General features: G+C 38.5%; 1 long non-coding RNA gene across 2 annotated transcripts; it reads left to right on the top strand.

The window, feature by feature from the left end:
• Positions 1-39,136: 39,136 nt before the first annotated feature.
• LOC110598261 (uncharacterized) lies at positions 39,137-91,989 on the top strand. 2 transcript variants are annotated; one of them, XR_013426595.1, is made up of 6 exons: positions 39,137-39,455; positions 79,202-79,239; positions 79,723-79,808; positions 82,656-82,846; positions 87,679-87,772; positions 90,733-91,989. It is a non-coding gene; the product is annotated as an uncharacterized LOC110598261 (long non-coding RNA). The 2 variants fall into 2 exon arrangements; XR_013426594.1 differs by lacking the exon at positions 87,679-87,772 and having other exon boundaries at positions 39,150-39,455.
• Positions 91,990-144,179: the final 52,190 nt, after the last annotated feature.

Genomic DNA, 144,179 nt, shown 5'->3' with positions numbered 1-144,179 from the left:
GGATCTTTTCTTTAGATAACAAAATTTTAATATTTTATTTTTCTCTACTGTTGTCTTATTACTTATATTTTATTGTTTTCCCAGTGGCATCCACTCCTTGGAAATGAATAACCGTCCTCTTCAAAAGGGTCACGGTTCCTCCATTTTGTCACAGTCTCTATACACACGTATATTTCCTGTCATCTCCTATAGGTAATTGAATTTGGAACTCTTGTTAGTTTAAGAACCAGAGTAAGCCAGGCACAGTGGGTGGCACACTGCTGTAATCCCAGTGGCTCAGGAGGCTGAGGCAGGAGGATCTGGAGTTCAAATCCAGCATTAGCAAAAGTGAGGTACCAAGCAACTCAGTGAGATCTTATCTCTAAATAAAATACAAAAAAGAGCTGGAAACGTGGCTCAGTGGTTGAGTGCCCCTGAATTCAAGCCCTGGTACGTACACACACACACACAAATACCAGAGCAATAATGGTAATAATTAGTTAATCAATGTTTTTCCTCCTTCACTAAATCGCTATTATGGCCTGAGTTCTGAGTTTTCCTTTAGTGCTTGAAAACTTTTAAAAAGTTTTAATATGTAGCAGAGTTATGGATAACTCCACCCTCCCCCTGCCCTGGCATTTTTTTTTTTTTGTAACAGGGTTTAACTCAGAAAGTACTTAACCACTGAGCCACATGCCCAACCCTTTTTATTTTTTATTTTGAGATAGAGTCTTGCTAAATTGCTTAGGGTCTCAAATTTGTAATCCTCCTGGTTCAGCCTCTTGAGTTGCTGGGATTACAGGCCTATGCCACTGCATTGGGTATATTAAACAGATTTTATACATCTTCATTGGATCCATCGTAACTAATTCAGGAAAGAAAAGCAAAACTGGCGTGGGCAGCCATCTTATGAAAATATAGTTATAGCTGATTTATTCAGCAAACCTTTATTAGCTTCTTACTTTATAATAGACACTTGAGTGTGCCCTGGAACTACAAATAAGAAACAAATCCTGCTTTCAAAGGTCCTGTGGTCTAGAAATGGAGGAAAAATATGTACAACAGATTTTAATCTGATGTGCTGAAAGCATAGTGATGGAATGATCAAACGATAGAGAAAATGTTTCCCCTCAGGGGGAAGTAAGGAATGGCTTCCTGGGCTCTGAGTAAAGATCTAAGAATTTTCCAAATTGAAAACTGGCATGTTTGGGGTACTACAAGCAGTCGTGTACAGCCATTGCAGTATGTCAGTGGGAGGCAAATTTTAGTGTATAAATAAGAGGTATGGCTGAGTGGTAGTGGGGGACAAAAAACACTGAAAGCATTTCATACTAAGAAATTTGGAGGGTTACAAGTACCAGGATCAAAGAGTCTTTTGTTTGGGAGCGATGAGATTGAGATCTAGATCTAGAAGCAGTGCCGAAGATGGAATGAAGAGCTACAGGAATTAGAAGCAGGTACCTTAGTTAGGATACTGTTTTTGTTTTCCTAAGAATGCATAAAGGAGATGGAGACTGAGTTTTTTAAGCTTTTTTGGTGATCCCATGGCAAAATTAGGGTGACAGCCATTTGCAGATTCTTACACCTGTTAATTCCTCTTTCATATCCTCTTTGATCCTATGCTGCTTCTTCAACTATTCCTCATTCACTCATTTAACAAATAAGTATTTTATGTCTACTATGTGATAGGCAATTATGCAAGCTCTAGAGTTACACACAATCTTTGCCCTCATTTATATGAGTTTATAATCAGAAGATTTACAACTATTAGAAATGTAAGGATGGCTTTGAATGTTTTCTTCTGGTCAAATGCCTGTTTTTCTCCTCTCCCTCTCAAAACTCCATTAAGATGACAGTAGATAAATAAAAGAGATCCAACCCAACAAGGGGAAATAGAGAGGAGAGGAAATTGGCCTATGAGAGCCAATTTATTCAATGTTTGGAGGATGGAAAGATAGATACCCGAGTTAGTGAAGCAGTCGGTTACAACATAAGGGCCAAAGGAAGGTGTTATGGTTTGGATGTGAGGTGTCCCCCAAAAGCTCACCTGTGAGACAACTGAAGAAATTTCAGAGGAGAAATGATTGGCTTATAAGAGTCTTAACCCAACAGTGAATTAATCCCCTGTTGCCCCTAGACTGAGCTTGCCCCCTTCTCCAGCACCCCCATCCTTGAGCTGTGGGGGTACCAGTCTGGCACCCACCAGAAAGCTGTACAGGGCAAGTGACAACTGAGCCTGCTTCAAGCCCTATCTGGGCGTTACCTAATGGGGATGGGCAACCCCTGAAACCTGGTTCCCTTGCCTTATTTCGTGAAGAACATTCCACCAAACTTCCTTTTGTGTGCCCCCCCTATGAAAATAAAGGGAATCCTGGTGCATGCTCTCTTTCCAGCTGATCCCAGAGGTCTCAGAGCTGTCCCTGATTGCTGCAAAAGGTATTTCTGTGTGGTGTATGTGTCCTTTGCTGTTTTCTTAGTTACGGATGCAGCCAGCTCCTTTGAACCCAGCTCATGTCACCAGCCCAGCCAGCAGGTGATACCCCTTATCGTGATTAACTGAGTAGTAACTGGAGTGGTAGGGCAAGGCTGGAGGAGTTGGGAATTGGGGGCATGGCTTATATATCTGGGGAATGGAGTCAGTCTCTCTCTCTCTCTCTCTCTCTCTCTCTCTCTCTCTCTCTCTCTCTTTCTCTCCTTCCCTCCCTCCCCTTCTCCTTCTTCCTCCATCCCTCCCCCCTCCTTTCTGATCCCCATATGAGCTGCTTCCCTCTGCTATGATGTTCAGCCTCAATTCCAGCCCCAAGGAATGGAACCTGCTGTCTGCGGATTGAGACCTCTGCAACTGTGAGCCCCTAAATAAATCTTTCCTCCTCTGTAATTGTGCTGGTTGGGTCTTTCAGTCAGAGCAATGAAAAAGCTGACTAAAACAGAAGGGAAAACCAAGGCACTGGGAAGCAGATACTCTCCCAAGCCTTGAGATGACTCTCCTCAGGCAACCACTGTAGCCATACCTGGATTCCAGACCCACAGGCTGTGAGACAATATATGTTGGTTGTCTTAAACTTCTAATTTTTTTGGGAAATCTGTTACATAGCCATTGATAACTAACATATAGTTTGTGAATCTTTTTTTGTTTGTTTGATCATAGAACCATTTTTTGGCTTCATTTTTCTACTTTCTTTTTTTTTCTTTACATTTCCATTTCTATTTTTATTAATTCCTTCTTTCTGCTTAGACTTTTCATTTACATTTTTTAAATTTTTTATTGGTATAGATATTTATTTTTATATATTAATTTTTAGTTGTAGTTGGAGACAATTATTTTATTTTATTTTCATGCTATGCAAAAATTAGACTTTTTTATTAGAATCTTTTTTATTTTTTATTTTTTATTTTTTTTAATTAGTTATGCACGACAGTAGAATGCACTTATATACTTTGATATATCATACATAGATGGGATATATTTTATTTATTTTTATGTGGTGCTGAGGATTGAACCCAGGGCCTTGCACGTGAGCCATAGCCCCACCCCCGGTATAGATATTTAATTCTATAAAATTTCTACTGAGGACTCTATTAACTGTATCCTAGATTTTAATATCTTTGGATTATCATCACTATTTTGAAATATTTATGCAATTTCTTTCTGTAATTCCCTTTGAACCTAAGTATTATTTATTGCCATTTTTTTCAAGAGGAAAGAACTTTCTGGTTTTTAGTTTCATTATTTTTACTTGAATTGCATTATTGTCAGATAATACTTTGAGATTTTTTGAGATTTTCCTTATGGTATAGGATGTGACTTTTCACAAGTTGTGATGAGAACTTGAGAAGTAGCGATATTCTCTAGTATTGGGCTTAAAGTTTCAAAATATACTGATGAATCTGCCTCATTGATTTTGTTCTGTGTCCTTAAAATTGTATCCCTTTGATCTTCTTGAATTGATTAGTGTGTTAAATTCTAGTATTTGCATGTATTTTGTCTTTGTTGTCCTTTCATATCCTGTGATTTCAGCTCTATGCAAATTCTTTGTTTTATTTGATATTTAAATATTTATAAATGTTATATACCCATTGACATTATAGTGTTTTCCCATATTTTTATACTTTTGTTCTGAATCTGATTGTGTCAGATATCACAATTGTGAATCCTGTTGTGTTAGTCAGCTTTTTGTCACTGTGACCAAAAACAAAACAAAACAAAACAAAACAAAAAACAAACCTGACAAGAATTATTTAGAGATGGAAAAGTTTATTTTAGATTCAGGGTTTCAGTCCAAGGTTAGCTGACTCCATCGCTCTGGGTCAGAGGTGAGGTGAGGCAGAGCATCATAGTGGGAGAGCATGGCAAAGGAAAGCAGCCCAGGACATGACAATCAGAAAATAAAGAGAGAGGGACAAGCCAGGAGGACAAGATATAATCCCCAAAGGCACACCCTTGGTGAGGCACCTCCTCCAGCCATGCCCCACCTGCTTACAATTACCACCCAGAAGAGAAATCCTTTTAGATTATTAATCCATTAGGTGGATTAATCCATTGACTAGGTAACAACACACATGATCTAATCTTTTATCTCTGAACATTCCTGAATTAACACAGGAACTTGGGGGGACACCTCATATCTAAATCATAACATCTATCACTTAGTCCTTGTTCTTTGTGTGTTTATTTATGTAGTGCCCAACACTAGTCCTTGTTTTGATGTCTCTAGTTTTTTTTTTTTTTTTTGATTCTATGAAGCTCTGGTAGATTTTTCTAGAAGCCTTTATGGTCACAGTATTATGTGAATATTTGCATGTTTGTAACAGTTTATCTGTGAACTTCCTATTTGAAATGGATTTTATCTAGACTATGTTTTAGTGTGTCATTAGGGGTTGGTTTTTCTTAGCATATGATGTGCCCTTTCAATATAGTTTCAAGATATCATTTATTTCAAGTTTTCTTGAGTTATAGTGTTTAATATTTGTCCTATTCTGTTGCTTTGGATTTTCTCCTTTGGGTTCCTATTATATTTATATTGACTTTTTTTTTCTGTTCCATCTATCTAATCTTTCTTTCAAGTCTTATTGTCCCTCCCTTAATGCCTTTTAAAAACATAGTTTTAAACTTTCCCTTTTCTGTCTTCTACTTCTCTTAAAGCATCATCAATTCTGTGATCCTTTTAGTTTTGTTTTTATTTCTAAAAATAATTTTCTTTGTTCTAATATTTTCTTTAGTTTTCTTGTCTGTTTTTAAAAAATATTTGTTTTCAACCATCACCTTATTTCTGAAATTTTTTTTTGCCTTTTGTTCTTTTTTATTTTTCTGGTTTCTAAAATTTTTTAATTTTGATACATGTTGTTTTCTCAACATCTATCAGGTTTAAAATTTTTTTAATTTTTTAAAATATTAAAATATAGTTTTCATACGGTCTTGTTTTTCTGGCTTTGTTTTATTGTCCATCAGTATTTTTTTTTTACTCTTTTCCCCCTTATAACATTGTGAGAGATTCAATTATAATCTTTTTTCTTGTGTTCATTGTTTAATGAAATAAAGTTTTCTGCAGCAGAACAGAAGAGATTTTCTTTCTTTATAGATCTAGAAAATCTATATGGGTTTTTAAGTTTTTTCCTCCAAAGTGACCAAAATTAATTTTTGAAAATTGTCTTATTTTCTTTCTTCCCTTTCAAACTTTTAACTAGACCTTCTCTTTATTTGCCCTTACTGTTCATTGTTTGTATCCTGTTTAATTTGGATTCTCTTTGCAGAATTTTATCCTTGGTATGGAACTTGGACTTATAGGGACATTTGGTTTGTTAATTTTGAGAGTTTACAAAATCAGACTGCTCCATTGACCTTATTATAACATGAGTTCCTGGAATATACCCATGAATTTTGTCCTCTAAAACCTCCTATTTCGGTCATTATTCTCAGATTGGTTCATGCTTTGCACTGAGTACCATACAGTGATTTGGTATGTGTATGGACATGGGTGGGTGTGTGTGTGTGTGAGTGTGTGTGTGTGTGTGTGTGTGTGCACGCGTGTGCCCGCGTGCTTGCGTGCATGCATGTGTACGTACTTAATCTCAAGACTACTAGAAACTTATTTGTCATGGGTCTCTCCTCCAGTACAAATGCTGCACTGCTCACATCCCATTGCTGAGGCTGTTGTGTACTTGGGGGATCCTGGAAATACCTTATCATTTGATTTACTGTAGGAATCACCTGTGGGTCTTTTGTTTTGCTATCCTAGTTGCTCTTTATGTTTGTAAGTAAATTTAGGGAAATTAAAACTATACTGCTTCTGCTACTACCTTCTCAAACATTCTTTCTGGTATTCAATTCATGTATCTTAGACCTTTGGAAGTAAATTCAATTAGGCTTGTTTCCTTTAGAAATCATCCTATTAGTTCTTGATAGTTTTCTTACTTCATGGCACAAATGACATCTAAGGTATATAGACATTTCCTGACCCAGAGTTTGAATAGGTGTTTCTACAAAGAGCTTTTAGTTCCTTTTATTTATACAATTTTTACATTATCTACCTGGGCTGTGAAGTATCTTCTTGAAAATCCAAGCAAGGGCTCTACAAGAAGGTTCACAATGATATAAATGGTTTCCATTGAGGCTGTTTTGACCAAAGAAATATATCAGAGCTAACGGGAGAAATATGATATCACAGAGCCATAATTGCACTTGAAATCCAATTGGAACTAAGGATTCATCAAAGAGTGCAATACAAAGGGAAAGAAAATAAAAAATAATGAACGTTTATTGAGTGTCTATCATTTGTTAAGTAGTACTTTTGCATGGTACTTTATTTGACTGACACTCAGAAAAACCTAGTGGGCATGCAGAGTAAGTATAATTATTCCAATATTACAACTATGGAAATAAGAATTTCATAGAACTTGCTCAAGGTCATTCCAGAAATATATAGACTGGGTAATATAATAGATATATGGAAATATTTTTGTCCTAAATTTGTAGCTTTAACACACGCGCGCGCGCGCGCACACACACACACACACACACACACACACACACACACACATTCTGAAGTTATAAAGATTTTACCAGGAAATACATACATACATACATATACATATACATATATAGTTATTTTGTTTGGAGTTTGCTCAGCTGCTTGAGTCTTTTGCCAAGTTTGAGAAGTCTTCAGGTATTATTTCTTTGTAAAAATGTTCTCCTCTTCTTAAAACTCGAAAGGTATGAATATTATACCTCTTATTATAATCTTAATGTCTCTAGGGCAGTGCTCATTTTAAAATTTTTCACTATATTTTATCTTCATTACCAGATGGCTTAATTTCAGTAGTTTCATGTTCAAGTTCATTAATTCTTGTTCTGTCCCTCCATTTTGTTGTTAAACTCATCAGTTGCCTCTTTTATTTCAGTTGTTATATTTTTCTGTTTGAAAAAAAATCTCTTATTTTTAATTTATTTTTTAAAAATATATTTTTTAGTTGTAGGTGGACACAACACTTTTATTTTATATTGTTTTTTATTTTTATGTGGTTCAGGAGATGGAACCCAGAGCCTCATGCATTCTAGGCAAGCACTCTACCATGGAGCCACAACCCCAGCCCTCTATGTTTTTATTTTAGTTGAGATTTTTAATGTCTTTGCCAAGACTTTCTACTTGGTTCATTGTCTGAAGGAAGAGTTCTTTATTACTTATGAGTGAGGGTGAGAGTTCTGGCTCTCTATTGGACCCCTCTGGTCTATATGGGTATGTGGGAAAGGGGTATCTCATTATGTTCCCCAAAGGGTCTCCACTGACAGCACAGGGTGGGGGCAGTTGCCCTTGTTACTGGTATCTTAGTTTGGGATGCCATAACAAAATACCATAGGCTGAGCAGCTTAAACAACAAAATTTCTTAATTTTCTCATAGTTCCAGAGGCTAGAAATCCAAAATGGAAATTTTTGTGGGTTCAGTCAGTTTCTAGTGAGGACTCTTTTTGGCTTGTAGATGGCTACTTCATCATTTTTACATCAAATGCTGGGGGTGAGGAGAGAAAGAGAGAGGGTGGGAGGAGGGACTCTCTGGTGTCCGGTCTTATAAGGACAAATGATCCTCTCCTACTAGAGGCCCACCTTTATGATCTTCTTAAACTTAGATTACCTACTTTTAGTTCCTGTCTCCAAATATAGTCACATTGGGGATTTTGGCTTCAACACATGAACTGGGGTGGAGAGATATAATACAGTCCATAACATAGTGGCTGCTCATAGAAGTCCTGAGTCTCTTCTAGGGAGAAGCATCTAATTACAACTAAGAAATCTGGTCTCCTTTGATTCCCAGTGTCACGGAGGTGATGGGGACAGTTAGAATTATGATTATGTTAGAATGTGGAGAACTTGTCTTTTCAGAATGAATAAGACTCTTCTTGATGAGAGGCAAGCTATCATGTTGTGAGTGGGACCACCTGGTAAGGAATTGTAAGTGGCTGCTAGGTGTCCAAAGCATCCCTACTGACAGCCAGCAAGAAAATGGAGACCTCAATCCTACAGCTCCAAGGAGCTGAATTCTTCTAGCTACTGCATGAGATTGGGAACGGAACTCTAAAAAGCAAGCCATCCCTGCTGAAACTTTGGTTGTAGCCCTGTGAGATTCTGAGACAAGGACTCAGCTAAGCTACACCTGGAATCCTGACCTATAGAAATGGTGAGATAATAAATGTATGTTATTTTAAGTCACTGTTATTGATAATTTGTTGTGGTGCAATAGAAAACAAATACAACATTCCAATTTCCTTCGTATATATGACCTACCTCTCCCCTGCCCTACACACTGTACCAATGACATAAACAAGGAGCAAATATAAACATTTTGGGGCATGTTTAATGATTTATCTACAGAAAAGTCTAACAAAAACTTTATGCATTTCTTGCCATATGAAGTAAGTGGGTTTACTGGAGAATAGTCTCCTCTGCCAAAAGTTGGAGGAAACAACAAAGGGTAATAAAATTTAATATCAGAGGAGATGGTAACAGATGGACTGTAGGCTTTTTTAAAAAAATACTGAAATCTCTAAGGTGAATGAATCTTTTATGACTAAATATGGAAGACAGGTTTTACAAGTATACAGAAAAAAAAGCTATGTTGAACTATCATGAAAAAGATTGAAAATAAAGTTAAAAGGCACAAATCTATGATTAGCATCAAAAGTACATTTGTGCCAAGAAGTTAATCAAAGAATAAAATAAAACAATTTTAATAGGGAAGATAGTAGTAATGAAATGTCTCATATTAAGAAACATGAAAGGCAAAGATAAGTCATCGTGGAGCAAATCATGATAATGCTGGCATGGGTGCTAAAATATCATCAAAGAAACAAGTTTTCAATCCAGAAGCACAAACTTATCAGTCACTTCTTGCCCATTTCAAAATTCCAAAGAAATTGCATCCAAGATACAGCATGAGTCTCATGATAGCCAAACATCATATTATTTTCTCCTCAATTAAATCTTCTTGGTGAGCTACAAATGTTTTTTTGTCACTAACCACTCCAGGTGGGCCTTGTTAGCTCCCAGTTTATTGCCAGATTGTTAAGCCCACTGCTCAACTGAGTGCTGTCATTTCCTCCTCTTCCCACATTTGCTACCTCCACTCTCTTAAATCACAACTGCTTAGCACTCCCACTCTTGCCTTATAACTTCCGCCTCCTCATGTGCTTCCACATGGCCCTACATGGTGGAAACAAAATTCTCTTACCCAACTGACATCACCTTTTTCCTACATATTTCTCCCCAGAAGCTCTGCTCTTCTGGGAACGTGATTCTGAAACTATTTTAATGCAAAATTGAAGGAGCACAGAATCTACTAAAGAATCTCTCTTTGATGTCAAAGATAGCCATAGTTCCCTCCTTAAGCATAACTTCCTCCTTTCTATATGTCTCTGGGTCTTGACTGCTAAACAGATACAAATTATGTGCCTGAGAGGCAAAGACTATGTCCCTGGGCCCAAGTCTATCCATTTGCCACTGGAAAGCTAAACTGGCAGATGAGAATCGACAAACTGAAAGAAATCAAATTCAAAGGCTAGCACCAAGAAAAGATTATCTTGGGGAACTCAGGTACATGAAAGGTTTTTTATAGGGAGGGAAATGAAGTGTAGTGGGATAATGGTCCTGGCACTGTGTGGGGTCTTTGTCATTCTGGATACCTGCCTCTTTTTTGGTCTGGAACATCATAGTTGTCCTTGACCTCCCTGAGGCTAGTTCCTGTTAATCTTTTAGACAGAACACATTGCTTTTCTGCAAGTTAGGCATAATTTCATAATTCTGATGTAAAATCAGGAGGTCATCAGATAGTCTGGGTCCTGTAAATCTAAAGAAAGCTTATTTAGCAAATAGTATCTTAATCATTTAGATGAGACGTTTCTTTTGAATTTAGAATGCTGAGCAAAGAGAGGGGAAGTAATCTTGTAAAGCATTGGTCACAGTTATAACTAAGCCCATGAGAATATGTTATAAGTGGTATCTTCTGTTTTCAATTATGGAGAAACAATTCTTGATTGGTTAAAAATGTTACTGGGAACTTGGCCCCCAGTTCTAAAAACTATCTTATTTAATAATTACATCTTGCTTGCTGAGTATATACTGGCATTGCTTAGTGCTATATAGGTACTTTGCAGGAGGACAGACTTTCTGAAAGACTATTAGGATAAAAAATAAAAGAGAGGGTCTGGGATTGTAACTCAGCAGTAGAGCACTTGCCTAGCACATAGGAGGCACTGAGTTTGATCCTCAGCACCACATAAAAATAAATAGATAAATAAATAAGTAAATAAAATAAAGGCATTGTGTCCATCTACAACTAAAAAAAATTAAAAAATAAAAATAAAGGAAGGCTGGGAGTGTAGCTCAGTGGTAGAGCACTTGCCTAACATGTGCAAGGCTCTGGGTTCCATTCCCAGTACCATCAAAACAAAACAAAAAGAAAAAAATCTTAAAAGAATAAAAATAAAGGAAAAATACAGACTTTGGTTAGGTGTTTTAAAGGAAATGAAGAGAATTTAGGCATGGGGAATGAGATGAGGGGAGCTAGGTGCTCAGAGAATGTAATGGCTAATTTTATATGTCCGCTTGCCTGGGCTCAAGAATGCTCAGATACTGGTCGCATTATTTCTGTGGTGTGACTTGAAGCTATTTTCTGGAAGAGATTAGTACACGAGTTGGTGGACTGAGTAAAGATTGCCCTCACCAACGTGGATGGGCATCATCCAATTCATTGAGGACTCTGATAGAATGAAAAGGTAGAGGAAGGGTAAATTTGTGTTTTCTTCTTAAGTGGAGACATCAATCTTCTCCTGTCCTTGGACATTGATTCTCCTGATTCTCTGGCCTTATGACTTGGACTGAAATTTACAGACATTGGCTCTTCAAGTTCTCAGGTCTTTGAGCTTGGTCTGGCACTATATCACAATCTCCAGCTTGTAGATGGCAGATTGTGAGACTTGTAGGCCTCCATAATCACATGACCTGATCCCTCACAATAAAGACCTACTAATAGATTAAAAAGATAAACAGAGAAAATTTGTAATGTATGATACCTGACAGAGTGAACCCTGGAGTTAGATCTCTTCTGGCTGGGAATTCTGTTCTGCTACGCATCAACTATGTAAACTTGTATAAATTTCTTATTGGTTTCATGTGCCTTGCATGCTGAAGGCCCAAGATTCATCCCTGGTGTGTATACATGCACACACACAAAGAATGATTATGGTTCCTAGATTCTAAGATAGTTGAGAGAATTAATTAAAATACAACATGCAAAATAATTTATACAGTGCCTGCTGTGTAGGAAAAAAAATCAATGGATGATAGCTGTTGCTGTTATTTCATCTTGTGGTGCTGCATTTAAGATAAGCTGCCTTCCTAGGTATATAGTATGGAGGAATTACTGATTCATGTTTCTTCAGCCTCCACGAAGTCAAGCATCCCATAAGCATAATTAATTGAGTTAAAAGATTATTAGTTTCTACCAGGTGTGGTGGTGTGCACCCAAAGTTCCAGCTACTTTGGAAGCTGAGGCAGTAGGATTGCTTGAGCCCAACAGTTTGAGGCTTGAGTCCAGCAATTTGAGGTCCATTGGGCAGCATATGGAAACCTAGTGTCTTAAGAATTTTTTTAGTTTCAATCATATATATATTCTTGTACAAATATATTTCTTTATTTCAATGCCTTTGCACTTTTTTATGATAATTATAGTCAGACCATACTATGGTAAAATTTAAAGAAATATAAGTACCTACTCAAATATACTACCTTTACAATCTATTTGTAATCCCTATTTTTCCCAGCTCCAAGTTTCAGCAATAACCCATAGGAAGAAGAAAATAATACTCATTCTAATCTCTTTTGGAGTCAGACTATTTCTATGAGAGTTCTAAGACTTCTGGCCAGATTAGCATTAAAAGTTTTCTGAATTACAAGACCTAGCATCCCTCATTAAAATATGACTTCTTTATTCTCTCTGATTCCACAGTGCCCACTGACTTCAGTTTGTGTTAAATAGACTTGGGCTTCTTCTTTGGTATTTGAGTCCCATAGACTCCTGCATAGCACTCAAACTAAAAAAAATAAAAACAAACAAACAAACAAAAAAACCCTACACATTATTACTGCCTCTCAGTCTCTACATAACTGCTACTAATGTGATTTCCTGAAGAATTTTAGCATTTTCCCCTTCAAATCTCAACTTTTTTCTTCAAGAAAAGACTGTGGACACACCATTACTTCCATATGTTGGTTCTAAGAATTTTAGTTAGTTTTTTTTTTTTTTTTTCAAATCATCTCCCTATGTTGCTGAAGCTGGCTTTGAACTTGGAATCCTTCTGCCTTGACCTCCTGAGTAGCTGGGATTACAGGTGTGTGGTCCAACTACTTCTCTTGATCTGAATCTTTTGCCCTTTAAAACTAGAGCCTTATAAATTCTGTTTGTGCCTAATTCACTCAGTGGCTACTCTTTCATACTTTTAGAAAACGTTTAACACAAAGCTCCCATATCACATGTATTGGTTGACAAAGCCACCTCTATACTGGATATATTTCCTTGAAGGCAAAGACTGTGGTTTTTTTCTTCAGTCACTACAGCATGTAGTATTGGACATATTGTAAGTGCTCAATAAGTTTAACTAAATCAATAAACAGTATTTAAGTCTATATACCTACTTGCTGTCATCCATAAAATTACTTCTAAACATTGAATAAGACCTGTTACACAATTACATGTGAAATTTGAAAAGGTCTGAAAAATAGCCATATAGATGATCTCAACATTATTTATAGTTTAGCAGATGACAGAACTCTTTTCTGGCCTCAGAGGTCTTGTTAAATATTGAAATGGTTCCCAAGTAGGGCAATAGACAGTGGTGGCCTGTCTGTGGTTCTGAGTGAATTAGGATACTATTTGTATATCTATGTTATCTGTCAAAGTCCATTCCCTGTCTATTATGCAATATTAGACTGTGCATGTATAAACATTATAGCATACTGAAAAGTTGAAACACATATGGAGAAGATCTATTAACAAAATTTAGGCACAAAACTAATAAGCTTTAATAAATATTTCAAAAATAAAATACAGTCCATCTGGGAGATGCATAAATTTTATTTTCATTCATTAGGGTGATCCACTCACTGACTCATAGTTCTAACTTCCTTTACTAATTTGGAAAAATTAGTCACTCTATGTGGTGATGCAAACATTGCAACTAAAGGTCTCATAATTTGATTTGCATAATTTGTGGATACTGTCTATAAATACTAGTATTTTCCTCAAAGTTGGAAATTACATAATGATAAAGAAAACTCAAAAAAACTACTTGTGTAATGTGTAGACATTACTTTCCAAGATCTTAAACAGAGAGCTTTATTTAAAACAAATTCAAGAAAATTTTAGACTAAACAATGTTTTCCTTAACAACATTTGGAATAAAAATCCACTCATTTAGTAACCCTTTACCTGTACCCTTCTTACATATCCTTCTGAAAATAGACTTCATAGGGAAAAGGATGTTCAAAAAAAACTCTGCTATTTTTAAACTTCCCAGAGGTTTATATCTTTGCTTCCAGCTATAAACATATTTAAATACCCAAGACAGAAGTGACTGTTCCTATATATTTATTTTGATAATGAACAGTTATTTCCCTTAAGTAATCTAACTTGAAAGTGAGGTATGATAGGCTGGGGTGGAGTCTTATTAAACTCTTCATATATAATTTTTTTAATGTGGTCATGTTATTTTTCCCAGGCTGCCCTCAAACTGCTGGGCTTAAGCAATTCTACTGCCTCAGACTTCTGAGTAGCTGGGAAATGAAGGCAGGTGCTAATGTACCTAACTCATACAGAAAGTTTTAATTGTCAAAATATTTTTTCCTAACTAGCAATCACAAAAGTTTCAGAATAATCTTCTTGAAAAATATGCTAGAGCTATCCAATGCCATTGTTCCTCAGAAGCAGTTACTATCCAGAATATCACTACGGAAGGGAATACAGAAAAAAAGGACAGAAGGGCAGGTTTCACTGAGCAATCTGGGACCTGGAGATTGGATTTCTGGCAGAAAAAGGAACAAATGAAAATCCTACACATGACATTGCATTGTGTCTGAGGATTCAGTTCAACACACTGTCTGGGGCATGAGGCCGGAAAGAATAATGCTTTTTTGACCCTGAATGTAAAATGGTAGCATTGTGGAGTCTGCAGCAAAGGACTTGTTTACAAATCTTCTTTTGAAGATACTCTGGATTTGCAGTGAGCTTCATTGTTATTTTCCTTCAAGGAACTTGAAGAAGGGGGAGCTGAACTCCTGAGTGAATTCTTCAGTGATAACTGCCTTTCTCTGTGAGCAGAGGAAATATATTGCAGAGCCATGGTATGAGTTACAGTAGCTGAAAAGTCAATTGCCAAGAGGCATCCTGCTCCAAATTTCCTGGCTTTAGGTTTTAGGACAGAGAGGAATGCTTTAGAAGGAATGAGTCATGATGTGTTCTTAGTAATTTTGCTAGAACATCAGGGAAGAGGTGCTTGGTATTGCACACTGCTTGCATCTGGATGGAATTAGAGCTTTTAGTTTCTCCCCCAAAAGGATTTATTAATAGCAAAGAACTAGAGTAATAAGGGCGTGCCATGTATAGCATTTGAGGAAGTGAGCAATGCCAGAGAAGGGTTATCAGGACTTGCTGTTTGTTCTTTCTCTACCCCTGGGGAAACAGATGTATTGATCAGATTTTTTGAGAACAGCCTGTAATGAGTTTACTGTGCCCAGATATCACAGATCAGGAATGTCTTTTATGTAGCCCAGGAAATATTCAGCAATAAGATTTGAAGGGTGCTGACTTCTGTGGCAAAGTTGGAAGGCTATGACACACAGGGGAAATAAAATATGTCCGGGTTTGTTTCTAGTTTAAATCCTTGTAACCTCTTCAGGTAACATTGCTGACTTTGGATACATCTTATCCAAAATCACATTCCAAAGTTAAGGGGTCACTGATGAAAATAGTCTTCAAGATTAATCAACTTTTCCTTCCCAGTCCTACAACTAAATCTCCAGCACTATAAAAAGACATGAAAAACTAAAAAAAAAAAAAAAAAAAAAAAACACTTTGTGCAGGTATGAAATTAAAAACTGAAATGTACAAATGATTAAAAACAGCAAAGTAAAACTTAATGACAAGACAAATGGGCATAACATAAACTGTATTATATTTGTATGTAGATAAGTTATAACATCATTTCCTGCTATTTTTTCTTGTTGATTGACTCTATACATATGGAAACATATATATAGATTTCTACATATTGAGTAGAATTGAGTCTAAAATATGAATTTATTGGTGAATATATAGCTGAAAAGTTCAGGTAGCTGACTTCAGGCTGAGCTGAATCTAGCTACTCAAATAATGTCATCAGAATTTTTTTTCTCCATCTTTCAGCTTTGTCTTACTCCAGATTGGATTCCCCATCTGATGTTTCCTAGCAATTACAGGTTTATATTCCTAACTTGCTAATCCTCAAAGAAAGCAAATTTCTCTCTCCTACTAGCGTAAGTCAGAGTTCTGGGATTAAATCCTATTAATCTGCCTTGGTTCTGGCGTCTATCCCTGAACCAATTACTGTAGCCATGATAATAGGCTGGTGCCTCACTGATCAAGTTCAAGTTGTACTTGTACCCTCCACAGGGCTCATGGACTAAGAGTGGATAAAAGGCTGTTGCCTACAAGAAATCTATGAACTGTTATCAGAAGAGAAAAGGATTGGTGCTGAGTTAAAAAAAACAAACAAACAATGGATTCACACTTTGATTGGTAAACATATTGGATTATTTTTTGCTTTGTGGTGCTCAGGATTGAACCCAGGGCCTTGTGCATGCTCTACAATTGAGTCACATCCTCAGTCCTATGTTGGGTTTGCTTAAGGGCAGGAGACTTTTATTTTTTTTAAAGCAGTTCTTTATACTCAAGCATGAGCAACCCCCTCAGAAAGCTATATGATTATTCAAATCATGTTGTCTTTGACTCAACGTGTTTTTGGAGCTCCCTTTTTTGAATTGCCTCCTGAGTCAGTTTAAAAACCATAAAACAAAATTTGTCTCATTAGTTTACAGTTACATAACATTTTTTGCATGAAACATGCAACCCTATTAAATAGACTAAGATTCTATTCCCCTGTTTGAGAATGAATATGCAAAACAATGCAGGAGAAGATTCCAAAAAAGGAACTTTAAAAATGATCTGAATAGAAGAATTACTGGATTAAGAATAGAACCTCCACAGCACCCATTTTGAAAGGGATTCGTTTGTGTAAATAAGCCATTTTAACGTGGTCCTTGCCCTTAGAGAAAGCTTGGCTTTACCATGTTTCTGACGATATGCGCAGCAGGAGCCAGAACTTTTATGAGCTTGTTGCTGAGACTGAGTTTCTTCCTGCGTATTTGGAAGATGTAATAGTGAAATATCAAGGAGCAACTTGTCTACCAGCACAAGCATCAAAAGTACTGAGCTCCCCCATCCTCAATAATGCCAAGATTTGAGAAGGGTGCTCCTGAGCAGATGGTTTGACAGACTAAAGCATTAGTTTGCTGAGCCTCCGTGCTTGCTAATTAATTCTTCAGTTTACTAGGGTTTAAAATGATTGTTCAAAACAAGACATCCCTTAAAATAAATGCTAGGTGGAAGTCTCAACACGGTATTGATTATTGAGATGGTTATTTCAAACTGCTGAAGGTCGTCATTAAATAACAGAATTGCCTTACCTGCTCTGTTGGTTTAATTAATAGCTGTTTTCAGTTTGTAAAAAGATTATCTACAGTTTTAATATTCATGTGCTCTGGATTGTGTTTTCCAATTTTCTAGCTAAAACAGTAAACAGAATTCTCTAGTAGATTTCATCTTACAATTCAGGTGTATAAAGTAGTTGAAATTTTTTAATGGGAGAGCAGACTTTGACTTAAATGCCTTGAGTATTGAGAATTAAAAATTTGTAAATTCTAGTTTTGACACAGTTGCTTATTATGTTACCACAGATCACCTATCTTCTGTGTATTCCTTCCTCCCTGGAAAATAGAAGAACTAACTGCTGACCTATCTCATGTAGAACAGTGAGAGTTAACAATCTATTACAAAGGATGTTGAGATCATATAATAATTTCACCCTATAAAAGATTCTGAAACCTAAGGCTTCAGATTTTTATTGTATTGAATACTTAAAATTTATTAAAGAGGTTTTGTGGTGGGCTCTTTTTATATTAGAATCCTGATATTGAAACTGGATATGTGCCAGTGTGAGTCACACATCTGTTTATTTAGAATAATCAAGGGAATCTCAAGAGTATCTTTGTAATAAGACAGGCGCTCCAAGTGTATATTATTTCCTTAGAATAATGAGTACATTTTGAAAAATGCAATATTTTGGACAGGTTGCTAGGCTATTGTCATTTGGAAAAGGAGCACTATAATCCCAAGCCTTGAGATCTAAAATAATTCAGGGCATAATCAACTTAAAAAAAATGGTATCAGATATATATGAAAACAGGTGAGTGGGGTGGGAGAATAAGGAGATGTTGGTCAAGGGCACAATTTACTAGTTAGGAAAATAAGTTCTGGAGATTTATTGTCCAGCATGGTGACTCTAGTTAACAATTATGTATTGTATACTTGGAAATTGCTACAAAAGTAAATTTTAAATGTCATCACTACAAAAATATGATGTGTGTGAAATGATGAATATTAGCTTGATTTAATCATTCCACAGTATATACATATATCAAAACATCATATTGTGCACCATAAATATTTACAGTTTTTGTCAACTTAAAAAATCAAATTATAATAGGGTAAATATAGTGGGTATAAATGAAGTCAAGATGCACACTCCTCATCCTATGCCTTTTATTTATTGTCATGAGTGAGTAACTCTGTTTGCTATTCTTTAAAAGCAAAGAACAGAGCTGACCACTGTCTGCCTCTCCCACCTCATTATCTTTGGATACTCTAAGCTCCATAGCAATTATTTCTTCTATGAACCGATCAAGCTTTTTTTTTTTTTTTTTTACCTTCACGGTTTTATATATACTGCTTCCTTTTCTACTAATATTTTCTTTCATCTTTCCCATTTTCTTCCTTCCATTCAATCTTTCTCCTTCTCACTTAGGTATCAAGTGACTATCACAAAGTTGCAAAGGCCTTCCTAAGTTGCACCATCCCCTTCTGTGGGGTCCTGTTCTGCCCTCAACATAATATGCAGCACATCGTCTTACTGAGCAGTAATCCTCCATGTCAAGCCATATGGTCTAAGAAGCCAGTGATTGCATTACTCCTGTTTACAGCTATGTCTTCAAAGGCTCATGCATGTAGGGATACAACAAATTTTTGCTTAATAAGGGAATGAATACTGCTAGGAATTACCAAGTAAAGACCTGCCTTCCCATCCAATGTGGAAATAGACCACATACAGCCTTGTGAAAATTTATACTTGCTTTCATGGAAGTTTGTAGGAGAAACTGTCTGGGAGACAGGAAGGCATGACTGAGGGAAAAGTATGTGAGTGTAGACTTGACAAAATAGGAAGTTTATTATGGGTACAGGAGGGTGGGATTGAGGGTCGGGTTCATATACAGCCAGGAATGTGAGAGAGTCCAGAGTAGGCTACAGTTACCTAGGCTGAGTATGCATTGACTGAGGCCCCAGGGAGAGAGGGTATGGATGGATGTCATGTCATGCTCAGAACTTGAGATTCTTTTTGTCCTATATGGAAAGGAAAGCCTTTAAGAATTATGAGACAGGAATACACACCGGATTTACATTTTGGAGAATCATTTGTACCATGTAGGAAGCAGATTGGAAAGGGTGATCAACATTAGGCTTTTTAGAGTTTTTAGTAATATACTAAAAACTTGCTTAGTTCATGGTGGATGATTAGAAGCATTCCTGGGAGAACAGGGAAGACATGGAACCATGTTAAGCACTGCACAGTCAGACCTCATGAAAATGAGAACAATTGTTGCTCCTGGGTCTATATAGTGCTGGCCCCTGCACTATCTCATTGCCCATTCAGCTTTAGATAATCCCTGAGGCCTCCCTATATAGAGATAGCAGCTGCCTTGTACAGCCTGTCTTTGTATCTCAGTTCCCCCAAAGGGAGGATTTGATTGACAGCAATTTTTAATTCAATGCAGAACACCTCCATCCTTACCACCATTTGGGTAGACGATACCACTGGAGCTTCTCCTAGGTCTGCAATGAGCAGCCATTGGGTCAGATTCTTTCATCAGCTATGGCCAGGTGTGGAGCTTATGGTAACCATAAACAATTTGACCTGAGAATCCCCAAGAAGGGGGCTGTAGATGTGCAGATACAAAAAATAGGCTTCTCAAAAAGTTGGACTCAAAGGCCCTGCTATGATTTGAGTGTGTCCCTCCAAATTCACTATTAGAACCTTAATTCCTTAAAGCAGCTATGGTGGGAGGTGGGGTCGAGTAGGAGAGTCTTGGGTCATTGAGGTGGAGCTTTCATGAATAGACTAATGCCATCTGCTAGGAGACAGCAAGTTCTCCCTATCCTAGGACTAGATTAGTTACCCGAGAGCAGGTTATGATAAAGCAACTATACCCTTTGTATTTTCCTCTTCCACACATACCTGCTTGCCCTTCTGTTTATTTCTATCATATTATGAAGCATTACAAGGCTCTTACCAGATTAGCTACCCTCCCCCTCCCATCTTGAATTTCCCAGCCTCCAAGACAATGAGCTAAATAATTAGCCTCTTAATAATTTTACAGTCTCTGGCATTCTGCTATAGCAACAGAAAATGGACTAAAACAGTCTCCTGAGCCTGAGCGATCAGAGGCTTAGGCCAGAGGCAGGAGACCAGCTAAAAGGTACAGTGTAAAGTGGTGAGATTCAGAACAGAGACAGCAGTGATGTATATGAAGAAAGGAAGGGCTGGGGTTGTGACTCAGTAGCAGAGTGCTTGACTACCATGTGTGAGGCACTGGGTTCGATTCTCAGCATCATATATAAATACATAAAATAAAGGTCCATTGACAACTAAAAAATATTTTAAAAAATAAAGGAAGAATTGAAACATATGTTAAGAAAGTAAAATCTGCAGAACTTGGTGATGTGTTTGATTGGGTTTGGTACATGAGAAAGCACAGCTCCTGAGAAGAAACAGGCTGGTAGTATTTAGTAAATTAGGAAGCTTCAGAAAAAAAGTAGCTGATTTATCATGGAAGAGGGAAGTTTGGCTCTGGATATATTTGTTTTTCCATAAATATAGGACCTCCAGCCTTGATCCAATAGGTAGTTGATTAGCAGTTCTGGTGGAGATCTGGATGGATGCCACAGTCCTCTGCATTCAACAGAAAGTTCAAAGCCAGAGAATGCATGGAAAGACCTAAAGAGAATACAGAATGAAAAGAGAAGCAACCTGGGGTGCAAGTCCAGGTAGAAAAGCCAATGAGACTGAGATGAAGTAACCAGGAAGTTATAGAACATCAAAGCACTAATATTGTAGGCATTTGTGAGATACTTTGTCAATTATTCTCTGAATATATTTTATGAATAGTACATCTAAGATTTTTCTCTGCTGCTTCTTGGAAGATTTGGAGAACTATATCAAATACTTGTGTCTACTTTCTCTTTAGACTGTAAAAAGATGGAGTGTGCAAGTGAGGTAGGTAGAAGTAGAACAGATTAAATTTAAGCAATTTTTATCTATTCATTTCCCCCCATATTTAACACCACTTGACATACAATCAAGGACTTCAATTTACTTAGTGCCATTTATTGAGTACTCTGGATAAATTGCTACTTTATTAATTCTAAGCTTACCATTTCCAAGTAAAAGCATGCCCCATATTTTCTGATGGGCAATATTTTTTTTTTAGATAAATCAGTCTAAGTCATTTAACATACCCATGACATTAATAACATATTTTATTTTTGTCTTCAGGATATTTCTTGACAACTTTCTTGATATTTTTAACTGCATACTGAGCTATAACAGAAGATTACCAGGCCACTGTTTGTCAGATTGCAAATTGTGGCCCATTAGTGAATTATGAAATCAGTTTAGGTGATCATATCAATCTTTTAAAAACTTAAATGAAATAGAATATAAAATATTCAGTGCATCACATATTGAGTTAGTTTGCTTTGTAAAAATTTTGTTAGATTATTGGATGCATGACTATATACATACATATATGTGCATGAATGTGTGTATATGAGTATAGGGTTGGGGTATAAAGTTTATTTCTTAATGTAGATTATAATAAAAACCTTTAGATTTTGAGAAACACTGGCTCAATAACTTCTGGGTCAGTATGTGCTGAGGTCCCATCACACTGAAAATCTTTTTTTCATCTGGGAATCCCAGAATTTAGCATAGTGCCTTGCACGGTATAGACGTTGAACAAAGGCTTGTAGAATAAACAAGTGGACGGTTGGATGTATGTTAGTGCAGCATGAGTTAATTTATTATCCTACATTTACTGATGCTCAGGATAGTCTGTGATACAGTGAGAAAATAAGGCCAAAAAAAAATCAACTCAGTCCCTCCAGGAGCTTTAAAAAAGGAAACCTGATTCAGACAGAAACAATTATTATGCATTTCAGCCACTCTACTGGGCAGAGGAAGCCTGAAATGCTAAATGGAAATGCTATGTATAGCACATTTATAAAGTTTTAAAATATTATTATACAGCCACAATCTTGTTCATTCCATTTATAAGAAATACTTCACTTGTTTTTAAAATATTTTGTTTTGTTAATAAACCATTTATCCTAATTCTTGAGATTCCATATAAAATGGAAATGAATATCTGATGTTAGCTAGAAAAACAAAGATAATATATTTTTTTCTCCTTCAATATGAGCAAAACTGCAGAGCTATATTTCTCAGATACTTAGGTCATGAGACTTTATCCAGTGACACCTTCCCAGTGGGAGCTGTTCTCTCTGGAATGCTAAGTTTAGTCAGGTTCTCAGATGGAACTTGAGTACAGAGAAACTCAACAGCTAATAGAAATAGAAAACAGCAGATGAATCCCACACCCTGGCAAAAAGCAACTGAAATCACTGGTGCAACATCCTGAGAAATGGAGCCTGCCACCTCCTTACACCTGGGGGAAAATGTCAAACATCTTCTGTTCCAATATCTGAGCAACTTGTGCAATTTTATCAATAGGAAAAATCTGCAATCACATTTTTTCCTAGTTCATTCTCTCTGACCACCCCCTTCCTAGTTCATTTTCTTTTCCTATTTTTTTTGTTAACTGTTTAAGTGAAATCAATGTATGATAGTGGGGGACCAGAATTAAGCAATGAAAGGTATTAAGCCATTTTTTTTCCCACTGAAACTCTAAATGATGGCAGAAGCTCTCAAAATGTGAAATTATTCATATACTCCAACTGAAGGGTATTATTTTATTTTAGACCAGAAGGATAATAAATAATTTTGTTTAAATACATTTATGTAATGATATTATCTCCAGGTTGGAAGGATTTTAAGATTACCATCATGCATTGGCCCAATAACTGGTGCTGGCCTCAGAGGAAGTTTATGTGGTTTGCAATAAAATGAGAACTCTAAGGACAACATCATTTTTAAATAAGCTAAATGATTATGACTGTACTTTGTTCTAAGCGATTATAGCTATTCCACTTTGAGTGTGTGTGTGTGTGTGTGTGTGTGTGTGTGTGTGTGTGTTGCCTAGTGTGCTAGGCAGGTGCTATGCCACTGAGTTACCTCCTGAGCCAGTCTCAGTTTGTTGATGTTAGAACTCTTTGTGTTTTTAAAAATGAAATTATGATGATAATTCATGATTTTTTTTTTAACTTGGGAAAATAATTGGCAGTCCTCAAATGGGGACTACTGATCTATTCCAAGTGTCCAGCATTTGAATGTCCTCCCTAGTTCTTAGGTTAAGTTCATTTAGCCTTTGGCGAAAGTGGGGAATGTGCCATCCCTAGAGAGCATGCATCTGGAGGGAACAATTGCAGAATGCTCTTTAATATCTCTTAGGAGACTTATTTTCTGTACTTTGAGAATGTACCTCTCTACAATTCACCCTAATGGTTCTGTTGTGAGTTTGGTACCTGGGAGGAAATAATTAGAAAATATTCAGAATTGCTTCATTTTTTTGTGTGAGGTTTTCTCAGATATATTCTAAATTATTTTTATGATTCTCCTTATAGTATATGCATCAAAAAATATTGTTAAAATGAAAAGATCTTTTGAACCAAATTACTTCCTGCCCCTAATAATGATTTTATTTCAGTTTTAAATAATTCATCCAATAAATTAAAATCCCACAGGAGAAAACTGAAGCATATTTTGAATTTACTATAATAGTATTAACTTGTACTTAGGAAAGTAGGTTGATAATAATTTCAAGTGGCCATCCTCTGTACTTTGATCCCTAATCCTGACAGCTTGTATCATTTTATAGCTGTGGTATTAAATTATTATAGTTATTAATCTTTCACATGGTAGAGTCTTTTACAGTTTACAAAGCTGTTTCACATCATAGTCTCATTTAATCCTCATGATAATTCTGTGATATAGTTAGGGCAGGGTTGTTTTCTTTCATTTAGAGAGGGTAAACTGGAGCCAAAAAATACTAAATAAAATTCTTATCCTCTGGTAACTTGTAAGTAGTAGAGCTTGGGTTCCTTCCTTGGTCTCCTGACTCCAAATGCAGAGCTTTCCCACCAAATCAGAGAAAACTTCATCCAGATATGAGGATTCGTACTTTTTCTCTTATCTTCAACTTTGCTAAAGTTTGATATTAAGTCTGCTGAAAGGAAGGTACATCAAAGAAAGCATGATCAATAGTGAATCTCTAGTAAACAGACTGCTGGGTCAATTTGTTCTATCTAAATACAGTCAAACAAACAGATCAGGCTTCTACTCTTGAGTGTACAAATGAGCACTCTGTAAATATTGTGGACAGACTGCTGTGATAAAGTTAGCACACAAAACTTAAATAACTAGAAAGTCACAATACTTCTGACTTGGTTCAAACCCAAAAGCATCTCAGAGAAAATTCTATGTGTGTGTGTTTGTGTGTGTGCATGCTTCCATGTAGATACACATTTATGTGTTTGTGTCTGTGTATATATACACATGGTGCATAAAATTTCCCCTAACCCAGCTTATGATTTTGAGTGACCAACCCCAAATAAGCTTTTCTCTTGTATTTTTTTTTCACAAGAAAGATCAGTTCAGAATAGTAATAGCAATTAGTATTCTGTAAGCAGCAAACCATCTTCAGCTGCAATGGCAGGACCCAAATAGCCGGAGCCAGAATCCATATGACAGGAGCTTCGTTCTTTTTATTTATTTATTCTAAACGCATGTGGTCTGTGCAACTCGGTGGCTTGGAACTGTGTTTGTAAGGGCAGGATGACAATTTCTGCCAGGGATAATGGTTATTTGCTTAGCCGTCGTTTAAGGCTGCTAAACAGACTATGATGAAATACAGAATTAGCTTATACTTTTACCTGCTGGTTCTAGCAAGTCAGCTATGTTCAACAGTTTCTCAAGGACAAGAGAGAATTTGTGCTGGCTTTATATCAAGAAGCTAACTCCAAATAGACAAGAGAAACAAAAGCAAGAGCAGGACCAATAGATAAAAGAGCCCTTGTTAGTGGACTAAAGCGGTTGCTACAAATAGGACAGCGGAAGGAGAGTTGGGAGGGGGAAGAGTGAAGCAAGGTCAAAGAAGGATGATATCAATAGAATATCTCCAAATAGCACAGAATGCAGCAAGAAGTAGCAGCAGATGTCAGTCCAGCCCAATGTCAACCCCCGTGGAGCTATGTAGAAAGACTTGGAAAGAAACAGCTTCGCTGCAGTTGGTATTAAGAGTAAAGAGGCAGCAAATGATACCTTTCTCCCCATGAATTGAAAGCCATGACTTGCCAGTGGCCACAGCTTCATCTCCTTTCTCTCTGGCCCCATTCAACCTTTTCGATTTTTCTCCTTATTTTAGATCTTTACTCCCCTCCTTTCCTTTTGATTTCTTTTCTTCTTCCAGACTCTCTGCCAATTCTAACTCCGATCCTCACCCCACTAGCTGTTTCTTTCCTATGCCACCAGGTACCTGCTTCCAGATGCTTACCCTGGCCTCAGCCACAGTTCCAGGACTGACGACGTGTATCTAGGAGAATATATTTACTGCAGCACTCAAAAAAATTCCCATCGTGATTTTAGACATTACTGGCATGGATTGACTTTCATAACTGTGGAGGAAAGCCAAAAATGTATAAAGGAAGTCTGTTTTCAGAGTTCATATCCCTTAATTTTAGTGAATGGATGTGGGTGTGTTGAAAACTTCGTTTCTTAAGAACTGCCTAAATTTCATAATTATTTCATTTTCATCCGCTCACAGATGGCTTTGCCCTGGGTGTAAAAATTGAAGAGCCAATATAAAATGATGCTACCTTTACTCTGGCAGTTAAATTTTAAATTTCAAACATTGGTTTTCAGAACCTTGGAGAGCATCAAGCCCTCCATTTTCCTTACTGTAGCCAGCTCTGGTGTAGTCTGGTTTCTTCTGTAAAAATTGTGAAATAAGAAATAATGAGGTAAGTTGACAGTGAAGCTCGTATATTCTGCAACACAAATGCCTTTCACAATGACCTATTTTTATGATTTAAGTTTATAAATTATGTTGTGTAAGGCTTAAGATGGTGGAGATAGAATCAGTAAGACAAGGATTCAAAGCCAGATTGAGGCAGTTCCTAGCTACCTAACCATGGGAAAGCCAATCTCCCTAAGTCTTAGTTCTTTTTGTCTGTAAAATGGAGCTATAAATAGTAGCTATTTCTCCTTTCCTTCCTTCTACCTTTTTTTCCTCCCACCCTCCCTTCCATTAAATCATATGTCCATTTATTCTTTCAATTACCCATCATCTATCCATCCACCCAGCCCGTGCTCCAGTGGTTTTCCGGTTCCCTCCACACAGGACCTGCAGTAGGAGAGAAGTTAAAGAGAAACAAGACGTAGTTGCTGCCTACAAAAGAGTCTACTTCTCACAAGGGACTGAGGTGTGGAATTAGAATATGATTTCAAAACTTAAGATATTGAGTTCCTTCTGCATTTGGGGACACAAAGAAATTTCACTGTTGTTCCATTCCTTAATCTGAAAGATACTCCAAGTTCAGGGCCATTGTCTTCCTATGGCAATAAGGAGACTAAGGTCCCCAGGGGAAGAAATGGAGGCTCAGAGAGGAAAATGACTGATCTAAGACCACACAGCTAATGAGATGGGAGAGTCGGGATATGAAATCAGGTTTGTCTGACCTTTAGTATTTAATTTCCAATAAATATGCTGCCCTTCAAAAAACAGTAGCTACTTTACAGGGTTCTGATGTCTGTAAAAGCTCGACATCCAGCAAGCTTTCACTGCTTTCTCCATATTTTCAAATGAATTGTTTCTGATCTAATTGGCAACAGCTATAGTCACCAATACAAAAGTTTTGGGGTCTTCAGATTTGCTCTTTCTGCCGGGGGGGTATATCTGGAACCTCAGGATAGAAGACATTGACTGGAGGTAAGGAAGCAACTCAATATCAGCCTCCTCATTTTCAGTTTTATGTTCTAGAACAGATGCTTCTTTCGAATTCACATGCTAGCTAGAACTTGAGTGTGGTTTATTTGTTTGCCCAAGTCCATGGTATTCTCAACTATCCATAGTGTTTCCTCCTTTTCCTGTACCCTTCCCAGAGACAGCTAGATGATACATTCATTTATTCATTCTGTATTTATTTATTGGACATCTATTTAGTGCTAGGTACTGTGCTAAATGCTTGAGATAGCATGATGAACAAAAGAACGCCTCTAGGGTGAAATTTCTCACCGGAAAACTACATTGGTTACACTACTCAGTCCTTGCTGCTGGGAACCAGCCACATGACCTAGGCTCACTCAATTAGACTCACCTGCCTCAGACTTCTTATGAGGATCCAGTGATCTGAAGAAGCAGGTAGAATTCAAGTCTTTCTGGTGGCAGCAATAGTAGCTACAAAACTCCAATTTCTGAGAGAAGAGGTGCTGATAATCAATGTCCACTACCCAGTGCTGGTGCCACTGGGCTGCAAGACTCATGTCTGAATTGACTTCACAATGGCACCAACCAGGCTGGTTTAGTAGCAGGATTTTGTCTGGGATTCTGTTTGCATAACCTTCCTTTGCACCTGCTCATTTTTCTCATGGCTATTTCTGTAGCCCTCTTGGAACTTCCAAAAGAAACTTATTATCTTTCTAATACTATTTTCCTTTTTGCTAAAACCAGTTAGTCAGTTTCTATTTTGCAGTTAGCAATTTTGACTGTCTCACTAGATATTCAAATCCCAGATTTGTATTTGGAAACTAAGCGAACTTGGGCAAGTAACTTATTCTCTATAAGCTTCTGGTTTCTTGTTTGTTACCAGGCAGGTGAAAGGGTGTACATAAAGTACTTCTTATATTTGGATTATAATAAGTACACAATTTATGTTAACTCCTACTAACATGTTTTAAAAAATTATGAGAAAGTTATAATTGAGAAAAGTGGTAAAACTTGTGAGTAGATCTCTTGACTGTACCTGCTTATGATTAAAATCATCTTGGACTAATAAATGTTTGTCTTTTGGAATATTTATTTGTTAGAAATATAACACAGAGAAAGAATTAATGCAATAATATTTCACCTGAAACTAGTGAATTCCAGACTATAGTGGAAATGCTTACTTTAGTTTGACATGACTTTCCCCCCATATTATTTAATTCTACAATTGTTTAGCAGAAGTAAATTGTATATAGTAATCTAAGGAATTTGCTAAAACACTTAGAAATTCTGTAAGAACCATGACTTTGGGCAAAATAACTGGAGTGTTAATTAATCTAGAAACATCCCGAGGGATATCTTTCCTATTGGGTGTCCAGTGATCTTCATTCAGATTAATCTCTTTCCCATAAGTAGCCTCCAGACTTAAAGAACTTGACTAATAAAAGCCAAAGGATAGGCAATCAAAAATGGAGGATGAATATTTGAACCTCTGCAGGAACACAGGTGTTTGAATTGAAAACCCTAGCTTTATTGCATGTGTAAGGGTGTTTCTACTATGAAAGATAATTTATTCTGTAGGTTGGGGAGATGGAATGTGGAACAGAATTTGCAATAGAACCAAACATTGAGGAGTGGAATGGCAAGTGAATGTAAAACAAAACAAAATAAAACAAAAAAGAGAGAGAGCTCAGGATAGAGTCACAAAAACTATTGAAGTGTTGCTAAGAAAAAGTTCATGGGGAAAGTGGTTTCTAATTAATCAAGAAACTGGACTCAAAGGCTTTGGTCAATGAGGAACTTCCTTCTAAAGTGAACAGCTAGCTGTTGGGTTTTGTTTTTTTTTTTTGTCATTTATTTTTTAACAAAATCCTATTATCAAGGAAGCTGCAGGTCAAACTTGTGTGGGAATAATTGTTGTGGGGCTTACATTTTTTTTTTCTTTTCCAGACAAGTTCATACTATATTGCTCAGATTGGCCTCAAATACCTGGGCTCTAGCAGTTCTCCTGCCTCAGCCTCCCCCGTAGTTAGGAATACAGGAATGTTATGAGGGGCACGTGAGCTTTCATTTTTAACTTTGAGCACCAACAAATTATCTGGTACTTCACTGAATAGAATGCCTTAATTGATTCACATTTTGGTAGAGTTAGGGTTAGACTATAACTTGACTTCTTATTTCGATTTATTTAGAGTTGAAATAATTTTTATTAAAATTACTAATGAAAATCACCTATAATGAAGGGACTGTGTCTATTAACTCTAGCCATTGGTTCTCAAGATTTTGAAATTCTTAAAAAAAAAAGTTTTTCAAAGGGTGAAACTACTGGTTTGAAATATCACTTTTCCTGTTTCATTAGCATTCATGTCACTTAATGCTCTCACAACTGGGTAAGAATACAGTTACACTTTTATTTTCTATTTTCTAAGAAAGGTTTAGACTACTGTTTTCCCTTTTGTGTTATTGGCTATTGATCTTTTTCTTCTTTTTACTTTGAGATTTCTTTGGTTCAGATGCTATCTCTTTTACTCGAAAGCTCATTTTTTTTTCTTATTCCTGTTATTTGACTTTTTTTTTTTTAAGGGTTGTTTGAACATACCCTCTTCCTTAGATAAACTAGTTTTCTCAAACACAAAAACTTCTTTGAGGTGGTGATTTGTCAAAATAGTGTGCAGGAGGCTGTTATTTATTAATGGGAATTGTGTGTTGACTTGTGTAGAAAGATTTGAAAATTACCCCTAAATAACAGTTGGAGTCTAAGATGAATAAAGATATGAATCCATGTCAGCATGATCACTGAGGAAAGGATTCATTCAAATGCAATGCTAGCAAAAAAAGAAAAAGAAAAAAAAATTATGGCATGAAAAAAAATACTTGGTATATTCTCCTTGTTTGCAATAGTCTATTCTGTGAAGGATGTGGATTAAAACAGAACAACAGCAACAAAAAACTTAACTATGTCTGACATTAAATACCATAAGACATAATAGGAGCTCTGTAAGAAACCTTAAAACTCTCAGTGCTTGTTTTTTTTTTTTAAAGAGAGAGTGAGAGAGGAGAGAGAGAGAGGATTTTTAATATTTATTTTTTAGTTCTCGGCGGACACAACATCTTTGTTGGTATGTGGTGCTGAGGATCGAACCCAGGCCGCACGCATGCCAGGCGAGCGCGCTACCACTTGAGCCACATCCCAGCCCATGTTTTTTTTTGGGGGGGGATGGGTGGGGAGGCGAAGGGAGAGGGGTTGCTATAGGTGGAAAATAAAAATAATATTATAAAGAGTTCTACAATGTGTCTTGTACACACAGCTTTCATAACCTATAAAGCAGATATTATTAGCTTTTCGTATAGTCCAGCAACATTGAATAAGTTGCCAACATACAACATTAGGAAGGAAAAGAATAGGGACTTGAACCAAACTGGTCTAACTCCTACAAAATCTACAACCTTCTGGCCTGTGTTTATTGGAATAAAAGGACTTTGCATTTTTCATTTCCCCCAAACACATGTCTATTTGTGCATGTAGTGTTCTCTTCTGTGATTTGTTTAAATTGAGTTACGACTTTATGTTTGATTTCTCAGGAGAATATATTGGATCATTGTCAGGTAGTAGTGGTATGAGAAAGTGAGGACCTGGTTAAGGGGAAACTCAGTACTCCCCACATGGTAGAATAAATATGATGTATGAATTTGTGTTATTTTAATTAATCTTTATAAGAGCTACATATGAAGTAGTTGATTAAGCATTTATTCATTCATTGCATTGCCATTCATCTATTATGTGATCATTGAATGAGACAGACAAGATCCCTGTCCTCAATTAGCTCATGTTGTGGTGGGGGAGACAGAAAAGAAACAAACAAGAAATATAGATGAATGAGTTAGGTCATCAAGTTTGAAAATATACTATTGATGACATTGGAGCTAAGGCTGCAAGGATAAAGAAATGGGAGCTACATGAGGATATGGAGAGGCAAATGCAAGCCACAATGAGCGCGAAAGAGGAGAGCAAGTCTAGAGTGCTCCAGATGGAAGGAAGTTCTGAAAGATTGAGTATAGGGATAGGGGCACAGCAGACTCCCTGGGGGTGGGAATAGGGGTGGAAGATGGGGAGGTGGATCAAGAGGTCAGCAGGTGTAACTTAAAGAACTGGCCATTGGGGGTTCAGAGAGACGGACAAAGGAATGAAGACCTACACCTAGGTTGGGTGTAAATACCTTGTTGTTAACAGAGCCATCTACTGAGAAGTGGATGATGAAGGCAGAAAACAGGTTTGAGGAGGAAGATCAACAGGAAAAATTGTAAAAGAGAGAGAAAAGTTCATTATATAGTCATATGTGTGGGCCTAATAACTACTGTAATTTTGAGGTTGAAGCATAAATGCTATTTGAAGATATCAGTAAAACTAATGAAATATCAAAACATTGATGATTTCTATTGTTGATAAAAATATTTCTACTATGGTTTGTACTATTAGTGAAAAATAAGGTGTAATATTTTTTCTAAGTTTATAAAATTCTTGAATTCTCTCCATGAATGTTTTGTGAGTCTATGGATCCCAGGTTAAAAACCTAGGTTTTAATAAGAGCCAGAAAAAAAATACTTCTTTCAGTATATCTAGACAATAGAAAAGATAAGTACCAACAAATACAGGTTTATGTTTGGTGGCTTCTTGTTTCTCTGGGAAGGGAAGGTCACCAGCTGAGAGTATGGAGATAGGAAAAGGGTAAGGAGATGTGGGGAATTAAATACTCAGGTTTGATAGAGGGAAGCTTTCAGGGAAGTATAATAAGATTGCTGGAACTGTTCAGAACTGCCCCTAGACATATGGGCTCACAAGATAGTCATTTGTGGTTTGATTCCTGGCTCTGTATTCCTTCACTGCATGACCCTGAGAATGTTACATAAAGTCCATATCCCTCTGTCTTATCTTGAGAATCAGCATAATAATTATGCCTACTATATTAACTCTATTAATATTAACTTTTAATTCTGACTACAAAAGTTTGAATTATGCCTGAAATAAATAAGTGCTCACAAAATGCAAATCTTTAATTTTAATTTTCAATTGTGAGGGCAGGGGGTGCTTCTGGGGATCAAATCTAGGGCCTCATGCATGATAAGCAAGTGCTCTACTACTGAACTACACCCCTAGCCCCAAAATCTGTATTTTTAAACTAGGCTTATAGGAATGGTTATGTAAATAAGCACATGGATTCAAAAGATGCTTAATAGGTAGAATTGATAAATCTTGGAGATTAATTTGATAAGAGAGGAATCAAGATTGATTTGTCTGTCTGAGAAATCTGGTAGATGGTAGAGCTATTTTTTTAAATCAAGAAGAATAGTGGAATTGCAGATTTCTGGTAACAGATGGAGAAGATAAAGAAAAAAAATCTTTGCCCAGTGAACTCTACACAGACAGACAGACCATGAGCTGCACAGGTGATGAAGATCCAAAATGATGAGCTTACAATCCTTGGATTGCTCCACCTCTGTATTCCTAGTTATGGCTTTGGAATTTGTTTTAATAAACTACTACTACTATTACTACTACTTCTTCTTGTTCTCCTCCTCCTCCTCCTCCTCCTCCTCCTCATTCTTCTTCTTCTTCTTCCCCCTCTCCCTCCTTTCTTTATTCCTTTCTTTGAATCCAAAGATCGATTCAAATAGAAAATAAAGAGGGGAATCTTTCCTATTTGAATCCATTTTTGTTTGAGTTAAACATGAGGAAACCAAACATTGATTTCTAAGGATTAACAATTTGAGGATGTCAATTATTGTTTACCAGTAATTCCTTATTAACTTGTCCCTTCCTTTCATTGCTCCTTGTGTATTATTTACTCTGCTTCTAAACTGAATTAAATTTTCAATAAAATTACAAGAGATTCCACAAGTATAGGAAACCTGTTTATTCACTACTATTTCTCCTTGCACAATGTTTCTGTGCACATAGTAGACACCCAATAAATTAGGTTCCTTGAAAAGATTAAAAAATAAAAATCAGGTAGGATGAGAAGAAACTATATACTAAGATACAAAACCAAGAATCTAGAATTATTCTCACACTTAAAAAAATGTCTGAGGGCTGGGGTTGTGGCTCAGAGGTAGAGTGCTCACCTAGCATGTGTGAGGCACTGGATTCGATCCTCAGCACCACATAAAGTAAAATAAAGACATCGTGTCCACCTATAACTAAAAAATAAATACAAAAAAGTCTGAATTCTTTTTCAAGTGGAATTGTCACCTAGAAACTCAATGTGTATTATAATAAAGGGGTCTTGAGCATATAAAATAGATTATTAATATGAATAAATGCTTTTCAACTCTCTCTTATTAAGAAATCATGTTATTCAAACTCTTTAAATGAGTTTTTAATATCAGTATTTCTATATCTTTGTTTTGGATTGTCTCCCAAAGGCTTGTGTTTTAAAGGCTTAGATGATAGGATGGCCCTATTAGGAGGCAGTAGAAACTTTAAGAAAGTGAGGTCTAGTGAGAGGTCTTCCAATGAACAGGGGCTTGCTCTTAAAGGGAGATATTGGGACCCTTGTGCCTTCCTCATCTTCTCTTTACTTCCTGGCCACCATGAGGTTAGCAGTTTACTCTTCTACATGATGCACTATCTTACTACAGGCCCCCAAACAACAGATTAACTGACTATGGACTGGAAGCTCTGAAACTGTGAGCCAAATTGATTTATTTCAGGTATTTGTTTGCCTAACAGAAAGCTGAACTAACATAAGTCTCATCATTAAATGGAACTGCTTTTTGAATCATCTACAACATTTTTAAAAAGATAATTTTGTCTTCCCATCTAATGTATTTGAGATATAGCAGAGTTTTTTTTCCACTCTATTTATGAGGCAGGCATTGGAATTTTATCTCAGCACACAAATAACATTTACACAAGACCAGACAGCTTTAAAAAATTAGTTCTGTAGCTATATGTTATGGTTGAATTGTGCCCCACCCCCAGATATACCAAAGTCCTGCGGGTTATCTGTTACAAATATTCTAGGAAACTAATATAGAAAAGAAGCACAAAGCTTAACACATGGAAGAAATAGTACCCAGGGAAGTACAAGAGGCATTCTCTAACACCTCCCTTCTGAAAAAGACTTTGGAAGAAAGAAACATAAATATTTTCAGGGGGGTGAGGAAAGATATCCATGCAATAAGAACAGGCTCCTAAGAAATAAGAACAATATAACTGACAGTTCATAATTATAGTACATCAGAGTTTAACCTCATTTAGAAAGAGGGTCACTGCAGATGTAATTAAGATGAATCATGCTGGAATAGGATGGGCCCTTAACCCAATATGTCTGGAGTCCTTACAAGAAAAGCAGAGAGACACATGGGGAAAAGATGACCATGTGGTGACAGAGGAAGAGATAAGAATGATGCATCTTTGAGCCAAGGAGTGCCAATAAACAGCAGAAGCTAGAAGAAGCAAAGAACAAAATAAGGGAAAGAAGGTAGTTGGGGATGGGATTGGATATCATTAAAGACACAGTAAAGATCAATGGAGCAGATAAATGAGAGAGAGAGGAAGGAAGGGGAAGGGAAAGAAATATGGAATAAATTTAGCAAATTCATGGTATATTCATATGTAAAGGTACAAAAAGGAATTTCACCTTTATGTATACGTAGAAGAAAGGAAATTCAGTAAAATAGAAGAGGGAGAATAGGGGGATGGAGGAGGGAATAAAAGCAGGGGTAGGGAATGGAGATTGAAATAAATTCCTTGCAAGTATGATTTCATATAAAACCTTAAAGGTTTATAGGGAGCATGGCCCTGCAGACACCTCATTAGATTTCTAGTTTCCAGAATCATGAGGCAATAAATTTCTGTTGTTTTAAGCCAGTACCTGTTGTAGTACTTTGTAACGACAGTCCTAAGAAACAAATATAGTATTTATCTGTGGTCTTTACAACATAATCACTGGTTTTATTACTTAAAAAAATGACCTTTAAAAGACTAGTTTCAGTGGCATACAGAACTTTCTAATTGTGAGGTACACCTCTAGAAAGAGCAACTTAAAACTGTGTTGAATTTCTTTGCCTTCTTTTAAAGCATTCAAAACCAGGATTAGGGTGGTATCAAAGTACTTCTTTCTTAAACAATGCTTTCTGGATAAGAATAATTGGTTCTTATAATATGAGAGGTAAGGACTCAAATATTGGTGGATTTTTTCTTTTCCAAAGGTTCATTTTGGAGGGGGATGAAATCACAATATATTTGACCTCTGCACTACAAATAAAAGTAGAGTCTTCTATTGGAAGAGGGTCTTGGTTCCTCATCCCTCACAGCAGCTCCTGCAAGCCAGTTTAAACACAACTGTTCTGCAGGGATTTTATCAAGGGAGTCAATACACAGATAAAATATATGACATAAAAACCATAAGCAGCAAAGGACTTATAAAGAAGATATTCCTCAAATGACCATTTTATTTTAAGCTCAGATAGAAGTCAAGGGTAAAACATGAAAATATAACTCAGCAAAGACATTTCTGTGGAATGCTAATCTAATGAGGTCTGTGTGCAGAGGTGATCTAACTGCTGTGCCAAGTCCCAAGTCTCACTATAGAAATTGCAGGCCTCTCAGACTGTCTTTTTTGAATATCACTTCTCTTGGATGGGCATTTGCTAAACATTGGATGGCAACACTTTCCAGTAAAATTCTTTTGTGAGAACTTAAATTCACATATTCTATGCTATTCATTGGAGGATATACTAATGCTTGAGTACCATACATTTATGTGGCAAGATCCACATTCCGTTGAAAGTCCTAAAACTCAATGAGTACTCTTATGTACTTGGAGGACTTTCCCATCTTTGATTTTATGATTATGAAAGAAACAAATATATTTTTTTCTTTAAGTGTTTTAGCTGGGTGAGGTGGCATGTATGTATAGTCCCAGTTACTCTGGAGGTTGAGGTGAGAGGATCACTTAAGCTCAGGAGTTCAAGGCCAACCTGGACAAAGTAATGGGACCTCATCTCAAAGAAAGGAAAAAAAAATGTTTTCCTATATTACTCATATAATATGTATTCACTGAAGATACATTAGAAGACACAGAAAAACATGAAGGAGAAAATTTTAAAAACTCACAATCTTTAGGCATTAAGCACAGTTAACATTTTGTATATTCTTCCAGACCTATTTCTATATACATTCTTTTAAAAAAATGTTCTATGATTCACATATTCAGCATTTGCTTTTTTTCTGGTACCAATATATTGTACACAGTTTTTCTTTGGCATCTCATAGATCAATTAAGATGTCCATTATTGATGGACATCTAGATCTGTTTTATTCTTTTGGTATTATGAACATGTCATTAACTATCCAAAATACTTGGTACATTTTAATTATTGCTTTAAGAAAAAACTCTGTAGCCAGACTGATGGGTTAAATATACACATTTTGTGATTTTTGAAAAGTATTTCCAAATTATCTTTGAAGTATATTTATATGTGTGTTTCCAACAGCAGTATATGAAATGGCACACTCTATCATTAGTATTGCCCCCTGACTACCAGTTCAAAAGGTAAAATTTGGTGTCTTCTTGCTGTTTAATTTTGTGTGTGCTTGGGAACAACCCAGGGCCTCCTGCATGCTAAGCACAAGCTTTACCATTGAAGCTAAGCCCCTGGCCCCAAATTTCATTTCTTCAATCATTAATGAAGATGAACCTCTCCTCCCCACCACCCCCAACACATCCAGCACAATTTTCTTACTAGCATGCCTCAAAAACCTTAACTGCCTGGACTTTCTGGATTTTGTTTACTATCTTGCTGTTTTCTGAATTATCAAAGTATTCCCAGATATGTAGTATTCTCCTTCAGGTATTTTCCAGGACATCAAGGAGATCTCTTGTTACCAATTAAAAAAACCTCTGTGGAACACCATTTTTTTTTCTTTGTAGTATGCATGTGCACCAGTGTGCATCTGTGAGTGTGTGTGTGTGTGTGTGTGTGTGTGTGTGTGTGTGTGTTGAGGTGGTTCTGCAGGCCAGGACAGAGGCCTCAGGTGTGGCTGTGGGGTGATAAAACAGTTATCACTTGCCTCCATGTGCTCATTGATGCCCCACATGGTAGCTCAGATTCCAGAACCGGCTTCTTGAAAGATCAAGCTTAGCGAGGGAGTAAGCTGTTTGCACGTAGGTAGTAGAAAATAAGAGGCCCTGGGGTGTATTTTCCTTTTTTATTGAAATATTATAATTATACATAGTATTTGGGTTCATTTGGATGAGATCATACATGCAAGCAATTTATTTCAATCCCCAATCCCTACCCCTGCTTTCCTTCCCTCCTCCTCCCCCATCTCCCTCTTCTATTCTACTAAATTTCTTTCTTCTACATATATAAAGGTGAAATTGCTTTTGGTACCTTTACATATGAATATACCATGATTTTGCTAAATTCATTCCATATTTCTTTCCCTTCCTCTTCCTTCCTCTCTCTCTTATTTATCTGCTCCATTGATCTATCCTGTGTCTTTATGATATCCAATCCCATCCCCAACTACCTTCTTTCCCCTTTTTGCTCTAGCTTCCACATATGAGAGAAAACATTCAATCCTTGGTTTTCTGTGTCTGGCTTATTTCACTTAGCATGATTTTCTTTATTTCCATCCATTTACAGGCAAATGCCATCATTTCATTCTTCCTTATGGCTTGAGTAACACTCCATATGTACCACATTTTCTTAATTTCTTACAACGAGATGCCCATCAATGGTCACCTATTGATGGGCATCTGGTTGTATCTGTAATTTGGCTATTATGGATTGTGCTCCTATAAACATTGAAGTAGCTATATCACTGTAGTATGCTGATTTTAGATCTTTTGGAAAAGTACTAAGGAGTAAGATAGCTGGGTCATATGTGGTTCCATTCCTAGTTTTTTTTTTTTTTTTTTTCAGGAATCTCCACATTGCTTTCCAGAGCAGTTGTACTAACTGACAGTCCCACCAACAGTGTAAGAGTGTGTGCCTTTCCTCTCACATCCTTGCCAGCCTTTATTATTATTCATGCTCTTAATAATTGCCATTCTGACTGAAGTGACTTAGTTTTGATTTGCATTTCCCTAATTGCTAGAGATGTTGAATAATTTTTCATATATTTCTTGGCCATTGGGAACACCCTCCTTTCATCCAATTAAAGAATGTCCAAGGCCAATGGTTCATGCTTTCTGCAACTTGACTATTTTGTTTTGTTTGAGATGGAGTCTCCCTATGTTGACTAGGCTAGTTTCAAACTCTTGAATTCAAGCAGTTCCTCTGCCTCAGCTTCTGCAGAAGCTAGAACCACAGGGGAGGCCACCATTGACTTCAGTGTGGCTCTTAAACCTCCTCATTGAGGGAAAGAGCTGGTGAAGCTGGAGACTCTATTGAGCCAGCAACCCTTATAGAAGCAAGAGAATGTTCACCCCAGCCAGGCTTTGCTGATGAAAATGTTTTTCTTTTTTTCTTTTTTATGCATTTTGGTGAAAATGTTTTCATGAACTGTGAACTGTTTCTGTCTATTCTCCATTTGACTGGCTTGTGACCTTGCATTCTCTCTAAAAGAGGCAGTTGAGATGGAAACAGACGTGTTTGTGTTAGGACTCCCAGGGCAGATTACAGAGGGGTTTTGTGCTAGTGACAGCAAGAGTAACTTCTGTAAATTAGCAGTGAAGAATGAGCTCTAGAGGCCTGATTCTATCTCCACAGCCCACTCGACTAATTTGTGCCTCAGTTTCCTCATCTATAATTTGTACAACTTTACAGAACAGGCATGACGATTCAGTCACTTGCTGAAAAGTTCTTAGAGATTGGCTTGGGGATGTGACTTGATGGTAGAGTGTCTAGCAATCAAGGGGCCACAGGTTCAATCCCCAGCACCTCATTGAAAGAAAGAAAAAAAAGAAGGTAAGTGCTAAATGAGCCAATGGAGTAGAAAAGTAAAAGAGCCAAGGGAGGATGATTAGTGCATATTAGTGCAATTGTGCATAATTGTCCAGACACATCTAATTTAGAAGTTGAGGGGAATCCCGGGTAGAATAGAGAAGTGAGCAAAAACTGGTTGGAGGGAAAGGACCAAACTGATCTATCTTGTTTTTCCTCCCTGCAGCCAGCACTTTTTTTTTTTCTTTCTAATTTTCCCACACAGCCTCCCACCCTCTTCTGCACTGAGTTCCTCGAGGCGGCGCCCGCACGTGGAGGTGAAGCAAGGGGCCCAGCGAGGACCGGCGGAGGAGCCACGGTCTGGAGCTCAGCGAGCGCATTGTGCGGACAAACTGAATGGAGCTGGGATGTGTGCGCGCTGGCTTGCACGGATTAGCCGTGCTTTCCCATGAACTACAAAAGAATGCCCGAATCTGGGACGTTTGTCATCAAGGGGCAGGCTGCTCAGGATGCAAGGTAACCAGAGCTTTTCCCGGACTGCTTCAGTCTTTTGGGACGTGGGTCACTCTAATCCTTCCTGTTTATATTGTGAATGCGTAGGCAGCAAGGCTTAAGCTCTGCAACGGTAAATAAGAATCGCGATGCAGGCATTCCTAAACAGCTACGTCCTCTGGTTGCTCTTTCTTTTTCTTTCTTTCTTTCTTTCCTTTTTTTTTTTTTTTTTTTTTTGAAGGGGCACTGTTGCCTCCCATTTATTCAGTCCTTCACAGCAGAGGGACTGAGGGGTTGCTGCGGAAGCGCGCGCCCAAAGCTGCCTTTCTGCCCACCAAAACTCGATTTAGCCCTTGGATCGTGCTCTTGTTTACACATTTATTTCCCCGTTTTATTTCTTCATTCTTCATGCAACCACTTTGCCCTCCTGTTATTGCGAGGATCTCAAGATTGATTGTGCATAATTGTCCAGACACATCTAATGAAACAGTTAATTCTCAGAAAAAACAACAAGTTTCTTATGGTGTTTGTGGAAGCTAGGAGATAAATTGATTGGTAGTGCCCTGTTAAAGTGTAATTGGAATTCTCCCCCAAGCTACACATTTCTCTTTCATTCGAATTTGAAATCTTTCAGAACCTGGAATTTCAAGTCTATGATTTTGTGCAATTAAATGTTTGTGGGTGGTGAAGTCTAATTTCACAACCCCACTTTTAATCAAAGGAAAAAAAATCCTAGAGTTAAGCATGAAATCTGAGCTCATAGAAAGGCCATTCCTGTGGGGCTGTGAAGAAATGACCTGCTCCTGGAGATGAGTGCCCACCTTTCAGGAGGAGCACAGGAGGTTCTCCAAGACCTACCAGGACCAAAGGGCCAGGCCCTATGTTAACCTTTATATCTTTAAAAAAAAAAAATTACTGAACATTTTCCCCCTGATTCAGTTCATTTATTGATTCATTCCATGACTATGTACAAATGATTAAAAGAATCTGAGTGTTGCACTAGGAGTAAAATATAGTGGACATTCGGCTTTGCAGAGGTTCTGAAGGGGGATGGGAGAGGGAGAAACTGGAAAGCACTTGGTTACTGTGTGCTAAGTGCTAAGGTGCAGGTTAGGAGAACAGAGTGGAGCTGAAAGGATAAGGTAAGACTTTCAGAGAAAGTGGCATCTGGAAAGGGTGTTAGTAAGAGTTCCCAATTAGTCCATGCTTTGGGATGACTTAGAGAGGGCCCTGACCAAAACTCAGATTCCCTCCCTCTGCATTCTCACCTACTGAGTTAGAATCTCTGAGGGCAGAGAAACTTTATTTATTTATTTATTTTTATTACTACCCCCACACCTCCCCTTCCCTGGAGATGGAACTCAGAGCTTCATGCATGCTGCCACTGAACTACTCTACCCAGGGCAGATCCTGCATTTAAAAGCACTTAGGAGATTCCATGAAACTCATCTGAGTCTTTGGTCTCATTCAAAGCATGAATAAAGGTGGTGGTTGGAGGGAAATTATTTGGGGCTAATGGAACAGACATCTGCAAATAAAACAGAGGTGACTCAGACTTTATTTAGCTAATGGTGAGTAGCTAAATCATTTGTCCCAAACGCATATAGTTGGTATTTCTGTAACACCTATGTAGAAAATCTTTACTTCTAGAGTTTCTTTGTTCCGTAGCTTAACATTTTTCATTACTGTATTAGAAATCAATGAAAAAAATCATGGTACATGATTTAGGGACTCTCTCCAATAATACATACTCAATTGAGCATGTGCACACATACAAACATACACACACACTCTGCTGGAATATATCTAGTTAATACAATGAGAGTTATCTGGTTTTTTTTAGGAATTGTGAAACATCTCCTACAATGTCTTGGATAAAAGACATTGTATCCAATTAATTCTTACTTTAAGAATCTAGAATAATATGTGAATATTTATTTTATAAGCAAATGATTACTTTGTAGGTATATTATAAAATATGTAGCCCTGAGACTTTTTGTGTGATCATCAATAACAGCAAAAGTTTCTAATTTGTGGGAAGAAGTTAATGTGCAGGTCTGAATTATAAGCATTGCCTCTTTCTATTTTAAGCCTAGACAATGGTACAGAGTGTTAAAGCATTAGAATAGAGATATTTCTTAATTTTCTAACTAACTAACTTAATTTTTGTTGTTGTCTCATAAGTAAGACTTCAAGTCCTCTGACAAATACTACTTCAATACATGTTACCTGTGGTTGTTATTCTCTTCTTTATCTTTAACTTATTGCTGAATGTTTTAAAGAAGTCACTTTATTTTTTTCTGTCTGCATTTACCTTTGACTCCACACTTATATGTGAAGATTTCCTTAAATCTGCTGCACTTGGGTGTACCTCAGTGGAAGATCATGTGCTTAGTGTGCAAGAGGCCTTGAGTTTGATCCCCAGCACTTAAAAAAAAAAAAAAAAAAAAGATTTCCTTAAATCTAACCTTCCCCTTAAATTTTTTTCTAATTAAGTTAAAGGAACTTCAACTCCTGTTCAGCTCTTGGGTTATATACCCTTCTTCAGTAAAGTTTTTTCTTATCCCTGAACCAGCTAGGCTGTCTCAGATTCTGACCCCTATTAATACTTGCAATTCATCTCTTGAATTATCCACCAAAATAATATTTATTTGTTTAATGCCTGTTTTGTTCCACTCCCTTAAACTTCTGAGGACAGGATTTTATCAAGTTCAACAATCCCCCAGCAGCTAGCACATAGTAATTGTTCAATGATATTTGTCAAATTAATGAACAAAATGGATATTCATAAATCAAAAATACATTTTTTCACAGACCAATATCTTTTGTCATTAAAAATTCTGGCCAGGCACGGTGGTGTACACATGTAATCCCAGTAGCTTGGGAGGCTAAGGCAGGAGGATCGTGAGTTCAAAGCCAACCTCAGCAAAAAGCGAGGTACTAAGCAACTCAGTGAGACCCTGTCTCTAAATAGAATGCAAAATAGGGCTGGAGATGTGACTCAATATTCAAGTGCCCCTGAGTTCAATCCCTAGTACCGCCCCTGCCCCCCACCAAAAATAAAGAAATAAGAAAAAAAATTTTCTGAATTTCTTAGGACTGGGGGTATAGCTCAAAGGCAGAGTATGAGTGAGACCCTGGGTTCAATTCCATATATATATATATAGATATAGATATAGATATATATAGATATAGATATAGATATGATATATATACACACACACACACACATTACATATGTGTATTCACACACACATAAATATACATTGTATATGTTTGTGTGTGTGTGTATACATATACAATTTCTTCACGTGGTTTTATAGAAAATGATGCAATTATCTTCTTGTTTTTAGATCATCTCCTTCCATGAAGTCTGGAGACATGCTTTTATACCAGAGGGTTGAGTAGGGAGAACTTAGCAGCCGTTTGTTCTCAGTGATTAATAAGCAGGGGGTATATCTATGCTTTTAAACTCCTTTATGTCAAAGGATGTTGTTCTAGTATATCTCTACACAGTGTTATTTCAACTCTTGTCTATTGAGTGTATATTAAGTGCTCAGCCCTGTGCCAGGCAAAAATGTACCATTAGATTTAATCTCTGCTGTCAAGAAACTTATGATCTATTCAAGGAACTAATGCATAGACTCTGAACTTAACATCAACACAGATACACCCTCCTGGTGGCACTTAGCATTATATTGTGGCCATAACTCTTCTTTCACAGTGTGAAATATGCAACAAACAGTGGAGGGTTAAGTAGTAAAGATAATGGTACAGACAATACATTTAGGAAGACTTCAAAGAAAAGGTAAAAATTCGGATGTGAAAAGTAGACAGAAAAGACATTTTTAAGGTTGTGGGACTTAGCCTTTGAAGAATAGATAAGACCAGGTTAGGCTGTAAGATAGGAACAGCTTAAGAAGTGCAGAATAAGAAATGACACCATGTGGCTAGACATTCTTGAAGTCACCCATTTGCCCAGTTAGAGAATCCAGGGAGAGCAAAGTGAAGTTGTTGTTTTCAGGAACTTTGCTTCCAAAAGACTCAAAGGAAGAAAGCAAACAAGACCTGTTCAAAACACCTGGCCTCAGAATTATGGTTATAGAGCAGATAATGTAAATATCAAAAATGTGACAAAACAAAATAATACCACCAGCAAGAATTTGAGAATAGGAATAGGAGAAAGCTAATTACTTCATTCATCAATCTTTACTAAAATTAAACTTGTATTTAAAAAATAAAAACTATCTAATTTCTTACACATTTAAACTTTCTCTTTTTTAAAAAAAAATCTATCTGTGGCCAAGAAATATTGGTTTAAAATTTGACAATACTTTCACTTCAAATTATGTTTCCTGATTAAATCAAGTAAAATTAAATTTAAGACTTTCAATGATTCAGAGCAAAAGTATCACATCATTCTTATTAACTAATTTCTCTCTAGTGCTCCATTTCTGTACCTTTCATATGCATGTGTTGTCTTCAATGGTGCTGATCAAGTGTTAGCATCAGTTAATACTGGGCAGGGGGATTTGTAGTGATTTGTTGCTGTTTTCCTTCTTACCTTTTGAAATTACTCATTTAAAAAATATGATAAATCATTTTGATAAAAACACTGAAGTAATTACTTAAATTAATATCTGACTAAAACAAAACAGAAACATGGGGAGAAGAGCTATCCAAAAGAAACCAAAGCAACTCACTTTTCTTATGGTCAGTTTGCTAGTAGACACTCCAAGCCTACTTCTTCTTGCCTCATAGCTATTTATAGCTCTACACTACATATTTTATTCACCCATAAAATTTATGGAGCTCTGACAGTGTTTTAGCCTGGAGATAATATTTTTGGTGGTGTAGTGACACAATTGTTTATTATTTGCTGGTATTATTATACTTACGGAAAACATCCTCCTGGGGTGAATCTGGATTGGTCCAAGACATTTCTGCTTATCTCATTTTCTTTGCCAGTGATTGGTTCAGCATGGACATATGATACAATTCTGGCCAATTGGATGTGAATGGAAGATTGCCAAGTAGTGAACTTCTGTGAAAGGATTATTTTTGCTTTTCAAAACAAGCTAGTGAGTGGGGGAAAAAAAAAATCCATGGCAGAAACTCTTTATTTTTCTAACTCTAAGAAGTTATCGTGTAAGGGTGAAATAAATGCTTGGAGCTACTGCAACCATCTTGTGATTGTGAGACTACAAACATTCAGACAAAAGTCACTGTACTGAAAATGAGAGAGCAGAAAGAAGGAAAGATTTGGATCCTTGATTACATAAATCTGGGTCCACTCACTGATTAACCCTAAAACTGTTCTGTCTATAGTTCTGTTATGTGAGTTGATAAATGCTGTAAGGTTTAAGGTACATTTAGCTGCATTTTCTGTTCTTGTAACTGAAAGCATCCTAATAGATATATGTAGTCCTGGGAAGCGCTGTGACTTGTACTTTGGGCTGGCTACAGGAAAAGAAAGAGTCTCACAATTATTTTCCATAATAAGAGCCTAGATGGAATTAGAAAAAAAAAAAAAGTCCTGTTTGTTACAATTCTATAGGTTCCATTTTAGGCCACAGCTACATGCACAGAAGGCTGCCATTTATGGAAAACCTGTTCCGTGCTAAGTGCTTTATCTCACAAATCCCCATAACAACTGTAGGCCTACTTGACATATGAAAAATCTGAAGCACAAAGATTTCAAGGGCAAGGCCCTGCTAGTAAATGGTAGAACCAGGATTTGAAACCGGGTCAAAGTTCTTTTTACTAACTGGCATTTGTTCTCAATTGTCAAATTGTTGATACCTGTTATATCGCAGTTTAGTGCTGATAATGAAGCAGCAGAAATTTTTAAAAATGCAAAAAGGCAGATTCAAGGCTATGTTTACATAGAGTCACTTTAATAAACCGTCAGTCCAGGGTGCTCACTTTCTGTTGTATGAAGGAAATGGTGGAGCTCTCGCCCACTCCACCCACAGCCTTCCTTATCTGTGCTCCAGCCTTCAGTGTGGGAACAAAGAGTAATAATTACAAGAAGTGCTCTAGTTTTGGTATTTAATGTCCCTCAAAGGCCCAGTATGTTGCTACTGGGAAGTGGTGGAATCTTTGAGAGGTGGAGGCCCATGGAAGGTTTAAGTTATTGGGGAGTGTGGAGAGTGTGCTTTTCAAAGGGATATTAGGACCCTGTTTTTTTCCCCCCTCTTTTCTGTGTTTTCTTATTTTCCAGCCATGAGGTGTGTGGTTCTGCCACTTACTCACATGCTACCATCATGGTGTCACCACAGATCCAGAGCAACAGCCCATTGATCACAGACTAAAACCTCCAAAATTGTGAGCCCAAATAAACCTTTTCTCTTTATTAGTTGTTTATTTCAGGCATTTGTCATAGTAATGTGAAGCTGACTGACACAGCAGGTAATGAGTTTTGAGCTTGAATGTCTTGGAGGAAAAGTGTTGGAAACTGACACAGTAGGAAAGATTTGCAGGCTTTTGTTTCTCTATATGAGTTGGGTATTCTTCTTGTTCCCTGACCCTCACAACTATAGGAGCTTCTGGTGTTATTGTGACTTCCAAAGTAAAATTGTTGCATGTGTTAAAAAATCACAGGTCAGTACACCCCCCCAAAAAATCAATTTTATTTTTTGGTTAATTTAAGGAAAAAACTGGGTCATCACAATGGTGTCTGTACCACTGTGTAATGGTTTTAGTAATCTTTGGAAAACACCAGCTGAGTCCAGAGAGCAAGCCTTCAGCCCTGGGGAAGAATTTTTTTTTTCCCCTTAATTGGATACTACCAGTGGCAAGGGTCCAGGAATGCAAGTTGGAGGCTGGCAACAAGGATACTTAGAGTCTGGGGTGTTGTTAAATGCCAGGAGTTTAAAGAAGAGCAGCTAGCTTTTTAGATAGTTGGAACCTCTTAAGATGCAGGTAGAAATTGACTCCATTTTTTCCCCTGTTGACCCCAGTTAAACTTACTCTGGCCTCACTCTTCCTTTCCCTTTGGAAGGAATCTTGGTCAGATCAAATAAACTTGATAGGTATTTTGTTGTTGTTGTTCATTTCCAGTGTTTGAAGCATGGTTAAAAAAAAAAGAGTAACATAGAAGTTACCATTTTAACCATTTTTAAGTGTAGAGTTCAGAAGTACTAAGTACATTCATTTGTTGTCCAATCATCACCATTGTTCATCTCCAAAACCCTTCCATCATCCCAAAGTGAAACTCAGTTCCATTAAACAATAACTTTCCATTCCCCCAGCACCTGGCAACCACCATTCTTTCTGTCTCTACAAATTTAACTACTATGTGTACTTTATGTAAAGAGAATCATACAGTGTTGGTCCTTTTGTGTTTGGCTTATTTCACTTAGCATTATGTCCTCAAGGTTCACCTATGTTTTCACCTATGCCCAAATTTCCTTTTCAAGACTGAATAACATTCCATTGTATATGCATTTTGTTTTTCCTTTGATCTGTCAATAGACTCTTGGGTTACTTCAACCTTTTGGCTAGCATGAATAATGCTGCTAAGAACATAGGTGTACAAATACTTGTTTGAGTCCCTGCTTTCAATTATTTTGAGTATACCCATAAGTTAAAGTTCTAGATGACATGGTAATTCTATTTTAAAATTTCTGAGAAACTGCCATACTGTTTCCTATGGTGGCTGTACCATTTTACCTTCCTTGATAATTATTCTTAGATAACCACAGTCCCAGTCCAGTCAAACAATCACGTCTCTAGTGTAGCTTGGTGCCAATTTAAAATGTTAAGTTTTTATCCTACAATAGCCTTTGTCCTAGGCAGCTTGGGTCTCTCTCCTTCTTAGAAGGTCACTGGGGAAGGGCATGGCTAGCTAGTTCCCCTTTTCCTTGCTCGCCCTCTTCTCACTCTCATTGGCTTCTGCTGTGGTTCCTGGGGGTTGGACACTGAGTGGGATGCAGAGAGCTTGTAGACACCACTGATATCTGCACTGGTCCTGTCTAAGTAGGACTTATGCTTTCTCACAGAGTTCTTTGTGGGCTTCTCAGAAATCCCCTCTCAGAATCTATCTCTGGCAATGCCTTTCCTCTGGGTGCTTGTTTGTAGGCCATGCTCAGCCCCTGGATCATCAGCAAGCTGTCCCTGTGTTGGGACAAGTCTGTTCCACCAAAGGATCCTTGTAGGTGGGTGGTTTATTTTTTTTGTTGTTGTTCATTTGTTTTTTATTTATTTATTTATTTATTTTTGACAACCCAGGCTGGCCTTTTTGTGCTGTTGGTAGAACTGTAGCTTCCTTCTTATGCAGCCCCTCTGCCGGAGATCTAGTCAACCTCCTGTGTTTAGATTTGCATCCTTGAAGAGCCAAACACCAGCTCATATTTCTTCTAAACTCTAGAAGACTTGTACCAAGTTGATGGAATGGGTTTCTTGAAGTCTTCTCTTACTCAGTCTTAAAGTAGAGGGGAACACAGCCTCCCTCTCCCATGAACTGCAGAGATCAACGAGGATTTTCCAGTACATAGTTCTTTAGGTCTCTCTTCCCCTCCCTTCTAGGCCTTCAGGTTGGTAATGGGCAAATGCTGGCAGAACAAGGTCCACAGTCCCTGTTCTTCCTTCAAAGGTAGGGTAGTGTATTCCTCTAGGGTAGGGTTTCTTATCCACAGCACCATGGACACTTTGGGTCAGTTAATTCCTTGCTGTAAAATCTATGTTGTACATTGCCACATATTTAACAACATCTCTGGCCTCTACCTGCTAGATTCCATCAGCACCTTCCTTCCTAGTTGTGACACCAAAGATGTCTGTAGGCATTGCCACATGTCCCCTGGTAGGCAAAATCACCCCTGAAAAAGATGGACTGCTTTCAACGCTTGAGTTGCTCTCAGCCCTTGGCAGTCCAGAGAGCCCTTTGATCATTCTGTTGTAGATGTTTTCTGATATAAGAAGTTGAGCTTGAGCCAGGCTGAAGTAGATTTATGATAAGCTGAATAGTGATCGTTTGGGTTTATTTCTTCCTTATTATTTCTTAGAAAAATCTTATTTGTCTGTTGTAACCTGGCTTCAGCTGTAGCCCAGAAGGTCAAGGGGAAGGTAGAGATGGCCACACCCAAGCCTGGGAGAGGGGGTGCAGCCCCCCTCCCCTGACCTGTCCCAACAAGATCATCCTTGGTTGTGAGAAGGTCGATCATCAGTGAGCATTCACAGAGAACAATAATTCTGGCTTTAAGATCCTGTTGCTTCTTCCCTACAGAGAGGAGATCCTCTCTCTGTCAAGCCAGGTACATCTGGATTTCTTTCTTTTTTTCTTTTTTCTTTTTAGGAAATCAGCAGTTTCTTTATAAATGTTCTGTTAGGATTGTACAAGCAATTAGAGCTCGAGTGTGGGAGTAGAGCTGGTTGAGCATGTCCTGCCTTAGGTTAAGTTTGTCCCTGAGACATGACACAGAGCTGGACTCCACCTGGGGGAGAAGGGGTAGAAATAGTTGTCGATGACTGAATGCTTCAATAAGAAATCTTTTTTTCAAAGAAGATTGCTCACCCCCCACCAACTGAATGCATCTGATAATGGCTCATGGAAGATAAATGGAAGAAAGCATACTGGTGACCAAGGGCTTACAGACTGCACAGCTCAATCACCAGCCCTCAGAGACTCCTGATCTCTGGCCTTCTGCCTAACCCTCTGTTGTTTTTGAGGAAAATTGCCTAGGAAGCTTGCCTTGCTGTTGACAGCTCTGATCCCAGAGACTGAAGTCAGAGCTTCAGTACTATTACCCTGAATGTAGGAACTATAAGCAGACTCACTCGAGTTTTTAGATTTTTAGTGAAATAAAATTGGATGAGTAGATGTACAATTGCTAAGTTATTCAAACATGGGAGGTGATAGGAGAGAAGGCTCAGAGACAAACATAAGAGTAACAGACAGATGCTGTCAGAAGAAAGAAAAATTACATACATAGAACACTAGAAGAATGAAAAATAATAGGGAAATGCTTGGAAAGACATAAAGGAAACAGATTTTGAATATAATATCCCATCTGGTGTGCAGCTATTTTACATAGGCCATTTTTTATAAAGTCCACGGAAATTCCATGGGGTGGTGGAGGTTTGGGAGAACAAGGAAGAGGATGACCCTGAGCCTGTTGTGTCATATATTAGGATACTGTTCCTCACCTATCCGTTAGCCATTTGCCCATATCCACCCATCTGGCCACATCAGAACTGCTGGGCAGAGATTTTGTTCCAGGAGTAAATCATGATTGGCCAAAACTTGTTTTAATTTCACTAGCAATTAGTCTTCGGATGGATTTGAAACAGCACTGCCAATAAGGATGTCAAAGAGAGCTTTTCTTCCTGAATAAAAAGGAAGTGTAGTAAGGACAAAACTTTTTATCTCTGTCTTTTCTTGCTTACTAGGATGCTAGTGGGAGAATATGATACCTGAAGCTTTGTTAGCCAATTTTGGACCTTGAGCTGACAAATATTAGCAGGAAAAATCCAATGTACAGAGCATGGTGGAATGAAGGAAAGGGGAGAGTTTGGGCCCATCAGGACACCCTTCAGCTGCTGACTTACCCTGAAGCCATTTCTCCCTCCAGATTATTGAGAGGTCCATAATGAATGATTTTTTCTTTTCTTTCTTTTTCTTTTTCTTTTCCTTTTCTTTTTTGGTACTGGAGTTGGAACTCAGGGCTTTGCACATGCTAGATCAGTGCTCTATCACTGAGTCATGCCCCCAGCTCAATAATTTTATGGCTTAAGCCATGATGAGTTATTTTTTTCATAATGATATAGCACATGCTAAGGGTGTACACCAACCAACTTCTTAAAATATGTACATCAAATATTTTAATTGATACATAGTAATTATATATATTTATGGGGTGCAGCATGACATTTCAATAGATATGTACCATAGGTAGTGATCAGATCAGGTTAACTGGCATATCCATCACCTCAGATATACATCATTCTTTGTACTGGGAACATTAAAAATCCTCTCTACTAGCTGGTTTTGAAATATTTCATTAATTGTTGTCAACCATAGTTATCCTACTGTGCTATAGAATGTTTCCTATTTCTTTAAATGGCCTATTAAACCAAGTTCTTAGGAAATAACTTACGTTACGAGACATAAAAAATCCAGAGAGCTAAGTAAAAGGTTGTGAAAAAATAGAATTCTTTACAAAAATAACACACGGCATACATGTTTGCTTGATATTGTGAGAACCACTTAGGCTTAGAGAAACATTTTATAATGTCTGGTGGTGTTGATCTTGGACATGGTTATCTTACTCTCTGTCCAATGAAGGATTCCCACTGAGAAGCAAGCGCTTACTTTTCTCCCCCTTTTTGTTCTGATGATGCTAACGATCCTTGTATGACAGACACAGAAAAGAATGCAAGAGACAAATGGGGAAATGCATTCAATTCACATAAGGATTTAATGAGTCAATCTATATTACAAACCCCTCACTGGCAAGGTTATATCTTTGTAGCAATTTGTTCTCACCTACTTCTATTATTCTGTACTTTCTCTTTGCCAACAACAGTAGTCACCAAGTTTAGAGTGACTATTGCAGTTTGTCAATAGAGGTTTAGTGGTCTGAGGTTTTGATCTGTGCTTTTGTTCCAGCTAGATATTTTCATGTAGCTTAAATTAATAAAACATGAAGGAATTTCTAATATAATGCATGTGCTCTGCTTTGCTCTTTGAGTGCATATTAATTATATGCATACATCTTCCTTCTAAGAAAATAGAATCAGGCAGCAGTAAGCTTTAACTTGCTCTCTGGGTTCCTGTTGATTCTTCCTCTATTTTTCTTTAGGAGAAAATATGCAATAAAAATATGGATGAGCACTTTGGTTTTTGTTGCTGCTAATAACAGAAAATTATTTGAGCTGCTCTTTCTTTCTCTCATCCTTCATCATGGGAAAGGGCGATGCTGGCAACGCCTGGGACTGAAGGTCATGCTGCCTGGCTTTGTGGGGACAGATGGCCATTGCTCATCATGTTAGCAAGAAGCTTGATGCTCACTTCTCGACATCAGCTGCTCACTATGTATATTAAGTGATAATTTAGCTTCAGGTGGCAACAGCCCTGGTGCTGTCTGATCTCCTGCCACCTTAATGGAGAATATTTGGACAGCAATACTTACTTTCCTGTCCTCCACTATGAAACAAAAGCAGACTCTTCAAAATAGTGAATAAGGATGATTATAATTATTACCACATCTGATTATTGGGCTTTTGCTTCACCAGCTAGGTATTTTGAATTTAAAACCCCAAGGGACAATTTTGTACATTATATGAAAAAAAAAATCAAACAAAACTGAAACAGCCTTGTAAATTAAGAAATAAGAGCCCCAGGGCTCAGGTGGGTGGGAAGGAGCAGATCAGGGCAGGGTTTAGGGGAGATAATATTCATCAAGAGCCAGACCATTACTTGGTTTCAGAAGAGTGTTAACTTCCTTGGTTGTTGTGGCTATTATTGATAAATTCTGTGCTTCTGAAGTAGTTTAAAGTTCTCTGGAGCAGCTACATCATTAATTCTTATTGAATTCCTATAAGTCAGTGTCTTCACAGGAAAATAGAAGAGCCCGACTCACAGTACCCTCTAACTGGGACCCAAACCCTAACAAATTTCCTTAGAAATTTGTTAGGGCTTGGGTCCCAGTGAGAGGGTTTTTAGAAACATTTATTTATGTTATTTTTTTATATACCTGTAATGTTCCACAGTGGACTGGGTACATTATCTGGAGTACATACTGTATAATAACAATAACTATTGAATCAGTACTACAGAAGATATGGATAGGATTGAAGGATCAAATCCACTTGGTATGGAGATGCATAGGTCAGTCAATCTTACACTTCTGCTAAAACTGATAAAATTGGACATTAAGTTTCCTGGTTATCAGAGCAAAATTGGAAAGGTAAACTGTAAAATTGAAGGACATAGTCTTAATTTCAGAATTTACCTTGGTTTTTTTCAGTGCTGTGGTTTGAATCCAGCACTTCGCACTTGTTGGGCAAGCACTCTACTACTAAGCTACACCTCTAACTCCTTTTATTTTATTTTGCCCAGTTTATCTTCAAATTTGTAATCCTCCTGCTTCAGCCTTGCAAAGTAGCTGAGATTATAGACATGTACCATCTTACCTAGCAAGAATTCACATTTTCATAGGGAAAAAAATACCACTTTTCCTGATTCTTGGACCTTAATCCAAGCCAAATATAGCATCTTCATAGGCTGAGGGTACTCATGTCATAGGCAATAGACATGTATTAGTCAGTACTATTGTTTGGATATGAAATGTACCCCAAAGACTCATGTGCTAAGGCTTGGTCCCCAATGCAGCAATATCCAGAGATGCAGCTTGGGCAAGTGATTGGACCATGAAGGCACTGAGCTCATCAGTGGATTAATATATTGATAGTTGAACAGACTACTGGGAGGTGATGGAAACTGTAGGAGGTGGGACCTAATTGGAGGAAGTAGGTCACTGTGCCATGAGCTGAGCAGCTTTCTGCTGCTACATACTTCTGCCATGATGCTACACCTCACCTCAGGTCCAAAGCAGTGAACCTGGCCAACCATGGGTCTCACAGAGATTAAAACACCTGTCTAAGAGGGGGAGCTAGAATTTACCTAAAACCAGGTAAACCAGTTGTTCATGCAAGATATTTTGGTCATAGCAACAAAAAAAGTGACTGAGACAGTCAACTTTCTGTCACTGTAACAAAATACTTGACATAGCAGTTTGTAAAGAAGAAAGGTTTATTTTCGCTTATTGTTTCAGAAGTTGCAGTCCATGGTTAATTGACCCTATTTGCATTGGTCCTGTGGCAGCATAATACATAATGGCAGGAGCATGTAGTGGAAGAAGCCTGCCTACTACATGGAAATATGGAAGCAAAGAGAGAGGAATGGGGCCAGGGTCCTAAAATCCCCTTCAAGGGCATGTCCCCTTAATTTCCTTTCAGAAGGCCCCACCTAATAAAGGTTCAACAACCTTCCAATAGTACAACAGTCTGGTGACTAAGCCTTTAATATATGAGCCTTTTGGGGACATTTCAGATCCAAACTACAGCAAGGCAACAACCTTAACTAATACAAAAACAGGCTTCCTACTGTGCAAAGAGCAATGTCCACAAATGACTGAGGTTGACCTCTGAGTCCATTACACAGTGTACTTTGCAGAAAGCATTTCTTCCGAAAGTTCCATTGTATGGGATCAGGTCTTTGTATGCAAGTTCCAGAGTTTTAGGGAAACATTTACTTTTAACGGTGTTGCAGAGAACACACTGCATTTCCAGGCCTGCTCTTTGCAGAATTTGGTGTGCTTCCTTTTCCTTCGCACAGTTTCTCCACCAGGCTTTCCTGATTTTTTCCAAATACTCCCTCATACAGGGTTTCAAAAGCAGGAGTCTACCTGAGGAAATCCCCACCACAGTAATTGTATAGCCATGACTTGGGCAGTGAATGAAGAGATTGCTGGTGGCTTCCCTAGCTATGTTCATGCTTAAAAAAGGAATAACCTTTCTCCCCACCCTCCTAGACCAGGATATTAACCATAAAACCAACATGATGCTTAGTAATTTGTTCCTAAGTTACAAGGTAATACCTGTGGGAAGCAACCTAAATTCAGTAGTATATCCAATATACTGAGAAAAGAAGTTTTTAAAGGACAAGGAATTCTCCTTGGAATAGGGGATTTCCAATGTCTGAATAACAGAGAGTAGATGCAGAAGTTTCTCTGAGGAGTGGTGCCCTTCTCAGGACATAGGTTTAAGGTCTCCATTCCAGGAAGGACAATGGGAAACTATTTTGTGCGGACTCATCTGATATCCACAGCATTCCTGAAAAGTCAACAATGATCGTCCTCATTCCTGATAAAGAAACTGGGTCTCAGATTAGAACGCTTGTCTAAGGGGTGGAGCTAGAATTTACCTAAAACCAGGTAAATTCCCAAGGGTCAGCTGACTAGCCTGGTTTTATAGAACAGAAAAGGAGCAGTACTCAGGGGAGTTTCTTCATCCAGTTGAAAGTTTGTTTAATACCTCTGTGCCCTTGGTGTCCTCGTCTGCAAAATGGGAATAATAAACATGTATTTTATGCTCAGAGAAATGTGTGAGATTAAATGTTACGTTACATTTGAGCAGTTTAGAACCAGACCTGACACCTTGATTTTCTCAGGGAAGGTTTGTTAAATTATTATTTTTTCCTGATGGGTTGAGAACCTCCACCCTTCTCTTTCTTTCTCTTTCTCTTTTTCAGACTTTACTTACTGTAAATGGAACATAGTCTTGGGGCTGGGGTGGGAGGTTGTTGTGGGGGGAGTAGAAAATTCAATTCCAGCTTGGCTATTCTACTCTTATCCTGGGAATTTTGGACCAATTCCTGGCATTCTGAGCAATAAGTAAATCTGAGAGAGCTAATTCCTTCCCCTGGAACCTCTTAGCATGGATTCAGGGTTTTTGTGGTTATTGTTTGTGTGAGCAGAGCCACTTTCACTTTTAATGGTCCCCAAAGTGTTTTCCTTTAAGGACTCCAGTGGGAGGTGTTAGTCTCCCTCTCTGGCCCCAGGAACTGGCTGGGCCACTTCCTCCCCTCATCAGAATGCATCACCAGCCCCAGGCTACTGAGTGTGGGAAGAGCTGCCCAGGGCTCTGTGGGCCCAGGAACTGGCTGGAAGCTGTTGCCTCTGACCCAGAGCTACCCCTTGCACGACGGAGAGGAACGTAATGATCAAGGCTGGTCTCCTGGGCCTCTTTGGACCTGGAAAAGGGAGAGGAATTACAAATGGTTCGGTGCTTGCTGAGAACACAAAGAGGGGATTATGGCCGTGATGGTGAAAGGGGGTGAGCCTGCTGATACTGCGCTTGCTGTAACCCTGGCTCATTCCTCTCAATGCCTTTGAAGATTTTCGCGCGCAGCCAGAGGTGCCGGGAAACCACTGGGACAGGTGCGAAGCAGCCCCAAGCAGGCTCCACCTGTGGCTGCTGCCCAGGCTCTGAGCCACATGCCCCGGCCTCCTGCTGCAGCCCACAGGGCCCTCAGCGCCCCGCAGCTGTCCATTTCAGCCGCCTCCAGGATTTTGGTGATTGGGGAGAGTGCTGTGTTTCTTCCCCGTGGTTTTTGAAAGCCTAAGCACCCGATAGCTATGGCCACACTGCTGGTGTTTAGCCTGTATCTGAAAAAGGTCCATCAAGACGTGCCAGTATCAAGTCCAGTGTATGTTTGATTTTCTTAAAAGGCAAATTCAGATCAGGTGGGATGGTGGCTACACACTCCTGCAGACCTTTAATGAGAATGCAAGCAACATTTGGTGCTAGTCCTTGTATGCACATTATTTGTCATTTTACAGATAAAAGGACTGGTTTGAAAAAAAAATAATTAAATAAGCATGACTAGGATTATGATCTTGGTCTCTTGCTAGCTGTCACACAACAAAAATGGACAGGAAAAAGACTGCTTCATTCTCTCTCTGTTCTCTGTGTTGCTCAGGCTGGCCCAGAATTCCTGAGTTCAAGGGATCCTTCTGCCTCAGCCTCCTGAGAAGCTGAAACTGCAGGCCCATCTGTCATCAGATCCTTTTCCCCCTCAGTCACTGTAGCCTTTGACCATTCAGAAAGTTGGTGTGGGATAGTGCCCCTGGTGGGAGATGGTGGGAGAGAGATAAGGGGTGTCTGAGGAATGAGGTTCTTAGTTTAACATTTCATTGTTATTTCAATAGTATCCAATGGTATTATTTCCTTCAATATAAGCAGATGGACCAAACAAAAGCCAAAAAAAGTCATCCATTAGGGTTTTTTTTTTTAAAGAGAGAGGGAGAGAGAGAGAATTTTTTTAATATTTATTTTTTAGTTTTCTGCAGACACAACATCTTTGTTTGTATGTGGTGCTGAGGATGGAACCCGGGCCGCATGCATGGCAGGTGAGCATGCTACCGCTTGAGCCACATCCCCAGCCCATCCATTAGGTTTTGCAGATATGAATATAAAATACTATTTTGTGGAAGCTTCTAATTAACTTTCTCTTATTGATGACTAGTGTAGAAGACTCAGCAAAAGGCCAACTTTCAAACTTTAGTCCTGCTTTTTCCTTTTCATTTGAATAAACACCAACCCCTCTAATCTTGACTTCTTTATATGGAAAATTAGTTGATCAACCAAAAATAATTGGGTACCTACAATGTGGTAGTTACCAAGATAGTCACTGGAAATATAGAACTCATATGGAACTTACGTTCAAAGTGGGGTGGGAGCAGATTTAAAGGAGAAACAAAAAGACATGGTATATAATGGTAAGAAGTGATCTGGTCCATGAGACAGCTGCAAGCAAAGGAAACCCCTCTTGAAATGGTAACAGTTCTCAAAATGTGGTTTGCACATCCTTCATAGGGAGTGGGGATAGAGGCTGAAACACTCTCAGGGAGTCCACAAGTCAAGATAGTTTTCATAATAACACTAAGATGTTAGTTTCCACTTTTCATTGTGTAGTAGTTCCCCCTTTATTCACAGTTTCACTTTCTGTGGCTTCAGTTACCCAAAGCCAACTGTGGTCCAAAAATATTAGATGGAAATTCCAGAAATAACTATTTCTCAAGTTTTAAGTTGCCACCATTCTAAGTAACATGATGAAATATTATGCTATCTTGTTCAATCCTGCTGAGGATTTGAATCATTCCTTTGTTCAGCATATCCATGCTATATGTGCTACTCTCCCATTAGTCACTCAGTAGCCATCTTGGTTATTAGATCAACTGTCACAGCACTGCAGTGCTTCCATTCTATACCCTTAAAGGGTAGCCTAATGCTATGTCACAGTGCTTATGTAATTCACTTCATTTCATCTCATCATAGAGGAATTGTTTCATCTCATATTATCCCAAGAAGGGTGAGCACAGTAAGACATTTTGAGACACACACACACATACACACACACACTCCTCATTCACAAAATTTTATTAAAGCATATTATTATAATTGTTCTATTTATTATTCCTTACTATTAAGCTCTTATTGTGCCTCATTTATAAATCAAACTTTATTGTAGGTGTGTATGTATAGAAAAAAATTATATATAGATAGGTTTTGGTCCTAATTGCAATTTTGGGTATCCACTAGGGATCTTGAAATATATTCTCTTTGGATAAGAGGGGACTACTGTCTTGACTTTAGCATTGATAAGGTAAAAGCCATGGTGGATAAAACTGCTTGCATCTCAGCAAGTATGGAATAATGGCATCAGATTACACTAGTAGCAATTGTATTCTTCATCACCACACACTTATTGTAAAAATAAACAAATAAGTTGCCAGTTTCACTTGAGTGTTCTTGATGAAGCAGTAAAAACGTTATTAATTTTATCATATCTCAACCACTGAATACATATTTTAAAATATATTTTCTATGAAAACAGGAAGTGTGTTGTCAGATTTCTATTCCTATAATGAATACCTGATACAATCAACATAAAGATATAAGCTTTGTTTTGGTTCACAGTTTCATAGATTTAAGTCTAGGCTTAATTAGCCTATTGCTTTTGGACTTATGGTGAGACAGCACATCAAGTTGGGGAATGCATGGCGGAGCAAGTTTCTTCACCTCATGGCTAGGATGTAAAACAATGAGGAAGAGGAAGAGGCTGGGGTCCTACTATCCCCTTTAAGGGCACACCACCTCACCAGTGACTTAAGACCTCCCAGTACTCCTTGCCTCTTAAAGGTTCAATCACTTACCAACAATGCCATAGGATGGGGACCAAGCCTCTAACATACAAGCCTTTGGGGACATTCCAGGTCTAAACTCTAGAGGAACCATGCATAAGGTATTTCTATGACATATCAAAATAGAATAGCTATTTTGAGGTAAAGCACTTATTCAGTTGTTCGAGTTGCTAGCTAAACTAGCTGCTGTTTTCATGGAATACCACTTTTATGTAAATATGATTGACAGGAAAATTATTGTTATACACACTTGAATAATTGGGAGACATTTTCTCAGGAAAAAAAATGAAGTGAGCTTGTCATTTAAAGGAAAATAACTGACATATTTGTTACTCATAATAAAGTTCAAGCTTTCAAGTAAAATTTAAAATTTTGGAAATTTTTTATCTTCCACCTTGATCTTGACAGATTCCCAGTACTTAAACCCTTTTAGTGATGACATCAATGTTGATATTAATGAAAGTGATTTTTTGACTTTGTATAGTGAAATGTGCCAACATTTGAGAGAGCTGCATAACTCAGTTAACTACTATTTTCTAAATGATCAATGTACAGTGTTACAGAATCATGAATGGGGAAAAGATCCATTACATGTGTGCCAATGAATTTTAATGTGATAGGGTAGAAAAATTGATATAATTTCAGATTCCATTTTGCCACTAAGCTTTCAGAAACTACTACATAGCAAATATTGGTGTAATGGCAAATAAGAATATATATACTATCTGAAAAGATTATTACCATATTACTCCTTTTTCCAACTTCATAACTGCACAAGGCCAAATTTTTTATATACTTCAACCAAAACAACATATCCCAACAGATTGAATAATGAAAGAGATATTTTCTCTTAGGCCAAACATTAAAGAGAATTACAAAACTATAAACTAATGTCACTCTTCTCATAAATTGTTTTAGATGAATGTAGTCATTGTCCATAAAAATATATTATTTAAGTTAGCATGTAAGGAATTTGTTATCATTATTTTAAATGAATTAACAGTTTTTAAAATTTTTGTTTTAGTTCCCAATGCAGAGAAATATAACCCACGTAAACAAATTCTCTTTTTTTTCTCTCTCTCTCCCTCCCTAAATGTAAATGTCCTAAAGAATATTCAAAATATTTGAGAAACCTGAAACATGGTGTTCAGGGATGGCCTTTCTGAGGAGGTAATATTTCTGCTGAGACCCAGAGGAAGAGTAGTCTGTGAAAGGGAACATGAGAACAAAGGTGCAAAAGGTGTAAAAGGGCTTGACAGATGCAAGTAAAAGTAGGGAAAGGCGCACAGGTTTACAGGGATTATTAACTTAAATGAAAAATTGCACATGAAACTCCTTGGCCTTATGCCTGGCACATTGTATGTGGTGAACTACTAATTAGAATCAGATTCTGCAAGGGCTGCTTGGCTAATGGCTGGATGCCTGCAGTAGGTACACAGACATTTTTTGGGCTCACTGGAAGCTCTTCTGGGCCACTGAATAGCTGGACCACAAAAGAACATTTCTATGTCCTTTGATTTTTCTTCCAATCAATGGATTATGTTTTAAAGATTCACTTTTCAATCCTGACTCTACATAGAGTTAATTTCTGGACAAAATTGTTAACCTTGCTGGACTTCAGTTCTCTCTGGTAAAAATGATGACATTAACCCATGCTTCCTTCACAGAGTTTTATGATGATCACATGAAAAGCCACAGGTGAAAGCAGTACAGAAAATGCAGATGCTGAATGATCAGCAATGTGCTTGCAATACCTAAAGATTTGATAAGTATTTGATAAGTTTTTAGCCCCCTGTTCCCTCCTGACCTGCGGGAGAGATTGGGGGAGCAAGCCCCCACCAGGAGGTCGACTGGCTGCCCGCACCCAGCCCTCCCTTACAGGAGGACAATCAGATGCGCCAGGGAGATCAGTCAAAGCAGGATCCCGTTTAATGAGAAAACATACACCGCTAATATAATGTACAGGAGCCAATCAGGATAAAGGTCAGCAGAGTGGGGAGAATTTACATCTACACCCATCCTACAGGAAGTAATGGGAGACTCGAGCTGTCCTTGAGGGCAGAAGGGATCTGAGCCTATCCTAGAGGTGGTCCCATTCTTCATCACAACCCATGGCAATGCCTTCTGGTTAACCGCTAGGTGCTCTCTTAGCCACATGTGGCCCCAGGACTGGGAAGCGGGTAGCAGCCAGCAAGTTAAGTTTCCTCTTTTCTGATACAACATGCCCCGAGTTACATCATGCCCTACAATTTGCCAAAAGAATTGTGTTTCAACAAAATACATTCTACTTTGTTCTGTTTAGGAAATGTATTCAAAAATACAATCTCATGAATTAAAAGCCAACCATACTCAGCACAGTATAGGATTGGGGTAAAGTTCTTTCTTGGGCTTGTTGAGTGTCCTCAGGATTTCTAGAACCCATAAACACATAGTCATAAATAACTATTGCCCTCAAATATGACTTCTAACAAATCCAATGAATAAGATATGTTTAACTATTACTTACTGTGGTTTTATGTTACATACCTAAGAATACATTTGTGTTTTTATGTCACACACATTTTTATAAAATGCCTAAATTGTTTCTATTTAATTAAAAAAAAACATGTATGAATTGCCTACTGTGTGTCAGGCAGTTTCTCCTTTGGCTTTCTTATGAAAGACATTTTGGAAGAACTGACCTTTGCTCTGTGCTTTGGGACTAGGAGGGCAAAACTCCAAGATGCTGTCCATTTTCATATTGATACCCTTATTATAACCTCTTGCTTTATTTATTGAAAGTCTTTTTAGGATTATTCACATGTAGTGCCAAATATAGGAGTGAGTTCAGAACATCTCAAGCTTTAGTGATGCTTGAGGGAAGAGGCATTTTACTAGAAGCTAACATCAGTGTGTTAAAAAAAAAAAATGTCCACCAGGCAGAAGACTCTCGGGCTATTCAGATACATAGTCACTCTTGCCACATAGCAGAACAATAGAGAAGAAATGGATGTCACAGAAGAGAGTAGAGAGAGTAGTGCCATTTTCTTAGAATATGCTATCTTAAGAAATCCTTCCTTCCTTCCTTCCTTCCTTCCTTCCTTCCTTCCTTCCTTCCTTCCTTCCTTCCTTCCTTCCTTCCTTCCTTCCTTCCTTCCTTCCTTCCTTCCTTCCGCAGGGCTGGGGATCGAACTCATGGTCTTGTACACGCTAGGCATGAGCTCTACCATCGAACTATACCCCCATTCCTTGTTTTATATTTTACAATAACAGTATTGTACCCTATTCAAGCTCTAAAATTTACTTAATGAATTGTTCATCATATTTCTTACAGTTCGCATTCCTCTTTCTAGATATTTATTCCAATTTAATTTTTGTTTTGCTATGCTTTTTTAGTGTTTTTCAAAGAATAAAGTAGAGTAATTTATTTTTACAAGAATCCTCATGTAATAAAATGTCTTTCATTTTCCCTTATATTTAATGTCAGGTGTAGAAATGTTGGATCAGATCATTTTTTTTTCCTCTAGAAAGCTTGAAAACATTACTTACTGATTTTAGGTTGAGTATTAAATGGTACCAGAATAATATATATATTTGGTTTAATAGCTGACTGGGAATGTAGATCCATGGAAGAGCTCTTGCCTAGCATGCTCAAGGTCCTATGTTTGATTCCTAGTGCTGCTATAAATAAATAAATAAATAAATAAATAAAAATGTACTCTCTTGTCTGAGAATTTTAAAATTCTGTGACATAGGGGCTGGGGATGTGGTTCAAACGGTAGCACGCTCGCCTGGCATGCGTGCGACCCGGGTTCGATCCTCAGCACCACATACCAACAAAGATGTTGTGTCCGCCGAGAACTAAAAAAAAATAAATAAATATTAAAAATTCTCTCTCTCTCTCTCCTCTCTCACTCTCTCTTTAAAAAAAAATGCTTAAAAAAAAATTCTGTGACATCCATTTCTTCTCTATTGTTCTGCTATGTGGTAAGAGTGACTATATATCTGAACAGCCCAAGAGTTTAAAATTTAAAGGATAAATTCCCAAACCTGGTCTGAAGAACTTTTTCATGATATATTTCTCATCTTCCTTCTAGGAAGAAGTTAATATTGCTAAAAAAATGTTTAAACAATTTAAAAATAAACTTTAATGAACTTAAAGAGAGTCCGTGTTTGGGAAATTAGCTTCCCATCTGCTCAGCTGACCATCAGTAAATAATCTAATGATTTTTGAACAAATCTTTTTTAGTTCCTTCTCTTTTTGATACCTGTGTCCACCAAGAGAAAAAAATTTTAAACTGGTTTGTTTCTGTTTTTAGATACTCTCTTTGATTTTGACAAATGTTTATAAGTCAAATTGTTTTTGTTGTTGTTATTGTTGTTTTTGTTTTTTGATACAGGGGTTTGAACCCAGGGGAGTTTAATCATTGAGTCACGTCATCAGCCCTTTTTATTCTTTATTTTGAAACAGGGTCTTGCTAAATTGCTTAGGGCCTCACTAAGTTGCTGAGGCTGGCCTTGAACTTGCAATCCTCTTACCTCAGCCTCTGTAGTCACTGGGATTATGGGTGTGCATTGCCAAGACTGGTTTATAAATCAGTTTTCTAAAAAGTTTTATTTTTTCTTTTTAATCTTTACTTTTGAAAGTCAGAAATTTCCTTGGTACATGTCTTAAGTGTGAAAGATGACACTGCTGTTGATGAATCAGAAGAAGGAAGGCATGAGAAAACTTTTAATTTGCTCCAGGATTTTTAACTTGCAAGTAATGGAGAAACCATTAAGATTGCTGAAGAGAGGGCTTTGGGCTGATGGTTCTGGTAGTGCTAGTCGATAGAAAAGCAGAGACATACTTGTATCATTGTGTTAGTCAACTTTTTATTACTGGAACAAAATATATGAATAATCATATAGAGAAAAAAAATTATTTTGGCTTAGAGTTTTGGAGGTTTCATCCCATAATTGATTGTTCCCATTGCTTTTGAGACTGTGATGAGGCAGCCCATCATGCGGCAGTGTGTGACAAAATGATTTGCCTCATGGCCAGGATGCAAAAGAGGAAGGAAGAGGAGGGGCTTGCATCCCACAATCCCTTCAAGTGAAGCCCCCAATGACAGGAAGACCTCCCAGTAGGCCTCCTCTCTTAAGGTACTACCACCTGGTAGTATCAAACTGTGGTTCTTTCAGGGACACTTATCCAAACCACATCAATTGTAAAAAGCACCTTATCAATTGTTAAAACTGCACTTGAAGAATCAATAGGAAGGGCTGCTTTTTACCATTCTTTACCCTACTTTGGTGGTTCCAAACTTGAGCCTTACTCTGGATCAATTGAATAAAAGTTCCTCTGGACAGAGTCAAGCATGATAGCTATTATTTTTTAACCTCTCCAGGTGATTCCAAGGGCAAAGTGGGCGGAGAATCAGTATAAATATTTTACTGTTATATTGGATCCATCTCTATTATTATTTAAAGGCACATCCCCCAATTTTCTAACTGTTGTTCAATTTCCCCTATATCTTGTTACCATAAAGTATAGTCACTAGATGTATTCTCTCTCTACTTCCGTCCCAGTTTAGTCATCAATGCAGCAATTGTATGTAGAACTTGTTTTTATGCCAGGACTATGCTATAGGATAGAGGGCCTCCATAGGGGATCCCATACTGCGTTAATAGGCACCTCTTTCTCTTCCTAATTTGGATACCAATGGTATACAGTTCCCAAGCTCTCACTGTCATCACTACCTGGGACATAGAATGACTTGCTTGTCTCTGAGTTCTCATGGGGTAATGCTCCCCTATTCTCATCCCCAAATTGACAGCCACTCAATTACTTATGCTCAATGTTCCTTCTCTACAACCAGGCCAGGTTGTTATATGCTTGTAGTTCTAATATCTCAGGAGGCTGAGGCAGAAAGATCACTTGAGCCCATGGGTTTGCTAGAAAATAAAAATAAAAAAATAAATGATTTCTTTACTGTATCCCTGTCTTGTTGGAGGCAGTAGTTATGTAGGAACAGCAATTGGACAATTCTTTACTGGGGTGCTACTACTGGGAACTTAGGTCATTGCCAGCACATAATAACCAGAGACTCAAAATGAGCAAAACAGCCACATGGATGTGGAAAGGTGTGTGTGTGTGGGGGGGGGGGGGTCTCTAAGATTGACTCAGAGCCTCTTGACCCATGTGACATTCCTTCTTTCTCTGATCATTCCAGTGCTTTCAACTGTCCTTTTCTCATGACTCAGGCATTAGGACCCTACCTCCCTATCTTCTTTGGCTATATACAGCCAGGAGGCACAGTGGAGTGATTGAGAATTTAGTGTATATTTGGCTGACTATGAAAGGGAATATATGATTTTTGCGGTCAATTTATTTTCACCTTATTCGTTCTCAGGGGTACATGGTTTTCACCTCATTGATTTTCTGTGTTCATTGACTTGAAGCCTGCTGTTTATGGGAGGTTGCTTCATGTCTTCTCAAGCCATCCTTTTTACTGCCTTGGCAGCTCTCTGCTTTCAGCTTGAAATAGTTTGAACTCATCTCAGCACCTTATCTTACTTAATATGACATTTGTCTTTTTAGTAAAAAGCATACAATCTTTTTACAATACATATTAAAATTTGAAAGCATCTTACAGATCATTCTGGTTTATCTCTTTTATTAAATATGAGAACACCAAACACCAGGGAAAAATGGAAGAATTTTCCTAAGGTCGCAAGACTGGAAGAGCAGCAGAGGAAGACGGCCTCCACGTAAAGAAAGAAATAAAAAGGGGAAGAGAGACTGACTGAATATATATCACATATCAGCTAGGATGCTTTGGGCTGCAAGTAATAACATTTAAATAAAACTAGCTTAAATAATAGGGGCATTTATCATCTCACCTATCAAGAAGTCTTGAGGTAGGGCAGACCTCCAGGTGGAGAATGATTAAGGCTTTGGCTCCATTTCTGCATGATGACTTATCTGACCTTTCTGTGTTAGCTTTACTCTCCCAATGATTTCCTTCATGGTACTGAGATGAGTACCACCAGGAACCGGGGTATTATGCTTTGTTTGCATCCAAATGGAGAGAGAAGAAAGAGAAGTATGAACTGGAAGTCCTCTTCAGGCTGAACATACTGACTTAGGTCACAGTCATGCCCCTGTCTAGGAAATTGCTAGAGGAAAGCGATAAGCTTGTGTTTGTGCTTCTAAGTACATCCCCAGCAAGCTCTGTGATTCATTTAGATCCATCAGCACCTACCTCTGGAGATGGGAATGGGGTCAATTTCCTATGTGTCACTTGAGTTTCCTGAGGGAGAGATGGGTCAGAGTTCCCTTAGGAAAAATGAAAGGAGGAGTGCATGGATTGAGTAAGCAACCAAATGCATCCTCCATACCAGAAACCATTAGCAGTCACTCTGTGCATGTGGCACTGAGCTCCCATGAGGCAGATACTAAATGCCAGTTTTTTATGCTGTTTATATTATTATTAAAGCCTGATGACTTATGGGATTAAACTACCTTTAGTTTATCTGTGTTGTAGAAGGAGGAGATGACATGGAAAGGGGACCAGCCATGCCTTCTTTTGCCTCTAGAAACTCCATTTTACGATGAGTGTGACCAGAACAGAAGAAAAATAAGGAAGCTCCTCATTTGATTTGTAGAAGGAGTGTCTATGTCAGGGTTGAGGTGGAATATGATGCCTACCTTAGGGCACAAACTGGGTGGAAAATCCAACCTGAACAGGCATCATTATTGCCTGAAAGGGATTTTTAAGTTAGCACAAAATTGAAGGGAGGTAAAACGCTTCACCTGAAAATTCTCTCTTGGATTAACTATAATCCTTTCTTGTTAAAAGATGACCCTTTCAGGAGAGGTTGGTAGTGTGTGTTACCTGTCAGAGTCATGATGAGACTCCCACACAGCTCTGGGCTTGCTCTTTTCCTGGGTGGTGTGTTTTCTTTTTTCTGAACATTTATTTATTGCCCTCCGTGGAGGCTGTTCTCAGGGCAGGAGTCCCTCCTCACTATGATGCATTGTTTTGACGTTAGGCCATTCCCAGAACTTTTTGCTATTCTGAGCACTACTCATTTCAGTGTATTGTCCTGGCCTTCCATGCTGCTCCATTGGGTGTGTTTGATAGGGAGTACTTTGAGGTTTGTTAAAAAAAAAAAAAAAAAGCATTTTTGAGAAACTGGCAGTTAGATAATATCCCTGGGTCTCAGTGATCCTTTTTTAAGCATCACCACCATCTACGTTAATCATCCTGTTTTTGATGCATAGACAAAAGATGTGGAGCTGTTTCTGTAGGACTTGGGGAGGGGGTTGTTTCTAGGAGCTGTTTCTTCCAGTCTGGAGAGGCGGCTTCAGTCTGAGTTGTGGGGGTGGTGTGGAAAAGCTTTTGGCTCCTGAATTACAATAAGGATTTGAATCAAGAGATCCCACAGAGATTCTGCCCATAAAGCTGTTTCACTCTCATTTTCTTTTTTTGGAAGTGAAGCCCCAAGTATTAATGTTTTCCCCCACTGAATGCAACTTTACATGTGGAGTGCAAAAAGAGGGGAGGCTCAGAAGAGTTCCATGGAGATCCCCACCCTCCTCTTTCTGAATAACTTACTTGAGTAAGTCTCAGGGAGTGTGTGCTGATGTATTTGGAGTCTGGGTGATATTGTTTTAAGAACTGGGTGTTCTGCCATTTTCTTGGGCTTATCCATAGCACTAGGTTGCCTCTGATGCTTCTGTCTTCATCTCCTTAGCTGAATGTTCTGATGTCTCCATTGGCTGGCTCAGTCTGGCCCCAGATCCTAAAATCAATCCAGATGTCTGTAATCCCAGCCTTATCCACCATGAGAATTAAGTCAAAAGCCCCTGCAGATTCAGGATGTCATGTTGTGCCATGTTTGCTAACTTTCTTTGCTCACTAATGTCCTTTGCTGCTAACCAGCTCCAAGGGTAAGCCATGTTCTCCTGTATGCCCCATGAATTGCTGTACCCCATTATGCCCTTGGATTCTTTCCCCATTCCCCAGTGGTCACTTATCATGTTCTAGCACCCTAACTCCAACAGCCTCCAATAAATGGAGTCTGTCCCTGAGCCCCAGCCTGCTGGACAAATTTCTTTACACCATATGTGACTCTTGCTAGCCTTCCTCCCTGGAGCTGATCCATATCCTGGGCCTCTTCCCACTTGATCAGTGGTTTCTGATTCCTGAGGGTGTGACTACTGGTAGGGTTTGTCACCACATTGAACAAATCAAACTGTCGGCATCCAGTCTGAAAGGCCAGGCCCTTTGCAACAGTATCTAACTAATGGTTAGAATATGAAGGATGTAGATGCCTGGACAGTTCTGGAGTGTTGCAAGGAATCCAGGCATCCATATGTCCACCAAGCCTTGTCTGGAGACTGAATGTAGAATGTCTTATATAAATATACTCATTATGTTTTGGAAATGTGTGTAGATGCTTCTGTATCTAATTAGACATAGATCTATTTAAAAGCATGACTGAATTCATAACATCTTTTTGTCATTCTGTATCTTCTCAATCAATCAACGGATACCAAAAATACAAGCGCAACACAGTATGATACTGAAGTCCGGGAAAGGCTGCTTTTGCAGTCATTTTCTTCATTAGCCTGCTTTCGCTGATCTGCTAACTCCCTTGGTTTTCAGTACTCTGCCTGCAGTGGCAAAACTCCCAAGAAACAGTTCATTCTGCATTAAATGGGAATCTTGACTGGGAGTTTTTCCTTCCAGCTAGAAAAGGTAGGGGTGTCAGAATTAATCACTTCTGAATTCTCTCCATAGATACCTGCAGGCAAACTGACTGACATATTGTACTAGCCTCAGAACCACTAATTGTCATGACTGACTCATGGTAAATGTTAAAGAGAGAAACAGTCCCTATTTCAGAACTGCTAAGGTTGGAGGTGTCCCCCAAAGGACCATGTGTTAAAAAATTAGTTGTGAGCCTTTGGCACTATTGGGAAGTGGGAGACCTTTAGGAGGTGGAGCCTAGTGGGAGAAAGTTAGGTTATTAGGGGGCATTCACTTAAAGAGGATAGTGGAACCCTAGCTTTTCCTCTTGTTCTGTTTGCTTCCTGTCCAGCATAAGGTGAATAGACTTCCTTAGCGAAGCACTCCTGCCATGATGTGCTTTGCTGCCACAGGCCCAAAATGATAGGGTTGAGCAACTATGGACCAAAACCTTTGAAACTGTGAGCCAAAAAAAAATCTTTTATTCCATTTAAGTTGATTTTCTTAGGTATTTCATCATGATGTCTAAAATCTAACTAACACACAACCAGTTTTGACTTCAGGATAAAGATGTCCGTATTCTTAAAGGATAATGGAGGACTGGGATCCTAGAGATTTTTAAAATGTATGAGCACACTGCTTTGTTCACATTAATTGTAGAAGCAAACTCTGGTTTCTAAGATATCCCGAGCTAGCGTCCATACAAACAACTCATTCTGTAGGAACAAACAGCTAAAAGCAGCCAGAACAAATAACTTACAAGTTAATATTTTGCCAAGACTAACCCAGATTGGACCAGACCACAAATTCTTGATGGAAGCTGGAATTCTGTTGCTCCATCCCCATCCTCTTTATTCCTCATTTCTATCCCACATTTCTGATGTGTAGATACTGACTACCAAGAGAGGACCCTGAATTCTGGGGCTAAGTGAACTCAATATAAATTTCTAATCGCTCTTTGAACCTCTGAGGTTACTGTGTAGCTCCCAGCTGTATCAGAGGAGGGAACAGAACAGAAGAACAGAACAGAACACTGGGTCTCCCCATTCCCAATAGTGTCAAAGGCTCACAACTAACTGAACACCAAAACTAGAAACCTTACTTAGCACCAGAGTAGAAGAAGTCTCCTTGCCTCCTCCAGGCCCAGAGGAGCTATCCCTTGTATTGAAGCAGACCACTCACTTTCTGTCTCCTCTTTGGGGGAGAGTTATAGAAATAGAGTCGGTATCTGAAAACACCCTTATCCTAAATGAAAGGGAGTTGCAGAGGCAATTTGGTAACACTGTTCAGTCTGATGTGGTATGCATTACCCTTAATCCACCCTTTCAGTAAGCAAGCACTGGAGAGCCAGCCTGTTTGGGGAAGTTGTAGGTAGAAGAGAAAGTAGAAACTTTGGAGATGCCATACATCACCTGTATCTCCACAAAGGAAAACTTCTGAACTCTGAAAGAGGTGGTAATGATAACCAAGTTCCCTTGTTCCTGCCTGTTTAGGAAGAGCCCTACCACAAGCTTAGGGCAAACATCTATGCCTGTCTTATCTGGACTATGAGATCTGGTCCACTGTAATGGCAATGACAACAATCTGTCAGGTTTCAATGGGGAGTGATTACACAGGGCTTTGGATGGTACTTGTGCTGCAGAAAAGGTGACCATGGTTCTTACATTCATGGACCTTGGTTTGAAAGGTACAGGAAAAAAGAAGTAAATAAACAAATACATATATAATTACTTATTCTGAGAAGGAAACAAAATGTGCTTGGAGAATGACAGTGGATTTCCTTTAGATAGCCAGGGAAGACTGTTTATAATACTGAGTTAGGATGGATAAGAGTACTTTGGGTTGAGAGGGTGTGTTCAAATGCCCTGGAGCAGAAAAGAGCTCAGTCCTTTGATGAACTTTCATAGCTTTCTATCAGATGAGACCAGAAGAGTTACCTCCCTAACATCACCCAATGGCAGAGGAAATGCCCATTTAAAGATGAACTAATTGAGTAACTAAAGCTAAACAGTAGTCTGGAGTTTACTCCAAAATTATCATTTGCAAGGGAGATAAAAATGCTCAGGAATCTGTCTCAACAGACTGACCTTGAATTCTGCTGCTTAGTTTTCATTAAGATTTTCAGTAGTGCTGTGATTTTTTTTTTTTTTTACTACCAAATGGAATTCTATTTTGTATCATGACATGTGCCTTTAAAAACAGGAGAGAGCTGTATTCTCAGTGGGGGAAAATGACTAGAAAGAGGATGTCTTAGAAAAAACAAAGATACAAGCCAAGGCAGAGACCAGGCTCTTATCTGCACAACCCCAGATTCTGGTCAAGAAAAGCTCAGAGAGATCAGAGACGAGTCTTAATCTGTGATAAACAGATGGGGGAACATAGAAGGCTATTGTCTGTGATGGGGCCTGGAAGACCCTAAGGGATTGGATTTGGGGAATGGAATTTTCTAGGCCAGGTCAGGCTGCCTGACAGTGTAGTTAGTCTGAGATGGGTTGTGACTGCATAGAACCTTTTATTCAAGACCAGGGACAGTTACTGGTGTGGGGGCCCAAGTTTATGGAATGTATTTTTATATGTATACGTCTGTATGTGCAAACATGTGAAGAATATTACACACAACAAATTTAAAATCGCCGAGGACCCTTTCCATAGCCTCAGACGAGTTCAAGGCAAGTGACCTCATTTACTTCACAATCCCTCTGCTTGTGCGCAAGACCCCTCAAACAAGGCCACGTGATCTAGCATTGCTTAACAAAGAAAAAAAGACATCAAACCGGAATCAAGTGGTGATGGGGTAGAGAGACAGGAGAAAAAAAAGAATCAAATAGGTCAGAATTCATTGCCAGAGAGGCCATCAGGGCAAAAACTGGAATATGGCTGTGGCAGGGAAAGGAAGAAGACAGTGAATCAAGTCAGAGAGGTTTGAACCTCTGAGGTTACTGTGTAGCTCCCAGCTGTATCAGAGGAGGGAACAGAACAGAAGGCTGAACACCAGAACCAGAAACTTTACTTAGCACCAGGGTGGAAGAAGTCTCCTTGCCTCCTCCAGGCCCAGAGGAGCTATCCCTTGTGTTGAAGCAGACCATTCACTTTCTGTCTCCTCTTTGGAGGAGAGTTATAGAAATAGAGCCTGTGTCTACAAACACCCTTATCCTAAATGAAAGGGAGTTGCAGAGGCAATTTGGTAAAACGGTTCAGTCTGATGTGATGTCCATTACCCTTAATCCACCCTTTCTGAATCAGTAAGCAAAAGGTCTTTTGCCTCAACAAGGATGGGTCTTTTGCCTCAGCAAGGATGCTTACATGACGTTGGTTAGCTTCATCCATGAAAAGGGACTGTTATCATTGTTGGTAATTAGCATGGGATAGGAATACCTCAGCCTACATAAAGCCCAATGCATTTTAAAACCCCTTTAGCCTAAAATAAAAAAGAAATCCCTTCACCCTGACTTAGGCTGATCTGATAAGAAGCCCAGTGGTGGAAAGAGCCTTGTGTCACTTATGGAAGTGGAGAGCTGCTAATTTCCAGTGCAGGTTCCCAGTTTCCTCACCTGTCCCTGCCAGTGACCCATCCCCACTGTAACCCTTCATTCTGCACAGCTGATGACTGGGGTTTGCTTTAAAACCTATACTTTTCCTAAATAGAAAATTCCTAAACTTTAATTCCATCCTTCCTTCTATCCCTTTGGAAGAACAAGCACACAAATTATATCCCATTCCTTTAGTGACTTGTGAAGTAACTTCTTCAATAAACTTCGACACAATACATTTATACCCAGATGGGAAAGGCAGGCTTCGTGTACTGTCCTTTTTAGGAATACTTTTTCATTGAGCAAAAGCTTACTGAGCATTTACCATTCATTGGACGCTGCATTAGGCCCTGGGAACACAAGGGACAACTAAGAGAAGGTCTCTTCTAGATCTGTTCATCATCCAGTGGTGACAGGGTGGGGGGAAGCACTTGGTGATTTATACAGTGTGATTAGTGCTGTGCAGAGCACCATGAGGGCATTTGGAAAGAGGATCCTGGACAAGGAAAGTAAGGAATGACTTAAATATAGAAAATCTCAAATGCTGTTCCAGCTGACAAGAGATACACTCAAGGACATTCTGAGTCTTAGCACATCTTTCACATGGCATCCTGTGGGAAGTCTCCTAGTGCAGCTTAACCAATCAAGGTGACAGTCACTGACTTGGGAAGTTTGTTTTAAAAGGCTTGAGTGTCTTCTTATCTGGATCAGATAATCTCTGAACCCTTGTTACATTTTGGTTTATTTTCAACTTTACTTTATTTCTTTTCTTTTCCTTCTTTCTCTCGCTTTTTTTTTTTTTGAGAATAATGTGAGAACTTAGATCTATTACCTTGCACAAAAGAACATGACATTTTAGCCATAACATAGGAAGTGGGTACTTTATAGATGTCAAGTACTCCCTGGGAGTAACTTAAACACACAGTAAAAGTTCATCAACTCTTTCAGATCACTTGAAATAACATTTATAACACAAGTGAGGAGTGTCAAATCATTAGTTTAATTGCCTTCTTCTAGGAGCATATACAAAAATTTCAGTTAATTTTCACTTGTCAGAGGCATATCTTATTATATGTGATTTATCATGATACCATTCTATAAGTGGCATCTTCATGGACCTAGGTTGGAACTATTTTGCAGGATCACAAATGAATGTTAGAAAAAGTGACTGACAATTGTGTGTGTGTGTGTGTGTGTGTGTGTGTGTGTGTGTGTTACTGGGTACTGGAACACAAGTGAACAATTGATTAATTGAACTCAAGACCTTGCACATGCTAGGCAAATGCTCTACCACTGAATTACATCCCCAGACCTCCAATTTATTCTTGAGTGTTACTTTGATGGAGCATAATGCATAGTGAGGATGACTTTGAGAAAGCCAGAGGTAGACTGGCTTAGTATTGTCAGTTTTGCTTTTGGACAGTCCAGTTGCCCTCTATATTTATAATGATTTGTAAGTATTAAGCTGGAGTGTTAGAGCATACCTGCAATTTTAGAATGTCTATAAATTCATTTGTGTGAGATTCTATATAGTTCCACAACAAAAGGAGGATTGTAAATGGGGCTTTTTAGGCAGGGTATGGTTTAAAATGAAATTCTACAGATTACTTTGAAAGTATTTTACTGTGGGGATATGAATTGAAGGGTAATTGAGAAATTTTTTTTGCTAAAAGAGATGATTGTATAAAAGTATAATTCTTTTCAAATGAATGGAGTGCTATCTCTGCTAATTAATTAATTAATTTTGTGGTACTAGGTATTGAACCCAGGGCCACTAAGCTACATTCTCAGCCCTTTTCAAATTTTATTTTGAGGCAGAGTGTCCTAGTTGTCTAGGCTGTTCTGAAACTTGTAGTCCTCCTGCTTCTGCCTCCTATATGCCAATTTAAATCATACATCTGGTCTGGGGCATCAATCCCCAGTGTTTTAGTCAGCTTTCTATTACTGGAACAAAATACCTGACATAATAAACTTATACAGAAGGAAGGTTTATTTTGCTTATGGTTTCAGTCCATGGTTGGTTGCCTGCTTCTCTTTGCTTCTGGGTCTGTGGTGATGCTGGACATCATAATGGGGATATAAAAGAAAGGAGTCCCACAGTCCCCTCCAATAGACCCCACCTTTTGAAGTTTTTACCACCTCCTAATAGTGCTGCACTGGGGAACAAACATTTGACATAGAAGTGACACTCAAGATCCAAACCATAGGACTGTGTATTGGATTATGTAGGCAACCATTGCACTTTTAGTGCTTAACACTAGGACAGTTTTTATGTTGCAAATATCTATATAATCTTAGTGTTTCGACTCTATGTGCCATGCTTCTACAAAGGAAAAAATGACTGATAGTCTATGGAGGTGCTAAAAGCAGTGCTGTCAATAGCTAATCTTTAGGGACTCAAAGAATTGCTTTTACTTCCACTTTCATGTCTGCACAGTTATCTGCTCAACTGCTACCATATGGCGTTTCTGTCTTCATCAATCCTATTAGCATGTTTGATTCACATGTTAAAAGTTCAAAAATAGGACTGAGGGTTTAGCTCAGTGATGCAGCACTTGCTTAGCATGTGTGCAACCCTGGGTTTGATCCCCAGCACTGCAAAAAACCAAAATAAAACAAAACTTCAAAATAAAATTAAATAATGCTGATAACATTTTCAAGTTTTTAGATCTTTTAATTTTTTAGGACACATCTTAAAATTATAATAAAATGCCTTTCATGTAACTTTAAAACATTTTTTTAAGAAAATTTGTAGCATCTTGGATTTATCACACACACACACACACACACACATTTTTATGTCTCCTTTTATTAAAAAGAACAAAACTGAAAAGGCTGCAGTTTCCTTTATTGTAGATTGAAAAGTCCCCCCAAAAGAGATGTTCCTAACCCCTGCTACCTGTGAATATGACCTTATTTAGAAATAGAGGGGTTGGAGGTAGACTGTGGTAGATTGTAACTTGGTGGTTGATTGTGTGCTTAGCATATGTGAGGCCCTGCATTGCATCCCACTCCATCCTCTAGAAGGAGGAGGAGGAGGAGGAGGAGGAGGAGGAGGAGGAGGAGGAAGAAATAATCTTTGTAAATGCAATAAAATGAAGATGATGTTATATTGAATTAATAGTGTCCTTATAAGAAGAAAAAAATTGGACACAGACACACAATGCTACAAACCAAGAAATAATAGGGATCACTAAAAGTCACTAGAAGCTAGGAAGGTCAGGGATGATCCTCCCTTAGAGCCTAAGAAGGAACAAGGCCCTGCAGACACCTTGAACTGGGATTTCTAACTTACAGAATTATGAAAAAACAAGCCATCTAGTTTGTGGTAGTTTTTTGCAACCCTAGGAGACTAACACATCTTCCTTCTCTTAACTTGCATATTAGATATTAAGTCCCTGTGAAAATTGTCAGAATCAAATGGAGCTGTTTGTATGAAGTCCTAGGAAATCAAACAATCAATCAGTCAAGTGGGAGAATATGAAGAAAGGGATCTCACACAAGTATGTTTGATTGAAAGAACTATCACAAAAGACTGTGCTAGAACCACAACCTTAGACAAAGGCCACCACAATCTTACACAGAAAGTATTTCTGCAAGGGCATCTGCCCAGCAACTGCCTATCCAACCTTGGACTGATGCCACCCTTGTTATTGATCCTTGTACCCAAGGACAATTGATTTGAAACAACTTATCTAATCTTCCTCATTTCACCTTCAAAAGCTTCCCCTTGCCTCAACCTCTATGTATGTACTCTTATTTTACTGTCACATATATTCTCATTGAGTTGTTTTGCTATTCCTGAAAAACTCTAATGTTTGGAAAATCTCTTTCCATTTGTTGTTTAAATTCATAGTTCCTAACACAGTATTTGCCCTTTTTTATGTTTTTTTCCCCCCACTGGGGATTGAGCCCAGGGGCACTCAACCAGTGAGCCACAATCCCCATCCCTTTTTATATTTTATTTTGAGACAAGGTCTCACTAAGTTGCTGAGGCTGGCTTTGAACTTATGGTACTCTGCCTCAGCCTCCCAGGCTGCTGGGATTACAGAAGTGCACCACCACACCCAGCTAATGTTTGCCTTTTAAAGGATTTATGTATGAACACCTATGCTTATTTCTGAGCTAGGCAAGTTGGATCATACAAATGACTTCTTATGGGACACACAGAATCCCAGAGGAATATCGACAGCAAAAACTGAAGTCTAACTTATCTGCACTTTAGTGAAATAGCCTAAGGGACAAGTCAGGGAGAATTACAATGTTATTACCAGAGCTGGGGGAATCCGACTCACAAAGCTGTGCTACTGTGTTGTGACTAACATAGGGATTTCCATTACAAAACATCTGGTCCTCCTGGGATACCAGTGAAAGATTTGAGTTCGATTAAGTCATAATATTGCCTGGTTTATCTTCAACAAATGTAGTACCTTGGTTTGACCATTGGTTGGATGAGTTCTCCAAAGAATATGGTAGGTTTTGATGTAATTTTATCATTTTGTACTTTGTGGTTTGCAAGTTTCACCAGTAGGGAGACTTCTTAGGTGACTCCCTCCATGCCCAGTTGGGAACCTTCCCTGAAGTTAGGATAGGACACACATGATGGCTAGTGGTGTCTGGTCCCATGACTGAAATGACAGATAACTCATGTTTGGACTGTTGGTGTAGCCTAGTAGTAGTGGTGAAGAATATGTTCAGCATAGACAAGGCCTTGGGTTCAATTCCCAGTATTGAAAAAAGAAAAATAAATAGGAAGAAATGATAATCCATGTGTTTTGTCAAAGATCTAATTGACAACCAGATTTTATTCTATTTTATTTTATTCTGCAAAATTAGCCATTATTAAAACAGATAAATATATTGGCCATAAAATAGCAGAGTGAATAATCCTATAGTGGATGATAAGAAAATAAGCAGCTATGTATAGTTCAATTTTTTAATATAACAGATTCCTAAACTTTATACTGTACATTTAAATCTCAATGTTGTGCTAATACTTTTATTTTTTAAATTTTTCCTAACCTGTAATGAATCTGCGGACTATAAGCTGAGATGCTACAATACCTCTAAAACTCAGAATATCAACTATAATAATAAAATGCAGCTTTCTCAGACTAGCACAGTTCCCAGCATAAAGCATGTGGTAAAGAAATATTTTTGAAAGAGATGAATAAGCAGTTCAGGTGCTTCTCTCACAAACCCAATTACTCAGAATTTTCTTTATTGACTAATACAATAGCACTAACCATCTAAAAACCTATGCCATCTAATGCCATCTAAATGCCATCTAATGCCATCTAAATGCCATCTAAAAACCTATGAGGCAATTGATTCTTTTTTCTGATACTGCCCATATCTCATTGGTCACCATCTCAAACTAGTTATCTACTTACTATTCCCTGAAAAAAGCATACACTGTCTTCTCTTTCTCAAAAATGAAGGCAGGGTAGTTTCTAACTGGGTAGCCTAACCAGGTGCCCCCTCCCGGAAGCTCGAATGTCTCCCTTTATTAAGACACAACCCTCTACCTTATTTATTTATGTTTTCCCTCAACCACACTGTATCTTACACATCTCTGAATACTCAGTTCCTGTTCTCCATCCTGTTGAGAGTCAGTGGATGATGAAGACATGGGGTGAGATGAATGGAAGGACACTGTGCTGGGGCAAAAGGGAGGACAATAGACACACGAAGGGTGATCTCTGCCATCTCTGGCTGAACCTGATCTGAAAAGCAACCACAGAAGCCATGAAAAAGCAAGCACCAGGTTTAGTGGTAGTGTCAAGCAGATGCAGGAGCAGCTGTCTCGAAGTGGAGTAACTGAGGTGAGCAGTGTCTGTTGTAATCCACAAGTCCTTTTTTAGAAGCATGAGTGTCCACTGAGGGCTGGGGTTGTGGCTCAGTGGTGAAATGCTCATCTAGCATGTGTGAGGCACTGAGTTTGATCCTCAGCACCACATAAAAAATAAATAAATTAAATAAAGCTATTGCATCCATCCACAACTAAAAAAAAAGAAAAAAAATTTAAAAGAAAAAGATGAGTGTTCATTGAAAAGAAATTGGGTTGGGCTGTGGCTTAGTGGTTTAGGGCCTAGTGCCTAGTGCTTAGTATATAGGAAGCCCTGGGTTCCATCCCCAGCACTGCAGAAAAAAGAAGGAAACAAAGAAAGAAATTGATGTGTGAATATGATACTTGGTGTGCACTGCCCTTGTCATGTTGGTTGTCCCCTACACTCAACACCATGTGGAGGTGCCAACTCAGGAGGGGAATGCAGTGACCAGCCATTATAAGAGAGGGGACTGCAGATCTTCTTTCTTCCTTGATTACTAAATGCACCTTGTAAGGTGAAGGAAATGCTCCAGGGAGAATGGAGATAGCAGCCCCTGCCCCCAGAAAGACAGCTGGCACACTGAAAAGTCTGGTAGCTGTCCTGGAGTCTGTCCTTGTCCTGGGTTCTGTGGTCACGCACTTTCATCTTAATTGATGTAACTAAAGGAATTTTTTTGACGCAAGTCTACCATGATAGAGTGTAGATGGTGTTTGAATGTGGGTCTATTCTATTCATGACCAAGAAGCTCTGAACAAATAGAGCATGTGATGAGTGGGACACTCCTGGCATTGAGCAAGCTTATGAGGCAGCAGGTGGGCAGGGCACAGGGTGGAGCTCTGCACCCTGCTTCATCTGCAAACCACACTCATTAAAGCAAGGGACTATTCAACAAGCCAGTGGGGGCTCTGACAGTCTCTCTCTGTAAATGGTTTAGTAGACCTGGAGCCCCACCACAGTTTACTTTGAACACAGACAACATCCAAGGTCAGAGAAGATCATTTCAGCCTAACAATTTTATTTATTTATTTATTTATTTTTTAAGGAGCCACTGCTCTAGGCCCTGTATAAACGAACCCTGGCAGAATCTTAGACCACTTCATTAAGACTTGGGTTTTTTTCCAGTGACACTATTGATTAGTAGTTAGATATGATGGACTTACTTTTATTCTCTAGGATGCTGATTCCCTGATGCTGGCCTGTAGAAAGTGTCATCCTGTACGAAGCTATTTACACTCCATAGGAAGGAAATTGGAGACTATGGAGGGAATCTCTCCACCTAATTCAATGTATTCACTTAATCTGAGATTATATCTTTCCTTTATATTCTAGAGTTTAAAAAATAGCCCTTCTTGCTAAAAGCACGAGTAAACAAACAAATCTGGAATGTAGATTTCAAAAGAAGAATCTTTCTTCTAAAGAATCAATATCATGAAAAACATTTTTTTTTGGGGGGGGAGTACTAGAGATTTAACCCAGAGGTGCCTTACCACGAGCTATATTCCTATCCTCTTTTGTTTTTATGTTTTGAGTCAGGGACTTACTAAGTTTGGGGGCTTAGGGTCTCCCTAAGTTGCTGAAGCTGGTCTTGAACTTGCCATCCTCCTGCCTCAGCCTCAGGAGCCATTGGGATTACAAATGTGTGCCACCATGCCCGTCAACAATATATATATATATATATATATATATTAAAGCTCTTAATTGACTTTATTTTCCATTATAGAATTGGGCAACACTTCATTCCATAAAAATAGAATAAGTGTTCCCCTTTTTTAAAAAAAAAGGTTAAAAATACAAGAGACATAACTAAGTATGGATGGGACTGGATTAAATCGTGGATGGAAAACAAATTTATAGAGGACATTTATGAAACAATGGTGGAAATTGAATATGAACTGGTTTTTAGGCTCATATAATTCATGCTAATTTTCCTTTTTGCCATGTATCTGTGTTCATGCTGTTTTTGTTTGTTTGTTTTTGTTTTAGAGTGCTGGAAATGGAACCCAGGGCTTCACAGATGCTAGGCAAGTGCTCTACCACTCTATGTCCCATTCCCAAGCTAATTTTCTTAGATGGGACAACAATAATGTGGTTGTTCTGAAGAATATTTTATTTCTCCTGAGGGGTACACAAAAGAGTATTTTTAGGGATGAAGTAGTTGGAAGGATGCAACTTTCGAAAAGTCTGCCAAAGAAAAGTTAAATAAGGCCAATGTGGCCAAATGGAAACACGCTGTGAATATAGATGAAGGGTATATTTATATTTATTATGATATTAATTAAACTTTTTAGTAAGAAATTTTTCAAAAAAATTGTGAAATTTTTTGTGAACTTTATTTTTCCTTAAAATAAAGATTTTTTTTTTCCAAAACAAATTTTAAAATTTCAGGATAAAACCAAGAAGAAAAGCTTCAATTCTTCTTGATAAGTATTTCATGGGTATAACATGTTTGGGTTGTACTCTCTTCCCTGACATAAACTACTTTTTCTTCTTCTTCTTTGGGACAGAATCTTGCTATGCTGCACAAACTGCCTTGAACTCTTGGGCTCAAGTGATCGTCTGACTTCAACCTCCTAAGTAGCTGGAACTACAGGTGCGTGCCTCTTCTTGACCAGTTTTGAACTATTTTAAAATAAAGCATTTTAGAAATAGTGCAACAATCCCCCGTATTTCTGAAATTATAGTCATATGTAATAATTGTTATATATTAAAATAAAATACAAGTTTAAGAATACACATTGATTCTTCTTCTTTAACTATTATGAGTCCAGAAATTCTGGAAGTCTATTGAGTGCTGCTCCAGGGCTTGGCTTGTGCTTTGCAGTGTTCTCCAGCATTCTTTATGACATGGCACACATAGAAGATGGTGATATTTTTATGGTCAATGGGGTGAGGCTGCTAATATCTGAAGGCGACCAGCCCAGAATCTCTGGCTGCCCCGAGGATGAAGGGTCACTCTCTTGGCACCCCCAGGAACCATCTGGGCCACACAAATGTGCCATGGTCCACAGGTTGGGTAACTCTGCTTCCATGCACAAAAGTAATGTCTGTGAATTGCTTTCAATGTGACTTGAAACATTAGCTTGAAAAAAATCTATCTAGTCCAATATGCTGTGGATTCATACTGAGTATACTATGACTAGGTTTAGATGTCACTGTATATTTGTGATTACACTAAATACCAGCACAGCGACCCACTCTCTAACATGTTCTGTCTGCATCATCACTCATCCTAACACTTTTTATGATGGATCTTGAGTTGTAACAATGTTAACAAAGGGGCAGACTCCTACAGGAGAATACGGAGCAATCTCGGGAGTTCATATTCTATCTCTGGCTTTTGTGATTCAGTCCAACTTGAATGGATTGAGATGAGGCAAGGAAATACTGTGGAAACAGAAGCCTTGACAGGGAAAGCTAACCCAGTTTAATGTAAACTTTTAAAATGAAGTATCATCTCCTATTTAAAGCTCAAAAATTTTAAGGTCTATGTGACTAATTTAAATGTAGTGAAGTTCTGTTAGAGATCTGCTGGTTTCTTTCCTTTTTTTTTTTTTTTTTTTATTGTTGGGGTGGAACCCACAGCCTCACACATGCTACACAAGTGCTCTACCACAGAGCTGCACCCCCAGCTAGGAGGCTGTTTCAATGAGGAGAAAAGGTAGTTTTTAAATCATTCCTGGTATACATAGATACTTGGGGCAGTTGGTGTGGCTCAGTGACAGAGGGTGTGCTTAGTGTGTGCAAGGTCTTGGGTTTGATCCCCAGTACCACAAACAAAAATCTACAAAACGAAAACCAAAATAACATAGTTACCTGCTATTGATCCCTGAGAGATTCTCATTTAATTAGTTTTGTATACTTTTTTTTTGTGTGTGTGTGTGCGTGTGCTGGGATCTAATCAAGAGACACATAGGCTAAGCATGCTCTGTCACTGAGCCACACCCCAGCCCTGGACATTCTATTTTTTAAAAGCACCACACTGAGTTGATCTTAATGAGCTACCAATTACTGAGGCCTAGAATCAGAGATGTTAGTAAAATACAGAGAAGCATAAACCGTTTTGCAGGATCTGAGGGTGTCGCTCAAATGTAGAGCAGGTGCTAAGCATGCTTGAAGCCCTCACCAACACCATCTCCAACACCAACTATGAAAAAGTGTTTACAAATGTGAAATATAAGTTTTATGAAGTAACTACTACAATTTCCTTTCTGGATTCTCCTAATTTCCCAACATGGATAACTCGTTCACGGGTTCCTGTGGTCTCATTTTTTTTCTGTTACTCAGCAAGAACCCACATGCCTGTGACTGGTACAAAGAAATATCTGGACAGTATCTGTGTAAGAATGTGTGAGGCTGCTCTTGACAGACAATGTGCTTTCTTTTTAAAGCCAAATACTACTGCTTTTTTTGTCATTTATCAGTAGAGATTAATCATGTCTTTGCTGCCTTCTTGTGAACTTGGGCGTCTTGGAGTTCCCTGCATTTACTGACCGTCTGGATTGTGTGCCAGAGAATAGCCAGAAGATACAGTCATTGGACCACTGCTTAATTCCAGACTCAAATTCCAACTATTTTTTTCATAATGTAAATTTGATGATCAAAATAAAACATGGAAAAAAGATCATCCCAAAGTCCAGAGTAAAAGTACAAATTTGATCCCGAGGTCTGCAGGATTAGTTTAGTCTGATCTTGGAGAAGTTAAAATCATGAGATTCAGGTATCCTAATAATGATGACAATGACAATAGTGGTCGATAAAACTATGACGGTCAGGATCTAACAGAAGCTATCTGTTAGACCCATTCACTCATTTGATTTTCTCTAATACTGTATTATTATCATTCCCATTTTTTGGTGAGGAAACTGAGACACAGAGAGACTGGTTCTAGACTTGATTTTGCCTTTAATCAACTGTGTGAGTGTAGCTATAACATTGGACCTCAATTTTCTTCTCAATTTTCTGGTTGGATTAGTGAATCTTCACGAGTGCTTTCTACTTGATGGTTCTGTAACTTTGTGAGTCATTAATTCCTAATGCTCTCTGATTTCCTGTTTCATTTAACTGAGAATCCATTTCTTTTTTTTTTTTCTTCTTTTTTGGGATACCAGGGATTGAACTCAGGGGCACTTAACCACTGAGCCATATCCCCTGCCCTTTTTTTTTTTTTTGATATTTTTTATTTACAGACGGGGTCTCACTGAGTTGCTAAGTGCCTCGCTAAATTGCTGAGGCTGGCTTTGAACTCGAGATCCTCCTGCCTCAGCCTCTGGAGCCACTGGGATTACAGGCATGTGCCACCCTGCCCAGTGACAATTCAGTTCTTATTGATTTCGTGTAGCGACTCACTCTTTTTCTATCCTTGCTCTACTTTGTATTCTATCAATCTCTGTCCCCATTCCTTCAAGCTCTTCTACATTTTGACAAACTTCTCTTTTAGATGTAGATGGCTTGTCTACATATATCAACACTGGAGTTGAGGGCTCCTAAAAGGAGCCAAATTCAAGTCTTGGAACATTAGTGAGTCAAGTAATGTCATTTTCCTGAAAATAACACAGTGTCAAAATGAGAGAGAAAAGGATGAAAATGACTACAGGAACTGAAGTACCCGTTGAGTCATGACACCTCAGTGTAAGTTGCTGCCTTCTTTTATACTATTTTAATGAATATTGATCGTATAACTGCTACTATGATTCTTGTGATTTAAAGAATGATAGTCATAGCATACATAAACACATGAATAAAGATGCAACTAGAAAGATCCAGAGTTTCCATTCTTCTTCCAAATTTGAAAGCACGGACAATGAAATTGGGAAAGTAGGGTGACAAATACTCAAGAAACTTCAGAGGACTGAGGTTTTCTGTTTATTCTAAAGAGTTAGGGAAACAACGGACAGTGACTTATCCCAGAAAAACAACTATTTAAAGGATAATCCAAATGTACAATAGCAGATTTCTAAAACACTCAGGTCTTTTTCTCTGCCATCGAAACCTTGAAATGTGTGTTTTTCTATTCTCTGACTGCAAATATGAGGATTCCCATGGTCATTATATTAAGAAATTACATAAAAAAGTCAAATAGGTAGGGTTAAATATTCTCAGCTATGTATGCCCACCTGGCAATTCTAACACTCAATTCTCTATTTTACATGAAACTGTAAAGTTTGTGGATCCCTCCAAGTATTCAAGTGACTCACATCAATGAAGGCGGTAATGATGTTGGGCCAAAACACCACCGGAAACATCTTTGTCAGCAGGGAGCAGAAGTTATATTAATTAAAATGTACCGAGAAGGTACAGGGTACACTCCCAACTAGTCACAAAGCTATTTTAATCCTAATTAAGGATGTTCCTTCCTGGCATTTTGCAACATAGGGAATTAGAATAAAAAAGTTTGAAGCATTTCTAGAAGTAAGGTCAACAGACTCAGACTGCATCCCTTTCGATAAGCTAGGCATATTTTGATAGACAGCTACCATTTTAATGAATCGATATTTATTCAATCTAGGTTTGGAAAAGGTTCAGAGTGAAAGGATCAGAAATAGATAAGACTCTGGTGGAAAAGTGAAGGACTTGGTTTAATGAGAAATAATCACTAACCCTATAAAGGAAGAGTATGTGGAATGGAGGAGTTCTCCCCATACGGAATACTGATATGCTCTGGGACCATTGCCCTGGGGTCTGCAGCTCAGCACACAGACCCTTGATAAGATATCGGTATATCCTTTCCCAGAAACATAAGATACCATCAGGAGTTTTATCCTTAGATAAGCTCATTAGTCAAGATACTTTGGTGATTCATTCATTATAGACACTTAGTGTTTTTTGTATAGGTTTTGAAAACCTGATGGAATTGTCGAGAAATTTTCTCACTGTATCTCATCACATGTATAGGCTGATGGCAAATCTTTTTGGACATGACCGTGAGCTAACATTTAATCCACTGTCAAGAATTTTATCCATGAACATTTTCAAGCCTTAGTGAGTGGATACAACTTTCAACATTGGAAAGAACAAGTTAAATGATTCAGGGCAAATAAATAAGAGGTAGCTTCCATGTCCTCTGGATTTTGCATTCCTGGTAAATCACTGATTTTCAAATGACAGGCACTGTGCTCATCTTCCAAGTCTGAAATGATTTCAGAATACAGAATTTGGGTAAAACTCAGAGATTAAGTGTCAGAGCTCCTTAAAAAGACTTTCCTGAATGAGAAAAAACAAAAGAGAAAAGCATAATTGTTTGATTCATGGTGATGGAGAATATTGAGATTGTGAGGATGAAAATACTTTTTTTTTCTTTTTTCAATTTTAAAGCTGGAAGAGCATGTAAATAAGAATGGTTTGTGTTGGCACCAGCAGAATTGACATTTGGGAGAGGAGAGAGAGCTAGATTTTAGCTAGAGAACTAGATCCTGAGCTTGCTTAGTTTTACCAAGAAGCAGCAAATGCAATAGAGCTCACCCTACTACCCATATGTACCTTTGGTTAATACTTTCTAGACCAGAACCCAGGAAATAGTAGTATGTGACATCAACATTAATTTGCATGTATAACTCTGTCCATTAAAAGACCAATAAACAGGCAGTTTAATAGGACATTATGCCACAGATTACTTTAATCGGCTCACCATATTGATTTCTGAGCATTCTCTGTTTATCAGAACAAAGTTTCATTTTTTCCTAATTACTTTGCAAATTCTTGCTATGTTCCATGGCTTTTGCAACATATAGTTTACATTATAGGAAATCCTCTACCACAATTAACATCAAACAGGTTATCACCACCAGGATTAACATGATCAAAATAACACTGACCAACTTCACGTTGGCAGAAAAAAAATTAGAGATGCAAAAAGATGGATAGATAGATGTAATATTGTTGTATGAGGGATTTTTGCCTGGATTCAATCTAAATACATCTCAAAAAATTGTAAAATAGAATCTACCAGCTAAAACTAATGAGCACAAAACTGCATTGATTTGGCCCAGGGTGGACAAATAGAACATCTGGCATATTTGGCACCAATGACACAGCTGGCATTGTTGGAAACGTTTCTGCAGAAGGTACAGATGCAGAAATGGGAGAATTGGTACAAACAGTGCAGATGGAACAGTTGGAACAGATGACAGTGGGCAGAGCTGGCGATGCTGGCACAGGTGTCATAACCTCAACAGCTGGCACAAGTTGTGACAATCCTGGGATTTCTTAGTACAAGGCACATGTTCATTTTGGCTTTGGCTGCAGAGAGATAAGAGCATTTTATAATTAGTAAATGTGCCATTTAAAAAAGAACTTTTTTCCCCTCCATCCTTAAGGACATCCACCTCCAACTGTTAAAGCTTGGAATGTAGAGCATTTTTGCAAATTAGAATTTCCCCGAGAAAGTCATAATTGATAAATACAGATTTCATAGAAGAGGCGATTAGATATTTTTGCTCTGGTATAGATAAAATTCATGAATGGGATTTCTCCATAGGAGTTTTGTGGGGAATAAAGGTCAGATTTTTGGAAGTGAAAGTACACTTTGCATTTAAACAAAATTTATTTGTTATCAAATTAGAGGGTTGTTTGTTTCTGATGTATAATGAATATTTCTCATTTATATGAAATTTCTGTAGAATCACACTCAAAGATATGGCACAGAATTAGAAACCTGTCTACAGAACAGGTTGGGAAAAGAGAAAAAATACTGGAATATAAAATATGGAGAAATCATGATATTGCCACTTTCAAATACCAATGGGACTTGGCTCCAATTTCATCTAAAAATGCTTTAATTTGGGGAGTGAATTAAAAATACAATATAATATAATCTTCTAGGTAATGACAGTTAATACCAGATGAAAAGTTGAAACAAAGCAAGTTAACTTGTTAGGTAGTGGCTAGAAATTATTATTTTCTTATTATGTTTTGATTGTAACTAACGTATGTTTTTATCATGGAGAAACCAAAAACTATTATTTAATTGTAAAATTAAAAAAACAAGGGATTAAGTAATAGGATCTTAATTTTTGAAGTCTTTTGAATTTTTTCTTTCTTGATACTTTTTTTTTTAAACCCAGGGTTCTTTATCACTAAGTCACCTCACCACCCCTTTTTACTTTTTATTTTGAGATAGGGTCTCACTAAGTTGCTGAGGCTGGCTTTGAACTTGTGATCCTCCTGCTTCCACCTCCCATGCCATTGGGATTATAGAACTGTACCACTGTGCCTGGCCTAGGTTCTTAATTTTTAAGCACATTCTCTTGAACATAGTGGGTGCTCCATAATCTTGTTGAATAAATTAACCTACACTCTAAAAAATATTAATATTTAGAATTTTAAAAAATCAATCATCACCCTTGGTATTAATGTATAATATTCTATTGGGAGGAAGCAAAACAAAACAGGCTTCAGTCTTCCTTAAGGCCTCAAATTTTACACATATAAAAAATAATAATAATTTACACACACATTTTAACTGTCTTCCTTCCCCCAAGGGACATCATAGGTAAGGAAATACTGGTTGGATGTTATCAATTTTATGTTCCCAAGAAAATTCAAAATTCTAAATTCTCTAGGTTTTCCAGTTTATTATGAACTAAAATGAGCATAATAAATCAGCTTCCATTCATAATCAAGGCAAAACAGTGAATGTTTTATATGTATGCTGAGACTTTTGGGAAACCCCTACAATAAGGGTTAAGGATTTCTTATGAGATGTCAAGTCCATGATCATTGAAAACCTGCTGTCTTTGTTTCCAAATGTCTTTGTTTCCTGCACATTCTTACCTATATTTAATAAAAACAACAGTTTAAAGTCATTTAAACATATCTGATTTCAATTTCTCTGTCACTTCTATTTTGTTGTAACCTCATGTTGAACCCGACTAAACTATTCTTGTTATTCAGAACTTTAGTTCTATCACTTAACTTTTATTTTTTTTAACTGAGCTCACAAAAATGTTTCTGCTTAAAACAGATAAAATACATTAATGTGTTAACTGTATTTTTGCAACATAGAGCAAGTAAGAGATGGAGGAGGAGGCAAGAAGGCTTACTGTTCCCTCTGGGCACAAAGATGATGACAGATGGGTCAGTTCACAGGAACAGGCTGGAAATGTCCATCTTCACTTGGTTGAAACACCATTTCATGGCTGAGACTCAGATGAACATTGCTTCTAATCAATAAGTACTTTATGAAAAATGATCAATTCGGGGGTCTAACAAAGAAGGGTATTTCCAGGTTTTGGCATTTGAGAGGTCGGCAAAAGTTTTTCTGAAGGGTAAGGATGAGGGTGAATCATTCCTTTGAGCCTCTGCCTTCTTTAGGAATTAAATGAAAATTAAACATGAAAGATGCAATCTGCTGCAGCAATTTGATTCCTCTATCATTGTCCCAGCCACTGTCTATTTCTAAGCACATTGAACTTTCCAATTTATTGGCATCTCATCTTATGTAAATATCCTTTTCCTTCTCTTAGCTCCAAGACATCAGGATGTGCTTTTATTCCACCCTTCAAACAGTTGCTCCACATTATGCCTCTCCGCTGTCCCTGGAGGGCTTTGAAGAGCTATGTGAGCTGGGATTTATGGGGGTAGGGTATGAGCGGGGTTCTTTCATGTGGAGCAGCTTCTCATCTCCACATGGTAACTTGGGATACATATTTTTCCTGGGCTCAAAAAAAATATGTTATGTATATCTGTTATGTTGGAGAGGTAGCGAACAAAAATAAAGTATAACCATCTGAAATAAAACCATTTACAAATGCAAAACAAAAATCCAAGGGAAATTTATACATTAATTTCAGAACTTGAGAAAATTGGATATTCAGACATTATCTCCTTCTATCTTTCCCACATTCTCCTGATGTATTAGCCACAGTCCCTAAAATCCCAGCCCTAGCTCTTCTTTGGAGTCATGCACATTAGCTCATGCAATGGGTGTAGCACCAAGGTGTGTTATCAATGAGCTCCTTTGTGTGAAGGCAATGTTTTCCATTCCTTGCTTCACCATGGGAGACTGTGTGACAATGATCGAGATGCAATGACAGGGGCTGGGGGTATAGCCCAGTAGTAGAGCACTTGCCCAACACGCATGGCGCCCTGGGTCTAATCCCCAGCACCACACCCACAGAAACACACAAAAGATGCAATGACTCAGCAATAAAGTGAGCCACTCTCATTGCAAAGAAGGGAAGGAGATACAGGTAAACACTTGATGGGTACATATATATATTCACTTAATGGAATCAGAGTAGTCCTATAAGGAGGTTATTTTGCTCTTGTTTCATTGTAATTTATACTTAAGTTTATTATTGGTGATCTATGATTTAGAACTTGCAATCAAATCAAGATTTTAGCTACTATCTATTCTCCAAAACTATTGTGCTGATACAAATACAGTGTGAAATACATCTACTCTTTTAAAAATGTTTCAGTTTGAAAAAAATATAAAACATAAAAGAAGTAGATAAGGTGTTGACTCAGGTACTCATTACCTCGTTTAACAATTACTTACATTTTGCTAATTTTGTTTCATCTTTTCCCCAACTTTCTCCTCCTTTTCTAGAGTATTTAAAGCAGATTCAAAATGTCATTTCACCCTGAAATACTACAATGCATATATCATTCTTAACCAACAAGGGCAACTTTTCAAAACTACAATAACCCAAAATAGCAGTCGAGTGTTCCTTCAACATGAACTCATTCCTAATCCATCTCTGGGGTCTCCTGCTTATCTCAGAGGTGGTTTTTATAGTTGGTTTGTTCAAATCAGAACCCAAACAAAGTTCTGATTATGCTTCTTAGTTTTATTAATTGACTTTTTTCATTTTATTGATTAGATATTCCAGGTCATTTGTCCAACACTATCTTACATTCTATTGGCCAACAGTTTGCTTATAAAGATATTTATAGCTTGGTCCTCTGTCCACTGAATCTCCTGTAAATTCTTATCTAGATCTCTAGACTTGATTAGTTTCAGGTCCAGTTTTTAGATAAGAACACTGTGTAGTTGGTGCTGTATACTTCCTATTGAATCACTTTATGGGACACAAACTATTTGATTACTCCATTTTTATTGACATTGAAAATTTTCAGTGAGTTCAAATGGAAAATATTCTTGATCTTAAAAACTATATTCATCTATTCTCAAGCTTCTTTCCATATATGGATATTGCTAATTTTATCTCAATATCTTTTTACTGAGATATACATAGATTACTGTTTTAGGTATCCTCTTGGCTAAATGAATTTAACTAATTTGTTTTCATTATAAACAAATATTCTTTGATATTCACTTTATTAGCAAACAGCCAATGGAAAAATTAACTTTCAGGACACACACACCCACCCCTGGAGTTTCTTATAATGTGTTTTACATACACTGTTCTTATCTATATATCCTTGGAGACTAAGTCTAAATAATAACATGCTTTGTGTGTCCAAATGCACAGGCCATTTGCAGGTTAACTGATGAATAATAGATTAGAGTACTGAAGATCAGTTAGCAATTGCAGGACTCAGAGTGAATATTTGTAGTCTGGTTAATTTCAGCTATATTTGCAAAAAAAATTAGTTCAACTATTCATTGATATAATCATTTCAATATGATAGTTGTTCCATTGACTTGATTTTTACTTCAAATCCTTGGTAAAGAAATAGAATACATGACATGCAGATGCTAATGCACAGTAACGAGGGAATAGAGTTACTTTAGATTAGATAGAGGGGAGTGAAGGGAGGAGAGGGTGTGGAGATAGGAAGGATAGTAGAATGAAACAGACATTATTACCATATGTACATATGACTACATGACCAATGTGATTCTGCAACAATTACTATCAGAAAAATGAGAAATTATACTCCATTTATGTATGGTATATCAAAGTGCATAAGTGTATTCTACTATCATGTATAACTAATTAGAACAAATAAAAAAAACAGAATACATGAAAATATAGCAAAATATTTAGGAGTGGTTAAATGATAGAATAACTCCAAAATAAACATTCAAGTTTGAAATCCTATGAAAAATATATACTAAAATGATTATTTGAAATAGATAATGGCTGAATAAATAAAATGAAAAGTTTATGCAATTGTTTAATAGCTATTTAAAATATTTTAATATTTGAAATTCTTAGTGTTTCTTTGAAAATGAAGGTGTAATATCACTGGACTAGGATTAAGGAACACAAAATTGAATGTTTTCCAGTGATGATTGATAATAACTATAGACAATCTCAGTAACAATAAAACATTTCAAATTTAAAAAAAATCTTAATTAGGAAAAATGTCTTATTTTTTTACAAAGATTGAGGTTTCATTTTATCATTTCATTTGATCATTATTATAACCTGATGGGAAAAGACATTTGAACAGATGAGAGATCAGAGAGGGAGAAATCAAATACCTTATGCAAGGTCATATAACCAATAAAAAACAAATCCAGTTATCAGGGTCAATGCTCAATCCAATTTGGACTTTCTTCATTTTGTTCTAGAGAAAACATTTACCTTTACTTTTTCCTACAGATGCTCTGAAGCTGGGCCTGTCCAAGGCACTGTGGAAGATTCCAGTTTGAGAATATACCACCTGCTTCAGGGTTAAAGGAAGCTTTGGTGTCAGAAGATTTCCACAGTCTATTTCCCATTTATCTGAAAGAGGACATTTGTTGGCCTTTATTATTCTTATCTAAGATATCTCCATCTTTAAACGCTCCCCCACCCCCTTATTTTACTGACAGGAAAGCTGGAATTTTATGTCGTCTTCTCCTTTTCTGTGTTTCATTTATGAGAACAGAAAAACAGTTGGAGAGAGGCAAGGTATACCAATTTTGTAAACTATTCATAAGATTCTCTAATGTGATTCTCTCCCACCAAAATATGAAAGTTTTCCCTGGAAGCCATATTTTTATTGTAGTTTTTTTTTCCTTCCTAATGTTTGTACAACCTATGTTGGAAAGGATTTCTACATTAAGCTCCACAAATTTTTAACATGACTTCTGACAGATTTGATTAAAAAAAAAAAAACAAAACCTGATACTGTCTTTCATGTTCTCCTGAAATATATAAAAAAATACATTTAATTAGAAATCATTGTGGTTAAATATATGTAAGTAGAGACATGCATTGTTTCTCTTAAGAGATTTTCCTAATCTTGTAAAAACCATGACTGTTAAAACTGGGAAATAATATTTTCTCATTGATTAGTATCTGATTTGGGGGCCTTTTTTCTGGATATGGAGAAAGTATAAAGTGCTTTTGAAACAATTGCGAAAGTGGATATGGGGGAAAATTAAAAACTTGGAATTACTAAGCCCTCTCAAAATAAACAGATTAGAAAACAAACAAACAAACAAAAAAACTCTTCAAAGTTCTATGGTTCATAATCATTATTAAAAAAGGTTTTCCAGTCATTTCATTCACTTTAAAAAACAAAGTGGAGCTGGAGGTGTGGCTCAGTGGTAGAGCTCTCCTATCATGCCTGAGGTCCTGGGAAAAACAAAGCAGAACAAAACAAAAACCAAAGTGAATTGTATTTTAATTATGATGACAACAACAAAATCAGAGCTATAAGGAAAAAAATCTTAAATGTTTAGCTATCAGAGTGTGATTTGAAGAAACTCGGGAATCTAAGAATAACAAAATTTACAAAAACAATCTTTGATGAATTGAACATTGAGAAGCTAGCTTGCATTTTAACCTCCTTGAATCTAGAACTCTCTTTGCTTTTTATTACCCGTTCTCTTTGGGTCCACTCCCTCAATAAAGTTGATTTCCTTTTTATCATCTGACTCTAAATTTGAGCCATTTCTTCTTTCCTCTTCCTCTTCTCAATCTCCATCTTTACAATGACAGACTGCATTCAATAATTGCTGTCTTTTGTAATTGTTCTATCTCCAAATTGGCTGATTAGGGGAGAGACACAGCTGTCCATCAAAATGGTGTAAAGTGGCTGAAACAGCCATCCCCTGAGCTGGAGAAAGTTAATTGCACTTTCTGAGGCTATCCTAGTAGGACAGGCGCTGAGAAGGGCCCCGGGAATCCCTGTTAGTGTTATATTTTTCCCTGAGCATGTCCATTTGTAACCTGGAAAAAAATGTAGTAAACAGCATGTTAATTAGATTTTCAGATGAAATTAAATCAGGAAGCTCTGGAAACACACCAGTGAATAAAGAGAAGTGCTGTACAGGTTTTCTGAGGTTAAAAATATGGAAAGAATCAAATGATATGAGAATTAAATCAGACAGGTATAACTCCAGTGCTCTGGGGAGGGGTGGGGAGGGAGCTGCAAAAGTTAGCAGCAAGAAGGGAAAATTCAGAAAATAGTAATGCCAGAAAAACCAGGGGGAGAGGGGACAACAAATTAGATGTGTTTGCAATATGCCATGGAAGCTAATGTGATTTGGGGCTGTAAGTGTGGAGACATCACATCATGGGAGAGGGGTAGAGTAATTTAGTGAATTTGGCAAAAACACACCTGGAATATTGTGTTCAGGTCTGTGTATCTTGGGAGCAGACAGATATAGAGGAGCTAGAGGGAAATCAGCATAAAGCAACAAAACTGATTAGTGTATATGGGCTGATTTATGAGAAAAATGGACTGTGTGATTTGGCAAAAAAAAAAAAAAAGAGTAACAAGAACGGGAGCACTTAAATTTAAGAGTATTGTCGTGATTTTTTTTTTTTTTGCCTATTATACTACCCAAGAATTCTTAAAGTATAATTTACAATAAAAGCATGTACTGGAGTTTAAATTGGAGGACCAAAATTTATAAGAAAGAAAACTTCTTGAGAACAAAACCAGGAGATGATTAAAGTATCTCTTGAGGGGAGTGAAAGGAAAAAGGAAGGTCATGGCTGAAAAATATGAGTTTACATTGTTACCATACTTTTCATTCCAAAGCTATTAGGTTTGCACTGACCGTGACCCTTCAACACTGAAAAATTAAATGGAACTGCCATCTATCAAAACTTCAGAAATCTTCCTGGATGCCTTTTTCTCTACAAAGTTCCTCTCAGAAGTGGCCATATTTTTTAATATTTGGTTTTAGCATATTTCCTATACAAATGCTTGTTTCGGGTATCTTGGGCTTTCCTTCCTTTTTGGTGCCTCTGATATCTGCAAAGGCAGTGACCAAATGCAACAATTGATCTGCCATAGTATCTCTGTGGGTGGCTGGTGGCTGTCATTTAATCTGACAGTTGACTTCTGGTAGCAAAGGAAAGTTAAATGTAATTTAAAAAAAAAAATCTCAGAACCATAGCTGGAGGAGCAGCATTTTGTACTAGCTAATGAGGCTAATTTGTTCTTAAAATACAAGTTGCTGTGCTTCTTAAATTAAAATTCACTTCTGATGTAAATACAGAAGATATAAATACAGAGAAGCAATGTATGCTGTATTTTTTTTTAAGTTTTGCAATTTGGAGCCCATTCTGAGAGGAACTGTTAGAAAATGATTTTATTCTGGAATTTTGGGGAGATTGGTACTTCCTGGCTTCAAAGACTTGGAAGGATTAACATTAGTTTTATAAGAGGAAATGGCAAGATGATTTCTTGCTAGCTAGAGACTGTAAAGAGCATTGTTCTAGAGATTATTTTGTAAATCATGATTCTCAACTTTCTCATCTGGAAAATGAACTTGGGGGAGTGTATTACTCTCAAAGTAATTAAAAAGTGCACCGACAAATGGTTTATTAACATTTTGACATTTAATTAAATTTGCGTGAAAGAAAGTTCTTATTACTATATCAAAGGGGTTCTCTTCTTCCTCTTCACTGGGTGGGGAAGGTCATTATTCTCGTGAGATCTTCCTATAGAAGGTTTTTTTTGTATTCTTTTCTTTTTGACTGCTATAAAAACCACAGCGGAGTCTTTAGATAAATTAAAACAAACAATAAAAGGGAAGACCTTAAACTAAATGGCATTAATTTTCCAAATACTCTTCCATCAGCTATTTAAAATAACAGTTTGGACCACATTTTAGAAGAAATTGATACTCTCTTAAAATGAGGCAATAACATTTAATGTCTAAGCTAACAGATTATACAGAACAGTTATCTGAAGTCTCATTTAACATCTAGTTCATTTAAGGAATTTATGCTACCCCTTTCCCCAGGCTTTGCTTAATACTGGGCTCTGATTTTTTAGCACATAACAGAAAAATTAGTTTCCCTAGCTTTATTTCCACATAAGTTCAGATCATTGGACAAGGAAAAGCTATGCTATTTATATGAAAGAATTGATAAGTTTTGTCTGAGTTTGAATGCATCCCCAACATATAAACTTTTTTCTGATACCAATAATTCATGTTAAAACAATTAAAATCACTACTCAGAGGAACTTAATTTGCTGTTCACTGACAAATCTTTGTCTCTGTAACAGACCAGATGAGAGCCACCACACTTTTAAAAATAGGAGCACCGGAACTAAAGATTTATTTTTTTCCCTTTCCATTTAGCTTTGGCAGTTTCTTTAAAACTTGCTTCCTTCCTCTACTTTTGCTGCTTTACTTTAAAATGGTTGGAAAATTCTGGAGTAACAAATGGTTAAAGTTGGAGGAGGTATCTGCCATAGGAAAGTTAAGAAGTCATCTTGTGCAGAGTCTAGCCGGCATTTGAAGGTACTAATGTGCTAGACATGTTTTCATAACCAAATGAAAACTCCTTACAACAGCCCCCAAGACATTGCCTGTTCTGACAGCTGTCCACATCCCCAGTTGTGTGCAGTACCACTGTCCTCCTGAGTCCACTCACCCGGGAGTGCTTTCCTCTGGCTTGAATATTATGCTCCTTTTCTGCCCAACGGACTTCGCACATACGGTTGGTTCTATAGCCTTCTCCTAACTCAAGTGCTGGTTTTCCCCAATTGAGGTGTCAAAATCACTGTTTCAAAAAGCATGTTCCCATGTGTTCAGTTTCAAATAGTCCCAGGCTGCCACCTTCCCAATATTATTCTCTAGCGTACCACCCTACTGTTGCTCTCTCCTGTCTGATCCTCCTCCATTTTCTCTATACCCCTCAGCACAAATATCACCTGTTTATTGACTGTTCCCTCCCCTGCAAATGCACATTTTATAAGAGCAGAGGACTCATCGGCTTCGTTCTTGGCATTTTCTCCAGTGCTGAGAATAATGCTTTTCTCCTAAAGTTGGGCCAATGTTCCTTAAACAGTGGGCAAGATTTTAAAGAAATATCGCATCACACATTTTCAAAACTATTTCTATTTGTGGAAAGGGAAAGGGAAAGAGACATTAAAAACAATGGTCTTGGGACTGGGGTTGTGGCTCAGTGGTACAGCACTTGCCTAGCATGTGTGAGGCACTGGGTTTGAATCTCAGTACCACATAAGAATAAATCACAAATGTATGAATTGTCAAGATCATTGTACTGTCATGTGTAACTAATAAAAAAATTTAAAAAAGAATAAATCAATAAAATAAAGGTCCATCAACATCTAAAAATTTTTTAAAAAAACTCAAAAACAAAACAAAAATGGTCTTAGGATATACTCAACATGTGTATTTTTGGGTTTTTTTTTTGGTTTGGTTCTGGTTTTGATGCTGCGAATTGAACCTGGGGCCTCTTGCATGCTAAGCATGGGCTCTATTACTGAGCTATATCTCCAGCTCAAGAGGTATTTATTAACTGCAGATACACTGAGGTATCATGACGTAATAAACATTGCCTACTTTAGTAAACTCATCTGACTATATACATGGATGCCAGGGTACTACCATGAAAAAGGCAAAAAATCCTTAGATTGGTTCTTGTAGCTGCAAAGGAATTGGAGAACTAACAAAACAATATGAGCTTGAAGGTCCTTGAGGCCAAGAGCCTTTGTTTCAGTGATTCTTAGGGATCCTCTGAAACAATTGTAGGGCCTAGAACACATTCATAGCCAGTGAGATGGGGTGTTAGGTAAACATGATAGTGACTACACTACAGAAACTGGTAAACAGAGTGAAATGGAATGAAGTACAGATGCCAGAGAAATGCCAATGGGCAAGATGTGTCATAGATTCTATTCTCAAAGAGCATAACCAGCACAAGGCTCTAGAAACTGTGCCTTTGCCTTCCCCAATCACTGAAGTCTAAAAGGAGAAATTAACCCATGGATACAAATGAAAGAACCCAGGCCTGTTTCAAGTGCATAAAGAAAACAAAAACTGCGCCCCCCTAGCCCAGTAAGTCTAAATGCTCATAAGGACTCCTGGTCAGCCATGCTATGATTATAGAGAAAGTGAACAAATCTTGCCCAGGATCATTGCCACAGGGACAAGGAGAAAACCTGACTCTAAAGCAGCAGTGACTAAAAAGGCCAAGTGTCATTTAAATGCTGTACAAACGTTAACTCCTGAAATCCCCATCACAACCCTCTGAAGTATGTACTGTTATATTCTCCAGTTTTGCAGATAGGGAGACGAAGACACAGAAAGGAGGAGCAATTTCCTCAAGATTAATCAGGAAGTAGCCTACATTTGAACCTCAACATGTGGCTCTAGAGCTAGTAGAGGCTGATATCGCTCATCTCTGACATTGTTATTTGTCTTTTATTTTTGACACTGTGGATCGAATCTGAGGCCTTATGAATGCTAGGCAAGTGCTCTGTCCCTGAGTGATATGCCCAGTCCCTGAGACCTTGGCTTTAAGAAGAGAGGCTTTTGCAGCCTTCTCAGGTATATCCTGTTATTTCTGAAAGTAGGAAAACTAGTCAAAGGTTACAGAGTAATTTAAGGGCCTTAAAGTGCTTGAGAATCATGATAGAATGTGTAGGAACTGGAGGTTTAGCTCAGTGGTAAATCATGCACAAGGTCTTGGGTTTTAATTCCTAGCACTGGAGGGGGAAAAAAAGAAAGAGAAGTAATGATCCAGATATGCCTCAGCTGCCTCCAGCAGGGTTTGATGAAAGGAGCTTCTTTCTGCAGGTGCTGCAATGTTCCATGTAGGACACAACAACATGCATTTATGATGTTCTGAGTAGGGTCCACTTGATGTCTTCTTTTGCTACCCTCCAAGTGATGCTTCTCAGCACTAGTCTCATGGGTCCTGCACATACTAGGAGATGTGGCACAGCAGAGCAGAAAGGACATGGACCTGGGAATTGACAGTCCTGCATGTGAAACCTGGCTCTGCCAGTTAGCTTCATGACTGTTGACAAATGATTTCACTTCTCAGTGTCTCTTTTTTTTTCACCCATGAGATAAGGTTAGGAAGACTTACCTTCCAGGGCTATTGTGGGCATTGTTAATGAAATAAGACATGTGAAAATGTCTACCTCAGGGAAAACATTCAATACGTGTTAGCTTTCTCTCCAGCCAACCAGACTAAATCCCTACCGGTAAACAACTGAAATTGTGTTCAAGATCTTGCCTGGTGGCTGGGCGTGGTGGTATATCTGTAGTCCTGGTTATTCAGGAGCCTGAGGCAGAAGGATTGTTTGAGCCCAAGAGTTTGAAGTCAGCCTGAGCAACATAGTTATTATTAAGGGTCCCCATCCCTTAATAATAATAATAATAAGGAACTGGGGGTATAGCTCAGTAGTAGAGCTCTTAGCATGTGTGAGGCACGGAGTTCAATCCCCATTACCAATAGGGGAAAAATAAAAAAGATCTTGCATGGTGTCCAAGTTTTTCAGCAGGGGACATGGCACATGCGAATTTATCAATTTGTATTTGTGTGACAGTAATGAAGAGCACAGAGCACAATTCTGAAATCCATGTCAGTATTATTATTTTCACATCAGAATTATTATTAAAGGTACAGAAGATCCAGGTCTAGGGATGCAGGCATTTGATAAACGATGATGGAGAACAATGCCTACTCTGATGGCAAGAAGAGAGTTAAGGCAATTAAACTGGATTTTACCCCTCTGGAGTCCAACATTTGTTTCTCAAAGTACAGTGAGTTACACAGATAGCACATAATGTACCAATAATGAAAATAACTCTGTGAACAGCACGGAAGTAAGTTGGGGCTACTTCCACCCACACAGAGATGAATTTTATGTTCACAAGCCCAGTGGAATATAAATGAATTGCTGTATATGAGAAATCAGAAACAAGAGGCTGAGACTCTGGGGCATACCTCAAGAAGAAATCTGAGCCCTTTTTCTAATCTCCATCTCTCCAAAGTAAGAGCAAGGAGACAAGGATTCCCTCCCTGCAGGGGTCAAACTGATTGTGATAAATTCTGTGCATGGTGTGAATGAAAGCTTGCCTTTGGAGGCCCTCAGTATGGATAGCCTCTGGTTCTCATCACAAACTCTCTAGATGTCCTCCTGTGTGTCCTTATTCAGGGCACGATTCAGTGGCAGCAGGTGTTTGTTCATTTTGATAAATGTCAGCTTCTTAACATTCGCTTTGGAGAGGGAAGGGTGACAGACATTGATCCTGCCCTCGCTGAACTGAAGGGCCTTCCACAGAGCATGCTGGAGGGAGAGCAGCTTATCTACCTCAGAGCCATGTGGGCTGGAGCTGGCCCTGACTTCCTCTCCCCTTGTCAGTTAGGGACAACTCACCACCTGCAGACATGCTCCAGATGTCCTGCCATCATCTGGCTGATGTAGACTCTAAGGAGCCCCCAGTCTCCCATGATATACAAGGAGACAGGAAGCCTAAGGCTTCCAAGTGATGCCCCAGGGGTTTCGGAAGTGCACTAATGGACTAATTGAGTATCACTGTTCTCCTGTCTATCATGCTGCTTCCATCCCTGCCCACTCCTCTTTTCTTGGATGCTTGCTTTCTGAGGGCTCACTTAATCAAATATCCCACTCAGTCAATTTAAAGAGTGTTGAACCACACAACAAGCCGAGGCGCTGTCCAAGGTATCAGAGTGAGTTACTGAAAATTGCTGTTTACTACCAGTGAGTGTACTCCATTTAGGAAAAAATAAAATTGTTTATATATATATATATATATATTAGCTGTAGATGGATGAATACCTTTATTTTGTTTATTTATTTATTTTATGTGGTGCTGATGTTTGAACCCAGTGCCTCACATGAGGCAAGTGCTCTACCGCTGAACCTCAACCCCAGCACTACTCCATTTTTTTATTATGTGTAATCTCCTTACAGAGAAAGGATAATGATGGATAAAAAATAAAGTTATTAATCTGGGCATGGTGATGCATGCCTGTAATCCTGGTGGCTTGGGAGGCTGAAGCAGGAGGATCGTGAGTTCAAAGCCAGCCTCAGCAAAAGCAAGGCACTAAGCAACTTAATGAAAACCTGTCTCTAAATTAAATACAAAATAGGGCTAGGGATTTGACTCAGTGGTTGAGGGCTCCAGAGTTCAATCCCTGGTACCCCCAAAATTTATTTAAAAATAAAGTGATTAAGCAGTACTAATGGAGAAGTTCTTTGGGGGGAGAGACACCAGGGGCACTTGACCACTTGAACTCAGGGGTACTTGACCACTGAGTCACATACCCAGCCCTATTTTGTATTTTATTTAGAGACAGGGTCTCACTGAGTTGCTTAGTGCCTCTCCATTGCCGAGGCTGGCTTTGAACTTATGATCCTCCTGTCTCCGCCTCCTGAGCCACTAGGATTACATGTGTGTACCACTATGCCCAGCTAATGGAGAATTTTGAAACAAAATGCAGTGAAATTTTGTGACATTCCATGAAGATGTCTTCCCCATATTTATTTAAAATTTTAAGGGAAGCATCAAATTGAGGTGCGTTCAACATGGAAATCCTTCTTAATCAATTGAAAAGTATTGGTTGATGACCTTTTGTGTTACAATACTGTTATAAGTCTTGAGAGAGACTTAGAAGAAGTTTAGATATGGTTCAAGCTTTCAGGAAATTTATTATCAAACTAGTTAAGGAAACAATGTATACATGTAAAGCAATCCAAACAATATAAGGTTTAGTGATATTTTTAAGGGAAAAATAAACAAATCCTTTACTTTTAAGTTCTTTAGACTTAAACATAGTCTTGGTTAATATAAACCCATGATTTTTCTTCTAATCTTGTTGTTGTTATAGCAAACATACCTATAACATTTACCATAAAACCTTACCATTTTGAGGGTACAATTCTGTAACATAACTTCTACATTTTGTACAATTCATGCCACAGAATAGAGGAATAAATTGGAAAAGATGGAAGATCAGAGAAATCAATCTCATGCTCTCCAAGAAGTGTGACCTGAGTTCTTAGTCAAGATAATGGCTACAAATGGGATAGGTGAAAGTGTCAAGTTAAAGTACATCATTGGACATCAACAGGATTTCCCTGACTATCCACATCGAGGTTGAATACTTTTTTCTTTTGTGTTTACTTGAATGTGAAATAATGAATTATAAGCCAACAATTCTGATAAATGTGGAAATTTAGAATAAAAAATCTTAAACAGATCAAGAACTTGAGGGTCATTTTGCAATCTGGTTACAGCATTTATTTTAAGACAGGGAATAAAAAAAAATCCCCACTGATTGTCACAAAGAATAGTTGATTAAATATTGCTGTTAATCAAAATGGGTTTCAAACTTTTTACTTTTCAATTTAATAAATGATCCATTCTATGAAAACATTAACAGAGATGGCAACTTCTGATTCAGTGATGGCAAAAACAAAACTGAGCCAGGTTTTGGGAGCATACAGGCAAGGGTTTAATTGGGACTTCAGCTGAGAGGAGACAGCATTGATCACAGAACCCGGCTACTCCATGAACAAAAAGAGATGTAAGCTTTTGCTGATTTGCTGGGGTGGGCTAAAGTCTGGTAATTTTCCACTGGACAGTGGCATGACTCCTAAAGATGTGTATTCTTGCACAAGACTCAGACCCCTGGAAGGTCATGGTCAATTTGTCCCAGGAACTGCTGAATTACTCTTGCAGCTGGCACCATAATCTTATGCAAACATCCTGGCCTTGTGGCTCAATCTGAGCCTTATGATAGGGCTTCAGGACATTGAGTGCTTGCACTTCTATAGCTGCTCAAAAAGCCCAAGGATGAGGTAGAAGAAAACATATACCAACTCCAATGGGCAATCAAAATATCTGCATTCTAAATGGAGTAGTGTCAGCCCCAAAAGGTAAGGCTGCAAAGTGCACAGACATAATATGAAGAAAGCCTTTCCTCTACTTCCAGTCACCTATCAGACATTTGCAGGATCAAGTGAAGAGCCGGTGTTTTTAGTAAATAGGCCTCAAGTGCCTGAAAAGTAATGTTGGCAACTATTATCATCGTAACCCACATGTTGTAGGTATTACCTACAAAAAAGTTAGTGGGAAACTAGTATTGTATTGCCCACCTGTATGACCTCTAAAATTAGTGATCTTTAGTTGACTAAGAATAAATGAAGTTAGAAGGTTTATTTAGGGTTTCCTCTGCTAATAATTTCATCTTGTACAAACATTTTGCTTCTTTTTATCAGGTCTCATCACAGTTCTTGTTAAAAGAGCACTGGAGTAGTAAATAACATGCCATGCTTAGAAGAGGTAATAGCTTTTTGCACCCAAGGGTTTATTTTATGGTCCCAGCCTTTTGTTCTACCACAATGTTTTCTGACTGTCTCAAAGGTGACAGTTACGCTATCATCTATTTGCAATTGGAATAGTTACTGAAATCGTCTCTTTTTGTGCAAAACTGAAATTTTCTATAAAGGTTATCTTTCTAACCACAAATTTGACCTTCTCGAAAGGTATGTATATATCATGGTAAGGAAAATGCAAAGCAAGACAAAATGGAACAAAAATATAAACAAATTTCAAGACCACATTCTAATCATTGTATTATTGAGAGTGGCAGGGCCAAGCACAGGAACAAGGAATCAGATCTCCTGGGTTCTAATCCTGAGTATGGCACTTAATCTCCTTGGCAAAGTGACCCTATTACACTATAGTCTCCTTATCTAAACCAGTCACATGAGCTACACTGTCCTCTCCATTAAATGTTGGGTGAACTTATAGAAAATGGAGACAGAGCCTGCTCTTTCAAACTTGCAGGATTTTGTTGAGTATCAAAATGAACCATGGCATAATAAGAAGATGAAAAATATTATTATTAATACAGAAGCCATTTAGAAAAGTTAAGAGTTATTAATTTGGGGGAGTTGGATGTGGGATCTCTCTATGTTGCCTGGGCTGGTCTTGAACTTCTGGCTCAAGCCATTTTGCTCCCTCAGCCTCTCAAATAGCTGAGAGTAGCTGGGACTACAGACGTGCCATATCACACCAAACTTAAGATATATATATATATATATATATATATATATATATATATATATATAGTAATCTTTCACTGAATTTTTTTAGAATTATTTAATATTACTTTCATTTTTAAAATTTATTTTAATTAGGTATATATGGCAGCAGGATGCATTTTGATTCATTGTACACAATTGCAGCACAACTTTACATTTCTTTGATTGTATGTAATGCAGCATTGCACCATATGTGGAGTCATACATGTACCTAGGGTAATGATGTCCATCTCATTCCACCACAGAGTTGTTCTTGAGACACATTTGGATCACAGAGGAGAAGCCTGGGCTCTTAGTTTTAATTCTAGGCATGATTTTAAAACTGTCACCCATGTGACCTTGGGCTTCTTTTTCTATCACCCAGATAAACTTGTTTCCATGTGTGTTTAACCATGACTCTCCCATTATCTTTCTCCACACAGAGCCCCTTAGGTGGCATTCACATTGAGTAGAGTGATTTTTTGTTTTCAAAAAGGGAAATTTTACAAATAGTGCTTCACTTTTATTTCAGCTTGAGCTGTTTTCTCCTGGGAAAACAGCTTTTTGCTTGGCAAAAATGGATGTGAAGCATTGGCGAAAACGAAAGGCCGTTTTCGTTGCAAAGAAAACTGCCTTTTGCTTTTGCCAAAAAAAGCAAAACATATGAGACAAAACCACAAATATTTCCCTGTTTGCAAACCCTGTGAAAACGTGATTTTTCATCAGTGGTGAGAGTATTTTCCCACACTACTTCTTTCCATTTCTAAAAATAATGGTTTCAAAGGTAAAAGTCATAAATTACACCTATCCCACCTCATCACTAGAATCGAATGTTGTGAACATTGTTGTTAAACTTGTTAAATATATTTCCCATCAAATGGAGGAGATAAGACCCTTACTCAACAGTATGCTTTCAACAAAGTGAAATGAAAAATGTATTGAGCCAGAGTAGATCACTGATGCTGGGCAACAAAGGTCAAAGGAAAGGTGTTGTGGGTTCAATCGGATTTAATATGGAGGACATAGCTGAGTGAATAGAGGTTAACAAACAAACAAACAAAAAACAGCAGTGAAGAAGAGTAAGAGGGTGGTAATCACACAAGCGTTGGAAAGAACACTGAGATGGTACTGGTCCTAAGTGCATATTTAACTGATGGTATTAACTTTGAAAATCAGCTCAATTTCCTGGGGTCTCAGATTTCACTTGAAAAAATAAGATTCAATGAAAAGACCATTCAGATCCCTAAAAATGTGCAATAAACAGATTGGAGGTCCATTTGTAAATGTAGAAAAGGTGAACATCCAGAGCTATTTATTACTGGACTCCCCTGAATCCAAAATAACCTACTAAAGTCAGAGGATTACTGTGGCATCTTTAATGATTTGTGTGAAAGTATTCACATAATAAATTTAATCCGGAGTTTCTTTGTATTTGTGACAGCCCTTAATATCAATATGCTTGTCCTCATATCTGCAATAAGCTCTTCATATTGTAATAAAGCTATGTTCTTCTCATTTTCCCCAGAGAAGTAGTAAACATTCATTCGCTGTTTTCATGTTATTAAAATATTTAAAATATTAATATGAATATGACTCACTCCAAGGAATAGATTTGCTCAGGAAAGTGGAGGGTAAATAAATTTGTGATATGTGAGGTAATATTTTGAAAAAGATTTAGTTTTGAAAGCATTTCTGTGATGAATGTTTTATCAAGTGAGGAAATACTTTATCAAAGACATCTGCCCTGATTTTTTTTAAATAAACTTTAGTTTCATAGATATTATAGAAAACCCTCAGTAATTCTTTCCTGTTCTTGCCCCTCCTCCTTCAAACCGGGACCTTCTGTTTGTATCTTCCACTGCCTTTCAATTGAAGGAAACCGAATCAGACCCTGGACTAGGCACATCAATTCTTAACCCATTTATTAGTTGTTTATCTGTTACTGACAACATGCCAGGCACTTTAAATGTATTTCTCATTCATTCTTATAGCAAACCCAGGAGGGAGTCATGATTATCCTAGGGAAACTGAGGCCCTCTACAGAACTGGTAATATAGATAAAGTACTGCTTCTGAGTTCCCTGGGGCTGTGCTTTATCTGAGTCCCTTTCCCTCTGCAGGCTGATCAGTCTCCAAGGATCCCACCCACCCACTCAGTGGATTTGTTTGTTTGGTTTCATTTGGTGCTGGGGATTGAACCCAGGCCTTGTGCTTGCTAACCAGGTGCTCTACCACTGAGCTACACCCCTGGCCTATTGATAGGAATTTTGTGTGGTAGCATGGGGGTGAGGATTACCTATTTAAAAATTAATTTTATAGTGTACAATTAGTAATTTTTAGTATATTTACCGGGTTGTACAACCATCACCGTATCTAATTCCAGAATATCGTTATCACTCATACCCATTAAGAGTCACTGCCTCATTCTCTGACAATCACTAATCTTTTTTCTGTCTCTGTGGGTTTTCCTATTTAGGACATTTCATATGAATGGAATCACATAATATGTGGCCTTCCATGTCTACCTTCTTTCACTTAGCGGAGTGTTTTCAAGGTTCATATGTATTGTGTATCAGTACTTTTTATTTCCTGACATCTGTTGCTTCTTTCTGAATTAATTTTCCTTTCTTGAAAAATCCTTTCAAGAATTCCTTCAAAGAATAATGAAACTGTGGCATAAATTTTCCATAGATCCATTATGTTTAATAATGTCTTCCTTTCACACTTACACTTAAAAGATTGACTGAACATACGTGTTTAGACTCAAAATTCAAAGTTCCTCATCTTCACTACTTTGAAGATTATTTCTCCACTGCTATCAAGAACACTTAATATCAATCTGATTCTTGTTCCTTTTAAATATTTGGGTGCTGGATATCAAACTCAGAGCTTCATACATGTGGACAAGCTATCTACCACTAAGCAACACAGGTAGCCCATGATTCTTATTCTTACTAAAGTGACCTGCTTCTTTGAAAGTTTTTAGAATTTTCTCTGTATTTTGATGGTCTTACATTTCTTTATCACATTCCTAGTTGTTTTTTTATTTTTTTCATCCTTTTTGACTTTGTTTATGACCTGTCAATCTGAAGCATTCTCTTTCTCTAATTCTGGAAAACAATTTCTTCAAATATGTTTCTATTTATTTTTGTCTCTCACTTGGGGACAACTATTATATAGATAGTGATAGTTTTATTTCTGTTTTTTACACCATTTAACTTTTTTCTCATCTCTTCCTTTCTCATGCTTTCTTCAAGAACTTTTTGACTTGATCTTCCAGCTCCCTAAATATTTCTTCATCTGTATTCATTCTAATATTTAATCTAACAGGTAAAACTTTTTTCTTGATTTTTTTTTTTTTTTTTGGATACTGGAAATTGAACCCAGGGTCATTTTAGCATTGAGCTACATCCCCAGCCCTTTTTTATTTTGAGACAGGGTCTCACTAAGTTGCTGAGGTTGGTTTCACGCTCTTGATCCTCCTGCTCAGCCTCCTGAGCTGCTAGAGTTACAGGCATGCACCACTGTCCCCAACCTCCATTACTTTTCCTTCCTCTGGAACAGTTGTTTTTGTTGTTTTGTCCTGTGAGTCCATCTTTGTTCCACTGGGACTTTCTACCGCATTGGATCCCGATGTTTGCTACAGAGGGAGGAAGAGAGAAAGCCTTGCTTGTACAGGTTTGAGGTGTGGGGCTACCTCCTAGAGAAGCAGACTCTTGAATTCCAATCTTGCTTAACCATTCCAATTTTCCTTATTTTTGGCATTATTCATCCTCTATGGAACCTCCTAGGACTTCCATCCTAGTAAAGTGGTTAGAGGATGATAAAAGGAAAAGATGCTCAGACTCCTGCCAGCCTGTCCTCCTCTGCCATGCTTCCTTTCCAGTGGGTGCTAATGTTGTTCTCCTGTTTCCTTCTCAACCCCAACTTTTCTAGGCATTGTGTTCCTGCATGAAATGATCTCCCCAAGCAAGATCATGAAATGATCTTTCCCAGGAGGGAAAGGGAAACATAAGGAAGGAAAAAATCCAGTGTGGCCATTTTCCACTCTGGACCACATTCCACCCTGCTAGGTGCTGAGCTCAGCTCTGTGGTTTTCCAACCTTAGCTTCCTGTTTCTTCTGCCACTCTCCAACCAGGTTAGAATTAGGAGAGGGCATTGGTGTCCCATGTCATTTTGCTATTTTTAATTTGTCTTTCAAAATATAAAAGAAATATTAATTTGACTTTAAACCAAGGCAAGTACAACATTTGATTGGTAGGGCATTCATAGTAAAATGTAAGCCCACAGGATTTTAAATATACTTTAATAGCTTTTAAATTCAAAATGAGACTGTTTCAAAATTCAATCAATGATATGACTAATATTTCTCAGTAGAACCTCAAACACTGAGCCCAATTGGTAACTCTACTTTCAGATAGGATTCAGCTGGTTGGTGTTTGACTCTCAATTTTCAAATATATAAAAAGGAAAAGAGCTAATTAGGATATCTGTCTGAAAATTGCCAGCCCTTTCTTTAAATACAACCTATTCATATAACTAGTAGAGAAGGTAATTTTGGCTGAGGGAGAGTAAATTTGAATAATTTCTTTATCCAAAAAATTTATTCTTTGCCACAATCTATGGTAAGGTTTTCATAAAACATTCTTTTATGTGAGGGGTACTGAAAATTGTATAGTATAAACTAATCATGTGTTTCATGATAATGAACCTATAGTCAAGAAAGAGTTCTATTGTCTTTTTCTTCTATTACAACTCTGGGGCCTGTGATTCATGCAAGTGTAGTTCAATAGTACTTTTATTGTTCTAGCAGTACTGTATTGTAAAGGTGGCTATTTCTTGAGGCTATCCCTTTCAGACTATGGTGTAAAAAAAGTTGTCATCCTAGCCTGCAGACATAGGGAGCTGAGAGCAGCAGAGGAGCAGCACAAGTCCAAGTAAACACTCAGGTAGGTGCTGTGGCTTAAATGCAGCACAATAGAAGAACTAGTTAAAACACAGATTCTGAAATCATTACAAGAAAGGTCAAACTAATGTTTCTAGGGTCGGGGAAAGTTCAGGATTTTAGCTATGTGTTGGTCTCTCCTGTGAGCCTAGGGAAAATCAGGTGGGGGCTGCCCATGTGGGAAGAGGGAAAGGAGGGCCCGAAGAGATGAAGAGATGGGAAACATTGGAGGGGCACAGGATCCATAAAAGATGACAAAAAGGGGTGGGGATACAGCTCAGTTGGTAGAGTGCTTGCCTCGCGTGCATAAGACCCTGAGTTCAATCCCCAGCATCACAGGAAAACAAAAAAGATGATGAAAATATTCAGAAGATAGCTGAGATCCTAAGTCCTGAGAAATAAGATTATGTATCAAGATAAATGTAATTAATTAATATTAAAGTAAAATTTAAAAATCAATTATTATTAAATACATTCAGCAAGAATTTTTTTTAAAAAAGATACATGCATGAGGTTAGAGAATCTTGCCAATGTGGGTTATGAAAAGACAGTCAAGAGTTAGGTATGAGACGGGTAAAAATGAGGTACTTAGATCCAGGACACGGGGCCACTGTAGAGTTTGACTTTAATTAGAACCTTGTGTCTTTTGTTATGGCATGAAGTCACTTTCAAGATTCCAGTGACATCTGGAGAGATGATTTTACCAAATCCTAAGGGGGAAGTCCTAAGGCATACTCATTCATGTATTCACTCATTCGTTTATTCACAATCGACAGCTAAATGTGGGCATATTTGTTATTTGCCAAGTATTGAGGGTCTCCTTTGTACCAGGCATGGTCCTGATGGTGAGATTAGAGAGGTGAGCAGAGGACAGAACACTATGGTTTTGATCTTGAATGTCTCCCAAAGACCCATGTGTTAAGGCTTGGTCCCCAACCCATGACACTGTTGGGAGGTGGCATAACTTTTGGGAAGTTAGGTCCTCGTGGGAGAAAATTAGGATATTGGAAGGGATAGTGAGACACCTGTCCCTTCTTTTCTTCCCTCAATGTTTCCTAGCCACGATGAGTAAAAGAAAGCTAACTACACACAGATCATCCAGCTCTACTTAAAGTTTTATCTTTACTTTAAAAGTGAATGGAAATCACTGAATGGTTTTTAAGATGAGAGGGCATATGGAAAAGCCCACTTCTGGGTTGAAATTGGAGGGGACACAGGTAAGGCAGCAGGCAGTTTCCGACGAAAGGGGATGGCTTGGACAGAGATGATGCCAAAGTAATCAGAAATGGGCAGATGTGAGAGAGATTTAAGTGGTAAAACTGAATTGATAGGACATGATGTGGGATTGAATATGGGGGAGGGGAGGGTTGAGGAAGAGATGCCAGAAATGGCTCCTAGATTACTGGCCTGAACAACTGGAAGGATAATGGCGCCATTTACCCTGAGACAGAACCTTGAGAAAGGTAGGTGATGAAGAGTGGTAGTTACAGCCAAGCCATTTCCTCTGGTTATTTCTGCCCTCCTGTTGCACTCCTCCCTGTGTCCCGAATGGGTCACTTTGGTTACCCGCACGGAGCACTGACTCACTGCTCAGTGCCCTGCTCTAGAGAAAGAAAATTTTCTAAACTAGGTGGTGACCAGTATGGATAGCACATTGGGCAAAATAACTAGGAGGAACATGGAAATACCAAGTCCTGCTCCTGCAACCATGGACAGGGAAGAACCTGGATGGTTTAGTCCTGAAAATTCCTCAGTATGGTTACTAAATGAGCCTTTCTGGCTCACATAAACCCTTCTCCCCAAGTCCCTCCCTCACATTTATCAGAGTTGACTAACAAGCCTTGCTTGTTCAGAGTGTCCTTTCCTTTAGTTTTTTTTTTTTTTTTTTCCTGACTCCTCTGGAGCTTATGAACAGAAAAATGTCGAAAAGGCAGGCAGTGATATTTATTAAGCACACACTGTACAAAACACAGTAGTACTACCTTGAAGAGGTAAAAAATAAATGGCTCCCAAGAAAAGAAGAGTGAAGTAAAAGATATTGGTAACCCACAAACTATATAGTCATCTTGTGAGAAGAGGGAAGCATGGTTGATTTTCAGGAGTCTATACATACAGAAGCTCAGATCCCAATAGAGGGAGGTAGGTGAGGCTCTTGCTTTTCTATTTTGTTTTTATTTGTGGTTCTGAGGGTCAAACCCAGGGTCTCACACATGCTGGGCAAGTGCTCTATGCTAAGCTACTTCCCCAGCCCTCTCCCCTGGTTTAGAGGAGAAGGGGGAGGGGGCTGTTGAGACCATGTTTTTTTTTTTTAATATATATTTTTTAGTTGTTGATAGACCTTTATTTTATTAATTTATATATGGTGCTGAGAATTGAACCCAGTGCTTCATACATGCCAGGCAAGTGCGCCACCCACCGCTGAGCCCCAGCCCCAGCCCTGAGGCCATGTTTTATAGACTTTGGTCACTTCTCACTTTTTCACTGGGAAGGACTATTAAAACCTCCAACCAGGCACATAAGCTGCTGATATATCAGAAAAGTTATAAAAGTACATCTTTCTGGAAAACAGCTCTCCGATTGCCTTTATGTAGACTCTCAGAGAAAATGAAGTTCATTCCCTGTGTCTGATGGGTGGCTTGACTCCACAAAATTATTTAAGTAAAGTAGAAAATGGTTTCTCCACTCCCTCCCCCAACAGGATGTTAACAGTGTAAACTAAGCAAGTCAAGACTTTTCCCTGCTTTAGGATTAATGGATAATAAAAGTCAGTACATATGTGGATCTAGTGACCCCAGAGATGTTTTTTTGAACAATGTTATGAAACTATGTGGGGAACATTTGGGGAAAACAGACTTGAAATACCATTTACTGGCCTGGTCCTGTACACTTGAGTCAGCTGCTGACGTAGAGATTAGTCACTTAGTTATCATAACAACCCATTAACTAGGTATTCTCTCCCCAGTTTTAAAGAAAAAGAAACAGAGGGTTAGAGGAATTGGTCACACTGCTAGTAAGGACAAAACCAGACTTAAGAGTTCTGCTGGATACCATCATCTGTGAGCAAGTGTTGTCTCCTGTTCTCAGTGCTTTTGGTTTGTTTGTTTTAACCGGGAAAGAATTACTCCTGCTAAACCCCAAGAGCAGCAGACACTTGGAGCAGCGGTCCTCATATGTGTTTCCCAAATTGGCAGCTTGGATAATACCACCTGGAACTTTTTTAGATATGTAAATTCTTGGGTTCTACCAAAGAATTTCTGTTTTAGTCCATTTTTGACTGCCATAACAAAATGCCAGAGATTGGGCGGCTTATAGACAACAGAAATTTATTTCATAGTTCTGGAGTCTGGGAAATCTAAATTCAAGGTGCTGAGGGCTTGTTTCCTGGTTCATAGATGGTGCCTTCTTGCTCATCTGGTAGAAGGAGTTAAGGTCTCTCTCAGGCCTCTTCGATAAGGGCACTGATCCATTCTTGAGGGCTCTACCCTCCTGAACCAATCACTTACCAAGGAGTCCTTACCTCCTAATATTATTAACACCCCTGGGGGCGGTTAGGATTTCAACCATATGAACTGGACATGAATTTGGTGGTGGCAACACAAACATTCAGTCTGTGGCAGCTACTGAATATGAAACTCGGGGCTGGGGCCCAGGAATCTCTGTTACAATAAGCCCTCCAGGTGATTCTTAGGAAACCAGTGACTTAGGAGTGGTCCCTGGGATCTTTGTTAGGACAAGTCCAGGAAGTACTCTGGAGCAGCTCAAGGAAGTGACCCAGTACTCTCCAGGGTTCAACTCTTCACCAATGACAGATCATTTCCTATGAGGTTGCAGAGGGACCCACGCTCCTGGAGCTTCTACATGAGAGGAGGAGCTGGCTGGTGGGGAGCAACCACCACCTGCCATGCCTGCATTCTCTGCTGGGCCACAGAGGGAAATCCCCTGCAGGTTTTCATTTCACAAGCAATCTAGCATTGGCCTCTCTGGGATTTACAAAACAGGACAACCTGGTTTTCCCTTAGCATTGCAGAGTAGCCAAACCTGGGCTTTCTTTATCACATCCCTCTTCCAGTCCGAGTCCTCTTCCTGGCAGACAGCTGGTGCTGGACACGAGAGCAAGCTGCTCTGGTGAGAGGTCCTGCAGGCCAAAGCTGGTGGTGAGAGGAGGGCCTCAGGTTTGAAGGGGTTTGTGGCCCCACACCTGAGAAGCATTAGGAAGTAAAGATGTAAACAGATCCTAAAGTAGAGGAGGACAGAGGCAGATATGACGTGATGACCTCTACCACAGGGAACTGAGAGCAGGGAGGCGGCCAAAACCTGGGATGAGTGCACATCATCCAGGAGCTGCACATCAGAATTATCTGGATAAAATGACAAATGTTAAAGCCATTCTGCTAATGAACTGGAACTTTCAGAACTAATGAGTCAAAATAAACCTTCTATCTTTATAAGTTGATTATCTCAGGTATTTTGTGATAGTGATGGGAAACTGACAGGGGTTCCTTCCAAAGGGTTCCAAATAAACCCCCCCCCAGAGTTGGGGGCTAGATAGCCCAATTTTTAAAAAAGCCAATCTAAGATCCATAGATCATTCATTGGAAATCATTGCTGACTTCTACATATCTTGAAAGCACATCCTGAAGAAAGGCCAGAAAAAGGATGGGTCAATTGGAATTTGTGTAAACTTTCATTATAATTATAACTTGAACTTCTTTTTTATATTATTTTGGTCATTGTAAAAAATTCTGAATTGCACACACAAGTCCAGTTTAAGGTTATATTTATTAGTCAGAACACCAGCCTGGTTAAACAGTTACCTTGTTTCAAACAAAGAGAAAATAATTAATGGCTAAGTGATGGTTATATCTTGTTCCATGTGGTCCATTTCTTATTAACCTTCATAACGTGCACATCTGTTGTTAAGGCTGATGGGTTTAAAGCGATTTGATCAGCTTAATGAAATGTAGAGCAAGTGTTTTGTAGAGGGGTAAAGATACCTCCCTACACAAGGGCAGACTCCCCAAGATCTCATCATGGACCCAAGACACGTGTATTTTCATCTTTCTCTCAAGCTTACTACAATCTCCCTCTTCTGTCTGGTGATGTTCCTGAATCACATCTAAGACTCCACAGCTTTAGGCTAAGTCTTAGGCAGGACTCTCAATTGAAAATGAATGAAATCCCAACTCAGATAACTGGGAAGTAAGTATGAACTCAAAGACGGGGACTCGGGGATCATTTAGGGGAGGGTTCATGTCAGGTCTGAGAAGGCACAGAGCTCAGGTGATCACTGAAGGATCCCTCTCACCTATCCTGTGGGTCAGCTGAGTTCTCTGCTCACTGTGTAGTGACTGTCAGTAGTTATGGCCTCACCCAGTCTTACCTTCTCAGGCCACCCAACAGAAAGAATTCCCTTTCCCAACAGTTTCAACAAACGTCTTTGAGTTGGTTATGATTGTTCTAATTAGTCTTCCCTAGATAGCATGGCCACCCTGATGTCATTGTGGCTGTGGCACCTGGTTCTCTGCCAGTGTAGCTGGGGTCTCACGTCCACCCTTGTAAGTCAGGGATGGGGCGAGTTCCACAAAACTCAGGTGGACTGAGAGTGGCAAAAGGGTACATACAGGGCAAGACAGACGGCACTGTCTGTCCACTCCAGCACTAAACACAGGCTGAGGTTAGAGCCCTTCAAAGTTTAAGAATGCTTACCTTAAATCTGCTGGATGCTATGGGTGCCCATGTATTTCACTGAGTCTTGTGCATATAAACCCTTGCAATGTTCCTGTTTGGGCATCTGAAAATAAAAGAAAAATTGTAGCCATGTGAAGTGGTGTGCACCTATAGTCCTAGGTACTAGGGAGACTGAGATGGGAGGATTACTTGAGCAGGGGAGTTAGGGGCTAGCCTCCACAACATAGCAAGAGCCCTATCTCAAAAAATAAATAAATAAAAAGAAAGAAAAAAGAGAGTTAAAAAAAACCCACTTTTAAAGCCACAGAAATTCAGAGTTGAACTGTCTCCCAGTTCAACTGTAATTCCTACCACCTCAAATAAAGTCCTTTTTACTTTTGCAGTTTCTAAGTTTAGATGGATAGACACATTTCAGCTGCACATTGCCCTCTCAGCCTCAGACTAAGGGCTTTGTTCCCTCGCCATGTGGGATATTATGATATAGTAAGAAACATATATTTGGTGTTCCCATGCCCATTTGCTAGCGCAATTCCTAACACCCTTGGAATTTCCTGAGTGGTAGAGTGAGAGGAGCATCTTTCTTCCTATTAAGACTCTTAACCACACCTGAGTTTATGTTAATGAAGTCACATCCAGAAAGTTTCTAAGGGTGAGACTGTTTGCTAGAGAAACCAACCATGTGATTAAAGAGTCAGAGCTTTAACACCACCCCCACTGCCCAGGGGAAAGAGACTAGAGATCAGAGATCGACTTAATGGGCAGTGGCCAATGACTTCATCAATTGTGCCTGAGTAACATAGGCAATGGAACCTCCATAAAATCCCCAAACGATGGGGTTTGGAGAGTTTCTGGGTTGGGGAACACATGGAGGTGTGTAACCGCAGCTGGAATAGAAGCTCCACCTCCTTTCTCCTGCATCTTGCGCTGTGCAGCTCTCGCATCCACCATGCCTTTTTAATAAACCAGTACATATAAGTACATGTTTCCCTGAGTCTGATGAGCTGTTCTGACAAGTTATCTAACCCCAGGAGAAGATAGAGCACCTTGATTTACAGACTGCCAGTCACAAGTTTGGAAGACCTAGATAAGACTAGCAATAGACGTCTGCAATAGGGCCAGCCATGCGGGACTGGGCTCTTCCCATGGGGTGCCCATGCCAACTCCAGGAAATTAGTATCAGAATGAGTTAAATTATAGGACATCCAGTTGATGCTCTCGAAGAATTGGAGAATGGGATGGTATGAGAACCCCCACACACACACACACATAGGCATTAGTATCAGAAGTGGAATGTGTGAGAGTAGGAAACAAAGTAGTTTTCTTTCTGCTATGGCTCTCAAATGCCCTCCTGCTCCCCTTTCTAACTCTGGCTTCTATAGTTGTCTCCTCTCACCTAACATCCCCCAAGGGGTTCCCATACTACCACTGACCCATGTGCCTCCAGTTTCAAATGTGACCTCCCCCCAAAAAACTTGTGCTGACAGTGAAGAATTTATGATGCTGCGAGTATCCAAATTCTATTCATACAATGATACTGAACATCTCTAGGGAGAGAAAAAGAGCAAGACCAAAAACTTGGAGCTTCAGGAAGAACCCAGTGGCCCCCACCATCCTCTCTCTAGTTCAGTGTAGGCACATCCTGCCTCTCCAGAGTCATAATAGACAGTGTTGTCTTGGTGGCCTTGACCTTCCATTATTTTTAAGTAGCTTTAGCTGAACAAAGGACAAATGAAAACTTTCTCTGCTTGACATTGAAAAAATTACTGGCATGTCATATGGTAATTCATTAAAGAATTCTCATTCATCAAAACAATCCATTTTTGTTTGAAGAGGCTGAATAAGCAGTTTCTTGCTGATTTCACTGTCAGCCTCTCTGGCCACATGTGGCTCCAGTTCATTTCCAGTAATTTTATTCTTAAATTTTAAAAGCTTTTGGGACATATGTGGAATATTTTAAATCAAATTGGATTGTTTTACTTAAATACCTCCATATAAGCGCATCTTCCCCTTTACAGTTTTTTTTCTTTTGTAATTCTAATACTGAGGACTTGCAATGTAACCACTTTTTTTTTTCTGATGGTGAAATAAATACCATGTGAATCTTTTCCTTTTTCAGAAATTGAAATGTACCCAGTTGATTGGAATCCGATTCTGAACTGTGTGCATTGACAAATGGTCTCAGGGTAATTTTAAAATACTTTTAGTAATTGAGGGAATTGTTGTTCCAGAGTTTCTTAGAATCCTGAGCCCTAACTAAATTTTGTCAGTGTGTGATTTACAAAATCCTTCATTATAAAGCACATCTAGTTCATTCCTTATGGTAACTATGTTTAAACACATCAGGCATATAGCTTTGGCTTTTCCCCCAATTTGTTTTTTCAAAAAATTTTCCCAGTATCTTGTTTGCATTATTCATCTAATAGATTTTATCTTTTAAAAGATTCTATTTTCCCTTTAGCCTTTCAACTGTAAGTTCAGTTCCCTAGGTCAACTCTTTTGGTACCTTTCTCTCATCTTTCCTTATTGGTCTCTTTCCTCTCTTCCATAGATTTAGTGTTGTCAATTCAAAATGCTAACTGAGGTCAGATAGGTATTTTTAAATAGATGAGCAAGTAGGATACAAGAAGAGGGAAACAGAGGGATGTATGGGAATTCTGGGAAGCTGAAGACCCCTTGATTTAGGATAAAGTTGCCTCCATTCAGCTACAAGATTTCACAACCAGAATTGCTAGATTGCACACTTGCAAGATAAGTAGAAACATAGGCATTAATCCATTACTTCAGTTTTAAAAGTGGTCAATTATTTACAATTCTTAAGACCATCCCTCCCCCAAAGCCTGTAAATATCCCATAGCTACCAGAAATTCTTGTATTTGCTTTAACCAAATTTACTTTTATTAAAATTGGATCATTCCATTGCTTCTATCCCTTCCCCTATTTCCTTAGTACTTGGACTGCGTTTTTCAAGTTCCATTAATAACATGGTAAACATCTGGTGTGAGGAAGCCCTGCTCCTCCCATAATGGTCATTTCAGGCTTTGAACCAGGGCACCCCTTAGGAAAGAGTGCTTTGGGGCAAATTTCCCTTTGCCCTATCCTTTGCCACTGGCCTCCAGAAGGTAGCTGGAGATCAGAAAAGAGGTGGTTTTGCCTGTTGATGGTGGAAAAGAAAGGAGCAGCTGAATCCCAGTTCACTTCTCCTTATCACTTTTCACTCTCCCCTCTGCCTCTGTCCATTACCTCCACCAGGAGAGACTGGACATAGAGTCGTGCCTTGTTACACACATGTGCACATGTCTACAGACCCACATGCAAAAACAGACACACACATCCACATCCGTTCGTACATCCACACCCACATCCAGACTCCCATGCAGATATACACAGCCACACAAACACATGCACATGCACAGCTGTCATTTTCTGGCTCATTTTCTTCTCACCTGCTCTCAATGTTCATTTTTACTTCACTCTACCTGTACAAAAAAATATGAGGCATCTGGGACTTCCAATGCTGCAAACAGAATTAAAGAAGTCAGACTATACAACCATCACCTGTCCTCTTCCGCAGTGCTATTCCTCACACACAGCCTTTGTTCTGGAAACCCCAAAGAAGGCTGGGATTAGATTCACTTCAGGAAATGTTATCCTTGAACCTTGCCTGGTTTAAGCCTACATTCCCGACCTGTCTGCTCACTCCAAGGGCCCTTTTGAAGACTGCTGCCATCTCTGAGGCTCCTAAGAGGTACCATACTCTCCACTCTGAATCCTGCTCTTGCCTTGCAGTGTCTCAGCTCCCAACATCCTGGAGAAGTCTGTCCAGAGTGACCTGGGACCTTTTCTGATCTCCAGCTACCTTCTGGAGGCCATCAAACTTCTGTAGCTAAATCAAACTCTAACTGTATAAACAATGAAGTGTTAATAAAATGTTTTAGGGTGGAAGTGTTTTCGGTGAACAGCAAAATCCCCAGAGTGTAGATAGGTGGAGGGGTGGGGGGCAGCGGAGAGGAAGGAGGAGAGAAAAGAAAAGAAAAAAGGAAAGAAAAGACTTAACACTTATTTATATTAATACCCTAATCAGTTTATGGTTTGGACGATCAGGAGTTAACTGTATTGTAATAATTATATCTTGGGTTTATATAGTGCTTATGTATTTCATTTAATTTTATTTCATGGCAATAATTTATTGAACAGAGGTGTATACACATACTTACATATTTGAAAGTCTTTTTTCAGCTAACACCTCATTTTTATTTTTTTATTTTTTATTTTTTTTTTCAGTACCAGGGATTAAACTCATGGGCACTCAACCACTGAGCCACATCCCCAACACTATTTTGTATTTTATTTACAGACAGGGGTCTCACTGAGTTGCTTAGCATCTCACTGTTGCTGAGGCTGGCTTTGAACTTGCGATTCTCCTGTCTCAGTCTCCCAAGCCGCTGGGAGTATAGGCATGTGCCACTGCGCCTGGCCTCATTTTTATTTTTACAAATAAACCCTGTGGCTCCAATAGTCAGATGCTGTCATCTCCTTTTAACATATTAGAACTCCTGTCAGAAAGTCTCAGAGACTTGCTTGACGGTGCTAGAGATCACACAACATTTTCTCCAAAGAAATTCCAGTGTCAAACATTAAAATATGACATTGGTAGGTACATATTTTCAGTGAACTCCATGTATCTCCTTTTTCTGTGATTTTCCTCATTTTAACAAGTGATTCATTTCCAATGATAGCTACAAATGTGATTGAAAAGTTAAAGATTGGTTGACTATGATATTATTAATTTGACCACTATATTTATAACATCACTCAGATAGTAAAAAAATCTATCCCTGAATAGAGATGTGGGTTTTGTCCTAATTAAACGGACCAAACAATACAGAAAGAAAGGAAATATGAGGTATTCATATTATGTGCCTGTTGATACATACCTTGCTAAATATTTTTAATAGCAACACATTGCTAACTCATTGCTAACTTTTGATCTAATAAGATCTTCTTTTCAGAAGTAATATCAACTAGAATGTTGAGGCATCCAAGAAACAGGAAACCAACTGAATATAGCTTTAAAAAATGTGTTATCTCCCTCAATGGTGAATGTTGGAATCATTTTAACAGCAAAATAAATGAAATAGTATTGGATTATAGCACAGAGTATAAAATAATTATCTGTAAGTCCACATTGCTGTAAATGAATGATTGAATAAATAAAGGAAAATGTCCTTAACAGAAGAATTTCCAAACAATTTATATAAATATTCTACCCTTAAGAAAGTGGAAGGTGACATCCCACTCCTTAAGAATGGGCTGCACATAGTAACTTCTTTCCAAAGAGTACAGTAGAAAAGGGTAGAGTAAACTACAGTGGGAAAACCTGACAAAGAGGTCAATATCAACACTGATGAACTGTGGTGAGAGTATGTTCTATGGTTTGGATCTTGAGAATCCCTGAAGGCCTATGTGTTAGAGGCATTGATGCCACTGGGAGGTGGTGGAACCTCTAAGAGGTGGGGCCTCATAAAAGGTCCTTAGGTACTGGGGCATGTCCACAAAGGGGATTTGTGGGGCCCTGGTCTCTTCTTTCTTTTGATTCCTGACCATGAGGTGGATCCTTTTGTTCCACCTTTCACCCTCACCAGGATTTGCTGCCTTTCCACTGACCCAAGAGCAGCAGAGCCACCTGATCATGGACTGAAACCTCCAAAACTGAGAGCCAAAAATAAACCTTTTCACTTTTTACATCAATGTATCTCAGGTATTTGTTACACTTACAGAAAGCCAGTTAGCCATTGATATGATGAAAACGGTACTTAACCTGTGGTCTTCCACCCCCAAACCTTAATACCCTAAGTATAATCATAAGAAGAACATCAGACAAATTCTGGTTGAGGGGTATTTTACAAGATACTTTCCAGTGCTCTTCAAGATTGTCAAAGTAATCCAAAACAAAATAAGTCTGAGAAACTAACAGCCCAGTGGAGCCTATGGAGCCAAGAGGACTAAGTGTAATACGGTTTCTTGAATGGAACTCCAGAAGAGCAAAAAGCTTTAGGTAAAACTAAGGATATCTGAATTAACCATGAATTTTATGAAATTAGTAATAATGTATCAATATTGGCTCATTAGTTGAAACAAACATACCATACTCATGTAAGATATTAATAATAATGGAAACTAGGTAAGGGATCTATAGAAATTCTCTATTGTGTCTTCTCAATTTTTTCTGTACAGCTAAAACTGTCCTTAAAAAAAAAAAAAAAGAAGAAAGAACATTTTAAAAAGTCTCAACTCCCATAAAAGAGAGGGCAGAAAAGACAGGTCCAGAGTTAGTTGATTTAACAAATCAGTGGTATGAGTGGCTTGGGTTCTTTCCATCTGTCTTCTCTGCTCCTCTGACATGGACTGACCTCAGCTTGCTTGTGTCATGGATGTAAGAAGACTGCTTAGTGCCTGTGATGTAGGCAGACATAAGAGCATCTGACAGAAGGATAGGAACTAAGCTCCAGGAGGCCTCCCCTACAGATCACTGGCCAGAATTAGTGACATCTCTGCTCCTGAGCCTACCATTGACAAGAAAATGCAATGACCATGAGAGCTCACAGGAACCAGGGCTTCCCCTGAGTCTCATTGTGAGAGCTTCTAAGTCAAGTGGGCTGTTCCATTACCTAAGAAGAAACCCAGCAACTGGCCAAGCTGCTTTACAAGTGGAAGCAAAGGTAATGACCTCCTTAACTTGGGACATGCTTATGCCTGCTTCTCCAAGGTTGAATGCACAATTCTGGCATTTATCAAACTACATCCTCTTTGTATGTGCATTTTCCCAACTTGTGCAAGTTGTTTTGAAGGGGGCTCCTTAAAGGTTCTATATTAAGATGCGGGTGTATTATTTTTCTCTTTTCTTTTCAGTGGCTGCTTAATGGCTTTACCACTCACAATAACTCTGTTCCTTTCTCAGAATGAAGAGGGAAAGCTGCTTGGCTCAGTTCCCTGCTTTGGGTTAGTTTGGAAGCACTTATTTGCAATGCTTTCATATCGATACTCCCTTTTCAGTGCTTGTATGGAGCTCTGATAAGGCAAAAACATTTTCCCCCTGCTTTTCATCAGGAGAATGTAGATGACATGCGCATATAACAGATCCTCCTCCAATTTCTCTAAACATTTTTCCAATGCTTCAATCCTATTACACTACTGCATCTTGTCGATTTCAGTTTCCCCAAATGGTGGTAAATATTATTAAGATGCTAGAATTTCTGCTTATAGTAATGTGGTTTCTAATAGGTAATGGAATAGTTATTTGTAAATAATTGCAACTGATAATCTGAGTCCCATGGTATTTTTTCAGAGGCAAGGGGGGAGAAAATCTTTAAAGATAAAATGAGTAAACCTTTTGTCTACTCAAGTAGGAACAATGACAGGAACCATGTTTGTCTTCTCTCCTAAAATCAAGAAAAAATAAGAAATAAGAGTGAGTTGAAGATCAGATCATGCAATTGTACTTGTCAGAGAGTGGTTAAGTCCCATCATTAACAGGGATCTACTAGGTATTGAAGCCAGGTTACATTCCTGAGAAAGAGAATTCTATTCAGAGGAATTTTTATTCAAGAACTGGGAAAACCTATGCCAAATAGGAGAAGACATTGAAAATCATATTATTTCCTGGCAAAGAGTATAAACTGAATTTGGACTTAGGGGAACCACTGCGATAAAATTAGTTTTTTCCCCTCTGTTTCTCACCACCTCTTACTTCTCCTCTTTATCTATCAATGTAGACAATAAGCTATCAATAAAATGAAAAGCAAATAAACTAATAATTAATGATCATTTCTGAGCTGGCTTTGCCTCTTTTTTCATGTTCAAATCTCCAGAGGAGCAATGATGAAAGTATTGAGTTTTATGATAGCTGAAGGGTCTTGTTCTGATAGAGGGTGTGTATTTCTGTGTGTGCCTGCATGCATATGTGTGTGCCTCTGTGTGTGTTTGTGTGAGCCGAATAAGGGAGATACATACACACACACACACACACACACACACACACACACACAATGGGACATCTGTACTGATCTGATTTTAAAAGAAAATGTTTTGAGCCAAAATAATCTGATCATCTAGAAGTCACTTCAAAAGCCAGGTGAAGATGTTAGGACAACTTAAAAAGATAGGAAATGCTGTGAATTCAAAGGTACCTGATTTCCAAGGAGCAGATGAGACTACAAGAATCCTGCTTCCCTTTCCATCCCTCCCAGATATTAGCTTATCACACACACCCTGATAAGCTTCTCAGATATAAATGTATCTCAGACTTTATTACCTGACTTGAGATAGTGTGGGGATGTTGGTCCTAATGTAACTACTTTAAAATGGACTTTGGGAATTATTTCATGTGTAATTCCCTGGCATGATGTTGTGAGAAGTTATTAAAGATTTTGCCAATGGTGAATTGAGATGTTCCCAGGTGTTTTCAGGAATTTAGGATGTGAGGTAGAGTAGTAATTAAAAACAAAGTGACATTGGATGGCTTTTGCTGAATGTTACCAACGCAATGGAGAAAAACAATAAATATCTATAGGTGAATAACAACAGTTTAAGGCAAAGCATGAAAACTGCAGAGCCTCTTTGGCAGCATATAAAGACTTCTTATCTCCTGAAGTCAGAGGTAAAGAAATAGAAAATCTAAAAAAAATAAAACAAAAAAACCCAAAAACCTAAAGTTGAGAATCAAACTAGAGATTTAATTATGGTGAGTATAGCTCCAAAGAAGATGGAATTCTCAATCTCAGCAAGTTCACTATGGTCAAATCATTGCCTGGTTGGGAGGAAGTGGGAACCAGAGACTTGGAATGAGGACATCTGTATTGACTGACCACTTAAAAGCCCTGAAAACCTAAATTCCTCTGAATCCCGGGAGCCTACAGTGGTGGCCCATTCCTTATTGTTAGAAGTTAGCACTCCTCACTTCCATGAGGTTGATGAAAAGCTTGTTGCTTTGCAAGGCAACATGTGACCACACCCATCCCAACTCAGGATCTACCCCAGGTCTAATACCTATTAGATCAATAAATAGAATCAAGTCAGAAGATCACTTGATTGAAGAGGTGTTGGACTTAGTGAGAAAGGGAGCTATGTACTGAAGAAGCTGTGGAACTAGAAAACATGCTCCAGCAAAAGTTGGGAAAGTATATATGGGGCTGGATCCTGAGAGTATTGGATCAAGGAGGACTGAATGTTAAAATTGGATAAGGGAGAGCTAGTTGATATGGTGCCCTCTCTTATGCTACAGAAATTATATACCCAGGCAAAGACCCTGTTAGATTATATCTTGGGAATACACTATCAGAATACACTTCTTCCCAGAGTATGGGAAGAACAATAAGCTATATTAAGTGAAATAGAACGACTAGAACTTCTATAAAAAGTGATGGAGAAGAGGATCAAAAGGCTCAGGTAAGTGGACATGCTAGATTGGATATCTATTAACAGCTGGCTATGTTACATGGGAGGCCTTGGAGAGCATTCCAAAAGGTGAGAGATAAATTCCATGAGAATTCAAGTCCATATCAGTGAATATGTAGGAATCCAGTACTCTGAGGCATGCCAGGACACCCCCTCCAAAACAACTGATGAAAGGGCCTCCAGTGTTAACAAGAAACTCAGTGTTGGCTATGGGTCTTGGCAGATAGAGCACATATCTGTGCTCTCTGATAGCACTGAGAAGGATAAGATCCCAAAATAAGAGTGATCAGATGATGGCATTAGCCAATTATACTATAAATGTATAATTGTTCTTGGCACTCCTAGGAGTGGAATAGGTTATTTTCAGGCACTTGAAAAGGATATTGCTTAATCTATACATCAAAAGAAATCACAAATGGATGATCAGTGGCCCAAGGGGAGTCATCCTAATAAAATACTATAATCCCTTATCCAGTTTCTATACCTGGGCCAATTTTCAGACTTACAATCCACTAACTGAAAAAGAACCTGGGGCCTTGGGAAGAAAGATCCTGCATTATCTCAGCAACTGTATATGATAATGATCCCTCTAGTTTTTTTCCCAAAAGGAAGCTATAGCCCCTTACTCAGGTAATCATAGAGTAGGAAATAGGGCATACCTAGACAGTTCCAGGATTATGGGACATGGACTATGAATTCACATTAATACCTGAGGATCTGAAATATCTTTATGTTCCTTCAGTTGGAATGGGGAACATTGGGGACCAGGTAATAAGCAGAGATCTGAATGGGGACTGATTCGCAGTGGACCCATTGGGTCCATGAACTCAGCAAGTCGTCATTTTCTTAGTCTTAGAATGTATCATTGGAATAGATACACTTGATCTTTGGCAGAACCCCACAGTAGTTCTCTGGTTTGTGAATTTGTTGAACCAAAAACCAAAATAGAGAAAATCAAATAGGAGCTCCAGAGAAGATGGAATTCTCAATAGCAGCAATTTTACTATGCCTAAATCATGGCCCTGGTTGGGATGAAGTGGGAACCCTACCTTGCCAAAAGAATAAATGACAATGAAAACAATATTGCATCCTAAGGAAAATAGTACAGATTAATGCCACTCATAAGAACCTTAAGTATCCAGGAATAGTGATGCTAATCATAGCTCTCATTTAATTCACCAATCAGGTTACAATACCAGACAGATTCTGGAAGAAATTAAGTACTTCGACTCAAACTCTAGCAAGCGTTAGTCCCAACTCCTGCTGTTATTACATGCATGGTTTGTAATGGTCATTTTTGTCAGAGCACAGGAATAAGATGTTGGGTATGAGGTATGTGTTCTTTTCCATTCCTGCCAGAAGAGAGTGCCAGAAGTTTCATTGACACAGAATGGACAATAGTATACATTTACTTCTTGACCCAGGCCTTTGTTAACTCTTCTGCTGTCTGTATAATTTAGTCCAAAGGGATCTCCGACTGTCTGGACATTTGAATAAAATCAACATTAGTCCACTAATTAATAATATCAAATTAATAGGTTCATATGAGTAAGATGTGGTAAGAAATTAGAGACCTTGCTAACTCATGTTCTCCAGAGGGTAAAAGATCAATCCCACAAGGATTCAAACGTCCATCATATCTATGATTATTTAATAAAGGGCACGCTATTTCATTTCATATCTCCCCTTAGAAGAAAGTACGTTGCCTGCTAAGCCTCTTTGAATTCTGGAGGCAGCATTTATTTCCCTACTTGGAAATGCTATTCTGATGCATTTACTAAGTGACATGGAAGGCTGTCACCATTGAATGGGGTCCAGAATAGGAAAGGACTTTGTGTCAGGTCTAGGTGATGACTTAAGCAGCCCTGCTGCTTGGACTGTCTGACTAGCAGCCTCTCTGTTATTCAAGGTATCTGTGGTGGGAGAAGATGCCATGTGGAGTTTATGGCAAGCCAATAGGAGAATCACAATGAAGACCCCTAGGGTTCTGGACCAAGGCCATGCCATCTGCAGCAGCGAATTATATACCATTTGAAAGAACAGCTCCTGGCATACAATGGGCCCTGGTTGAGATGGAGTGCCTAATCATGGGACATCAAGTGACCATGTGTCCAGAATTTCCCATGATGGTCTGAGTACTGTCCAACCTATCAAGTCATAAGGTCAGGTGGGCCTAGGAGCAATTCATCATAAGATAGAAGTGGTATATCCAGGATAAGGCCTCAGCAGGGCAAGTAGGCACATGAAAGATACAAGACTCGGTGGCTCAGACACTCATGTCACCTAGCATTGACACACCAACTCCTTCCCCTCAGCTTATATCTATGATAATCATCTATGTGATAATGAGGGTTGCATCCTCTCTTATTGATCAACTAATAGAGAATGAAAAAGACTGACCTTAATTTATGGAAGAGTCAGATGAATTTATGTGTGCAGGCCAAATAGTGATTGCATTAGAGTTTCTCCTAGGAGTGACCTTTAAAGATCGGTAAAGGAAAAATCTTCCTCTCAATAGGAGGAGCTTTGAACTAGGCAATTGATTATCCACTTTTGAAAAAAGAGGTGGCCCACAAAGTTCAGGCTAGGGGTCTGAAAGGAGCAAACCCAGAAATCTCAAGGACAAAGACTCTAGGTAAATGCATGTGGATAGAACTATGGGAGTATGCATGCAAAGGAGAGCTCTTTACCAACACTTTTACTTGTTTGTTTATTTCTTTATGGTGCTGGAGACATAACGTAGGTCTCATGCATATGCAGCAAGGGCTCTACCACTGTGCTATACCCTCAGCCCTACTGTCACTTTTTAATGCCTTCTCTAATGCAGTGGAGAGCATCTACTTCAGAAGAGGCACTGTACATCCAAACAGACAAAATGATTCGCCAGTTGGTGAGCCAGCCTTTATCATTAGCCATCTATCTACATGCTGGTACAATTGGTGCATAATCATGGTAGCTACTACCTTAGGGTTGATAGCTCCGTATGGGCTCAACTGCATGGGTTCCCACTCACAAAGGCTGACTTAGTCTTATCACTGCTGAAAGTCTGACCTGAAAGCCACAGAGACAAATGCTGAGTCCCAGATGGAGCACCATTCCTCAGAGACCAAACAGCCACTTAAAAAGAAGTTGATTACATTACACTGTTTCTACCCTGAGAAGAGGAAGTGATTTCTCTTGCTTAGAACAAATACATATTTCAGATCTGGGTTTAGTTTCCTGCCTACAGGGCCTAAACTACTGTCTGAATTCTCAGAGTGTTTGTTGCCCTATACATTGCTTTGTACTAAGCAATCCACTTTACAACAAAGGAGATACAGAAGGAAGCACTGACCATGGACTTTACTAGCCCAGTCACATATTGCACTGCCTAGAAGCAGCTGGCCTGACAGAAAGATCAGATAGGCTCATAAAGAAGCAATTTGAACACCATCTTGTGGATGGTATGCTGTAAGTATGGAGCATCATCCTCTAGGACCCTGGGTCAAGGATCATTTCACTGTACTGTGTCCCCCGTAGGTAGAATATGCGGATCTGACAAGCAAAGAGTAAAAGGAGGCATAGTCTTACCAGCATCACTGGGTATTTGTACTTCCCATCTCATCTAGCCAGGCTCCATCATGGATAGAGGGTTTGGTTCCAAGAAGGGGAATGCTTCCACCAGGGGGCAGAACAAGAGTCTCATAGCTGCCACCTGTTCCTTCAGGATGCTTGTACCCGGAGACTATCAGGCAAGGAAAGAAGTAATTGATTCTGATCATCAGAAGTTAGGGCTGCTATTACACAGTGGGGCAGGGGACAACAGGTATGCCATTCAAGTGATCTATGTTGGTGTCTATTGATGCTCCCTGGCAAATTTTGATGATAGACAAGGGCAACATGCATAACCTGAGAAGTGCAGACCAGGAGCTAAGGGATGAAACTCAGATTTACTCTTACCAGGTAAGTTGTTTGCATGAGCAGAGGTGCTATCTGAGTGGGAGGGTACTAGAGAATGCAGGGGTAGGACAGAGGAATGAGTAGTAGGTGTAATACCTAGACCAGATACTACACTTCATTCCCTCTGTGCCCCCCCCCCACCTTACTCTTACAGTTTCTCCAGGGAAAGAGAAGATGAGAATCCTGTAGGCATTAGTCACAGATGGGGTGAAATGGACCCAAGTATGTGTTACTAAAAGCTTGGTCCTTGTCCCTGATGCCAATCCAATAACAAGGACATAATTTTGAGAAAAGGGAAAAAGAAGGGTTATTGCTTTGCTAGCAAAGGAGAAACACAGGAGACTCCTGTCCCAGAGGCTGTGATTCTGCCCATCAGGGGAAACAGGGTTGTTGTGTTTTTGTTTTTGTTTTTTTTAATTTTTTTTAAAGAGGTGAAACAAAGGCTATGTTCCACATGTTCTCTGTCCAGAGTTATAACCACTTGTTAATTTGGGAGATAGTCATTTCTTTGATCTTCTGGTGCCAGCCCCAAGACTGAATTACTTCATTCCTCTGGTGGGTGTGTGCTCAAGGACAGATAACTCTGCCTAGGATGGGGAAGAAAGGTAATCCTGCTTCCCCTGAGATCAGGGATGGTGAGAGATTAGAGAGGAGGAGAGAGAGAAGAGAAAGAAACATGTCTGTTTTAAAATAAATTTAAATTGCTGTGGCAAAGCAGCAAGGGCTATATTCAAAGCATAAAGTGGACACTGTTACATAAGGACTGGACTGAAGTGAGTGTGATGATTCCAGATTCTTGCTCAGGACCCAGCCACCATTTCTCCAGCCTCCAAGAGTGTCAGCTGCAGTTAGCTCATCCATGTCCCCCAGCCAAAAAGAAGTGCCCCAGTCAAGCCTACAACCCTCTCCAAGAGCAAGTCACAGCCAATGCCTGGTTGATGTGGAGTGAAAAGGGCCAACTCCTTTGTCTCAATTCAGTCCCACTGAGAGGACACCCCAGCTCCAGAGCACCTGTACAGTTGGTTGAGGCCTATGCTGCAAATGCACCGAATGTCAATTTCCCCTTCAGTCCAGTGTTGCGTCCTCACTTCCTGCCCAGGTAAGGATCATCCAGCACCTCCCCATAAATGGGCTGCAGACACATCTTTGCCTTGGGGTCTGTTACCCAGGGATCCCTGACCTAAGACAGCCTTATACTGGATCTACAACTGATAACCAACAGAAACAGAACAATAACTGGTTTAATCAAACACGGACAACAGGCTTTTTGGGTTGTTTAAGCCTAAATTGGAACATTCGAATGAATGAGGAAGACTGTTTGCAGCTTAATATTTTACAAAGTTCTGCTAACTCAGGTCCTCCATACTGTCTATTCTGTTGCAAGCCCTGCTGCCCCACCCACCCCCATCTGTACCGCAGTGGATTAGAACAGCAAATGTTTTTGGTTTAGCAGTTCATTTGCACTGTACCAAAAAGCAGAAGCCAAAACAGGAAAAACAAAAAATAAACCCCAAACACCCTCACAACACTAGTGTTACCTTTCCAGCTAACCATGTGAACATCTATAACTATCTCACTTCTTTAAAAAAAATTACTGATTTTTTGCATGTAAACACTAATCATTAAAAAAAAAACACAAGTCAAATCTTTAAAAAGTTAAAAGACTCAAATCCCAATTTCAGTAAACTTGTGTCCAATTCAACTTTCTGTGTTTTTTTTTTTTTTTAACTGAAATTGAATGTTGGAGAGAACAGGATATATTCTGGTTTACATAGTAGGTATAATTGGAAAAAGTGTTTAAAATTCATCACTAGGTAAACAAGATTCAGGTTCAAAACTTTGTTGGGTGATGAATATTTCAAACTTTTCCTTTTTTTTTCTTTTCTGCTGACAAAACTTTGGTTTCCCCTCACCACTTTTTTTTTTTTTTTCTCCAAGCAGGAAGGCACAATCATTCTGCAATACTGCCAAATATAACAAACATCTACAGATGGGTTGGTCTGCAGCTGGAGGCTTTAACTTTGTAGTATTTATTTGAAATATCCAAGCCAGCAGAGCAAGGCTAAAGCACAGTGGGCACAATTCACAATGTTTTGGCTCTGGAGCAAATAGCAGTTGAACTTAGTTTTTTCAGCTAAAATGGAATTTATGCAGATGTGCTTTGCACTAAATTCATTAAACAATTACATCCTGGTGCAGTTTTCACATTTTTGTAAAGGATCTGCATAAGCACTAATTAGATCTAAAACAATGTTACTGGGCAAATTACAGTGCCGATTGTTCTCCTCCTCTTGCATTCCGCATCTGCTTTACAATGATGATGATAATTTAGGTGCAAGCCATACAAATGCTGGTTTTTGTTACATTTACTAGAAATATTTATTTAAAACATACTATAGATTAATTGATAATGTAACCATTTTTAAAGAGGCTGCAAATGTTTTCTCTCAGATATTTACTGGTAAAATTCAATCTGTGAAAAATACAGTAGCTGAAACTTCTCACAATTGCTAACTGGCGTTTCCTTCAGTGAGGTTTGCTATTGAAAGGCAACTTTGCATTTCATTTGGCTTCAAGCACAAACTGGGTCCGTTGAATTACAGCAGTGCCTTTCAGAGTGCAGCATTTGACGTAAAGGCATACAGACCCTCCTAAACAGCTCCCAGTCGTGGCAACCCACGCTACCTCTTCTTTGGTCCATCAATTAAAAAGGGTGACTTTGTATTGGAAAATTATTCAACGCCTTAAGTAGCTCAGACATTAGACTATTTTTTCTCTCTCCTATGTTCATCTTTTTTTTTTCTATTTCAAATATCATTAAATGCAAGAAGGCATATTAACATTTAAACATAAAACAAATTCCAAAGTGAGGACATTCCAACAGGGTTTCTATGGCAACTTTGATTGTACCAACTTAATTCAGGGCTTGCTCCAGCCTAGGAGTCACCTCCATTATTGCTCTTGTCCTAGACATTCTTTCACTCCCCTGGCCAACCATGCAGTTGGGAGCCCTGAGAGTAACCATTCTGCTCTCACCCAGGATAACTACTGCTACAACTAGCTAGCATTATTCCATCCGTGGGAAGGAGGCCAATGCGGTGAATCTGTTTGGCTGCTGGTTTTCTAAAAACCACTCCTGTTGGACTTTTCAAATGGTTACTTTTATTGTTTGATAGAGCCAGCCATGAAAGGCCAAGCTCAGTGTGAGCGCCAACAAAGATTAAGAGGCAAAACGGAACTCCAAATGTAATCAATGCACAAACCCAAGTCCAAGATACTTGGAAATATCTCCTTTCTGTGTGGGGATACTAATTATTAATGCAAAACACAGTGAATATTAATGGTGCTCTCAAAATTCAGGATCCAGGTTCATTCACTTTACTGGATGGCTTCCCAAACCTTTATGTGGGTCTTTCCATTTCGTTCTGTGGTTTTTTTGCTAGGTAGGAGAGATTGTTACTAGAAAGGTGATAATAATTCCTTCCACTGACTTAATTGGTAAGCCTGAAAATGCTGTGCTGGTTGGATATGAAATTATATCCTCCTAGAAGGAAAACATAACTTAACAGCGGGCTTGGTTATTAAAGGTAAAATGTATTATGCCTGTGAAAAAGGTGAAGAATATTTGTAATAAAAACACTATTTTTGAAGGTTTGAAAAAAAATAGAATAATTAGTATTTCAATTCCTGTTGATTTACCCTTAGAAGATATTTGATTCTATATTTTATTTCTCTTTCATGTTTTATTGTAAGGGAGAAATAATAAGATTTCATTTTTACCAAATTAAACATAATGTGAGAGTGATTTCTCAAACTTCCAAGAGTCACCTTTAAATTTTAGAAAGTTATGAACAACTGGAAGAGGGTGATTATGACAACTTTTCGAACATAATAGCAGTTTTAATTGCTCCTGTAGTTGATTAAAAGTCTGCAACGCTGGAAGATATTTAAATGAAACAACAGAACTCTTGGTAAAGCATTTAATTTAGCTGAGGTGCCTTTTTGGCCAAAGAGAGTTAGTTCCATTTGGGGTTTGTTGACATGGACAATACCACTTACAGTAACTTTTTTTGTGTGTGGGTACTGCAGATTGAACGGAGGGGCACTCGACCACTTACCACCTCCCCAGCCCTATTTTGTATTTTACTGAAAGACAGGGTCTCTCTGAGTTGCCTAGCACCTCACCATTGCTGAAGCTAGCTTTCAACTCAAGATCGTCTCGCCTCAGCCTCCCAAGTGGCTGGGATTACAGAGGTGCACCATTGTGTCCGACTCTAACTTTCTTTTAAGTCCCTGGATAGTAGCCATCTATGGCCCTATAGGGCCTGAGGTGACTTCATCCCTTTCCTTTTTTCCTGGCCTTCTTCCTTCTTTTATCCAACAAGAATTTCTGGGTTCTTCTCTGGGCCAAACACCATTTGGGGCACTAGAGAACCAAACACCAAACACTAGTGAGCCAGAGGTCCTACCTTTGTGGCATTTATACTTTGATAGGGAACAGGCACATGTTCTTATCCAATAAGACACATACTTGTTCCTCATTATCTTAGGCTATTTATTGAGGAAAACCCAGAATTAGGGTGTCATGTGGCTATAGTCATTATGAGTAACCTTATCTATTCGTTGGACTAAACTCCTGAATTTTACTAGTAAGAATATACGATCCAATAAGAGTATTTTATATAAAAACTGACCCATTAGTGTCATGCGAAAAAAGTACAAATTAGCTGTAATTAAGGAGGCTGAAAAATTCCTCTGACCCCAGACTCTCTTTCCATATAGCCCTGCTAGTACTATAAAATTCTCTCTTAAATGAATCATTTTAGAGGAGCTTATCTCTTTAACCAGTTTAACTTCATATTAACCAGATAAACTTTAAATCTTCAGTACTCTCAGGCACTTCTAGTAGAAATTTGCCAGTTGAGATGTTGCTTTTACATTGCTGCCAAGTGGTTAGTTTTCTACTTGTAATCATCTATGTGTCCAAGACAGCAAGCACTCTGTTAATCAGTTTTTCATCACTGTGATGAAATGCCTGATGTAAGCAATTTAAAAAAGAAAGGTTTTCCCAGTGGCTCAAAGGCTGGGGTACAAGAATCACAAGTTCAAAGCCAGCCTCAAAAACTTAGTGAGGCCCTCTTTCAAAATAAAAAATAAAGCCTAACCTGGTGGTGTACATCTGTAGCCCTAGCTACTCAGAAGGCTGAGGCAGGAGGATTTCGAGTTCAAAACCAGCCTCAGAAACTCAGCGAGGCCCTAACCAACTCAGCCAGTTCCTGTCTCTAAATAAAATATTAAAAAGGGCTGGGGCTGGGGCTCAGTGGATAAGCACCCCTGGATCAACCTGGTACCAAAAAAAAAAAAAAAAAAAAAAAAAAGGAGGAGAAAGAGGAGGAGGAAGTAGAAGAGGAGGAAGAGGGGAAGAGGAAGAGGAGGCAGAAGGGAGGTTGTTTTTAGCTCCCAGTTTTGGAAGTTTCATTCTAGGGTCTCTTGGCCCAGTGGCAGCATAGCACATCCTGATAGTAGAGGAGGCCTGTTCATCTCATGGCAGCCAGGAAGCAAAGAGAGATACAGAAATTGGCTGAGGTCCCACTATCCCCTCCAAGGACCTAATTCCCTCCCACTAGGTTCCTTCTCTTAAAGGTTTCACCACCTCCCAATATTGGACAGGACACTAAGACTTTAGCACCTGGGCCTTTGTGGAACACTCCAGATCCAAACCATAGGAGACACCTTGCTCTATATATGGCAGAATTTCACATATGGACTTCTGGATTCAGGAAAGCTGACTGGACAGAGAAAGAACCATAAGAAAAATTTAGACTATTATAGTATTAAAGTAGGTTTTGTATAATCTAAAGGAATTAATTTAATAAAACTATTTCTATTCATTGATTTGCAATAAAGGGGAGGAAAGGTGGTGATGGGAGCCCACAGGTAGCTAAGACAATGCTGGGTAACTGAGGATTGGTGGCTCCCAAAAGTCCTGGAGACAACTTAAAAAGTAGATGTGTGTAACACTACATAATTTTACCTGGTATATCCCCTGCCCATTAGTTCCAATTCTTTCTCCAAAACATTCAACTAAACACATGTGTTAGGAAGAAATTCAGTAGTGGGCTAGGATCTCCTTTCTCTACTGATCAGATTTGGTTGGTTTGACAACATTTTTAAGTGCCAAGCATGCCCGATGCTTTGAGAATAAAATAAGAGTCAAGAAATTTGGGCAAAGTGGTGCGTGTCTGTAATCTCAGCAACTCAGGAGGCTGAGGCAGGAGGAACATTAGTTCAAGGCCAGCCTCAGCAACTTAGTGAGGCCCTAAGTAACTTAGTGAGAGCCTGTCTCAAGATTTAAAAAAAAAAAAAAAAAATTAAAAAGATGAGAATGTAGCTCAGTGGCTAAGTGCCCCTAGGTTTTAATCCCAGTACCAAAAAACCAAATATACAACACCACACAAAAAACAAAAGACATTTGATCTGTTCCTGCCTTCAGACTTTGCTTAGTGGAAGCAGGAAACATAAATGGCATTCTTTCTTATGTCAATGAAGCATAACACAGCATCTGGCACATAGCAGGTGATATCTGATTATTGGTGGAGACAGACACCTAAACCAATAATTTCAATATTGATCAGTAGAAGCAATAAAAGTAGACAGGACAGGCCCCTAACCCAAACTCTTTGAGTCATAGAGTATTATGTTATTTGGGCCAAGAAAACTGGAGAGAGCTTTCAGATGGAAGGAATACTGTGAATGAAGTCATGGAGATATGAAAAGACAGGATGTTTGGAAAAATGGCAAGCAGTGTAATGGTATTAAAGCTGAGTTCTCAGGGTGGATGACTGAAATATACAACTTGAGCAGTAAATACAAATGGGATTCTGTAGGCAATCAGAAGTCATGGGAAGGGTGGTAAGCACAAAACGCTCGCAATGTATGATACTCACTATGTATTGGGTATTTACTATTGGCCAGATACATGTTTGTGAGATTTACTTACCTTTTCTCATTTTATAGAAGACAGACCCTCAACACAGAGAGACGGAGTCACTTGCCCAAGGCCACACTTGAAAGTGCCAAGTTTGGACTGGAACCTGGGTCTTACTCACTGCATCAGGAAGCAGGAAGAGTCTGCAGACTTTCACAGAGAAGTAGTATAATACTACGGTTTTGGGACCTCATTAATCATGAGGGAAATGCAAATCATAAGCACTAGGATAATCGGTAGGATCACTAGAATTTTAAAAATTAGATAACAACAAGGATTGGAAAAGATTTGGGGAAAAATGAGATATTATATCCCATTTGATCCAAATGTATGATATGTCAAGGTCATTGTACTGTCATGTGTAACTAATTAAAAAAAACAAAACAACAACAACAAATATATATATATATATATAGAGAGAGAGAGAGAGACAAAGCAAAAAAAAAAAAAAAAAAAAAAAGATTTGGGAAAGCTGACCCATATGTATTTCTGTAAAATGGTTCAGCTGCTTTGGAAAACAGTCCAGAAGTTCCTTGACTGCTTCAACACAGAGTTACAATATGACCCATTTATTCCATTCCTATATGCTTTAGACTAAATATTTATATGTTAAAATTCACTATTTAAATGCTCAATATGATATTTAGAGGGGAGGCTAGGGGAGGTGATTAGGTCATGAAGACTCTGCCATCATGGATGAGATTAGTGTCCTTCAAAAAGGGCCTCACAGAGCTGCCTTCCCTTCTATCATGTGAGTTTACAGTGAGAAGACAACCTACGAACCAAAAGTGGACCTGCACCCAACATCAAACCTGCTGGCACCTTGCTCTTTGACTTTCCAGCCTCTAAGAATATAAGAAATAAATTTCTGCTGTTTATAAGTCACTCAATATATGACATTTTGTCATAACAACCCAAACAACTAAGGGTATATCTGAGAGAAATAAAAACACATATCTACATAAAAATTGGTACATGAACATTTAGAGCAGTATTATTCATGTTAGCTAAAAGGTGAAAACAACCGAGATAGCTATCAATAATTAATAGTTAATATGGTATATCCTGACAATGGCATAATTTATTTAACCATAAAAAATGGCATGTGGTTGGCTCTCTGAGGTTCCACCTCTATGGAAAATATTCTTTTTAAAAAATTCATCTGAAATATTACAGAGACTAATTTTGGTTCAGCATGAAGAACTTTTCTCTCTCCTGTCCCTCTTTTTCTCACTAAAATCACAGGCAGCCTAATTGTAATGACTATTTCAGAATGTAATAAATTCCTCATTGATAAAGGTTTTAGGAAAAACTATCATGAATGTCTCTTAAGAATACTGTAGAGAAGTGTTTACATAGGGTTGGAACTTAGAGGAGATACCCTGATTTCTAAATTCTATGACTCTGTGGATTGTGATTCTTGACCAGGATGAGATAAATATTCAGGAAAGCCTGTTTATGACTTGGAACATCCACTCATGTTTTTGGATCTCTTTCTTCTACTGCTGAAAATACAATAAAATAAGGCTAACTCTGTTTAAAATAAAGAGAATACTTAAAAAAATTCATCTATACTGAACATATACAAGCTTTTTTCTTGTCATCATTCCCTAAACAATGTAACAATTATTTTCATAGTATTTACATTGTATGATAAATAATTTAGAGATAACTTAAGGTATATGAAAGGATATGTGTAGCTAAGAAGCAACTACTATAACATTTTATATAAGGGACTTGGGCTTCTGCAAATTTCAGCCTCTTTGGGAGGGTCCTGATACTAATTGTCTAGAGATACTGAAAAATAACCACATTGATACATGGTACAAAGTGGATGAAACTTGCAAACATTAAGCTAAGGGCAAGAAGTCAGTCACCTAACCCCATATACGAACTGATTTCATTCATATGGAAGTCCAGAACAGGGAAACCAATAGAGATGGATGGATGGTAGATTAATTGTTGCTTATGACTAGGGAGGAACAGGGATATTAGGGGTGACAGCTAAAGAGCACAAGTGTTTCTTTTCAAGATAATGAAAATGTTCTAAAATCGATTGTGATAGTGTTTGCACATGACTGGGAACACACTAAAAGCCATTGAAGTGTATACTTCATTTTATTTTGCAGTGGTAGAGAACTGTACACTTTTAAAATTTTTTTTTAGTTGTAGATGAACAAATACCTTTCTTTTGTTTATTTATTTTCATGTGTTCCTGAAGGTTGAACCCAGGGCCTCATACATGCAAGGCAAGAGCTCAACTGCTGAGCCACAACCCCCTGGGAACTGTACACTTTAAATGGGTGAATTTTATGGTCAGTGAACTTTATCTCAATAAAGCTATTTGTACAATGAAACCTTAAAGGTCTCTGAAAGGAATCATATCCAAAAGGTCTTATGATACAACCAATTTTTAATTCCCCACAAATGGGTCAATTTAATTCAGAGAGTCTTTTTCTTATTGAAACATAGGGCCATGTGTAGGAAACAGAGATATTTGGGTTTAAATCCAAGGTTTACAAGGTTTGAACCATTGGACAAGTGCCTTAACCTCTTTCTAACTATCCTTTTTCTCACAGGATGCAGTGGTGCCTGCCTGTAATCCCAGCAGCTCGGTCAGTTGAGGCAGGTGGATCACAAGTTCAAAGCCAGCCTCTGCAACTTAGCAAGGCCCTAAAGCAACTTAGAGAGACCTTGTCTCTAAATAAAATATAAAGAAGGGCTGGAAATGTGGCTCAGTGTTTAAGTGCCCTGGGTTCAATCCCTGGTACCAAAACAAAACAAAAACAAAACCTTTTCCTTATCTATCACATGGGAACAATATTGGGAAATACCCACTTCCTAAGGCTGTTGTGAGGACTGAATAAGAGAATGGTTTCCCAGCTCTCAGCATAATGCCTGGCTCTGATAGCTGTTCAGTGCACATTGTTCATCATTATATTTATTAATTATAATACATAGAGCAAGTAACTTCATAAAATCTTCTGATTCCAACAAAACAAATAGTCAAATCCATTTAAAAATCAAACTATCATGGTATATTTCATTTTGTCATGTAGACAAAAAAATTAGTTTCTCACATCCATTAGAAAGGTTACTATCAAAAACAAACAGAAGCAGGGCACAGTGGTGTACATCTGTAATCCTAGCAGCTCAGGAGGCTGAGGCAGGAGGATCTCAAGTTCAAAGCCAGCCTTAGCCACAGTGAAATGCTAAGCAACTCAGTGAGACTCTGTCTCTAAATACAGTACAAAATAGGGCTTGGGATGTGGCTTAGTCGAGTGTTCCTGAGTTAAATTGCTGGTACTCAAAAACAAACAAACAACAACAACAACAACAACAACAACAAGAAAGCACACACACAGAAAGTAGCAAGTGTTGGCAAGGATGTGTAATATTGGAACTGAGATGCACTGTTTGTGGGAATATAAAATGGTGCGGCAGCTGTGAATAACAGTATGGCAGTCCATTTCCTCTAAAAAGACCTAGAAATTAGACCAGAAACTTTGCAACTGCTGGAAGAAAACAAAGTGTCAACATTCCAACATACTGGCATAGGCACCAACTTCCTTAGCAAAACCCTCAAAGCTTAAGAAATAAAATCATTAATCAGTAAGTGGGATGGCATTAAATATAAAAGCTTCTGCACAGCAAAGGAAACAAGTGTGAAGAGAGAGCCTATGGAATGGGGCTCTCTCTTCACACTTGTTTGCCAACAACTCCTCTGACAAGGAATTAATATCCAGAATAGATGAAGAGCTCAAAAAACTTAACACCTACTGAGTGTGGCGGTGCATGCCTGTAATCTCAGCAATTTGGGAGGCTGAGGTAGGAGGATTGCAAGTGCAAAGCCAGCCTAAGCAACTTAGCAAGACCCTGTCTCAAAACAAAACACAAAAAGGATTGGGCATGTGGCTCAGTGGTTAAGCTCCCCCTGGGTTCAATCCCTGGTACCAAAATAACAACAACAACAGCAAAACAAAACTTCAACACCAAAAACACAGAAACAAAAACAAAAACAAAACCCCACAGAATAACCCAATGAGCAAAATACATGTTAAACAGACATTTCTCAAAAGAAGAAATACAAATGGCCCACAAATATTTGAAAAAATGTTCAACCTCCCCAGCAATTAGGGACATGCAAATAAAAACTACATTGAGATTTCATCTCATGCCAGTTAGAATGACAATCATCAAGAATACAAATAATAATAAAAATTGGCAAGCGTATGGGGAAAAAGTTCACTCATACATTGTTGGTGGGACTATAAATTAATATTATCACTTTGGAAAGCAGTATGGAGATTCCTCAAAAGACTAGGAATGGAACCACCATGTGACCCATCTATCCCACTTCTTGGTATCTATCCAAAAGAACTAAAAGTGGCATACTATAGTGACAGAGGCATATCTATGTTTATAACTGTGCAATTTACAATAGCCAAGTTATGGACCCAGCCGTGATATCCATCACCTGATGCATGGATAAAGAAAATGTGGTATGTATATACACACAATGGGGTTTAACTTAGCCATAAAGAAGAATGAAATTATGGCATTTGCTGGTATATGGATGGAACTGGAGAACATTGTTCTAAGTGAAATAAGCCAGACTCACAAAGTCAAGGGTCAAACGTTTTCTCTCAAATGTGGAAGCTAGAGCAAAATAATGGGGGGTGGGGAGGAGTGTTTGTGTGGGGTAATCCTATGAAAATAGAAGAGACATCAGTGGAGTAGAGAAGGGATTGAGGGGGAGGTAGGAGGAATGGAAAAAAGGAGGAACTATGGAATAAAATTGTTAAAAATATGCTATGTACATGAATGAATACACCACAGTAAATTCTACCTTTGTGTTTGTCTATAAAGAACCAATTAAAGAAATAGTAAATAAATAGAAGAAAGACTAGAACAGTAGAGGAACAAGTATAGAGGAAGGGTAAGAGGAGGTGAGGGAAAGAGGAAGTCCTGGGGACCGACATGGAGCAAATTATATTCCATGCTTGTATAATTATGTCAAAATGAACTCTGCTATTATGTATAACTATAATGCAATAATTAAAAACATCTTAAAAATTAAATATAAAATTATATGATCTACCAATTCTACTTCTGGACATAAACCCCAAAGTTTTGAAGGCAGATCTTAAAGATATTTGTACACTCATGTTCTACTATAATACAATAGCCAAAAGTTGGAAGCAACCTAAGTGTTCATAGATGGGTAACCTGAAAAACAAAAATATGGTATATCTACACAATAGAATATTATTCAGCCTTTAAAAAGGAAGGAAACTCTGGGGGCTCAGGGATAGAGTGCTTGCTTAAGATGCATGAGGTCCTGGATCTAATTCCTAACACTGCCCAACAAATAAAAACAAAACAACAGACAGATGGACCAAAAAGGAAGGGAAGGAAATTGATACATGCTACACAGGGATGAACCTTGAAAACATCATGCTAAGTGAAAAAAGCTCAGTCTCACACACATATGTGTACACACACACACACACACACACACACACACATACTGTATGATTCCATTTATATGAGACACCTAGAGTAGTCAAATTTATAGACAGAAAGAATGATGATTGCCAGGGAAGAGGAATGGGGAGGGTTTTTGGTTTGTTTGTTTTTATTTTTTAATGGATACAGAGTTTGTTTTGCAAGATCAAGAGAGCTGTGGAGACAGGTTGCACAACAGTGTGAGGGTACTTAATGACTTACACTGAAAAAGTGATTTACATGGTAAATTTAATGTTATGTGTATTTTACAACAAGAAAGCAATGCCTGCCTGCCTTATTAACTGGGGGTCTGGTTCAGGATAAAGATGCAGGTTCAGGATAAAGAAATGGCTTTGGACCTCTGCAGACCTAAGGCTAGATTCTGCTTTACTGCATGTTAGCTGGGTGACCTGGTCAAATTCATTATATACTCCATTTCTATAAGAGGGAAATTGTAAGGAAGGAAAGACCTCTCTACTCAAGAATGAAACAGTAACTAAAGAGGACTGTATGGGAGCTACATTTTTTTTTAAATGAATGCTACTTTTAAAAAGACATTAGCATACACAAACCCAAAGACCATGTAACTATGGCTGCCAAATAAAATACAGGGCACCCAACTAAATTTGAATTTTACCTAGACAAGTTTTTTTTTTTTTTTTAATCATAGATTTTCATGTAAGTAGGTGCTCAGTGGTAGAATGCTTGCCCTGGGTTTGATCCCTAGCACTGCAAAAACAAACACAAATACAATGTTACATCATGTCTTATGCAGTATTTAGAACAACAACAAAAAAAAATGTTGTTTATGGGAAATTCAAATTTAACTGAGTATTTTATTTGCATCTTTATTTGCTAAATGAAAACTTGACACATAGCATTATGGTTTTCATCATTCAGATAAGTGACAAAGGTTAGCTCTACAGGGAAGGAAAAACCATTCTTCATTCTTGTCCCAGTTCTTGGGTTCGCCTATTATCAAAGGGACACAATGGGCATATGGCTTGATGACTAAAATGACAACTGATAATGGGACTGATGCATTAATCTTGCATTCTCTCTCCTAATTATAATTGGTTTGAAACAAACAAAAATATGAATGGGTTAACTGCGTTATTTCTGCTTTATTTCCTATTTCTGCCTCTTACTTCATTGAGCATTGTGAAATATCCTTTACCATGTGCTGTACTCCCCACCCCACCCCCTGCATTTTTCTCAAATGCAGCTTTTTAATCTTTGAAAAAGGTGGCTCTAGATCACTAAAAGGGAGCCCCGCTTTGATCAAATTAATAACAGTTAAGACAGCCATCCAACAAAACTTTAATGAGGGACTCTCCTTCCACCTTTGAGCATCTAAGATGTTGAATGTGATTTAAACACTCCTGGCCCTACTTGCACTCTCCTGCCGGGGACAGTGCCATGTCATTAAAATGGAGTCCACTGAGAGAGACAATAGTCACATTCACTGAAGCACAGGAGCCAGGCCTTACCTCACACAGTCACCTCATATATGCCACACCGATTTACTTGACTTGCTAGCTAGGATCCCTCTGCTCCTCCAGGGAAGTTGGTGTTTGATTTGAGACTCTGGAGTGTGGTGGTCACAACCTGAAAACCAGTAGGCAGGAGACATGAAGCTTGGTTCAGATTCTTCTGCCTGTGCACCTGGGATTTGAGGGTGTCACTGACCCTCCTGGAGCATCATTTGTTGTGGCAGAACCATGGGGGATAATGAGTGCCCTTGAGAGCAGATGAGGAGGTCCCCACCCAGAGCTCTGAGGACAGTGCCAAGCCTAAGCTGGTGCAGAAAGGGCACTTTTAAAGCTATTGAGAATGCCAAAAATGGGTTGCTGACCATCCTCTGTCCTCTGCTCCATCCCCCACTTCCCCTGCTTGCCTTCCTGTGCCATGCTGAGCCATGGTCTTCTCTGACCAACTCAACTGCATGGAGGCCCAACGGGACCATCATGGAGTCCTGAAGTGTTTGAAAAGCCACGCCCCCTTGTTTTAGTCAGTTTTGTTTTGTTTTGAAGCTGCAACCAAAGGATCTGAGAAGAACAATTTGAGAAGAAAAAGTTTATTTTAGAGCTCATGGTTTCAGAGGTCTCTGTTCACAGAAGGCTGGCTCCATTCCTCAGAGCCTGAGATGAGTCAGAACATCATGGCAGAAGAATGTGGTGGAGGAAAGCCCCCGGAAACATGGCACCAGGAAGCAGAGAGAACTTGGCTCAACCAGAACAAAATGCATATCCCAAAGACACGCCCACCAGTGACCCATCTCCTCTGGCCACACCCTACCTGCCTATGGTTAATGGTTACCGCCCCGTTAATCACTATCAGGGGATTAATGAACTGATTAGGTCAAGACTCTCATGACCCAGGGATTCCACCTCTCAGCTTTCTTGCATTGTCTCAAACGTGAGCTTTTGGGGCTTACCTCATAGCTAAACCATAACATGCCTCCCCTTGAAGGGATGCAATAGACTTGAGAGCTTTAATTTCAGTTTATTGAAATGACAAATGTAAACACCCAGTTTTCTAAGGCTTCTTTTGTTGTTGTTGTTGTTGTTTTTCCCTTTTCTATTTGGGTGCTGGGGAATTAAACCCAGGACCTTATACATTCCAGGCAACAAGAATTTTACTGTTGAGGCATATCCCCAGTTTTTCTTTCTTCTTCTTTTTTTATACTGGGAATTGAACTCAGGACCTCACACATGCTAAGCAGGTGTTCTACCAATGAGATATACTCACTTCCTAAAATTTTAAGTTAATGTTAAAAGTCTAGCTATTCTATTTATAAATCTGGTAATTTTTTTTTTCTTTTTTTTCTTTTTTTTGTGGTGGGGCAGTGTTGGGATGTTGGGAATTGGACTCAGGGGCACTCAAACACTGAGCCACATCCCCAGCCCTATTTTGTATTTTATTCAGAGACAGAGTCTCACTGAGTTGCTTAGTGCCTCACTTTTGCTGAGGCTGGCTTTGAGCTTGAGATCCTCCTGCCTCAGCCTCCAAAGCCACTGGGATTTCAGGGATGTACAACTGTGCATAGTTATAAATCTACTTATTTTATGTAAAATAAGTAGAAACACCTTTGATTAGTTTTTCTTTTTTAAAAATTAAATTTATTTTGAACTGATACAAAAAAAAGCATTAAAATTGTACATATTAGTGTGTATGCCTTAATATATGTATACAGTGTGTAATTGATTAGTTTTTGATTGTCTCCAGTTGAAAGGACTAAATTTTCCCTTAAACTATGAACACCATTTACCTGACATATTAGTTTCCTTACAACATTCAAACTTCAGTGCTAAATCAATACACTTAATTTTTTTTTCTAAACAATCCAAATGTCTGCTCTGATTTTTCAGTGAATTACCTTAACAAGAGAAACCTTCCAATGGTTTTAAAAGTTTTCTAAAGCTGGTAAATTTGGAGTTATAAATAGCGTGACTCTCAAATTCTAGAGAACATTCTAATAGTGTTTACAAACCAAGTAAAATTATCTTAAAACATTCAATTCATCATCTATAAGTCTCAAAATTACACTTTCTCGATTGTAGTCAGCAGATGCTGGAGACTGTCAGATGGAGTCTGAGAGCCGTAGGCGGGACTGAAGGGGTCCCAGATTCTGGGTTGACAGAGACAAGTGTCTTGCAAAGAGCTGGTGTGTGCGTACAGCAAGGAGGATGGAGCTGGAGGGGAGAGAAGTTCTGTTTAAGACACTTATTTGGAGAAGAGTATAGAAAGAGCTGGCTTTTGTGGGACTGAATTTTGGGGGGTAAAATTCCATCATCAGAGAAAGTGTAGGGAGAGAAAAGAGCAAAAGCCCAATGGAGACTGGGAGTTTGGAGGCTGACTGAAGCTAATCATGGACCCAGAGGAGAAATCCAGGCCCCGTGATTTTAGCTTTCTGGAGCAAAAAGTCATCCTTGGAGGAGCCGCGTGCTCCTTGCACTTGGTATGGTTTTATTGTGTCTGTGATAAGTCTTCAACTTGTGGGCTCAGGTTTTTCTCTCTGTCAGGTCATGATGATAATAATACTTTTCACTGTCAGAGGAGAAAAGAAATTGCCAATGAATGCCCAGCTTACTTCGAAAGAAAGTCACTCTTTTAAAATAAAAGATGGGGCCCAGATTTGTAGCTTAGTGTAGAGAACATGTCCAGCATGCATGGGGCCCTGAGTTCAATCCCCAGCATACACACACACAGAAAAACAAGAAGTTAGCTGAGCGGAAATAGGTAGAGGGGCAGAAACTGGAGAGGCACTTGAATAATCAAGGAGAATTCAGAGTCACCAGGAAGGGAGGTGGGAATGGGGGAAGAACAGGCAGCCACAAACTACCATTGCCTACTTGAACTCCTGAAATGGGCCCAGAAAGTGTGAAATAGGAAGCTCTTCAGTTTTCAAAAACAAAAGCATAAATAAAATCTCTTTGTTGTCAGAGCCTTTGGATTTCAATCTGTACTACCCAGGGAAGGACTCAGTCAGTACCCACCCATGCTGGGATTACTGGGAGGCAGGGTTTACTGCCACTAGCACTACTCCTAGGGAACCTGTTTGCACTGAAAAATCTGTAGTCCCACTTGGCACATTTGAGGGAGTAATTTTCTATTATGTAGTTAACCAGACTCTCTGAAAATTCTCCGAATTTGACTTCCTCCAACAACAAGTCTCTGTATCCATTTCTTCCTTCCTTCCTTCCTCCCTCCTTCTCCTCCTCCTCCTCCTCCTCCTCCTCCTCCTCCTCCTCCTCCTCCTTTTTTTGTGGTCGTTTTTCGGTGTATCTTATGGGGACAGCCTGGGAAACTTCTCTATTTTGGAGTATTACGGAGACTTCTTGTGTCCTACTTCATACTTAGCTTATAAATTCATTTTTTAAAAAATATTTTTAGTTGCTTATGGATCTTTATTTTATTTATTTGTTTATATGCAGTGCTGAGAATTGAACCCAGAGTCTCACAAATACTAGGTAAGTGCTCTACCACTGAGCCACAACCCCAGCCTATGAAATTTCATTTTTATTCAACAAACACTGCAATTGGGTGTGTCAGGTACTGGTTTAAAACAGGGACAATATAATCTTTCTTTTAGAGGCAAGATAAGGCCCAGAAGGGTTAAGTTAAGGTGCTTGCTCAAGGACACCCAGCTAGTTTAATAACAGCAAAAAAAAATTAAAACTCATGAGTCCAACTTTGGAGCTTATGCTCTAAACCACTCTAGCACACTTCCCCATTAAACATTGTATTTATAGGGGATTAAA

This window comes from Ictidomys tridecemlineatus, chromosome 10 (assembly GCF_052094955.1).
Source record: "Ictidomys tridecemlineatus isolate mIctTri1 chromosome 10, mIctTri1.hap1, whole genome shotgun sequence".
Taxonomy (NCBI): domain Eukaryota; kingdom Metazoa; phylum Chordata; class Mammalia; order Rodentia; family Sciuridae; genus Ictidomys; species Ictidomys tridecemlineatus.
The sequence above is the reverse complement of the archived record's forward strand: the minus strand, read 5'-3'. Positions and strand labels throughout refer to the sequence as shown.